This window comes from Xenopus tropicalis, chromosome 4 (genome assembly GCF_000004195.4).
Source record: "Xenopus tropicalis strain Nigerian chromosome 4, UCB_Xtro_10.0, whole genome shotgun sequence".
NCBI classification, from domain to species: Eukaryota; Metazoa; Chordata; class Amphibia; order Anura; family Pipidae; genus Xenopus; species Xenopus tropicalis.
Genome location: NC_030680.2, coordinates 40,147,448 through 40,269,358, shown reverse-complemented (window position 1 = coordinate 40,269,358; position 121,911 = coordinate 40,147,448). Strand labels below are relative to the sequence as shown.

Sequence of the window (121,911 nt, the reverse complement as noted above, 5' to 3'; positions counted from 1 at the left end):
GCTACTTGTGCCTGCACCCGAATGAATGGGATACGCTCGGGTGCAGGCACATGTAGCCGATATACGCATGAAAACGCGAGACTTTGCATTCTCACGCGTTTTCATGCGTATATCGGCTACATGTGCCTGCACCCGAGCGTATTCCATTCATTCGGGTGCAGGCAAAAAAAAAGGGGTGCATAGAGTGCAGCCCCAATATTATGCATTTTCAGGTTTGGTGGCCATGTACTTATGCGCAACCAGACATAGGTATCGTTTTATTCAGGGGAACTTGCAGATTGATGGTTAGTAAGTTTTTGGTAGTTGCCATGGAGATTTTGGGGAGAAATCTAGGTTTTTTATCTGGTTTTTCCTTGATTTCTGACCAAAGCGCTGACTTCTGCAAGGGACTGCGGCCACAATTTTCCATGTAGAAAGAGAAGAATGGTGTCTCTGAATAGCTGAAGGTGTGCACTTTTCGTAAATATATAGATTGTGGGGGTTATCTCACAGGTAGGGGGGGTTAACACTGAAAAACTGCAGGTAGTGCACATAGAGCGCAGCCCCCAAAATTTCAACTGAAATTGCCCTTATGCATTGCCCCTGTTTTGGGGCATTTGGTGGCCACGTCTTTATGTGCACCCATACATATGGGGTATCGTTTTATTCAGGGGAACTTGCAAATTGAGGTTTAGTAAGTTTTTGGTAGTTGCCATGGAGATTTTGGGGAGAAATCTAGGTTTTTTATCTGGTTTTTCCTTGATTTCTGACCAAAGCGCTGACTTCTGCAAGGGACTGGGGCCACAATTTTTCATGTAGAAAGAGGAGAGTGGCGTCTCTGAATAGCTGAAGGTGTGCACTTTTCAGAAATATATAGTTTGCGGGGGTTATTTCACAGGTATGGGGGTGTTTAGACTAAATAACTGCAGATAGAGCACAGCCCCCCCTTATGCATTGCCCCGGTTTGGGGGCATTTGGTGGCCACGTCTTTGTGTGTACCCATACATATGGGGTATCGTTTTATTCAGGGGAACTTGCAGATTGAGGTTTAGTAAGTTTTTGGTAGTTGCCATGGAGATTTTGGGGAGAAATCTAGGTTTGTATCTGGTTTTTCCTTGATTTCTGACCAAAATCTAGGGTTGTATCTGGTTTTTCCTTGATTTCTGACCAAAGCGCTGACTTCTGCAAGGGACTGCGGCCACAATTTTCCATGTAGAAAGAGGAGAGTGGCGTCTCTGAATAGCTGAAGGTGTGCACTTTTCAGAAATATATAGTTTGCGGGGGTTATTTCACAGGTATGGGGGTGTTTAGACTAAATAACTGCAGGTAGAGCACATAGAGCACAGCCCCCCCTTATGCATTGCCCCTGTTTGGGGGCATTTGGTGGCCACGTCTTTATGTGTACCCATACATATGGGGTATCGTTTTATTCAGGGGAACTTGCAGATTGAGGTTTAGTAAGTTTTTGGTAGTTGCCATGGAGATTTTGGGGAGAAATCTAGGTTTTTATCTGGTTTTTCCTTGATTTCTGACCAAAATCTAGGGTTGTATCTGGTTTTTCCTTGATTTCTGACCAAAGCGCTGACTTCTGCAAGGGACTGCGGCCACAATTTTCCATGTAGAAAGAGAAGAGTGGTGTCTCTGAATAGCTGAAGGTGTGCACTTTTCGTAAATATATAGATTGTGGGGGTTATCTCACAGGTAGGGGTGGTTAACACTGAAAAACTGCAGGTAGTGCACATAGAGCGCAGCCCCCAAAATTTCAACTGAAATTGCCCTTATGCATTGCCCCTGTTTTGGGGCATTTGGTGGCCACGTCTTTACGTGCACCCATACATATGGGGTATCGTTTTATTCAGGGGAACTTGCAAATTGAGGTTTAGTAAGTTTTTGGTAGTTGCCATGGAGATTTTGGGGAGAAATCTAGGTTTTTTTATCTGGTTTTTCCTTGATTTCTGACCAAAGCGCTGACTTCTGCAAGGGACTGCGGCCACAATTTTTCATGTAGAAAGAGGAGAGTGGCGTCTCTGAATAGCTGAAGGTGTGCACTTTTCAGAAATATATAGTTTGCGGGGGTTATTTCACAGGTATGGGGGTGTTTAGACTAAATAACTGCAGGTAGAGCACATAGAGCACAGCCCCCCCTTATGCATTGCCCCGGTTTGGGGGCATTTGGTGGCCACGTCTTTATGTGTACCCATGCATATGGGGTATCGTTTTATTCAGGGGAACTTGCAGATTGAGGTTTAGTAAGTTTTTGGTAGTTGCCATGGAGATTTTGGGGAGAAATCTAGGTTTGTATCTGGTTTTTCCTTGATTTCTGACTAAAGCGCTGACTTCTGCAAGGCACTGCGGCCACAATTTTCCATGTAGAAAGAGGAGAGTGGCGTCTCTGAATAGCTGAAGGTGTGCACTTTTCAGAAATATATAGTTTGTGGGGGTTATTTCACAGGTATGGGGGTGTTTAGACTAAATAACTGCAGGTAGAGCACAGCCCCCCCTTATGCATTGCCCCTGTTTGGGGGCATTTGGTGGCCACGTCTTTATGTGTACCCATACATATGGGGTATCGTTTTATTCAGGGGAACTTGCAGATTGAGGTTTAGTAAGTTTTTGGTAGTTGCCATGGAGATTTTGGGGAGAAATCTAGGTTTTTATCTGGTTTTTCCTTGATTTCTGACCAAAGCGCTGACTTCTGCAAGGGACTGCGGCCACAATTGTCCATGTAGAAAGAGAAGAGTGGTGTCTCTGAATAGCTGAAGGTGTGCACTTTTCGGAAATATATAGATTGTGGGGGTTATCTCACAGGTAGGGGGGGTTATCAATGAAAAACTGCAGGTAGTGCACATAGAGCGCAGCCCCCAAAATTTCAACTGAAATTGCCCTTATGCATTGCCCCTGTTTTGGGGCATTTGGTGGCCACGTCTTTATGTGCACCCATACATATGGGGTATCGTTTTATTCAGGGGAACTTACAGATTGAGGTTTAGTAAGTTTTTGGTAGTTGCCATGGAGATTTTGGGGAGAAATCTAGATTTTTATCTGGTTTTTCCTTGATTTCTGACCAAAATCTAGGGTTGTATCTGGTTTTTCCTTGATTTCTGACCAAAGCGCTGACTTCTGCAAGGGACTGCGGCCACAATTTTCCATGTAGAAAGAGAAGAATGGTGTCTCTGAATAGCTGAAGGTGTGCACTTTTCGTAAATATATAGATTGTGGGGGTTATCTCACAGGTAGGGGGGGTTATCACTGAAAAACTGCAGGTAGTGCACATAGAGCGCAGCCTCCAAAATTTCAACTGAAATTGCCCTTATGCATTGCCCCTGTTTTGGGGCATTTGGTGGCCACGTCTTTATGTGCACCCATACATATGGGGTATCGTTTTATTCAGGGGAACTTGCAGATTGATGGTTAGTAAGTTTTTGGTAGTTGCCATGGAGATTTTGGGGAGAAATCTAGGTTTGTATCTAGTTTTTCCTTGATTTCTGACCAAAGCGCTAACTTCTGCAAGGGACTGCGGCCACAATTTTCCATGTAGAAAGAGAAGAGTGGTGTCTCTGAATAGCTGAAGGTGTGCACTTTTCGTAAATATATAGATTGTGGGGGTTATCTCACAGGTAGGGGGGGTTAACACTGAAAAACTGCAGGTAGTGCACATAGAGCGCAGCCCCCAAAATTTCAACTGAAATTGCCCTTATGCATTGCCCCTGTTTTGGGGCATTTGGTGGCCACGTCTTTATGTGCACCCATACATATGGGGTATCGTTTTATTCAGGGGAACTTGCAGATTGATGTTTAGTAAGTTTTTGGTAGTTGCCATGGAGATTTTGGGGAGAAATCTAGGTTTTTATCTGGTTTTTCCTTGATTTCTGACCAAAGCGCTAACTTCTGCAAGGGACTGCGGCCACAATTGTCCATGTAGAAAGAGAAGAGTGGTGTCTCTGAATAGCTGAAGGTGTGCACTTTTCGGAAATATATAGATTGTGGGGGTTATCTCACAGGTAGGGGGGGTTAACACTGAAAAACTGCAGGTAGTGCACATAGAGCGCAGCCCCCAAAATTTCAACTGAAATTGCCCTTATGCATTGCCCCTGTTTTGGGGCATTTGGTGGCCACGTCTTTATGTGCACCCATACATATGGGGTATCGTTTTATTCAGGGGAACTTGCAGATTGAGGTTTAGTAAGTTTTTGGTAGTTGCCATGGAGATTTTGGGGAGAAATCCTAGGTTTTTATCTGGTTTTTCCTTGATTTCTGACCAAAATCTAGGGTTGTATCTGGTTTTTCCTTGATTTCTGACCAAAGCGCTGACTTCTGCAAGGGACTGCGGCCACAATTTTCCATGTAGAAAGAGAAGAATGGTGTCTCTGAATAGCTGAAGGTGTGCACTTTTCGTAAATATATAGATTGTGGGGGTTATCTCACAGGTAGGGGGGGTTATCACTGAAAAACTGCAGGTAGTGCACATAGAGCGCAGCCTCCAAAATTTCAACTGAAATTGCCCTTATGCATTGCCCCTGTTTTGGGGCATTTGGTGGCCACGTCTTTATGTGCACCCATACATATGGGGTATCGTTTTATTCAGGGGAACTTGCAGATTGATGGTTAGTAAGTTTTTGGTAGTTGCCATGGAGATTTTGGGGAGAAATCTAGGTTTGTATCTAGTTTTTCCTTGATTTCTGACCAAAGCGCTAACTTCTGCAAGGGACTGCGGCCACAATTTTCCATGTAGAAAGAGAAGAGTGGTGTCTCTGAATAGCTGAAGGTGTGCACTTTTCGGAAATATATAGATTGTGGGGGTTATCTCACAGGTAGGGGGGGTTAACACTGAAAAACTGCAGGTAGTGCACATAGAGCGCAGCCCCCAAAATTTCAACAGAAATTGCCCTTATGCATTGCCCCTGTTTTGGGGCATTTGGTGGCCACGTCTTTATGTGCACCCATACATATGGGGTATCGTTTTATTCAGGGGAACTTGCAGATCGATGTTTAGTAAGTTTTTGGTAGTTGCCATGGAGATTTTGGGGAGAAATCTAGGTTTTTTATCTGGTTTTTCCTTGATTTCTGACCAAAGCGCTTACTTCTGCAAGGGACTGCGGCCACAATTTTCCATGTAGAAAGAGAAGAGTGGTGTCTCTGAATAGCTGAAGGTGTGCACTTTTCAGAAATATATAGTTTGTGGGGGTTATTTCACAGGTAGGGGGGGTTAACACTGAAAAACTGCAGGAAGTGCACATAGAGCGCAGCCCCCACATTTTTAGCTGTAATTGCCCTTGTGCATTGCCCCTGCTTTGGAGTGTTTGGTGCCCATGTCTTTATGTGCACCCATACATATGGGGCATCATTTTATTCAGGAGAAGTTTGTCTTTCAAATATGCCTTTGTTAGAAAATTTTTATGAGATTTTTTTTTGTCAAATCCACATTTGATCATGCGTCCAAGTTTACGTTTTAGAAAAAAAAAAAAATGTCATAAAAAGTTCCAAATTTCACAATGCACTGACAAAAGGTATTTGGCTTTTGAGTGAAAACTACATTGCACCTAGAAACCTGAAGGTCTGTAGTTTCTAAAGATACCAAACATGAGGGGATATTTTAGATTTACATATAAGTTATGCTGCATTAACTGTTACAAGCGCTTTTCTGCTTTGTTCTGGTGTGATATTGTACTAAGTATTGCTTTAGTTTGGGGGTTACTTCTGGACAGGAACTGTGGGGTACCACCACATATTTGGTATCGTTGGAATTGGGAGTATCAGGGCTTTTACAAACAATAAAAAAAAGTGAGTAAAATTAACTTTTCTATGGAAAAAAACCTCAAAATATACAGAAATTTTTCATAATTTTTTTTTTTTTTTACATATTTCACCCAAAATACACATCATATCTCCAGAAAAGTTATAAAATTTGGTATGTATGTCGAAGCCCAATTAGTGACGAAAAAAACGATATATAATTTCCCTAGTTTCGTGGAGGTTTTCCTACCAAAAAACATTGTTAAAGTGAATGAGTACAAAATGCTTAAAAAACGTCTGGCACTGGGGGGAACCGAAATGACGAATTCGGCTGGCACTTAAAGGGTTAAAGGAGAATGCAAGTCAAAATTTAAAAAGCATACTGCCCAATAGTCCTCCTATTGTTTAGTAAAAACGCCACACTTTTGGCTCACCTAATCAAATATTTACTCAGTCACACTTACTTAACATTTTCTAGAACAGGCAGCCATCTCTAAAAAGGTATTCTCCCTTCCTTTCCCTCCTTGCTTCATACTGCACATGTGTTTCATTCCCTCCCCCCCTCCCCTCTGCCAGATCCGCTTCTGATTGGCTGGTGGGCATGTGAAGCAACCAGGGATCTGGGAATTTAGATATGCAGTAAGTACTTAAAAAGAATGCCTTTAGACTTACTTTTAATTTATATTAACCTTTCATTGTCCTTTAAAAACTGACAGTCATACCTCATAGTTTATTTCTTCCATTCCTTTTACATTTGCACATCTCTGCACTCTTTCCAGTTTATTAATATTCTAGGAATAGAATATTAGGAAAACTATACCCCCAAAATAAATACTTTACCAACAGATAGTTTATATTATGTTAATTGACCTATTAAAGAATCTTGCCAAACTGAAATATATATATCAGTAAATATTGCCCTTTTGCATCTTTCCCATTGAGCCACCATTTAGTGATGGGCTGTGTGCTCCCTCAGATCACATGACCAGAAATAATGCAGCTCTAACTATAACAGGAAGTAGCGTGGAAGCAAAAGGCAGAACTCTGTTCATTCATTGGCTGATGTGGCCTAGCATGTTTGTGTGCCTTGGCTTGTTTGTGTGCACTGTGAATCCTATGATCCCAGGAGGCGGCCCTTAATTCTTAAAATGGTAATTTTCTATTTAGGTTTACCCAATAGCACATACTACTAAAAAAGTATATTTATATGAATATGGTTTATTTAGATGAAGCAGGGTTTTACATATGAGCTGGTTTATGCAATATATTTTTACATTGTTTGGGGGTATAGATTTACTATAAGGACTGGAGCATTGACTCTCTACCAACAGTGTTTTTTTGCTCTATGCTGTAGCACTCTTTATAACAGCTGACAAAGCCCTCCATATGTCAAGCATAAGACTTGTGACATTTCCTCTCGATGTTTGCAAACACACCTGGTTAAGGGTTTATTGCTGTAATCCGGGGTAAAAGGGCAAAAGGCTGTGAACCAGCAATTTGTCGCTTCCTTTTGCCCAAACCAATCCAAAGGCTGAAGATCTTTTTTTCTTTTCAGTCCAGATTCCTTTTTATTCGCTTTATATACAGGTGCAAATCACAGAACAAGTAGTAAACAAAAAGTTGACTTGCTCCAACACTACAGGTATTTTTTTTTTTTTTTCATTTCGCTGATGGTGTTGACTAGAGTTGCTTAATGGTGTGAACACATGGCAAGATAGCATTGTTGGGCCTCAAGCAAATTAATTTGAATAGAAATAGGTTGCAAAGAATAAATAGTTTGTGTAAACATAATCCAACCACTGTAGAATTGGATAAACTGTAATCACAAAATGGGAACATTATAAGAAAAAGAGACATTTAGGAGCCGATTTAATAAAAATTTGAGTTCGCTTTTTTTTGAGAAAAGGCACCAACACATATATATTCAAGAATATTCCTAAGAACTGATGTTTCAGTGATGTTATCAGCAGGCAGTGAGGAGCAGGGAAGGCCAGCCCTTGGGTGAATCTGTGCAGCAGCTCCTGATGCATTTTAGGTCATGTGACCTGTCATTAGGGGATATTAATTTTTATGGCAAATGCAGACTTGCATTAAAAGTGTTATGATTACTTACTACATTTTCTATACATTATCCTTCCTACAATCCACCTAAATATATATATATAGCATCTTTAAGACCAAGAGACCTCCAACGCAGCACTGCATCAAAGGCCTTGGTAAAGTATAAGTAGACTGCATTTACTTCAATATATTAGGTGTTTATCATTTTGTACTGAGTGTAGATTAGTTTGATGTCACCTGTTCTCAAATGTGATCTCTTTGAGGACATAGTAGGGACTGCCCCACTACAGATACTAAACATATAGTTCTGTAATTACCAGGCTCGTGGTAAACCCTTTGTAAATACTGCAATAAAATATGATCCCCTCCACTTCACTGGTACCAGACCAGGCAACAGGGAGCCTTAGAAGATTAAAAAAGATTACTAGGTATGTAAGGGATCTAACATGTTGACTCTAAGGCACAAACAAACTTTCATACATGATTAATTAATACATATAATACATTGATACATGTTTATGTGTATATGTCCTATGTGCCACATAGGACCTTTTGCAGGCTTAGAGGAAAACTGTACCCTCAGAATAAATACTTTGTAGAATAAAGGAGTCTTTCCCATTCACTCACTGTCATACACACTGTCACTGAGACTTATTCTGTATTCAGCAGATTCTCTGCCAGCAGTATTTACATTCTCTATTTTACAGGCAGTCATTGACATTGACGTCATATTCATGTGCACCTTCCTTTTTCTCAGCAAATGTGAGATTTGGCAGGGAATTTATAACTTCACACTTAAGTATTTCATCATATACTTCTCTCTTTCTGGGACAATGTGTTTCTCAAAAGTGTTCAACATGCTGTACAAACTGTCTTTCTCAAGTTCATTTTCCAGGCTCTGCCAAATATTTCATTGCATATTACACTTACATTTGCAATATAGACAGGACAATTGTCACCAGTATGTCCAGACACAATTTAGACAAGCTATCTAGTTGAGCTTGCTCAGTATCACACTCATGCCCATTTATACACTCAAGAGCTGAGCTACTACACAGTGCTGAGGATTCAAGCTCATTCTACCTTACCGTTTGCCTTCAAATAAAGCAGAGAACTCTCTGCTAGACATTTTAATGTGTAGACATCCTTTACAATTTGCAGAAACATTTTGCAACCGAGCTGCAGAATTGTAACCATCCTCACTGGTGATTTGTCATGACAAATTTCAAGCATTCAACATCATTCACACCAGCTAGGGACACATTTACATCTGGGGTCACCCCTAAACCCACAAGCATACCAATAGACATATCAACCTTATTCTTATTCTTTTTCGCACTCAATATTTCCAGCACAGGTACCCTATCGTATAACATTTTGAGTGGAAGAATTGGAAAATTGCATTGACTGTCCACCTAATAAAATGTTGTTACCCAATAACTAGTTGGTGATCCCTAACCAGTGGCTCATGAGCAACAGGTTGCTCACCATCCCATACCATATTGTCCCAGTGTCCCCAAAGCTGGTGGTAATTTTTAAATTCCGGGCTTAGTGGTAAGTCTTAGTTGAATAAAAACAAAATCAACTACCAAACAAAGTCTCCTGTAAACTGATAGTCTGTTTTTATGAAGCTTGTGTTGCTCCCTAAGTCTTTTAACATTTGACTGTGGCTCACAAGTAAGAAATCTTGGGGACTGCTGCAATAACTACTGGAACAGGGGAAAATCTGGGCTTAGCCTCCTTCTCAATTGAAATTATCATAACAAATTAATTATCAACTGGCCCTTGTGGTATAGCAAATATACACAAACGCTCTGATTTTTAAAGTCCCCTTGTATATCTAGAACACCAAGACACGGAAGAACAAACGGCACCGGTTCTTATAATACCACAGAGACATTTCTGGCAGAGTTTGGAGCAAATCACAGTATGTCATTCATATTTACCTTAAGGCTGATGCCACACGTGGCGTTTTTACGCTGCGTATTTTCTAATTCTCTCGGTGGCTGAAAAACGCACAATATCATCATCCATAGAAATAACTTGAAAAGACTCGAAGCAAACCACACAATGCGTAAATATGCTAGAAAACGCCTTACCACGGATTTTTCAAGCGTTTGCCGAAATACCCCAGTATTTGCACAGCAAGCTATTCCTATGTATACACAAAGGCAGCACCATGGAAACGGGATTTGCTACGTCACCAGTACTAGGCTGAAAAACGCCATAGTCAGGGGCTGTGTGGCTTGTGCGGCGTTTTTAGGCTGAGAAAATACGCAGCGTAAAAACACCACGTGTGGCATCAGCCTAAGTTGTTTTACCAGTTCCTTCAAGAGAGGTAGTACACACTGGCTGGGCACTTATGAACTGACAATGTCATTAAGGGGTGTTTTATTATGCTGTGTAAAACTAATTCGCCGAAAAAAGGAGAAAAAAGCTGTGTAAAATAAATGGAAAAAATCGATGTCTGAACGCCGGATATTCCGCTGGATATTACGCCATTATTTTCCATAAGTTCCGGTGGAAGAAAAAACGTGTAAAAAAATTACGCCGTTTTTACACGGCAAAGCCTGCCGATGTGTGGCAAATTTTCCCACCGTCTTTTACACAGCATAATAAATATGCCCCTTAGTGTTTATACATAATTGTACCCCACTAACCACGCCTAAGAATAGTCTCTATGACTCCTGGGCAACAGCCTTTCTGGAAGAGATGGCGATGAGTTCTAGTTAAACGCTTGACATTTGACCTTTATTGACTTGACTTTTAACCGCATTCTTCACTCACTGGGACATAGATTTTTGGGTGCCATCTCTTTGACACTCAAGGTATTCTACATATGTAGGATAACCTTGAGCTAAGTTGTCAACTAGCTGCCTTTCCACCATCCGTTGTGTCTGTCATACTTTGTATTGTCACTATCACTAAGTTAAATTAAATAATTCAGAATAAAACAAGGACTATCCTGTTTCCAGGATAATTATTAGGAAACATATAATCCCAATTTAACTAGACACCACCAGACTTTAGGCTTAAATCTCTGAAATTAAGAACTGCTTTGTGTTCTGTTTTTTTAATGGGAGTATAGTAAGATACTGTCTCCAATGCAATGTGATGTTCTCCTTACTAGAGCACTAGTACAAATAAAAGCAAGTTGTCTGCATGAGGAATTCCTCCTATGTGCATGAGGAATTCCTCTTTTTTTGCTTTGACAAACACATCTTATGTTGTATAAAACTTTCAGCAGAATGATGTGTAACTAGGCAGGGACAGTTTTATAAGATGTGATATTTGAAATGAATGATTGCCTTACATACCATGCAGCCCTGCAGTTCTAACCCTAGGCTGCATGAGCATGTTTTTAATATAAATGGAGTACAGGTGTGGAATCTGTTATCGAGAATGCTCAGAATCTAGGATTTTCCAGATAAGGGATCTTTTTGTAATGTAGACCAGCATAGTTTAGGTAGCAGATTTATCAAAGTGTGAATTTAGAGCTCACTACAGAAAAACTTGCCCGTTTTCTATTCATTCCTATGGGATTTTAATAAGCATATTTATAAAATTGTGCACTTCTGGATATAAGGTTTCTGGATAATGGGTCCCATACCTGTATTTTTTTATTAATTTTATATATATCCTTTTAGTTATTAAAAGTTTTTAAAAATTAATAGTAAAGACTGAATTAAACATATTTTTTAACATTCTTAGGAATTTTCTTTACATTTTTTTTATTTCCTGTCTTCTATTGTCTTGTTTGGGCCTGCAGTTTCTTTTCCTCTTTCCCAAAGGTTTTACACAAAGTATTTCTTTGTGGTATACAAAATCCCCTAACTGGTGATTACACACAACAATATCCCAACCAACAGGATACAAGCGTCTCACTGTGTCTCCTACACACTTCCCTGTTCAGTTGTTAAACCTGTTTTTTTTTTTTTTTTGCAAAGTCAATGCAGAAGCCGTTGCTTCCCATGCAAACACAATAAAAACCACATAGGATTCTAAATGTGAATAAATGTCTTTCTTCCAGAAAATGTATAAGCAGAATATAATGTCACTTTATGCTGTGTAGTTTAGTATTATTTTATATTTTGCAGATTTTAAAATATAATTTTACAGGCTTTATTTTGGTATGCGGTTGTATTTTGTAGTTTACATGCTTGTTAATAGGGAAGCATAGGTATAAAATTATTTGCATGTTTCATAGCATTTGACTCTCTATTGGATTTACTGCACCTCTTGTTTTTATGATGGTAGGATTCTACTTTAGGCACAAGGGCACTGTGGGAAAATAGCAAGGCCAGTTCAACTATAATGAAACTTGTGAGTCAGTAATATACAGACATATGCCACTAGTAAACAAATGAGTGATCAATACATATTTCTTTGACCAATTTTAATTAGTCTTGGGACATCTGCAATTGCATTAAAGTAAATCAAGGTACACCCCATATGGAGGTCCAAATGATCTATTTCTGTTCATATTTTTCTTCAACCTGCACGATTAGTGCCAGTCTATAAATATTAAAAGATGAAGTTAGTTAAGGCCACAATTAAGTGTTTACCTGGCAGTCCCAGACCAACTATTATAAGCACCTAAGGCAAGACATTCTTGCACCAACCCAACTGCCCCAACGCCCTATCCCCCAACCCTTGGTCTGTAATCTACTACTGCTCTTCATTAACCTGCATTACCAACCAATCAGCCCCTTTCTAATAGCATCCTACCCACAGCTGTGCCTAAGTCATGTGGCTCCACTGCCTACCCCTAGTTTCAGCCCTGTTACCTAGATGTGGGCATGTAGTTTAGAAATTTTAGACCGATAAATGCATGACTAGAAGACCCAGTTTTTAATTAATATATAAACCTAAGTTTCATGCCACATGATGAGCATGGAGTATATTTTCGGCAACTGTTGCAGAGAATACAAACCATACGCTCCTACCTGTGCCTGCATCCTAATGAATGAGATACGCTTGGGTGCAGGCACATGTAGCCGATATCCGCATAAAAACGTGAGAAAATGCGGTCTCTCGTTTTTATGCGGATATCAGCTACATGTGCCTGTACACAAGCGTACTCCATTCATGTGGGTGCAGGCACAGATAGGAGTGTATGACGCGTATTCTCGGCAAGCATTTTCGGCTTGCCGAAAATATACACCATACGTATCGTTTGGCATTAGCCTAATGTTTACTAGTTAACTCAGGGTTCTGATTCTTGCCAGCTATTTTTGAGTTATGGGGAGAAGGCTGGTACCTGCATGTAATCATGATAGAAAACGAACCATAGACTAAGGGGCACATTTACTAATCCACGAATCCGAATCACGAATGGGAAAAAATTGTATTGGAAACGAAAATTTCGTAAGATCGCAAATATCACGAAAATGCTTGCGAAAAAATCGTATTAGTCACGATAATATCATATTGGCGATCCGAAAGTCATGGAATTTTCGTACCAAACAATTGTAAACAGCGGTAAAACCTTTCCAATTTTTTCGTGCAAATGTCCGAAAAAGTCGTACAGCGTACGAAAAAGTTGTGCGCCGTACGAAAAAGTCGTGCGGACGCCCGAAAAAATCGGTGAAAATACGCTCAGAGCGTTCGCATAAACGCTCGTGCATTCGTGCTTTTGTAAATGTGCCCCTAAGAGGCACATTTATGATAATAGTTGGTCTCATTTTCTGGCATGGTAAATAAGAGATTGAGGATTTAATCCTGCTCAAAGATGACTTCGAAGTCCACTGTCTTCACTGACTCCGACCTGTAATTCCATGCATAATTTATTTATCTTCAATTTAAAGCCATCCTTGTTTGACTCCTATCTTTCAGTTGGTGTCCTAAATCCTGAGAATAACTATAAATTTAAATTGGAATAGGAAATAGCTACTAAAAATGCAATACTTCAGATAATAAATTCTCCAAATAGCAGTTTTTTTTTCACTTAATTCTAAATTTACAGTTTGGCTTCTGGCCTTCTAGCTTTCAGCAACCCCTAGAGCATTTCCAAAATTATAGTTTCACTCATTGTGTTCATCTGGAAGAGGAAAACATTTTCACTTAAGTTACATTTTAGTCTTTACAGATGACAGGCCATTCATATTGTGTCAGTCTTGCTAGGGCATTTTTGGGAGATTAACATTTATAAACATTAAATGCTAACATATCAGACTTGGGCTTTTATTGGATAATAATCCCATTTGACAAGGTATTGTATAGAGGTAATCTTCAAGTTGCCAGAGTTATTATCTTTCTTTAAGAGCACCCTGCAAGACTATTAATAAGGGTATCCCCCATTCCAATAATAATTTTACACATTTTCTTGGTCCATGGGTATTTCCTGTTGCTGTGATAGAAACAAATTATTAAATGTGATTGCCATAATTCACTGTCATTAAGATAAAATAATACATGGTGGTGAATTGTGTTTAACTTCAGCCAAGGTGCAGCCTAGGGAAGGGAAATAACAGAGATGGATGATATTCTTTCACTCACACTACTCAAGATTCCTGAATATTTTTGTGCCAATAGCAGTGCTCCTTGTGTTTGTGGCCTGTAAAGGATAACATGGAGGGCTTCAAATGGACAATACAAAGGCTGTATTATATGTTAGGAACGGGGAGGGGGAGGGGGATAAAAAGTACAGACTTTCAGGACGAGACAAAGCCCATTCTATAACTAGCAGTTCATTACTGACCACTGTTTCGCATGCATTTGGCTTAAAATAGTTAACCCTTTTAGCCTTTGAATTTTTCTTTTTTTAACTTCTTTTTGATAAACAGTGTGACTTTTTTTCACTTTAATCCCCAGACGTACAAATCTGAGTTGTCACTATTTCTAAAGCTTTGACTTTCTTGGACTGCATCACATTTTTTAAACCTTAAACATAGTGCCACCTTCTGGTCAAAGACTAATTTTGTCTTTTAAATCAATACATTAAAAACCTAAACATTTGCCATTATTTTTTGTGGTGAGCGAAATTATTTGGTAGGCATGGACTCGCTGCGAATTTCTGCATTTCGCTATTGTGAATTTTCTCTCAAAATAAAAATGCTATGTGTCAAAAAAACAGCAATATTTGACATGCTTCATTCTCTGTGTTGTCTTTTCAAAGATTCGCAAATTTTCTGATGAAGCGGGAAAGATTCGCTCATTACTAATTATTTTCTTTTTTCATATCCACTGGAGTGTTTACCCAATATCCTAATCTACTATGTTCTATTTTATAAGATGTTTATTCCTATTTTTTCCTTATATCATATCTAGCGCACCTGGAGATAGAACTGTCCCGTCCTGTAGCCTACATCATACATAATATACATTGTATTAGCTGAATTATTTTGCCTGCTTCTGAATTTTTATATTTTATTATAAATTCTGCTTTTACTGTCAGGTGACCTTATATATATATATATATATATATATATATATATATATATATATATGGACATTCCTTTTGCTAGAAACACACAGTTCTAGTTTTGAGACTGCTCATATTGCATGCAATCACAGTGAGATGTTCTTTTCTCTCCAGGCCCTTCAGTGTTTGTATTATTTATTTACCAAGTTCTGTAACAGTCCTGGCTACAAACATCAATATACTCTTCACATTTATATGCCATCATTTGTGGTTCCTGAATGGAGATAACCAGAAGAAAATATGTAGCAGTGCTACTAAATTGTTCCATATGGGTGCTTAGGGTAGTGCCTCCATTAGAAAAGCATGTTGATTATTCTCAGGATTTTTTTTTTTTTACTCTCTAATTTACTTCTTTTGTACATATTTAATGTACAACTATGCCTCATAGCAGGAGGGACCCTGACAAAGAAATTTTATTGTAACTGCCTTTCAGTCAAATGATCAACTGATTAGTAATTGTTACTTAACTGTACATGCTACCATATTAATATGTATTTTGAAAGCTAGGCTTGTATTATCACCCTATTCTAAATACAGTATTGTAACAAAAGTTTCATATAAAAATGCCTAAAAGCATTGTTTTAGGTGCTTGATGAAGGGCACTAAATTACCTGGTACATGTGAGATGCTGGTGGATAGAAAGCCATTAAATGTGGGCAACAGAACTAGACTAGGGCTGATGGCACATAGCACTGACAGTTAGGCCATAGGGTGAGAGCTGGAGAATATTTTCACTATACTAATATACCACACTTTATCCTTGCCTTTCAACCCCTTTGCTGTTAGTCTATTGTCTATGTAATCCCTCCCTGCAGGTTATTGCTATAATTGCTTGTATGGCGGGTGTGGTGATGATGTCATATACAGAAAGTATAGAAACCGAAGCTGTGATTGGGCGGATTTTGGCACTTTCTGCAGCAATCATAGCTGCAGTCAATCAGGTAATTGATTTTATGTGGGTAAGCAATACATACTGCATTGTGCATCAATAGTAATTCAATTTTATATATAAATTTGGGGACAGATCTATGTATCATACAATCTGTAAGCAAAGCAAGAAGGAGTAGTACAGATGGGCATACATATAACTATGTCTTGAAAAGCAGTGGTACTGTACTTGAGCTTTGTATGCAGTTAAGAAAGCAATACACAGGCAGATCTTGGCCAGATATTGGTTGGACAAGCCCATTGGCGGGCCCCAAACATGGAGTAGTGTGGTTACAAAATACAAGGCCAAAGTAACACTGAAGTGACTCAAGCATAAAAAGGTCCATTAATTACGTTCCTATTGAGAATCTGTGGCACTATTTAAAAAACTGAGGTGCACAAAAATCACCCCCTAGACTGGGACAAAATCACACAACGCTGTGCGACTGTACATACCCCCCAAAAGACCGATATTGCAATTTAAAAGTTTCAGAACTTACCATACATAAGGCCATTTGTTGTATTTACATCAGGTTTCCTGTCACTAATCCTAATAAAGAAAACTGTTAGGATCCTCTGAGCATAAAACAGCTAATAAAAGAGGAAAGTAATTTTTAGTGATGTAAATAACAAAATGATACATGCCAACAGTCACCTTAATATAAGAAGACATTTACAATATAATTAATGTTGCGCTGCATGGATTTTAACACAACCATAATCAAAGCATTTTGATTTTGATATGAAGGCAAAAGGGGCACGTATGCCTGTAATGTCACAATATAAAAAGACTCGAGAACTTTGTGAATGTTACAAAATCATTTTCTGAATGGATAGTCTGTCTAAAGTTTTTAGGTTAAATTATCTTTTAAACGGTAAAAGGAAGCATCAATGGGAATTATGGTTGCCACCTTTTCAGAATAAATTTAGCAGCCAGCAGGGGGACAGAGACAAAAGGAGAGGTTAGTGGTGTAGGAGGGGGCAGGATGATGACAAAAGGGGTGGAGGGATGGGCCAGGGGCTGAACTTAAGGGTATTACAGAATTACTGTAATAACTGCCCCAAATACTGGCCAGGTGGCAACCCTAATGGGAATATGACGTGCATAAGCTCTTTACACTTGTCTTGCTCTGCACTCTCCACACTGACTTGCAATTTTTTTCCTGCAGGTTCTATTCCAGCTTTTGCTTGGTCGGTTAAGTTGGCAAGAGACAGTCATCTTCCTAGGCCTAAATGGCGTTTGTAATACTCTGCTGCTATGGTGGATTCCCTTCACTGCATATTTTCAAGGAGCTGCTGAAAAAATTGAGAATGATTTTATTTCTTCCTTGACATACCTGTGTGTAACAGCTGTGCTATTCTTTTGTAAGTATTCTATTGTATCAAACTTTTTAAATAAAAAATGGCCTATTGTCATTGCATCAGTACAGGCATAGGACCCATTATCCAGAATGCTTGGGACCTGGGGTTTTCCAGATAAGGGATCTTTCTGTAATTTGTATCTCCTACCTCAAGTCTGCTAAAAAAAAATATTTAAACAGTAATTAAACCCAATGTAATTATTTTGGCTCCAATAAGGATTAATTATATCTTAGTTGGAATCAAGTACAAGGTATGGTTTTATTATTACAGAGAAAAAGAAATCATTTTTTAAAATGTGAATTATTTGATAAAAATGGAGTCTGTGAGAGATAGCTTTTCCGTAATTCGGAACTTTCTGGATAATGAGTTTCCCTGATAAGGGGTCCGATACCTGTAGTATTTACATGGGAGCACAACAAGTACTTATATATGGTTCTAAATATTATGTCTAGGTATATCTATTGTTTCTTGAAAGACAGAGCAAAATACCGAGTGTACTATAAATATGAGCATAGTTTGTAGTAATGAAACTAATTAAAGCTGTAGGGCACTAGTATTTAATCATTCCCTTACCTGTCAATTCCAGCCACGGCCTAGGCCAGAGAGTTCGAAGGACCGACAAGGCTCTCTGCATCCATTAATGTAGAGTTGGTTGAAGTTAAAAAAATGACATACCCTTTATTATGTTACATAGTTGGTTATGGGTCTCCAGTTGCCTAAGGGTCTTTTAAAGCAAAACATGAACATATTTAATTTATACATGACCAGAACACACAGGAATTGGTCCATTTTACCTGTTTGTCTAATATAAGCCACATTGGTTGTTTGTTTAGATTCATAGGGGTTTCCTTCTTTGATTCATGCATTCTTGTAAAATCTCTGTATTTGGATCCAACAAATTTAGGGGGCCGTTTACTAACGCTCTGATTTTTTTTTTCCAATTTAAATCTTTTAGAGCTAAAAGTTGCAGAAAAATAATTGCAACTTTTTTTTAGATTATTATGCGACAAAATGGCTAAAAATCTAAATTCAACAATTCAAAAAAGAGTTTTTGTGTTGCAGTTTTGCGACTTTTCCCTGCACGGACTTTTTTAATTCAAACTTTCTTTTGTAAATGTCAGACATTCGTGGAAATTAGTTTATTCACATTTTTAAAAAGAAAAAAAAGAGAAATGTCAGAGTTTTAGTAAATCTGCCCCTCAGTGTATTTAACAAATTCCTCTCCTTAGGTCATGTGCAGCTTTGGAGATATTTAGAGGGGTAATTACCAGAATCCAGCTCTGTATAAGACTCTCCATACTATGTGTTTATACTGTATATGTCTTTCACAAGATTTAACAAGTCCCATCTTACAATGTGCATAGTATGATGGCTTCCCCTTCCTGCGGAATGCATGAATAGGCCTTCTGATTGTGGTTTGCAGCTGTAAAAGAGGTTGCTATGTTAAGGGATTTGGTTCTTTTTGCTGTATTTGCAGCAGACTGCATCGTGCTTGCAAGTAAAATAAGATCAAGTAACTTTTATAAAGCTCATTTACAAGAGATTCTTTTGCACCTTAAATACATGCGCAAATATTTCAATCTTGTGGTTTCAAGAGGTAAACATACCTGGGAAGAACTAGGAGTGAATGTTTCCTCGCTTACACCTGGCTAATAATAAATCAAGAGAAATATTTGCGTCAGTGCTACCCTAAGCAACGGACATCAGACTGCAGTCGCCACATGCACACACGTACAGTACAAGCTGCGCATATGCCAGTTGTGGAAGAGAGGGCCCCCCAGCTCAGCGACCATATTTAGCCACAAGTGTCCAGTGCCAAACTTAAGAGAATGTTTTCTTTTGCATATTCTGGGGTTTTCCATATAAGGGGTCTTTCCGTATCTTGAATCTCCATACCTTAAGTCTGCTTAAAAATAATTTAAACTTTAAATAAACCCAATATTTTACTGTGACCAATAAGGATTAATGAAATTTTAGTTACAATCGAATACAAGGTTTTTATTTTTACAGAGACAAGGCTATTTTAAATATAATCAAACCAACACTAGAAATCGTATTAAACCACATTCTGCTTTGGTTCAGTATTTCAGTTTCTAGAAAAAGTCGGAGGCCATTTCATTCCTCAGTCTGGAATCTCATTTGGCATATTCCTAAGTGTCTTCGTTATCATTGGTAAGTGTTGTTTTCCCTTCTAAATACTACAGCAAAGGCAGTGTGTTATTTCTTATATCCATATAAACTGATATGTCTCTATCCAGCCACTAAATAATTAGCGAGGTTGGGCAGTTATGTTGAGTGATCAGGCCTGGCTCACGGCATTCCAGTTCATCCCACATATATTCAGTGGTGTTATGGTCAGAGCTCTAACAGGTCTCTCAGTTCTTCCATCAATTTAGTATGGACCCTTCTCTGTGCAAGGGGCATTATTATTCTAAAACAGGAAAATCTTTTTTTCCCAAACTGTTGGCACAAAAGTACGAAGCAGCCTAATGACAATGTCATTGTACACTGTTTAGCAGAGGAGGAATAATTGTCTAGGCTCTTTGTCATAGCTTGGGCTAGAGCCATTGGTTCCAGTGGGACCAAACTTATAGTTCTACCCTGCCGCAAAATCAGTTCAATTCCCAGTGAACTTGGTACATGCGAAGAAGATTGTAGGAAATTTCTACCCAGCATTTTACTGGACGGCACCCAGAGGAGTATATTCTGTTAGTTATTGGCTGCGCCCAGCTTTTGTTATCTGCATATGAACTGTGTGCTTATTTGTATGATTAATATAACCACAAGTTCATTTATGGACAATGATTTTATTCTTACCAGTATTTTTATGAAAGGCATTTTTAGCTCTAGCCTTTCTTTTCTCCATTGTTTCTGCCTTCTCACTAAGGCAAGGTGTCAGCATTCCTGCTAATAAGGAACTGCTTAAGCCTTCCTCTTCCCCTTCCCATTGCTTAATCATTAAACCATTTTTGTGGTCTACCTTTTATAACCTGATTTTCTGTCCCAACCTTGTTCCTGCTTCAGTGATCTGGCTTTAACCCCTAGCTTTGTAAAGGGACTTTGTGTTGCATACTCTGACCTACAGCCTTTTTACTGACCTGCTTGGCAGCCTACCACATGCCCTGACCACTGGCCAGTTATATGCAGTAATTTAATCCTGGTTTGCAACATGCATTACTGATTTGATCCCCTAAGAGATAGTTTGATTGGTATTAGAGGAGCAAGCAGCTTTAGGTACTCCCGAGCTTGAAAAAATGCTTTCATACCAGTTTAAGAACATGAGCATATTATTAAGTTAAACTTAGAAGAATAGCTACTAAATTTTGTAAAAAAATAATTTTATTTAAATAATTCAATAACCTTAGATTGAATTGGGAAAGGAATTTTCCCAAGGGTCATATCATGATGGTCATTTCTGGCAACATATGGATAGTAAGAAATTCAGAAACATTTTGTCTTTCCCCTGTTTATGGACAAAGGTGTTTTAAGCATTTTATTTTCAACTTTACAAAACAGGATTGCAGTATGGCCCCTACCAATGACATGCTGTCACAGTTTGTGTAGGCACATGTGCTGCTGCTGCTGCTGCTGCTGCTCAGTGGGGAAAAGCTAAGTGGCTCAATAAACTTGCTTAATTAGTTGATTGTCATTATAGCATAATTAGATTACAAGTTATATTAGGATAACAATCATGCAGATCATTTTGCTCAGACAGAATCAATAAAATATATTAAGCATGAACGTGTATACATAATATTGTTTAATAAGATTGTTTATTGAAGCTGAAAAATGCCCTTGCACAGTTTGTTATGTTCTGTTGTAATATAAAATGAGCTCCACATATTGTTGCATGTGTCTATTGTGTATTTCTGCAAGGCTATGAGGAACTAATTCAGCCTCATAGGAAATATTTCCTAACACACCTGAGATTTTCTGCCCTTGCAATTCACACGCAAGTGGCATGTGTGGGACCCTACGAGTAAGGTTGCACTGTGGAAGTAGCAGAGAGAGTCCATGGATGGAGAGCCTTATGCTCTGGCTTTGTACCTTATGCTTAAATCACAAAGATTGCACTGATATACAGAATGAAGCAGCCAGAACCCTCAAGTTACTGGATGGCTGAAACTTTTGATCATTACAGAGTTTCCACTGCACTTATAAGGCCTAATTTACTAAAGTAAGTGTAGCAACTCCGTTCAGTGTTGACCAATCAGGCAGTTTTCCTTAGGTTTGGACACCTAAAGGGGTCTTAAGTTTAAATCAGTTCCCTTCCCAGGTTAAAAGTAAGCTTCCTCAAAGGGCGAGAAATGCCCAGTAGATGGCAGTGTACTCCAATATAAAAGGGATAGGACACATGCTCTTTTCCTGGGATTTCACCTCACTGGGAGGTGGTTACAGGTCTGTTTGTTAGGTACTGTAGTTCAAGTTAGAGAAAGTTAATGTAATAGTAGCTCCAGAAGTGAAAGGTTTAGGTGAAGGTAGTCGAGCAGTTCTTTGCTCCACCAAGGAAGTTAGAGGGGTTATAACCCTGCGGTGACTAGAATGCTAGTTTAGGGGCACAAGTGGGTGACCTCAGGGTCAGTATAGTGTGCCAAGGAGCAAAATACCACCGTGGGATAAGGTCTTATCTTATCTTGGAGATAAGGTCACCAGATGTGTGTGTATGACCTCCTGGAAGGTGTGATATTTATTTCTGGATGTATACCCTGAGATCTTCATGTGCTTTACTACTGAGTGTACCAGAACATCAACTGCCTGGAAATCAACCAAGAAGTCCTTGTTTGGTTTGCATGAACCATCCAGTGTCCTGGTCATTCATTCTATGTGAGCATTCCCCAGCTGCATGGTGAGCACCCTCTCAAGGGCCAAGACCAAGGTAAAACTGTGGTGCAAATGGCCTAAATTTGCAGGGAGTTGCATTTACTTGCCTGTCCAGGGGCCTACACATTCTGTATACAGCTCAAATACACACATGTATGCAAGTTGCATTGTATGGTATTTAGCTGGTGCCCACAAGGATGCTGGAATTCTGGTAAAAGCCACTGCACAGGAATAAATACACTGATGAATGAAATATAAAGATTAGTGGGTATAGCATTCTGAAATTCTATTTTTTTTTTTATAGGTTTGGATCAGCCTTGGGTGTTACCATCTGGAGGGTATCTCTTGGGAATATCAGCTATTGGTGTGGGCTTCCTGTTGCTATTCATACCTGAAAACTGGAAAGAACTTCTGGGTTTGGAATCAACTGAACTAGGTCATTTGGATGATGAAAGTGAAGAAATCCAGGGTAAAAGCATTGCCTGACGTATGATGACATTCTGATATTAACAGATGGGCTTGCATCATCTACAGATAATCATGTTATCATTGGTCATCACAAAAACACCTATTTCAACTGGATACCATAGCAGACATTGAATAATATCTCTTCTACCAGTGTCTGTTGTTATAGTAATTCTGGGAAATCCGAAATGCATGGTTGACAAAAAAATAAACATATTTACCCAAGACATGATCAATGGCACATTTTATTTAACACTTCAAGCAAAGCAACAATATCACAATAAATTCCCAGAATTTGTTTCGTACCGTGACAGTAAAAGTGAAACACAATGCTACAAAAAAAGGCTTCTGCGTGCATTCCATTCTAGCTAGTACACATAAATGAGTGCAAGCCACATCCAGTACTGTGGCTACAGGCAGCAAAACTGTGGAAATAGAAGGACCAAAGCTCTTTGCTAATCACAGGCATATTCTAGAGACTCATCATAGGCACATCAGGTTTATAGAACATAAGCTATTCAGGCAAAGCATTACTCTTTAAAAAGTTGAATTCCTCAAAATGTATATTTGCATGTCATAGATGGAATCAATTAATAAATAAATGAGTTGCATTTAAGACACTTTTTTTGGAATATCAGGCAAATATTGTGTATAAAAGGAAGTCAATATTAACATATGTAAATAATTGAATCTGCAAAACTTAACTTTATTGTGTAATTTTATTGAACTGTATATATCAGCAGCTGTATTTTCTATATTTAGCAGCCAAAGTGCTTTACTTCCTGCTGAATGATCCACATGCAATCGACATAGTTGACAATGTTGTAATGTCACTGGGGAGCAAATGGCACTATAGTTAGGTTTGTCAGCGCTAGGCCAAGACAAGAGTGAGCTTTGGTGGGGCATTAGAATAGGTAACAACAATTATCTTCATAATATAAATATGAAGCGACTGATGACTGCATATATAAGCATACTTTTAACCATACGTAATGCCATTAGTGTTCTTTAATAAGGATGTTAATATTTAAAAACCAGTGTGAAAATTTTGTGTATAAGGAGGATCTTGTTGGAGACGCAGGAAATGATCCCAAAATGATCAAAACAGTCTAAACATCCTTATTAAATATATATTATGAAGAATGTGCCTTCTATGAGTATGTTCATTTTATGGCCTGTATAAAATTCCTTAGTTTGTGTGCTACAATACCATCCTTTAAAAAACCTGGTGACAGGAAGTACTGCGAAGAGTAATACATTGTAAACAAGAGAAGACTACCAACTATATTCTAGAAAATGAATTATGGGTTGAACAAAAATATTTATATGAACTATACAATTCATAGAAAGGTGCGTTTGCTGAATATATATGAAAATTCTGGGCCTGCTGAGTAGCATACAGGTGCTTTTACTCAAAAGAGTTATGCCTGAAGGATATACAAATTTGTATTCTTTTTATAAAAATATGGGGCCAGATTAGGCCCATTATAAATTATTACTTTTATTTATTTATATACCACCAACACCTATATGCAGTGCTTTTAATTGCCTTGCTAATGGCGAACACCCTAAACAGGGGCAGTGACATGTAGAAAGGTTCATTATACAATTTCTAGTAAATGTTGTTGATGCCAATCTGGTTTCCAATAGGCAGCAATAAGCTCAAAATTTTTACAAGGACATACAGTATAGTACTGTTTATTGATACAAAGAAGCAATTAATTATTTTCCAGATCCATGAGTTGTCCATGACATTTATTATCATTGAAGATAATTTGAGCAGATCTGGAATATACCTATGAATGCAATGCATAGACTTTAGCTGGAATCTGTCACTATTTAAAAGGATATAACCTTAATCAAAAAAATCACAAATTACAAAAACAATTCTATGAAATAAGATAATTGCTTATAATACTTGCAAAGATAACCTATTCATGCAAAAAAACACATTTGAATAATTAATATAGATCATTACTATGACCTTAGCAGCAAGTGGAAGAACATAAAGCCTGAGTAATATTTAGAAGAGGATTTTGCTTCTCACCATCCTTCTGTCAAAGATCTCATCAAGTTCACAGCTATTTGAAAGTAGCTGAAGCAGTTTAAATTTTTTTTTGCATCGTCAGTACTGGTGCGATGGGAAGATCATTTTATCTGTGTAATTTGCATTCAGCTTCAAGTGAAGTTAATTTAGTTGGATTCTGCGCAGTGCAGCTTAAATACGATGAAGAAGCTTTATTCCAGCAATGGCGCTTCATTTTTCTTGGAAGACTCAGCTGATCCGACATTTCTCCTTTTTGCTTAACTTTCTCCTCCTTTGCTCCAGACTTCTCTCAATTCTTTCATCCTCCTCAAAAGCCCTGGAAAAATATGGGGCACGATGTTACTTAAAGACAAGATAATGTCATAAAGTGTAACAGGTAATAAATTAAGATACATTATCTACTATGTTATCAGAAACAACTAACTTTACCATACAGACACTTGACAAGGATTGAAATCAAATGAATGACAGTTAATACAATATAGCAGGCAGTATTCCGCCTAATCAGGCACTCCTTTCATTGCTGAACTGTCAACATACGTACAATAACATATAAACAGGATGGCTCCCCATACATAGTAATCAATCAGATGTCTGTTTTTAAATAGCTAAGCAGTAAATGGTACCTGCTAATTGGTTGCTTTAGGTTACTAAACATACACATAACCCCCAAAGTATCAAATCATAGACCAAAGCATGAGGTTGCATAAAGCTACACTACTGGCTCAACAACATTTCTAAAATATGTAGGTTTTTGCACAAGCTACCCTTTCTTTGGACATTTCACATGACTCTCACATGATACTGCATATGGAAATGGATCTGAAAATACATTTTAGCTAACTCAATTTCACCACAGTGACTATTGCCTTAACACAGACTGCACAATGTATTCCTTTGGGTAATTGAAATAAAAGCGTATAGGAAAATAAATAAATATGTATATATATATACTGGTCAGGTATTTGTAACTTATTGGTTAGAAGATTTAATAACACTCATTAATTCTTAACCTTCTACATTTTTTCTTCTCCAATATGCAAAAAAATAATTCTGTAGGAAAAAGAGTGAAAAGAAAATTGTATCCTGTGAAACTTTTTATAATTCAATATTTGCAAACTTGGAATTGAATTGGAAAAAAAATGAAAAGTGGAAACAAATATAAACTATTGAAATATGTGAAAAATCAAATGCTGCTTCTATTTGAATTTTTTTTATTTGCTCTGTCAGTTGAAAAAATATCAAGTTCATTTCTCAGCTTGCCGACAAATTTTTGTCTTCGGGCATTTGACTGGGACAGTGTTTCTAGCAGAGAATTTTTTGTCCATTAACACCAATGTCCAAATATTTGACATATAAAAAATAAGGCCCTAAAAACAAAAAAAATATCTCTGCGATAAAAATTATACAGTTTGGCAAAGCTTAAAATCAAGTTTCTAAAAGGTTTCCAAGCATGTGAAGGTTATTTGGAAAACAATATGTTATAGGAGCAAGGCGGTGTTAGGCTGTCTTAAGTCAAAATGACCCATTTACACCAACAACAGCAGTTGAGATCTTGCAAAACACTCATTAAAACTACTTGCATACAAAGCCACTCCTTGCACTTATGTATAGTTGCACTCTGGGCTGGTGCATCCATCCTGCCTCCTGTTTGTATTGACATTGGGTAACCCTGGGGGCTACTGGTTTGTTTAAGTAGGCAGCAGCTACAGGGTTTTCTTAACGGCTAGCCTCAAAACATGCAGAGAAATTGTACCTAAAAAATTGGACACGTGCATCCAGGTTCGAACTGGGGGGTGCAGGGCCCACTGGGGGTGCTACCAGTGTGGCCCCCACACCCCCCGCATTGGCCCCAGCCATCCTCCTGACCCCCTCCTGAGCATGTGTAAATTAAACTTACCTTCAATGCGTCAGGGGAAGGAGAACGGCAGCCCAGGGGAGCGCCCAGTGGGTATCCGGCCCCAGTCTGACCCTGCATGCTTCATTTTAATGCCAAGTGCCAGAAATACCGGCATTAGTAAATTGCCAGTGGAATTGCAGCCCACTTGCATCACACTGCAATTGTGATGCATTGGCTACATGCATGTTGCATGCCTCATGGTCACAATTACACTAGAAATGTGGAAAAAAAACACTGCACAAAAATCACTGCTATGGGTAGAAAACATGGCCAGTTGTGTCTAACATTGCACTTTGCACAGTGCATTTGCATAAGTATATAGGTGTGTATTCATATTACAGCTAAGAAGTGAGATGTATAGTTTTTATTTATATTTTTATTTTTTTTCAAAGGGGCTGATTTACTTAGGGGCTGATTTACTAAGACACGATTTCGAATCCGAATTGAAAAAATTCCGATTTTGCGACTTTTTCGTATTTTTTTCGGCGTCTTTACGATTTTTGTGTAAAAACGCACGTTTTTCGGCGTCTTTACGATTTTTGCGTAAAAACTCGAGTTTTTCGGCGTCTTTACGATTTTTACGTAAAAACGCAAGTTTTTCGTAGCCATTACGAAAGTTGCGCAAAGTCGCGATTTTTTCGTAGCGTTAACACTTGCGCGCAAAGTCGCGCCTTTTTCGTAGCGTTAAAACTTAAAAGTTTTAACGCTACGAAAAAATCGCGACTTTGCGCAACTTTCGTAATGGCAACAAAAAACTCGCATTTTTACGCAAAAATCGTAAAGACGCCGAAAAACTCGCGTTTTTACGCAAAAATCGTAAAGACGCCGAAAAACTCGCGTTTTTACGCAAAAATCGTAAAGACGCCGAAAAAAATCGCAAAATTACCGATCATTATGAAAAAAACGCAATCGGACGCATTTGGCCCGTTCGTGGGTTAGTAAATGTGCCCCAAAGACTTATGAACTAATTGGAAAACAATAATTACCATAAAGGTGCAAGGTGGGCTCCTATATTTCCACCACTATATACACTGGCAGGTCACATTTAATCTTTAAACCACAGAAAGTCTTTAAAGGGATTCTGTCTTTTACAAAACGCATCAGTTAAAATACCAAACTAGCAGAATCTTTAATCTTTAATTTTGAAATGGGGCTAGCCATATTCTTAGTTTCTCAGGTGCCCTCAGCCATGTGTATTCAGTCACACTTTACTGCTGCACTGCAAGTTGAAATAATGTCACCCCTCCTCCCTTTTCTCCCTAGCAGTCGACCATCAAAACAATGGGAAGGTTACAAGATAACAGCTTCCTAACATATGCATTGCTAAAAATTCACCCATGCCTCGCTTAGTGGTAGAGATGAAAATAAAACTCAATTATAAAACACACATGTCCGTCTATGACTCAAGTTACCATAGGTGAAAGCAGTTCTATTTGTAGCGCTGGCTCTTTCTCAAAGCTCAGGATCAGGCACATTGCACTAAGATTGCACCTACACACCAATATTACAGCTAAAAAAATACATTTGTTGGTTCAAGAATAAAATTTTAAATGATAGAGTGAATTATTTGTTTGCACACAGTGTAATTTAGTAATAAAAACTACACCATAAAAATCACGACAGAATCCCTTTAAACAGAAACTCTCACAAAGTTATATTGTATCCTACTTAAGTTTTAATAAATAGGGTAAGCAAGACAACCAAACACAAGTGCCAGATTCTTCTTAGTCACAGGGCAGAATTTATTTGAAATGTTCTCACCTGATCCCTTTGAAATGCAAATCCCTTACAAGACCATCACGTTGGTTTACAAGAGACACCAACTCATCCAGTAAGAGCTTCTCTCTTTTCTTTTGAGCTTCACTCTTCATAAATTCTGAAAGACAGTCATTTTATATATTTATTTATTTTTTGCAAGAAGGGTTCACATTCTACAATTCTTGCTGACAACATTAACATTACAGTTTGACTTATAGACACAACTAAGAAACTGAATGTATGGAACATAACAAGGGCTCATTTATGGTGGTGCAAAGTGCAAAGAAAAACAACATGTGCAAAGATCCATGTTTTATTGCCCTTACTGTACCTTTTGACTTACATCTACTGCTCACTGAATAATGCTGCAAATAGTGTATTCCCCTTGAATGAGTGTCAGGGAACCCAAAAACTTGCAATACTAAATAGTTTTTACACTATTTACATGAGTTGCATTGCAAAATTATTTGCCTGCCTGACTGCCAAGGCATTTTATATTTCAGGCAATATCTCTCCACTGTGTTTTGGTAAGGTTTACATTTATTTATTTATTTGAAGTTGTTACCAGAACACAGTAAAACAATATTTTATTTCAATGTAACTTAGAAGTATCTGAGAAAAAATATATGAATTATAGCAGAATTTGTTAGGTGTGAAGTGTGCCTGCATGTAAAGGAGTAACGAATCTTTAAGGGCGTGATGAATGGAGGCTAGTGCAGCTGTTGAGGAATGCTGAGTTAAAAGCAATGTGGCTGTAAGCTGAGCAAAGCTACGGTACGTTGCTGGTGCTGGGAGACTTCTCAACTGTGTATTATCACCTGTGTATGGCATATACCCACTAGTCATTCTCAAAATAAACTTTTCAAGTCAGATAACATAAATTTTTGAGTATGGTTTCTAAGTTTGAAAATGGTGCCGCTGCTCCACTCTGTCTTTCCTTTTTTACTCAACTTATTGTAGTTACTTTTTTGAAAATGAAAAATATATAAACTAGGATGAAAAACACTTTATGAAATTTCTATTGATAACATTTTTTTAATTGATTAAAAGGTCACCTATTGGTGAAAAATTCTTTCCTTTGGAGGAGGTGCAGGCTGAGGGAATCAGTACCATATTGTGCAAAAAATATTCCTAACAAGCTCTATGTTGCCTGCCCCGGGAGGACGTTTGGTGACAAGGCCCCACCCAAAGTTTATATTTATTGCCTTTCGAAAATCATGTTTGGGCAATACAAAGTAAGTAAAATGTTAAAGAGAGATCTTAATCTCACTTCGCTATTTTTTGCAATCTTTTTTTTTTTTTAAACCACAAGTGTTTGTTTTTTTTTAAAAATATAAAAAGTTCAGGAGATTTCAGGTGGCGAGCACTGTATTGTTTAAAAAACCTGATCAAAGTTTAACAACTTTGTTCGAGGTTTTTAAGGGTTAATAAATAAGCCTCCAAGATAAATATGCCTGATTGTGTTTGCTATAGACAGAATGCTTCCTGTGCTTAGTTTTGGGATTAGGTGACAGGCGATTACGGGCGTCTTAACTGCTGCAGGTCTTTACTATGGCCAAATAAAGTAAAGATTTTTAGTGGGGTTAGTTTGCCACCCCTAACCCTAACTTTTGTCCTTCTTCATTAGATCCAGGTCACTGCCACTGAAAATTAAGCTATGGCAGACATAGCAAGTTTTACTTAAAATACAACATCAGAAGCCTAAATCTCCCCTAAATGATTTCAGTTGCTGTGAATGACATAAAAAATGCAAGAAGTGGCAATTTGTGTGCATGATTCTTGAGAAAATATCTTGTTCTGGTAATTTTAGGTAATTTCCATTGCCTTCAGTAAGAATGCCTAAGTGGTAAAAAATATCTTAAATTGCTACGTTCCATAAGGTCATATGCTCCAATTTATCACAATAATTCTGAATTTCAGCAGTGAGTGTTCCATTACACATTTAAAGGGTTCAAGCCGTAAGTGCTGAATAATTATTTCATGCTGTGACTCGGAGTGATGAATGATGCCTTTTGAAAGAGTTTTACAGTCCTATTTAAAATATATGATAGCCAGTTCTAGAACTGACACATTGCTACAGTATAAAGAAAAATATCCAGTAGTGGAAAAAGAAAGAGGCACCATATCTTTGCTAAAAATTGCTCCCTGCTGCTTTTGCAAGTGCTTTTTTGGCACTAGGTTCTAATTCCGTATGTAAAGAAAACTCCAGTGTTATGCCGTAGTTCCTTCAGATTTAATGCACTTATTTTGAACCATAATATGCTTTGCAAACTCCAATGAGCTCCAAAAAGCAGCAACTGTTATGCAATTCTAACTATACCAGTATGAACGCAAGTTTTCTACACATGGCAAAACCTGTACTAGATGACTTTTTAACTGTAATGCTTTTTCTACGGTGCTGTGATAAACTCATTGAACTCCCCACTTTTAAACTGCATTTTACACCACATTTCACAGCAGAAATGTGTTTCTTATATTCTTGCACAATTCTTTAAAATGCTCTGTCTGTTCTTTTCCCCCCTGGTGGTAGAATACTGATACTGACACACCTCTTCAGACTTTTTTCCCAAAAGGCCATTTTGTTTATAAAAAACATATACAATTTTTTATCTTGTTTGTGATAAGAGAGCATTCAGTTCCTTAAACTTACCCTCAATACATAATAGCCCTCGGAGGTCTCTGCTCAGGAGCTCAAATCTCCTTTCCAGATCCTGCTCTTCTACACTATAATAATAGAGAATTTTAAAAAAGTTCAGCTTTATTCTTAATTTTTTAAACATTTCAAGAAAACAAAAAAAACTATTTGTCTTTGTACTTAAATTAACCTCAAATAAATTATCAGTGTAATTGTCATTTATACAATATCCTTCTATACATACAGTGTGAAGCTTTAAATGAGCAACTTACTTATTCCAGTTTCTGGTGCAAACAGAGCCCTTATGTTTACCAAATTTTAAAGCTGTTAAAAAATGGCATTACTTTAGATCACATCAGCTTTTCAATCTCTAAAGGGGAACATTTACTAATCCTCGAATCCGAATCCGGAATGGGAAAAAATCGGATTGGAAACGAAAATTTTGCAACTTTTTCGTCGCTGTCGCGTTTTTTTCGTATTTTGCGCTACTTTTTCGTCGCCGTCACGACTTTATCGTATTTTGCTAAATTTTTTCGTATTGAGCAATTGTAAACGGCGGAAAAATCAGAATTTTTGGCAACAGCGACGAAAAAGTCGAGGAAAATATACGATAACGTTGTAACGGTGACAAAAAAGTTGCGCAAAATATGAAAAAAATCGTGACGGCGACGAAAAAGTCGCAAAAATGCAGATCATTACGAAAAAAACGCTTTTGGACGTTCGTGGATTAGTAAATGGGCCCCTAAGGGGCCCATTTACTTACTCACGAACGGGCCGAATGCGTCCGATTGCGTTTTTTTCGTAATGATCGGTATTTTGCGATTTTTTCGGAAAATTATCGCAACTTTTCCGTTACCAATACGATTTTTGCGGAAAAACGCGAGTTTTTCGTAGCCATTCCGAAAGTTGCGATTTTTTCGTAGCGTTAAAACTTGCGCAAAAAGTTGCGATTTTTTCGTAGTGTTAAAACTTGCGCAAAACGTTGCGCCTTTTAAGTTTTAACGCTACGAAAAAAGCGAAACTTTTTTCCGAATGCGTCCGATTGCGTTTTTTTCGTAATGATCGGTATTTTGCGATTTTTTCGGAAAATTATCGCAACTTTTCCGTTACCAATACGATTTTTGCGGAAAAACGCGAGTTTTTCGTAGCCATTCCGAAAGTTGCGATTTTTTCGTAGCGTTAAAACTTGCGCAAAAAGTTGAGATTTTTTCGTAGTGTTAAAACTTGCGCAAAACGTTGCGCCTTTTAAGTTTTAACGCTACGAAAAAAGCGAAACTTTTTGCGCAAGTTTTAACGCTACGAAAAAATCGCAACTTTCGGAATGGCTACGAAAAACTTGCGTTTTTCCGCAAAAATCGTATTGGTAACGAAAAAGTTGCGATAATTTTCCGAAAAAATCGCAAAATACCAATCATTACGAAAAAAACGCAATCGGATGCATTCGGCCCGTTCGTGAGTAAGTAAATGGGCCCCTAAGAGTTATTTACAAAACTGTCCTAGCAGTCCTTTGAAGGGGCCTAGTGCAGTGACCTAGAAGTAGGTGAGCAGACCCCAAGTTCCGGCAGCCCTGCCCCCTCCCCAGTGACTACAAGGTCTGTTTACTCTATAGTGTGTCCTGGTAGAGGGGTCCCTGGCATCTGAAATTTACTAAAACAATGACATCAAGGTGCAACATCAGAGGTCTAAATACATAATTACATATACCTGAGCAATTTAGTGACATATAGTGAAAATATTCAACTTAAAATTTGTTTCACATATGTGCACATATGTTTCCCACGTCCATTTCCAAGATGCATGATTCCTATCAACACATTCTTTTTTTGACTAGCGTAATTTTCAGAATGTCAGGTTGTTTTATATAATTGGAATATAAAGCTAACCACAAGCATAAAACTGGCAGAACTGGAAGAGCTAAGAATCTTGTATGTCCAGTTCTAGCTTTAATATATAGATGCTGTTAGTTACACCCTCTTTATATTATTATCATTCTGTAGGATTATTTACTTTAGAATTATCTACTACTCACAGCAGCTGTAGCTCATCCTGCCTGCGGATCAATGCATTCCTTCGATTTACTAGTGAGAACCATTCCTGAATCAGAGTTTCCTCTGCCTCTTTATCTGAACCTACAGTGAAAAATACAGAATATTGTCAAATATGTACAGAAGATATAAACTGAAAACTAAAAAAAAAGTGAACTGAATTATATTTTGTTTACTTCATGACCCAGCATAATATTTTTTTTTGCTGAAATTTCGTACCATTCTCCATTAGAGAACGGAGATCTTTTTCTACCACTGAAGCCCTTTCATCAACATTTCTCTGTTCAAGCTCTAATGCAGCAAGTTCAGATGTAACATATTGGCTGGTGTCTCTGAGACTCTGAGAAAAGAAAGAGAGTGACTTTTATGAATATATTTTATGCAAAATAGCAAATAGGGTTAAACAGTTACAGATGTAAATTGCCAAATTGTACTGTGAGAAACAATAATACAAACATAATAGGACTCGTGTACAATACACTACTTAGGGGGTGAAATTAGAGCTCACCGCAGAAAAATTCACCTACTCTCTATCTATTCCTATGGGATTTTTAGAAGCTTATTTATCACCCATTATTTCACCCATTGATAAATAAGCATCTAAAAATCCCACAGGACTAAATATAGAGTTGGTAAGTTTTTCTGTGGTGAGCTCTAATTTCACTCCTTGATAAATCTGCCCCTTAGTATGCACACATTTGCATTGTGCAAATAACCGTAGCTCTCTGTGCTCTATTTCTGAAAACAGAGACCAGCAGCTCTGTTCACTAATAGTAAGCATTCTGTTAGTGAGGGGTGGATGGAGGGTAGCACATAGGGATCCCCCTCCTGCCCCCTACTTTGCACATTATTAAGTGTCAAGCATTAAGTATAAGGATGAGCTGTACCTTCTGATGCTGCTATATGCACTGAGCACCAGATTTGTGATCGGGCCCTCAATGCAGAAAGCGGCAACCCTTGGGGGGCACAAGCAGAGGGGCCAACTCACCCTATTTTTCTAGCAGTTACCTGTTATAGGTGCCCTGCCCCCTGGTTTTAATCTCTTTGTATAAGGTACAAAGAGAGTGTTCTGCTCTGAGGAAAGGCCCATGCACATGTGCAATAAGAACCCAGTGACTTTTGCGGATCTTTGTGTGCATGCACAGTAATGCCACCGGGCTCCAAAATAAGCCACTTCCACAACTTTCTGAAGCATGCAGCACGCAATTTCCTATGGATCCCATCTGTTACAGGTTGACAGCTCTGCACAAGTGGGCTGTAATTGAGTATTAAGGGGTGCATTCTTGCACGTGCACCCCTGGAAATTGAATGTAAATGTTTTCAATTTGAAAACAGTTAAAGAGCTTCTGTACTCTTGTTTTGTGTTATCTCTTTGTGGTTGGCTAAATATAAAATACTGATAAATGATAAAGGTATAATTATGTTCATCTTATTTTGTTGACCGTAGCTTCTGTGAAGGTGAAGCAGAGGTTTGGTCTAATGCTTAGCAAGAGATTATATGCAGAAATTCTGTTAGGAGGAACAACCTCTACAATGTTATTGATGTTATATGGGACATTCTCCTATATTAAATACAGTACAGTAAGGAAAATGTAAGTGTTTAGTGCAGTTGTAAACAAGACATACTGGAGTCTCTTCCTCTTTCACTTTAACCTCTGTGGTAGGGACTGAAGAGGGAACAGAAGTTGTGTGCATAGAAGGAGGTGTCTCTGTAAAGAAAATCAGAAAGAAGAAATTTTTAAATATAAAAATGATTGACAAATAGCTAATGGCAAAAAGTCTTCAAAGTTAGATTTCTTAGGCCATGAGAAAGTCTACTGTATGCTTAAAGGGAAATAGGGCTTGTCCTAAACATACTATTTACCTAATGTTTTATTAAGAAATGTCACCTGTTAAGAAGCTGTCACCCTAAGAAATTATTCTGAATTCTTTTCTATTGTGTTTGTCAAGCAAAATAAACTTACACAATATAAATTATATAAATGTTGTTTCCATCAGTCTTGGAATTACACAATTGCAGGCAGTTGCCATTTTGTGAACAATGTTATTAAGGCAAGCTTTGTATCGCCCCAAAAATCTTGGGGTCAGATTGAGGGACCTGATGCACATGTCAATGTACTGGCTAATTAGATGAGGAGGGAGGGGAAAGAGCATGTTGAATGGAAAGCAAAACTAAATGGCTTCCCAGCCTCTATGCCTAAGGCATTAAGGCGGGGCAGGCGATATATGATTGACAGCTGTGATTTTTAAATGCCTTTATAATTTGTATGGATGTGTTAATAAAAAAAGGAATTTGGGTTTCATGTTTAAATTGAAAAGGACTTATTATATAAGTAAAAAATATAAAGCCAGTTTCATTTTAGTACTCCCTGTCACTTCCTGATCATGAATAATTTAAAAAAGCTCATAAAACTAATTACCACTCCACCAAAAAGCCCCTGATAATGAGCTGCTTAAAAGCTGTTGCTTAGAGAAGGGAGGGGGTTTGTTTGTTTGTTTGTTTGTTCAAAGATTGATAGGGAGCTCTGAAACCATCCTTAAACAGAGGAGGGGGGCTGCCATACCACTTGTCAGCAACATACAATGCCAGGACTTCCACTTCCAGTCCTGTTCATTAAAAAGTTCATTTGCTTATGACTTATGTCTTCTAGATACTGTTTACTTTGAAATGTAAAAACTTCAATCTGGTGTAATAACAAACAGAAATCCTTACTTATGAGTGGTTCTAATCCAGACATATAAGTACTTCTAAAACCACTAACTAACGACAAAGACATTAATACAAAGTTAGACTTATTCTTTCTGACACTATTCTAATGAAATTGTAAAATAAAAACATAAACATATTTAAAAGATATATTTAAACATGTTTAAAAGAAAAAGTAAATGTATCCAAAAGTAAAACTACAGGCATGGGATCTGATATCCAGAAACTCATTGTCCAAAAGTTCAGAATTACAGGAAGGCCATCTTCCTATAGACTCCATTATAAACAAATAATTCAAATTTTTAAAAATGATTTCCTTTGTTTATGTAATAATAAAAAAAACAATCCAATTGGGTTTACTTAATGTTAAATCATTTTTTAGTAAGCTTAAATGAGACATATTGGATAAATGGAAAGAAACCTAATTTTGTAGGCAATTCTGAATAATATATGGTGCTGGTTTCACTTTGGGCTAAATTTTGAATACCATCTGCAAATATGGCCCCTTTATTGGAGCTCCCTATAGATCCTTTTCAGGTCTCTGTCTGTGTTTCAAATGAGGGGTGGGTTTGCGGTCCCTGCCAGAAGTACAGCAGGAGGGGGATAGCCAATCACAGCCCTGCAGTCATACAAACAAAGACAGCCTTCAGTTCCCTATCAGGTCAGCCTATCTGCTGATTGGTTCCTATCCTACAGGGCAGTGTGTTGAATGCCACTGGCTCCCCTGCACATCCAGAGAATTCAGCCAGCAGGAAGTGGAATGCATGGGCAGGACTAGTGGGGTTTTGGTGGAATTTCTCAATAAATTAGTCTGCAACACAACTTTTTTTAAGCACAATCCTAGATTTAGAGGAGTATAATTCATTGGTACATTCTTAATTTATATACAATATGTCTCCTTTAAGGTGTGATAATCCAAATAACAGAAAGATCCCTTATCCTTTGCCCTGAGTATTCTGGATAATAGATCCTATACATGTATGTTAGTGTACAAATAGTGGTGAGATAGAAGGAAACAAAATAAGCTTTACACTATGGAACTAACCATTTATAATTTCAGATGAGGGTCTAGAATCAGTCTCATGGCTTTTTTGCGTGATATCCACTTCCTGCAGAGAGCACAGCAACGTTTGAGTGACAAAATAAAATACATTCAATAACAATTGTGACAGGGCCACTATAAAACTTCGGCATAAGGGGTAATTCCTCAGGACCCACCCTTAACCCTCTTTCTGCAATAAAATGTAAAGTATCCCCAATAAATGCCATACTTCTTATGTTGTTGTTTATTTTTTTCTTCTATTTTTACATCAAATTGCTATGAAAAAATGACATCTCTTAAAAAAATAAAAACTTCACAATTAATCATTTTTCCTATTTTACCAGCCACCCCCTAATATTTGAAAATGTGTATTGCAAAGCTGAAATGGTATCTTTGCCCTGGCCAGATCAGTACCTTAGAGTAGACCCACTGGAGAATAACTGTGGTTTTAAAGGATAAAGTTTCAGTTTATCTAACCAATATCATTATTATTATTATTATTGCACTGACCTCTGAAAGTGACTGAGTGCGTATAAGAGAACGCCTCTTCTTGACAAGGTCTGCATCACGAAGGTGACCCAGACCTCCTCCTTTTCTTGGAGGAGGAACTGGAGTAGAAGAAGAAGAAACACTGGCATCTACCTGTTCCAAGTTCGAATCACACTCATTCGATCCTCCATTTACACTCAGTCTTTTTTTGATTCGAGGTGGTGGGATTACAGCATCATTAGTTGATGAACTTTGTGCCTCATGTTTCGGTGATGTTTGATTAGCAGTCTTGTGCTCGTCATTTATTGTAAGATCTTGTGAAGTTTCTTTGGGTTTACTTTTGTCCCCAGAGCTAGGGCCTTGCTTGTCTTTTCCAGAGCCTGGCATTTTTTGCTCTGTGAAGGAAAACCTTTGCTTTTCTTTTTCTTCCAAAGTGGAAACATTGACCTTATCCTCACGATCCAAGCTTGATTTTTCTTGTTTTTCAACTTTAGGAGATTTTGTAATCAGCTTTTTTAGACCAGGTGAAATATTTGCATTTAAGTCCTCTGGTGAAATACTTTTTGCAACAGTTGATTTCTGAATTTTTGTCTCCTCTGTGGTGGTGCTTGCCATACTTTTCTCTTTAGAACTGAAAAATTCAGCTTCAGTCACTTGGGTATCAGTGACCTCACGTTTCTGAGAAATGAAATGGTCACGTATTTGGCAGAGATATGTAAGGATGATGAGTTTGTCAGGAATAGGACGAAGAAGCATATCTGTAGGGCACAGAAGGGCAGGGATTCCAAGACCAGCAAAGCCATCAAAGGCCTAAAAATTAAAATGGGTGGGTGGTTTAACAGATTTGATCCTTAAACAACATATATTTAAGTATTTAAGTTCTTTTAATAATATAAACATAATATATACATTCACACTATGAAGACCATTTTGGGTTAGAGGTTTATTATTATACTCTAGAAAATGTGTTACATAAGCACTATATACAGTAATTAAGCCTTTAATGAATACTATTAACTGACACCCAATGTCTACCAGTGTTCCTTAATGTAAGTCTCTTAACTAATAGTTTTGTAAACATATCCTACTCTAGAGCACTTGTTGTCAAGGCACTCAGTACAAACAATAGACCAACCCTCATATGTAATAAAAGGCACTAAGTTTGCCCAGGAGCAGTAACCCATAGCAACCAATAAGATGTTTGCTTTTAAACAGGTGACCAGTAAATGCTACCTGCTGATGCTATGGATTACTGTTCCTGGGCAAACTTAGTGCCTTTTATTACATAACCCCAAAAGTCCTTTGGAACCTATGGGCCAGCTTCAATTCAGAGAAGAAAAGGTTTATCATGAAAACTCATGGGCAAGATTCAATTTGAGATGCAAAACAATTCAGAAAAAAATATCATCATGTAAAAACTCTATTAAAATCAATGGGAAAAACTGAGATTGAATTAGGAGGAAAGTTTTTTCTCCTCAAATTGAATTTTGTCCATGAGTTTTTACATGATAAACTATGAGAGAACCTTTTCTCATTGAATTGCATCTGGCCCAATGTCTCCTTACTCTGTTTACATTGAAAATGGGTGAACTAGAAGTAGAAAATGAAACATTTGGGGAGTGAGAAGTTGGGAATTTAAAGGCCCTTTTAGTTTTCTGTTTTGTTTTGCCGTCTATAGAATAATTATTTAAAGATCAGATCAGAAAAATAAGATGGGTAAAGGGGTAACTGAAACAGTTCTCCACATAAATATCTTTGCTCACTGGTTTATGCCATGGGGTTTTCTTCATCTTTCTTATTAACTACCCTTATGCAGCACAGTGGAGAAAAAATGTACTATGCAACTATCCAATCCTTGAGAGACATATGCAGCATAGCAGCCAATATATTCCACAATTCGGTAATTATTAAGTCAAATATAAAACTACAATGGGATCACTGTGATCATATTATCTGTCCATCACTAAATGGTTCAATGAGGCAATATGTTAATAAACTTACTTTCTTATTGTTTTCCTTAATATTTAATGGATCCAGAACATCATAGTTTCTGAAAGAAAAAATTAGGGTGCTATAAATACACAGCTAATGACTGAAGTAAAAGATCTGCCAACATAATAGAGCACAAGTTTTTGCAGTTTTAGACTTTACCCATATGTTACCACTTTGAATGTACAGATGTTGGCTGTAGCAAAGAGAAAGCTGTATATTTGGGGGTCATTAGACTGCGGAGTTTAGCACATGGCAGAAAGAAATACAAAGCAATGGAATCCAAGTGTAAACATTGAAATATAGTTATACGGTTCCTGAGACATAAAATGGGCATGCACAACGATTTAATCTGTTAGATACAAGCACATGTTAATTATGGCACAAGCATTAACCCTTAGTAACACTTATAGCCATTCCTATTTTCCCTTAACTAAAGGTTAAGTCTCTGATATATGGTTTAAAGCAGTGCTATGTGTGGGGTATAATGCACATGAATACCTTTTGTTTTAAGAAGGGTCTTGGTGTATGTCTTGCATTACATAGTTACAAGGGTTGAAAAAAGGGTTGAAAAAGACCAGAGTCCATCATGTTCAACCCAAGTAAACCCTGCACACACATATATACCAACATCAATACTAACTGTAGATTTTAGTATCACAATAGCCTTGGATACAATACTATGCTTGGATACTATTGTTAAAAAAATCATCCAAACCCCTCTTAAAGGAGAAGGAAAGTCAAAGTCACTTGGGGGTGCCAAAATGTTAGGCACCCCCAAGTGAATTAAATCACCTACCTTTTACCCCGGGCTGGTGCCCCTGTTAAGAGAGAACAGCACCAGCCCAGGGTAGCTGCAGCGCTTCCTCCTTCCTGTCTCGCCGCGCACGCATGCGCAGTAGAGTGAAAAGCCGAACTTTAACAGAGAAGTCGGCTTTTCACTCTACTGTACATGCGATTGTCCAGGACATTCGGCAGCAGCGCGAGTAGAAAGGAGGAAGCACTCTCTACAGCTACCCCGGGCTGGTGCTGTTTTCTCCTAACAGGGGCACCAGCCCGGGGTACAAGGTAGGTGATTTAATTCATTTGGGGGTGCCTAACATTTTGGCACCCCCAAGTGACTTTGCCTTTCCTTCTCCTTTATAGGCATTAACAGAATCTGCCATTACAACATCACTAGGAAGGGCATTCCCCAACCTCGCTGCCCTCATCATGAAAAACCACCTTCCGCTGCTTCAAATGAAAGTCCTTTTCCTCTAATCTAAAGGGGGGGCCTCTGGTGTGCTGATTGTTGTTATGGGAAAAAAGAACATCCCCCATCTGCCTATAATCCCCTCTAATGTACATGTCCCCTTGCAAGGGACTTTTTTTTCCAGAGAAAACAACCCCAACCTTAACCTCATAGTTTAAATTTTCCATTCCCTTGTGCAGTCTCTGCACTCTCTCCAGCTTATTAATATCCTTCTTAAGGACTGGAGCCCAAAACTGCACTGCATACTCAAGGTGAGGCCTTACCAGAGACTGATAAAGAGGCAAAATTATGTTTTCATCCCTTGAGTCAATGCCCTTTTTTTTTTTTTACACAATATTCCCCCAAACACACTACAATTTGTGTATAACTTGCATTTAAATTATTTCTACCAAAGTGCATAACTTTCCACTTGTCAACATTGAACCTCATTTTCCATTTTGCTGCCCAGTTTTCCAATTTTATCAAATTGCTTTGCAAAGTGGCAGCATCCTGCATGGAAATTATACTTTTACCACAATTTAGTATCGTCAGCAAAAATAGAAACAGTACTTTCTATGCCCACCTCCAGGTCATTAATAAACAAGTTAAAAAGCAAAGGACCAAGGACTGACCCCTGCGGTACTCCACTAACAACACTGGTCCAATTAGAAAATTATTTACCACCACTCTTTGTACTCTATCCTTCAGCCAATTTTCTATCCAAGTACAAATATTATGTTCTAGGCCAATATTCCTCAATTTTATCATTAACTTTCTGTGAGGTACTGTATCAAATGCTTTAGCAAAAGTAGATGACATCCACTGCCATTTCAGCATTGAGGTTCCTCCTCACCTCATAAAAGGCAATTAAATTAGTCAGGCAAAATCTGTTATGCATACAGCCATACTGGCACAAACTTATAGTATTTTGATTTGCAATGTATTCAAGTATCCTATCCTTTATTACCACTTCCAAAAGCTTTCCTACTACTGATGTCAGACTAACAGGCCTATAGTTTTCAAGCTTCGTACGGGTCCCTTTTTAAACAACGGCACCACATTAGCAATTCGTCTCTTGGCACCTTGCCAGACCTCAATGAATCCTGAAAAATTAAGTAGAGAGGGTTGGCATTTAGAGCTAAGCTTGTTTAATACCCTGGGATGAATAACATCTGGTCCTGGACATTTGTTTACCTTTACTAGTTCAAGTCTCTTTTGAATTTCCTCCCAGGTGACCCATGGATCAGTAGCTATATTACTAGAATTGGGTCTATTAAAAGGGAAGCCTTCATTAGTTGGCTCCTCAGTTGTATAGACAGATGAATAATAAGAGTTGATTTGAAAAGGTCTTTTTGGCTCCTATTAGCCCTCCTCACCCTAACCAATATGGTTCTTTTGCAACATTGTTCTTTTAAAGAAGAAGTTCCCATTAACGTTACTAAGGGGCACATTTACGAAGGCACGAACGCTCCGAGTGTATTTTCGCCGATTTTTTCGGGCGTCCGCACAACTTTTTCGTACGGCGCACGACTTTTTCGGACATTTGCATGAAAAAATCGGAAAGGTTTTACTGCTGTTTACAATTGTTCGGTACGAAAATTTCATGACTTTTGGATCGCCAATACGATATTATCGTGACTAATACGATTTTTTCGTAAGCATTTTGGTGATATTTGCGACCTTCCGAAATTTTTGTTTCCAATGCGATTTTTTCCCATTCGTGATTCGGATTCGTGGAATAGTAAATGTGCCCCTAAGTATAGTGTTTATTTTAAAACAATATGCACATGTTTTTATAATTATTTAACTTTTGGCTAATGGCAACTAGATGTGCCTCTTTTTTTCCACCCAGCCATTACCATTTTTACATTTGTTTTGGTTTTGCATCTCTAGTTACATTTCACCATCCATATCTGATAACTGTGGTGATGCTCTGTTTTTACTTATGTTACTTCTTACATGAATTCAGGATGGAAGTGATGAAGAATTGCACAGAATGCCAATCCATTTCTCCAGGATGTTGTAAAATTGTTGACACGCACACCACGGTATCCTCCAGTCACTTCTTGACACCAGTGTAGCAGTGTATCAGTACTGCTGTATACCACCTGTAAAGACAGCAATGCAGACATATTTTATAGATAGCTATATGTATATTTTTATAGTTATATATATATATATATACAGTTCTCATGGGACACACCAGTACATTAGCTATAATACAGACACCATATGCACATGATATGCATTACTCTAATGAATGCATAGGAACATAAATATGTAGATTAGAATATGTATTCACCAAAAAGTCATAAAAAAAGCTAGATTTTATTATACTACACCCTACAAAAGGGGCAGGAGCAGAACACTGTACTCCTACACCATTGCCAGCAACAAAAATGTAGTGCACAGAACAGCCTCATAATGTCCACAATGCAACGTGCATGGAATAGAGCCAGAACGGAGCAGTTATCTTTAGGCAGGCTATTAAGGTAAAGTAGTTATGGAACTGCATTCTCCAGGTTACCATGGGTAAGACAATGTTAATATGTTAAGAACCTAATCTTTGCAAAGAAAGCAGTAAGGCATTACAGATGTTCTGAAGCAAAAAACATGGATTGATAATAATAATAATAATAATAAAATGCTAGTGCTGTTTATTGGACTCATATTATTATTTGTTATGTGTATATTTTTATAGTGTTTTACATTGGTCAAATACTTGATTAAAAATAAAGGTATTCATTCTGATGTGTTGTTTAATAATCAGAAACTACATCTGTACATATGAACATATACAGTATATATATATATATATATATATATATACACACATACACACACACACATATATGTGTGTGTGTTACCGCTATTACAGTGCTAAAATTCTCTGGATTATTTTATATTGTGTGTGTTCATAAACACATTGTCAGCTGTTCCTACTAAAGTTGCTTGAATGCCAGTAATTAGGGTTGCTACCTGTTTGACCCAAACAATTCTGTTTTTCTTAGGGCTGTTTCTAGGTCACTACTGTCTTTTTGGGTTTTAGACTTGTGAGACTCAAACAATAACCTATTATATGACTATTCTATTAATAATCTATTATGTAACTATTATACAAACAATAATAGTCCCTGAGAAAAATGTATAATGAAGTAAAAAATGTTTCTGACTTATTGGCCAGCTTGAATATATTACAATATATGGACAAACAATCGCTGTTTTGTTTAAAGGGAAGGGCATTTTTAGGAGCTTAATGCACGGAATGTCTAAGGAGTATATTTATCATGCTGTGGAGTGAAGCATTACCGGTGACATTGCCCGGGGCAACCAATCAGCAATCAGATTTCTAAAGTTAGAAAACCAAAGCAAAGCATCTGATTGGCTGCTATGAACAACATCACCAGTAATGTTTTACTCCACTTTTTACACAGCATGATAAATATACCCTATGTCCTATATATATTGATAATGGGTGAGTGTAGAGGATCCCGTGTCTCCATCTATGAATTTTGTGGTTACAGTTTTATTGCACGCCTACCTAATGGTTTAGAATGTATTAGTCAGCGCAACTTCTTTTTTAATTTTTGGGGGATAATAATCTGACCAATAGCCACCTCTGATGTCATGCTCGCCCCACAAGGTACAGGCATTCCCCAAACATCATGACCTCACCCCATATGTCACTGCTCTGCCCCCAATGTCACCCCACCACTTTGTCTTTTTCAGAGGTGGCAACCCTGCCAGAATAGGATTTTTATGTAGACTAAAGAGCAATGGGGCTCATTTATCAATGCATCGCAGCGCATAAACCAACGCGCGCACACGCAATTGCATATGCGTTACATTGCATTCATTTATTTTTCCACCAGTTCTTTTTTATGTGCTTTGTCACAAATACTGGGCAATAATGTCGCAAGCAACAATGTGTTTTTTGGGGGTGTGGCTAGGGGCGTGTTTTAAATGCTGATTTTTGCGTGAGTGCGCCCTTTGCGCATATATATGTGCTATTTGCGCGTATATATGGCCAGATTTGCGCAGGCATGGCTGCATTGAAATCTTTACGCCTGTTCATTTGTGGCATATTTCTGACTGCGCCTTCTTCACCATTTGCGCTAGTATATTTGGTGATTTGCACTACAATAAACTAATTTAGGTATGTCATTAATAAAACCATGTTAATGTTTCTAAAATGTATGATATGTTAATTTGCATTATTATAAAAATATAATTGTTAATTTGTTTACAATGTTTTAATAACATTTACCCTTTTTTAACTTTGTTCTTATCTATAAAGGCAGTTTCCCTTGTTAATGTAATGGAGTCTTTCATATCTTTTTTCCATTTAAACACCAGCTGACGAGGTTGTTAAGTTAGGAAGCATGTAGTTGGTACGGGTTTATTAGAGCATTAGCTTGTGCCATCTATGCACATAATTTATGACAAGTTTTGCATCGTCATTTGTGCAGTTTTGCAACATCATATGCACATGTTTGTATGGCGCAGCAGTTTGCATCAAAACTAGTGCATGAAACTTTAAGCGACCGTGTTTGCGCTATACTGTTAAATATGCTTATGCGCAGGGCAAAAGTTTTGCCTCTGCGACTATTACAGTGCTGCGATGCATTGGTAAATGAGCCCCAATGTCTATATAAGGACCAGTATGAAATTCTGCAAGAACTGAGCAGCTATTATAAGGCAAGACAGGATTAGCAAAATACTCCAAAGTTAATAGAACTATAGGAAGGCAAGGGTAGCAAGAGGATGCTCCAGAATAAAAGGTAAAATTGGCATAAAATGTAAATTGCACAGTTCACTATTTTAAGAAAAGGGCACAATGGTTTGCAGTGAATTGGTTAAATCTTTTTTTTATAGGCATCCTACTATAAGAGAAACAACAAGCGAATGTTGCAGAGCTAAAGCTTTAGAGAACATCTGAGGCTTGGTTATAGCAGGATCAGGTGGAAGTAAAGAGTTACATTTCCCCAAAGGACAAAGCAGCAAGCGATCAGAAGCCAGCGCTTAACATTCGAATGAGTTTTGTCTTGCTGCAGAATGGCTTGCAAGCAAAAGTGGGAGTGGGACACTCTACAGGAGAATATATATTTATATAAATCTATTTTCGAGGTAAATGGAGTAATACTCTGCATGCTTTCAAGGGCAACTAAAGTACCTCATGTTAATCCATGCAGTTCTGCCCCATATTAATATAGAGTGTAGCTCCATTTCACACCTCCCAATAGGACTAACAACTCTACATACCTTGGTTCAATTGAATAAAGTATATATATTTTTGTTTACATTTTGCATCTGTCATATTTTTATAGAGATGATAATTACTTTAATGTTATCAGGTGTTTAGTTTTTCACCAATGCTTAGAGAATGCATCAGTTCTTTTAAAAAATTTGCTTTGAATGGTATATGTAATTTACTAAAGAATTTAATCCATTGATAAATCCCACCGTGCACCAATCCCAGATTAGCCTCTACTCCTGCAGAGTGTCTCTCTCGTAGATGCATTGGGCTGTCACATACCTCCCCCAATTGCCCTGCGCACTGGCTCAGTCTCTTCTTTTCTGCACTCCTCTGTTGTCCAAGGGTCGATGGGGGGGACATGGAGAAGCTGCGCATTGATAACATGTGGGTTGACCCTCTCTCAGCCCCTGACACACTAGAGCTTGAGGGGTCAGGAGAAAGGGTTTCACGGGTGGTGAATAAAGGTGGAAATGCTTTGCTTGAAAGGTTGCACATTTCCACTGTTTGTACAGTTATCTCCTGATCTCTTACCCCCTCTGGCACTCTCTCTTTTTCTTGTGCTCTCTCTTTTTCTGTCTCCAATACATTGTCGTCTTTGCAGACTGTTACATTTTTCTGGTTATTATTCTTCATTGTATTTTCTGCAGAGAATACTACCTGTGTTGTATTTACTTTTTCCTGTATTCCGTTAGCTGTCTCATCTGCTGTGCATTCCACTCTTTTTATTATATCATTGATATCTTGCAACCTATTTACCTCCATAGTGTTTTCATTAGATTTATATCTGTTGTTGTCTATTTCCAGTTCAGTATCCTTTGACCTATGTTCAGTCTCTGAGTCTACTTGCAGTTGTTTATAGGACACTTCTTTACAGGCTATGGATGAGGATGCTTTGGCTACTTCTGTCACACTCTTTTCTGTCTTAGCTGCGTATTGTAAGCTATTTCTCTCTACTGCTTTCTTATCTTCTGTGACTTTTTCCTCATTGTGTAGTGTATATTTTACTAAATCTGTATCTGCAATATGTGTTACCTCTTCTGTTATTTCTTTGCAGTGTACTTTCCTTTCATTCTCAATTGGTGATGTTTCCTTTATAAAAACTGTCTCTACACTATTTTCACCCTCAAATGTATTATCTTGTAGTCTCATCTCTTCCTTTACTTGCTCTCCCTCTTCTTTGTTATCTAGTTCTGATCTAAATACAGTACCAAGTGCAGCTTCTATGTTTCTCTCTACAAGTATTTCAGATTCTAGCTGTATTTCTTTTAACTGGGGCACCAAAGCATTTTCACTTAATATCCTTACCTCCTTATTACCTAGTACTGTCTCCACATTACTTTCATCCTCATTCATAAGCTCTTGCAGTCTCATCTTTTCCTTTACTTGTTCTTCCTCTCCTTTGTTATCTAATTCTAATGCAATTACCGGACTAAGAGCAGCTTCTATCTTACTCTCCACTATTTTTATATCAGATTCAAACTGTATTTCTTTTTCCTGGGACACCAAAGCATCTTCACTTATTACCCTCTTCTCATTGTTATCTAGCACTGTCTCCACATTATTTTCATCGTCATTCCTAAGATCTTGTAGTCTCATCTCTTCCTTTACTTGTTCTCCTCCTCCTTTGTAATCTAATTCTAATGTAGTTAAAGTTCCAAGATCAGCTTCTATTTTGCTTTCTACTTTCAATTTAGATTCTATCTGTTTTTCTTTTTCCAAGGGCACCAAAGCATTATCACTTATTACTCTTTCCGTCTTATTTTCTAGTACTGTCTCCATGTTATCCACACTTGTAAGCTCTTGAAGTCTCATCTTTTCCTTTACTTGTTCTCCCTCTTCTTTGTTTTCTAATTCTAATGTAATTACAGGTCTAAGTACAGTTTCTATTTCACTCTCTACTTCTACTTTCCTTTCATTCTCAATTGGTGATGTTTCCTTTATAAAAACTGTCTCTACACTATTTTTATCCTCAAATGTAAGATCTTGTAGTCTCATCTCTTCCTTTACTTGCTCTCCCTCTTCTTTGTTATCTAGTTCTGATCTAAATACTGTACCAAGTGCAGCTTCTATGTTTCTCTCTACAGTTAATTCAGATTCTAGCTGTATTTGTTTTTCCTGGGGCACCAAAGCATTTTCACTTATTACCCTTACCTCCATATTATCTAGCACTGGCTCCACATTATTTTCATCTTTAAATGTAAGCTCCTGCAGTTTAGTCTCATTCTTTACTTGTTCTCCCTCTTCTTTTTTACCTAATGCTAGTGTATCTTCAGTCCCAACAGCAGCTTCTGTTTTACTTCCTACTATAATTTCAGAATCTAGCTGTATTTCTTTTTCCTGTGGTACCAAATCATTTTCATGTATTACTCTTTCTTTCTTATTATCTAACAATGAAGTCATATCTAGAATTCTCTTTTCATCCACACTCACTACCCAGAGTTCTGTGCTAGGCAGCCTTTGATCAGTATAAATAATATTTTCATGTACCCTCTTTTCTTCATTTCCTTTATTTTCATTCATTGGTGCTTTTTGCAGACTTTCTGGAACTGTCTCTTCGGTGCAGCTTGTTGTTGTTTCTTTCGCAATATGTTCTTCTTTCTGTTTATCCTTATCTGATCTTCTGTTCTCTATCTGTTCACTCATTTTGACTTCAGATTTAGTATATTTTGCCTTTTCTTTGTCCCATTCTTCCTCTTCTGTTTTTTCATCTTCTTGCTTAGATTCTATTTGCCCACCCTGTGTATTTTCTGCAGGTTTTTTAACCTTTGCATCAAAAAGATCACTTTTCTGTACTGTCTCATACAATGTGAAATCGCTCTGGGAGTCAGATGTGTTTACATTGCGATGTTCACTGACATCTTTAATATCCAACAAACTTTCCTGCTCTTGTTTTTTTGTACCTTGTACTTCTATAATCTTTAACACACCTCCCTCAGTGCAGTATATTTTCTGTTCTTGCTCTACTATTGTTTGTGATACAGTTTGCATTGTATTAGAAATTGTCTGATCTGGTATTTCAGCCCCTCGGTCTTCTGTAATTGCTAAAGCCAAATCTTGTGGCTTAGATGCTATTTGATCCACTGATTTATTTACCGCTTCTTTTATACTATGAAGCAAACTCTCTTGTGAATTTACAACTGTCTCCTCTAATATTTTCTTCCGTTCTTTTTCTGCAATTTCTAAAACAACCTCCTCTGTCTTGGAAGATGACTGCTCTTTTTCTTTTGCTACTTGCTCCCCTGTAATAAGTAAAACTCTTTCATGAAGCTGCTGTGACCTTTCTTTATCTCTAAGAGTTACTTGGTCTGCAACATTTGGAATCTGAGATATCATGTCTGTGCTTTGATCTACATTATGTGGCAATTCCATGTCTCTACCCATTTGTAAGTTTGCAACTTCATATGAAAACGTATGATCTATTTCTGTTGTTTCCATAACTGTATTTGGCTGGAGTTTCCTGTCTGGAATATTAATTATTTCCTCTAATTTCTCACATGCTTTCAAGGTTGTTTCTGGAACTTTCTGTATTTCCACAACTTCGTGTGCCTTTGCTGTAGTCTCGGGAATATAATGTAACTCTGGATCTTTAACTGCTATATTTTCCATTGTTCTCAGTGCTGCTGCTTTCTTTTCCCTTCTTGCTACCTCTGGTTTTTGTGTTGTCGCTTGAGTTACATCTGTCTTAGGTTTTGTCTCCTGCATCATCTCTATATCCTTAGCTTTTTTCATTCTTACTGCAGCCTCAGGAACCCTAACTGTTCCTGACTTCCTCTCTTGCAGGTCCTCCACTTCCCCACTCTTTCTCCACCCTTCCCCGTGCACTATGACAGGCTCCTTCTTGGTTGTGTCTTTGACACAAGTAATAGGGTTGACCTCTCGGATCTTCCATACCTCATTAGACCTGTAAAAAAAAGAAAATAATAATTAAATATCTTAAAATATATACTATCTAAATGTACACAAAAAAGAAAGAGAAAAAAATGCATGTACAGGCTGATATCAATAGAAGAAAACAACAAACTACAAGCATTAAGAGTACATACCAGAAAGGAAGGGAGACTAGCTGAAGAGAGAAAGACCCTCCTTTTGTACTTGCATAGATACTAAATTACTAGTAAAACAGGGGACCAGGAAATGTACATTGATCAATTCTCATTTCTTTTGTATACTTCAATAAACTGCTTTTCCTTTTGATTTGTAGAGTTATTAGTTAATTGTTTATTCAAAGTAATGATATCACAGGAAAAGATTGTGACATACAAAAAGAAAAGGTAATGATCACATTATCACTGAAGTGCCAGAAAAGGGATACCAGAATATCATTTTGTCTACATAGGTAAAAATTAAAAGTACTAGCAATAAATGAGTACTGTGGCACACATTTGCTATTAGAAAAAAAGATAGATTAGATGGACTGCATAGTAACTGGTATAGCTGTGCATTTTTATAGGGGTTGTAACTAGGGGTAGGCAGAAGAGGTATGTGCCTAGGGTACAACAAAGGGGGGCTCTTTGACTACCCATATTTCTGCTTGTCTGCCTGTCAATATGCTATGGCTGCGATGCACTCTTCACCATAGTGTATAGCTCCACCCCTGCTCAGCATCAGTCCTTCCCGCACCACAGTTGTCACTTCACTTTGGCTGTGAGATGGGGGTGATTAATGACAAAGGGATTGCCTTGGGCGCTACTGATGCTGGGCCTGGTACTCCGTATTAATTGTTGTGAGTTGATCTGGGAACAAGTCATTTGGGACTCAAAAAAATCATAAAAACATGCTAGTAATGGAGTATCACCAAAGTCAGTGCCATGGGCATGATGTGTTAAATTTATAAATAAAATAAAAAATATTGTAGAAAATTGGCTGACCTATGCAAAATCAATTTTACAATAGGGGGATATTGATCTGTCTCACAAATGATGTATAATTGTATTATATTATATATTGAAAAATTATATTCACCTTCTTTCTTGATCCGTTGCTAGGCCACATGTTGGTGACTTTTCAGTGGTTCTCCTAGCTTGTTCTCCCCCCTTAAAGTTAGTAACACTATTGTTGGATTTATCGAGTGGAACAGGATTAAACTCTTGTGGTCTTCTTGGGGGAATAACATTGTTTGAAGACTGGTAGACATTAGAAGGAGATTTTGTAGTAGTTTGAGAAGCAAAGTTTGCTGAAAAAAATTGATACAAATGTACAGGTAAAATAGAAACTAAGAAGGAAGTGGGAAAATGTCAACTAAAATACAGAAAACTTACTTGTGTTAATAGGACTTTCATCTTCTTCCTCCGCAAGAGTGTTTAGTTCTCTGACAGGGTCTACAGTTAAAGAAATGGTTTGGGCAAATGAGACAGGCAAAGTAGAATAGAACATGATAAATAAAATGTTGCAGGAAGAGATGAGTGAACTGATTATAATTTTCTGTTGTTTCGTAGGTGAAACCCTCAAAATCAGTGTTTTATGGGTAGGATAGACCTTCATAAAAGTTTTTTCTAAAAAAAGGTGAAAGTAACACAAAACACACACACATTTAAGGGTAAAAACCTTTATAAAAGTCTTTTTTTTAAAAGTGAAAGTAACCAAACACAAATACACATTAAAAACCCACTCCGCCCTAGGTATGTCAGGTTTTAATGAAAGGGGGGTATGACTTTTCCTGTCCGATGCATCCTAGTGTTTCAAAGGCCAAACACATGTGAAGTTCACACCATAAAATACGCATTAAAGATGCAATGGGTTTGAGTTGGGCATGCTTGCAGCAGGATTCATTTACTTGTCATCGAAGACAGATGTTGGTTGTTGTAAAATAGTGCAACTGTGGCAAATGCCTTTAGATACATCTTGTCCAAATATGCAATATTAATTCTGCATCCCTTTAATGCATATACATTTTCTTCTAATTCTGTTCCAGCTTTTTTCCCACAGACTTCAATAGAGTTTTATGTGATAAACAGTCAAATAAGTTTTCTCATTGAATTGCATCTGTCTCTAGGGGAAACTCAGGAACTGAATTAGAAGACAAACTTTTCTGAAACTTATCAAATTGAATCTGGCCTAAAATGTTGTGTTTAAAGGAGCCACTAACAATTTATCTGTCCAAACACCTTTCTCCTGTCTCTGACCCTTGATACCACCCCAACTTGGTCCCTGAGTTACATTATATATGTATAAACTATGTTAACCCTGGCATCTCCTCACTCTATAACTGTCTAGCAGATAATGCTTAATGCCACAGAAGGAACAAAGTGTCCTATTAACTAATTAATATATGTATATTAAATATGTATAATATCATATATTCCCATTTTGATTTGTAGCAATATTTAATGCCATATGAGAACAGTTTAAGCTGTTATTTATGAACTATTTTAAATTCAATTCTTGCCAAATCATTTCACTCATCTCTCACTTTCATGGCTGCTAAAATTAGTAGAATAGGGTTACCTGGGAAGTAATCAGTATGGATGCCTTTAAGATATCCTACAGAAGAAAGAGTATTGAAAAGAAAGAGGTAGAGAAAGAATTGTAACAAAGCAAAATGAAATTGAAGGATAGGACAGTAAGATGATATTGTCAATGATAGCCAATAGCAATATGAGTTCTGGGTGCAGATGCCTCAGCTTGTGGGGGACTTGTGGAGGTAATCCATACCTAGAAAGATGCAGTAGGCACTTACAAATTCCACAACCAAGTTTAGGAAAAGGAAACTATATTTTAAACACATAAGGGTTGATTCACTAAAGTGCGTTAATTTTTATCGCACTTTTTTTGCGTTAAAATTGGCGCGAAAATTAACATGCGATTCGCTAGTGTTAGCGCATGCGTTAAGTCGCATATCGCATGCGTTAAATTCCGCGCTACCGCATTGCGTTAATTTGTGCGCAGAAATAATACTAACGCATGATTCACAAACACTTAGACGCGCTAAATATTGCATTTGTCTGTGCGAAAAATAACACCTACTTGGGGCAGGCGTTAATTATAGAAAAGTACAGTTCATGAGCTTTTGGCAATAAAATATGGACTTTGCAGTGGGATTTATTCAAGTCTGTGTTGGCCCTAGAGTGATGCATCCTCCAGTTTGTAGGGAAATGGTCATTTTCAGTACAGTAATTTTCCGAAAGTAATGGCATGTATGGCTAACATGGCGTGCATTTTTTCGCACGTGGCAAATATTTGTACGTGGTGCATTGATTAGCCCTCGTTCCGTCAAATACCGCACGAAAATAGTCTTCACGACTAAAATAACACAAGCAGCATTGCGCGTAAATTAGCGCAAGTATCCTTTTAGTGAATCGTGCGTTAAGATGTGAAAAATTAGACGCGGTAAAAATTTTAGCGCATGCTATAAATAACGCACGTTTTAATGCACTTTAGTGAATCAGCCCTATATTATATACTTTAAAGGAGAAAGAAAGGTAAAAACTAAGTAAGCTTTATCAGAAAGGTCTATGTAAATACAGCCATAAGCACTCACAGAAACGCTGAACTGACTTCTATGTGAAAACATTTCTTGTGTCTGTAATTCCTCTGCCAGAGACACACAGCTCTCTGCTGTCTCCTCTCTCCTGCTCCCCCTCCCTCAAGAATGCTAAGAACTCACTCCCCACCCCTTAGGAATGAGAATCTGAGCCAATCAGCAGGAAGCTTCCTCATAGTTTAACTAACTGAGCATGTTCACTTGGTCTGTCTGTGCAGGAGTGAGGCATACCTGTTTGACTGAAGGTATGCCTGCAGCTTGAGATTAACTCTTTATTAGCCTTTCCTTCTCCTTTAAATAAAACGTTTATTTTTCCTTATTATGCCTGGTTATGGGATCTACTGCATCTTTTGTGGTATGAAAGAAAGGGACCTGCAAAATCAGAAATTAGATAACACCTTTATGAATAAGCTAAAGGCATATGTAATGAAAAATATTATTAACTAGATAGATAGATAGATAGATAGATAGATAGATAGATAGATATAGGGGCACACATTATAAACTAAAAATGCCCCTCAGTCCAGAGTCAAATATTAGAAAATATATCCAATTGAAAAATCTAGAACCTGCAAAATTGTACATCCTAGAAATCATATTTCACCTCGCATTCCTGTCCCAGTAGGGGATCTGATTTGCCGAGACTTCTCTTCCTCATCCTCCTCATTGAAGTCCTCCATATCAGCAATGTCAGATGGTTTAAGACTCAGGAGGCTAGCAATACTCTGCATGTCATCATCTCTGAAATATTGTCAAATGTGCATTAGGTGGGACAAAAATACTACAATAAAAGTTATTAAAACAAACCTTACCTATAATGTTATAGGTATATTTGTAAATGTAATTGATATTGAAAGCAGGTTGTTTATATTCACTGCCTTAGTTTGGCTCCTAGTATAGCATGTTTAACATACCAGGCTACAAGGTGGAGAACTGATTTCCTGCTACATTATTTTAGGAGTCAAAACCAGAGAACAGAAGGGGATAAACAAATACTGCTTTTGATATAAAATCCAGCATAATACCTCCTAGTTCATCCAAAGATTGCTATGGGAAAATTATATAACTGGTCTGGATGCTAAAGATCTTTACACCCATGATTCTGCCCAGGCTAGAGTGCATGAGTGTGAAGCACAGGAGGAAAGTTTTATTAAAATCTGTAAAGCATGATAATTTGGCACTAAAATATTTTATCAAAAGGTTCTGCCATCTAAAAAGATTGGTGAATTTAAATGACTTATTAAGGACATCTATATCCATTATTAAAAATTTTTTTTGACAAAAAGCCAAAATAACTGTTACAACTTTCAAGTGTAACTCTAACCAGAGAGCAAGCTATGATCTTCTGTGTTCATGATATAATTATATGTCTGAAAGTGGGAAGTCAGCCCGTGGCACGTCCGTATACAGCCTATTCATTTATAAAATGTATTACATTATAAAGGAAAAGTAGCCATACTCACGTAGCTTTGCCCTCTCTTATTAAAGAACTGGCAATGCTGACAACGAGTGTCGCTGACACAACCTTGACAGAACGAGGAGAAAGTGGAAGTATCACCTCCCTAGGGGCAGCAGATATGGAAGCAAACTTGCGGAGATCAATGGGGGCTGCTGCAAGAAGCTTTTTGTGTCCACGGGATTCCTGAAGAGGAAAGGACAAAAAAAATGTTTAATGGAAGAAGACTACTATTTACCCGCAGGCTTCTTTTGATGGTTGTTTTGAAGGTTATTTTTAATATATCATTAGTCTGTACTCTATAGAATGTATTAGAGCTGAACTGACTCAAACTGCATGCAGCTAGACAGATTGCTGAGAGGGGGATAGTGCAGAGAAACTTGATTATTTCATACTGTACAAAATCTCTTATTTATTTTAGTTTCTTAGTTATATTATATTATTATATACTGGTTATATTATTTTTGATTTCTTGATAGTTCACCTTTGAATGAATTATTAGAGTGTTTCTTCAACCAAAAACTTTTTTCCTACTGCAGTCATGCTGTATGGTAGTTGGGCATTCCAAGTCACTGACTCACTCTGGAATTGGCTTAATAGACCAAGAAATCAGTCTGTGACTCATGGCTTAAAGGAGTTGTTTAGAGAAGGAAAAATATTAGCTTGAAGGGCTCATGAATAAAAACTTTACAGTTTAATCCAATAAAAAGCACAATGTTTCCACTGGTCTGGAACCCACAGCAGCCGATCGTTTGATGGTTTTCAAACAGATAACCAGTAAATTCTACCTTCGTATTGGTTGCTATGGGTCAACAGACCTGCAGTAATCCTTGAATCTTTTATTGCATTACCCCATTAGGGCCCATATATAAACCACCAAGTCCTTAAATGGTAACTATTTTAATCCATTTAAAAAACTTCAAAAATGTATAGGGGTGGTTACTGTATGTTATTTATATGGCAGCATTTCAATAGCGTTTCAATCAAAATTATCATTGGGTAAAAGTCCCTCTGCCTTCCAAATAATCTTTGCAGTACCCACTATAGCAAGCAGAGGGATTTTTGAGGCCCATAATCCATCACCTCAACATGGAACAAAGTGAGGACAGGGTTGAATCAGTGTGCCATTCTTAATGGGGGGTTTGAGGGAACATGGTTCCTGTGAGCCAGTCAGACTATGGTTTCATCATCTCAGCCTGGAATCATGTAGGTCATGAATCATGTAAAGAAATGCTTATGCAGCTAATGTATTACATCAGAGTATTTTTTTTTCAGTTAATATGTAAAATATGGTGGAAGACTTTAAAACGTCATAAAGAAAATAAAGTGAATACCATGTATATATAATGTAGCTTTTTAGCTACATTATATATACATTTCACAGGTATATACCTTTCACAGGCAGGACCAGAACATCTGCCTTGGGGAATAGACCATAGGGGTACAATTAGCTATGCCCCCTCTTGCTCACCTCTGCAGCCCCTAGTCTATATTTAACTTTGCTCAGCAATGTACCCAATGTACTGCAGGACCAGGCTGTTTGTATATATATTGGAACAAACATATTCAGGAGCAGGAACGAAAATTTGCACTGCAGCTGTTGTATTGTAGGGAATCTGGTAAGGCAAATAGACTCTTTCCTGCAGTGAATGGACAGGAAAGTTTGGGGCAGATGATTTTTTTTCTGATTCTGTGGTGATGTATAAGAACAGCAATCTTCTGCAGTATGGACCACACACTTGTTTAAAGTACAAATCAACCCAAAATATAATTTTTTGCCTAATAAAAGAAATCATAATTCTAAGCAACTTTGCAATATACATTTATTACAAATCTGCAATGTTATATTATTTATTTGTATATATAACATTGCTATTAAAAGCAGTGTTGTTTGTCCTTTTCTATTGGCTCTAGCACTTGAAACAATGTAACCCAAGCCAACAGATTTATAGACCTGCCTTGCTGGAGGAGGCTGGCTTTTGCAACATTGTTTAAAAAGTAACAACCGGGAGTTCAGCAAATGCTGCTTTCAATATCAATTTACAACTAACTTTTAAAGCACTAACAATTTAAAATAAATTCACATTGGAAAGTTGCTTGGAATTATGTTTTCTTTTATTAGACAAAAAATTATTTTGGGGGTTGACATGTCCTTTACACTAAAATATGAGGGGAAAGGAAGAATAGAATAGCACTTGAGAATATCACATGAAGAGAGAAAAGATAGAGGAGAAAACAGCAAAATGGCTTATGCAGAGAAGTGAATGGGTGCCCTGTTTCTCAATCTTGGTTCCTAAGTTGTTGAGAAATTACATTTCACATTATCCATTGACCTTTGATTATATTGATAAGTTGCTAGGAATTGTAGACCAGTAACATCTCAAGGTTTCGAAACAGTAGAGAGTAAAGGAAAGTAGTGGTTAAGAGAAGGAAGGCAGAGAAATATTGTTACTCTGATCAAAAAGCATTAGGGAAGTACAATAGATATATAGCAAGTAAGAAAAAGGAAGATGATGGGCACCACACCCAGTGGCTGGTAGGCCTAGCGAACCAAAACCGATAGGCTCAGCAATATTCACAGATGTTATTCTTCCCTATATTAAAGAAGCAAATAACCAAAATTATGTGTAGCAAATAACCAAAATGTATTGTATGTCACATAATAGGGGTGTAACTACTAAAAAAAAAAGTTTTTAGGTGGAAATAATTGCAGCTATATTATTGGCTAACCTACATTTAGGGGGCTCATTTTTCTTTGTTATTTTTTACCCAGATGTACAATTGGTGAACTTTTTATATTTAAAAATTTGTCTGAATCACAAATCCCCAGTTGTAATGAATAGGCGGTAGAGCCTATATTTAAGTGTACTGCATATGTTTTAGTCCCCAGTATTCTCCAGCGATGAGGAATGGCATCAATAGCACATTTAATGCATTTAGAAAATAATATCATCCAACACATGATAAAGTGAGGACAATGGGTAATGGTAGCTTTCCTAGCACATTGTTAAAGTGAGCATATTATACAATGATCACAATGAAGAAAATCCCCAGCACATTATAAAATAACAGCATAATATACGCTAAGGCAGTTAGTCCTGCACCACAAGAAAATAAGACAGTAAATGACAGTGGAATTAGCATCTGAAGTACATTATACAGCAGTGTAAAGCGGGGGGCATTCTTACCTAATGTACATTCCATACCTTAAGATAATTTAGCATCATAAGCACATTTTAACAGTGTATGACAACAGGTCATGGCACCCCAATGTACATTATATATAGTAGGAAGGTTGTGGCACCCCAAAATATATTATACAGTATATTCTGTATATGTACAGTTAGAGACACTAGATCCTGCCAAGGAATATGCCCCACACAATTAAGGTTACCTGAATCTGCCTGGGGAGTGATCACCGTCTAACTGGCAGGGGTGTAATCCATGTAATAACTGCATAATTAGGGCAGTGACATATACTATTTGAATTTTATGCTATCATATTTCTGCATCTCCAGTTAGACTATGCTTTATGCATTATTAGGCAGTCTATTTTCAGAGAATTTATTTTATCCAAAGTAGACACAAGAATTTTCTGTCAAAAATCCATCCAAGCGCACAATAATAGGAGGATTCCATTTATGCCTATTTTACACTCATTTAAGTGGCAGTAAAAAAACATGATGTGACCTAAGCCTTAGGACATCAGAACCCTATCAGTTTATCACAGATAATATTGTATAAATAAAGAAACTTTGGGGGATTTATTAACCCTTACAGCTTCTGCCCCTGTATGGGCTTTGCCTGCAATTACTGTATCAGCTAAGAACCCCAAAAACTATGCACCCAAACCGAAAAGATTACAAGAATACTCACTTAATTATTTCTTTTCTGGAGCTAGAACTTGAATGTCAAAACAATATGAATTGCGCATGCTTTCTCAAGTTGACTAAAACAAATATCCCAAAAAGGAAATTGACTGCACACATTAAATTCTATGATGGCTGGTAGCCTAGTTTTTAAACCAAAATCAGTTCCAGCGCTCCAGGAGGAAATGCCTGAATTTGACAGGACACCATGTGTTTTTAGCTAATAATTGCCATAATAGTTTTATAGGGTGTATTCCATTACCTTTTTCATACATCGGCTGATGGAAACGCCTTACATCCATGCGCCCAGGATATTATACCACTACAGAGATTTTTGCACTATGTTGTGCTGCTCTTTGTGAGCATTCTATTTAAAGTGTTGCCCAACACATTTTTATTTTAAACTGTATTTTTGGTAAATTCAGCATTTGTTATAATTTGATCACTGCAGAGAATTCATTATGGCAATTTGCTGTCATATTGACCAATCTAAATTGCTTTCAGTCACCATTACCTTGCTATCACAATAAGTCACACAGATGTTTTTCTTTTAACATTTTTCAAGAACTGTGTCAATATTTTCTTAGTATTCAGTATTTGTATGCAAAATGCTTGGAAGTGACCCTGTAATTTTATTTTAAAAGTGTATTATATTGCCTCATGAATGTACAATAAAGGACCAAGTTTTATCTGTTCCCCCAGCACCTACAAATAAATAATTTCTAACAGCAAATGCCCTATTTGATTTTCCTGTGTAAAAACTAAAATATTTAACACTGCGTATCTGCTATGTAAATGTGAGACCTGTATCCAACTCTCAACTTAAATGGCTGCCCCAAGGCCACAAAGCAGCTTATTTATAGAAATAATAGTGTTTTTTGTCAAGTAAATACACAATTTGTACCACACATGAACTGATAATAGCTGCAGAATTGGCTCTTCCAGACTGAGTTGGCAGATTGTTGGCACAGGTATTTTCAACCAAAACCCAGTTGAAAATCATCCATATATGTCCAACTGGGTGAAAATAAAATTGACCCAACGCTGATGTGGTCCCCTCTCTACAGGCCTGCACAGGCCTCTATACTGATCTGATCATTGGCACAAAGGCCAGATCATTGGATCAACCCTATTTGGCCCACCACATGGGTGGTAAGGCTATCAAACAAGTAGATCTAGATTAACCTATGTATAGGTTTATGGTTAATTTGAATATATACAAACTCATTTCGTTTTTGGTCTTACTGTTCCCTTATGATAATTTCTCACTATACACTAATTTTTACCCCATATGATTTATCATATTAAAGCTTACATAGCTTTTGTGTCACTTTTGACACTGAAATCTATTTCTTAACACAACATATGAATTTAGCATCATGTATCATTTCCCTGAATACTTTTCCCTTTTATTTTCTCACCTGACACTCTGAGGGCAATCACATTCAAAAGACACTGATTGTTGCCATTCAATCATTGTTGTCTCTGGTATTAACTCTGAAATTAACTCAGTTCATATACAACATTTTGATAGTATAGAAGTGGATAAAGCATTGGCTACCTGATGCAAGTTGCTTTCCATTGACATTAATCAGAAATGCCTTGGGTTTCTGTGCACAGGCAATTATCACTTGCTACTTTGGGTCATTTATCAACAAATTTGCCCCAGAGCAGTAATCCATGAATTAACTTTTTGCTTTCATTGCTTTACTTTCTACCTAATTATATTTGTCCCACAATATCATTAGGTTTTAGCAAGTCAGCAGGAAGATGATAGAGTATTTTCTTGTCTTTCAACTGATGTATGGTTTTAACACCTTTCTTATGATTTGGTTTAGTTTCTCTTGACTTGCTTTACTTGACTTTTTTTTAGACTGCTAAAAAGATAAAATAAAACAAATAAGAAGTTTATGCACAGACTTTGGTGCAGCAAAATAAAGCAACTATGTAATTTTATGTTTAATTAGAACTATAACTTGTACAGCAATCTAAAAATGAATATCATTAGTGTGCAGTGGTTGTTTCACTATAACATATATATATATATATATATAATAGTTATTTAGTATAAAATAACAGAGGCCACATTTATTGCCAAAGATAAGCAGGAGAATCCAGGGAGGCAGTTAATTAAACAGTGCTGGCAGAATTTTAAAGGGGACCTGTCACCCTAAGAAATAACTCCAAATTATTTTCTATATTGTTAGTTGAGCAAAATAAACTTTACTTACTCTATACAGGGTCAGACCCGACCCTTGCCGGTGCTCCCCCCTGCGAGGGGGGTTAGGGGGCCCCTGCGGGGGGGGGGGTGGTTAGAGGACGCGCCCGGCTGAGTGCACCTGCAGGGCCCCTGGGATGGGAGCCCCCATGAGCACTTCACACCCCAGTCCGACCCTGACCTTATATAAATAATATAAACCTTGTTTCCTTCCATCTTGGAATTACTCAATCACAGCAAGCAGACAGCTGCCATTTTGTGGGCACTGTTATGAAGGCAATCTTCATATCATGCCAAAATCTTCTTTATGTGCCAGAATGGGGGACCAGATGCCCATGCACTGGCTACACAGTTAGATGATGGGGAGGGAGGGGAAAAGTAAGATGTGCAGTGACATCTAGGTAGTGCTGAACGGAAAGCTAAAGTTATTGTCTGCCCCACTTCTATACCTAAGGCATAGAGTTGTGGCAAGCAATATATGATTGACAGCTGGGATTTTTAAATGCCTTTATAATGGGTTTGGATGTGTTAATATAAAAATGAATTTGGGTTTCATGTTTAATTTGAAAAGGACTTTTATTATACAGCTTTTTATATCTGGGTGACAGGTCCTCTTTAAAGGAAGAATATATACAGTGTAAATGGGAGAGCAAGATCTAATAGATTCCCCAAAACAACCATATAATCTTGGCTGTAAAGAGCATGGGGGGGTGAGAGCTTTGGCAGCCTGTCTATCTGTGCTATCCTCTGCAGTCTGACTGTATCCACTCCATTGCTCTGTGCTCTTACACAGCCGGAATTAGTCTAGAGAGTGTCTTTTTGTATAAAATGTTTCCCATAGACTTCAGTAAACTGGCATCTAGAGTGCAATTTGTTTTGAAAAACATAGGGGTTGCCAGTGTTTTCCTCAGCAAGAAGAAAGGTTCTAAGCGCTTTGGCTGGTGGGTCCTTGATATCAAGTTCTCTGACAGGCCCTTGGTGCTCCAGTTTGACACTAAACACATTGCTTGATTTCATTCCCCTTTTCATCTACCTGAGTAAATTAAAGGGCAGCCTAGCAGAATTCTGTTTGTGTAACATAAAGTACCAACTACAGAAAATCTGACTTTAGACCTTGGTATTTTCTCCAGGTTCTGATTCATCTGTATTGGCTCATTATACTAGGGGTGGAATTATAAAAAAATAACTGAGGAATCCAAAGGATTCTTAAAACATCCCTGTCTGAAAGTTTTCCTAACATGCATGAACGTTTTAATGAATTGACATTAATTTAGAAGATACCTGTATTAATTCATCAGAGCAGTTGAGCAGTCAAACACATTAATTTACTATGGGGTATTAAAGGAACAGTAACACTAAAAAATAAAAAGGTTTTAAAATAATTAAAATATAATGTACTGTTGCCCTGCACTGGTAAAAGTTGTGTGTTTGCTTCAGAAAGACTACTGTAGTTAATAGAAATAGCTGCTGTGCAGCCATGGGGGCAGCCATTTAAATTGAAAAAAGGAGAAAAGGCACAGGTTACATAAGAAGATAACAGATAAACTGTGTAGAATACAATGGGAATGTGCTACTTATCTGTTATCTGCTTAGTAACCTGTGCCTTTTCTCCTTTTTTCAATTTAAATGGCTGCCCCCATAACTACACAGCAGGGTATTTATATAAACTGTAGTAGGGTTTATGAAGCAAACACACAACTTTTACCAGGGCAGGGCAATAGTACATAATATATTAATTATTTTTATACACTTTCATTTTTTGGTGTTACTGTTCCTTTAAGCACATGGCGCATCCAAAATCTGACTTGCTAATTCATTTTGGAGTGGAAACTAATTGTTAAATCCTGAAGTGCCAGTAAAGGTTTCACCAAGCAGTGACTATTGGCCCCACTCAGTAACATTTTATAACTAATGATAAATCAGCCCAAAGATATTTTAGTTTTTTATTTTTAGAAATTGTTCAGTGTTACATAATATACTAATATATAACAGATAATGCTAAATCTTCGTGGAGGGGCTCTTAGTGGAATACATTAAAATATGAGCACAAACAAATTGTATAATTTAGGAAGATAATAAATCAGAGTCCTACCCCTTCAATCTGGAATGTCCACTCCTTCTCCTCAAAATATTCTGTGTGCGGGTCCTAGAAGAAAGACACACAATATGGTCACAGTTTCAACTCCCCTTATTTACTTTCTGCTGTTGCCTCCTGTTCTATTGATATTTGAAGTAAGTCTCTGACTCTTGGTATATAAACTTTATTCATTAAGTTATGCTCTCTGTAGTTTATAGTGACCTACAATGTTAACTTTTTGTTTACTGCTCAATTGATAATTCTTATTTCATTGGTATAATATGGAAACCTTTGATTGGTATAGTTTTCTTTCTCAAGGGATGCCCATATCTCATTGAAAATCTAGAGCTTTATAACTGGAAACCATATTTATTTCTCTTATATCAGGAACTTCTGGGACTCCACAGGCCTATAGCAGTTGGTAATGGCATAACTAGATGTTATTGGGCCCCACAGCAAATATAATTTAGGGCCCCAAAATACTGGAAATTTTACTTTTTCTACTAAGATTATTGCTCATTAATTAGGCCTTCTACCCTTCTTGGCCCCCCTTTAACCATAAGGTCTGCTTCCTCTGTAGATATTCCCTGTATGCAAAGCTTATATGTATTTTCCCGCTGAAATATTGTAAGGGTCTGCAGTGAATGCCACTGACAATAGAAATGTGTAAGAAGGATGTGCAAAACTTTCACAATATTATTAGACCTGTGTTTGGCTGTACACATGTTACCCTTACTCTATATAAGGTTGCAGTAATGTCCACATTTTCAGGAACAGCCCAAACAACAGATCCACGAAATGGGTCCTTTATCCCAGGTTGCCAGCTGTGAGGCTAAAAGAAAAAAAGAGAGATTTAAAGACATGTCTGAATGATCTGAAGGACACTTATATAAGGGCTAAAGCAGGGACTGCAGTTTAAGCAAGAAAGAAAAAGAAGGAATAGGGTAAAAACAGGATTGGAGACCTTTTTTTATTGTGATTTGGAAAAGCGTAGGGAAAAGCACTACAATAGAAACAGGTTTTTATTCAGCTGCAAGCTGGAATACCTTGGAGCAGACCCTTCTGTTTCTTCTAGTCCACACAACCACCACTTTATCAGGTTGCCTAAAAAAACATAGTGGAAAAAATATATTGTTATCAACCAAATAATTCTGTCTTTCCTGTCCTTTTGCTACATATACTATTTACCCTTTACTATATACACATTGTATGTTTGTAGCAAGAGTTTATCTATTCATTGTGGTTTTCCTGTGTAAATGGCTGGGGTCAAGAAAGGATTGAAGAACCTTCTGGTGGGACTAGCTGAGGGGGAGTTTTTTAATTGCAGGTGGCTGTGGATATTCCTTAGTGGATTCTGCTAATTGACCATATCACATGGATTATACCATTTCATAAAACAGGTGCCACGTTTATATACGTTTAAATTATGTTTTCTTCAGGGATCTAGAGCTAGTCTGATATATAGTATAGGATGCACACAACTTAAAGCAATACTGCAAAAGTGTTTTATTTCATAGTATGTAAAGACATATATCACTATAATAACACCTTTATATATATATTTATGTATATGCATTGGTTGGTTATATTTTGCTTGTCTAAAGTGCACAGAATGTGAGAGCAACAGCAATCCATCAGAGAGACAAATTTATGGTAAGCAAGATATATATATATATATAGATATATATATATATATTTACTGGAAAAGTGGTAAAACATTCAACCAGAAAGAAAGCAGTACACCATTAAAAAGTAAGACAAATTCCAACCACGGTTAAATTTCACTGTATAACGCAATATAACTAACTGGCAGACATTCTCATTATTTTTTTTTTTTCGGTCAGTTCCATCCATTTAGTTCTTTTTTTTTTTTTTTTTTTTGAAAACAGGTCCAAAGTCTGGCTTTAACAGTAAATTGGCACAAATATCTGCCACACTAGGGTTTATCAGTGACACCAATAGCAAAGGGAATGGTTTTTTATGGAGATGATATGATGTAAGTGTGCCAAAATTTCTTAAGGAATCCAAGTTTGATTTCCCTAATCTCCTCATATTTTCTGATCCCCTATGCATCTTTAATCCATTTCATAAAAATTGGGGGTTTGGATTATTCCATTAATTGGGGATTAGGGCTTTTGTAGCATGGAACATATTTGTCGTTAGATGATCACTAGTGATCGCTTGCTGTGTAAACTCATTATAATGGATAGCTTGGATTCAATTGTAATGGAGTCAACAGGTGAATCTCTTTAAAATGACTTTCCAAGATGTTTTAATACCTTTGCATGGAAATAGATATAATTTATGGAGTCAACATGTTGTTCACATTATTACCATCTTACATAGCCTTAAAGAGGTACGGTACCATTGCTGGTTTATAGTTGGCTTCTTGTGTTATTTAGAGATTTAGAGATGTTTATATTTTATGCAAAATATTTGGGTAGATAGATATATTACATTTTCCACATTTATTTTTTAAAGATCAAAAGAATTGTTTATTAAACCCCTATAAAACATAGACAATGGCTTTTGGAGTTTGTTGGGTAAGTGGATCAACTTTTTCCACCACTAGCTTACAGATCTAATGATAATAATAATGATGTTCCCATTGTAAAAAGTGAGGTATATGCACATGTGGTGACCCTGATTGAGTGACACTTTAAAACTATACGTTATGTGGTGTTTAATTTTAATGGGGCCTTTTATTATTATTATTAGTAGTAGTAGTATTTATTAGCACATATTTATAAAGCCACAATGTATTCCCTTTCTAAATAGAAGAAATAGAAAGAAAGGAAATAATAAGCTTTATCTTATTGTGAACTGTGGATTCTATTCATTATAGAGACACTAACTACCATATGTAATAAAAGGCACTACGTTTTTCCAGGAGCACTAACCCATAACAACCAATAATATGTTTGCTTTTAAACCAGTGACCAGTAAATTCTACCTACTGTTTGGTTGCTATGGGTTACTGCATCTAGGCAAAGTTATCCTCCACTTATCCCTTTAAATCCTCTAAAATATGATTTAGAGAAATTGCATTGTAGAATACCCTACTATTCCCAAAACTCCAGCTAGAAATTTATTTGGCAAAATAAATTTCAGTTAAATGCCTTTTGTTGTTTAGAAGCACTTCTGTCTTTAACAACCACTTTTAGCTAAGGCAGGTACCTCTGCTGCTTGGTTGCCACCAAAATTTCAAGTTTCTAGGGCTAGTGCTTTATTCTGTAAGATGAAATAAAGCATGTGTTGAAAAAAGTACAGAATTATTATAAAGGTGCACCCTTACTAAAAAGAAATGAGCATAATGAAAATTAAACAAAGATAAAGTTCATAAGACAAGCCATTGACAGCATATTTCAAACACCACATCTGAAGAGTTAAGGGTGAATACACACAGAGCTACTTAGTAGCAGCTACTTGTCATGGCTACTAAACACCAAAAAATACCCTGCCATAGACAATACTGAGAATTGCCAAACTGCAATTCTGCTAAAACACACATAGAGACAATTATCAGTAAATGACCAGCACTGTAGCCACAACAAGTAGCTACAGCTACAACAGCTCCATGTGTTTTTACCCTAATTGTTAAAAAATGTATTCCTTAGAATCTACAAAACAGGAAATGAAAGACTCGGGAAGGCCAAAAAAGGGGAAGCTCAAGCAGGTCAGAAAATACAGTAAAACGACAAATGAGGGAGAGAATTGTCTCCCCTTTATACCTAAGATGCCATAAAAGCATATCCTGGGGGATGTTAAATCTCAGAAATAACAAGCCCAATTATATCTGAGAACAAACATAAGGGAAGGCAGTACACCATCATATGGCCCCCAGATTATTAATTCAATGTTTTGGGTCAAAATTATGTAAAAATAAATATACATACATGGATGTGGTCTGTTTTAATGTACGCTCTAAACTGTTGCACATAAGCCATGTTTGATTAGCATGTTTGATTGATGAATTGTGTTGTTTTACAGCAAACACAAATCTAAAAGAACACTGTGCAGGTTGGGCAGGTGTTATACTGGAGATGAAGCATGTCTGGATCTAAGGTATTGCGTGCATAAAAGGCAAACAGTAAAAGGGCATCAAACTGTAAAGGAAATAATAACATAGCAAAACAGTACAAAGATATCTTTCATGGGTTTCAGTAATTTCCAAGAAATGAATACACAGTCAGACAAGGGTGAACTCAAACCTATTATAATGTTGCAGTTTCCTAGGAGTGGGAAAAATCTATGTAAGTAACAGCATGGGAGATTTCAGGGAAGCCCTATGTGATACAGGATCAGTTAGTAATAAATAAGACTAGAGATGAGAAGAATCTATTCCCCTATAGCTAGGATAGCCACCTTTACCAGGTTTTAAACCTGGAAAAAGGGGCCCGCTTGATAACATCAACAATGTGTGTTGCAGGGGTGGGGTCATTGTGTCCACAGTTCAGAGGGTTTCTACCCGGTTTTCAGAATGTTGAAACCGGGCAGAAGGATTTGACTCAGAGAGCCCCTTCAAAAACCGGCTCTTCAGGTAAAAAACGGATAGGTGGCAACCCTATCTATAGTAGAGGTGGTGTAGTGAAGCAAAAAGCCATGGTCAGAATGGGAACCCAGCTTATTAACAGAACTGGTGAGGAAGCATTATTTTTATCGCATTGCGGTAATTATCGCATAGAAATAATACTAACGCATGATTCACAAACACATATGAATTGTTAAACACGTAAAATGTGGTGATAATTACTGTAAAACTTAATGCCTCCCAGGAGTAGGCATTACTAAACAAAATTGCAGCTGGTGATTGTCTGTGGTGACAAGATGGAGTTTGCTGTCGGATTTTTTCAAGTATGTGATCTTCTAGAGTGATGGATGCTTGTGTTTTCAGGGAAATGGTAATTTTCAGAACAGTAGTTTTAGAAAGTAACTGCTACGTTGCGTTAAAATATCGCTTAAAATCGATCATCGCCACATAAATAACGCCAAGAACATTGCTTCTTAATTATGACAAGTGTCCTTTAAGTGACTTGATCGTTGATCGTTATCAAGTGATAATATTTTTAACACATGCTACAAACAGCACTTGTTTTATCGACCTTTAGTGAATCGGCCCCATAATCTTAAAAAAGTTGCAGAAGAGTCACCAAACCTATTCGTGGCCAAACTAAAGAAGGTATATATGGTATCCTGGCATCCTATTAATCTGAACCGAAAGTAAAAATGACCTCTTCCAACTCTTTCCACCCCACCAAACTACATTTTCCAATGGATATCTATGCTACATGTAAAGTAAGGCCTCATATGACTTAATGTTACAATTTCACTTTCACTTAATATTCATTGTTATGTTGAAACAAAGTATAAGGGATGGGCATCTGCTTACAATGCGACTTTCAATACCAGACAAACCCTTTCTGCATTAGACACTATTGCATAATGTCCTATGCACACCTGTAACTCACAGGTCTTTACACCCTAAGGTTAACTCGTATGCGGCAAAGAATGAATAGAAGCAAGCTGTAAAAAAAATTAGCCCATTGTAATTTCCAGGCCTGCTGCCTCCAGGATCCAGCACTGTTATAGATGTTGTTTCAGACTTATTACCTATATCATTTATATCACTTTGAGTATGAATTTAGAAGCTCTAAATGTGCTAAACATTTTTCTAAATTAGTTTAATGGTACTTTAGAAAGAGGTTTTGAGGTTTAAAGAAATCATTCAAATTCAGTTATTTTTAATATTTATTAGTGGTTCCCAAATTCTGGGGACTTGGCACAGTGCTATTGGTGGTGGTGGTTAGGTGGTCAGCCTCAATGCCAGTTAGGGTAAGATATGTATGTATATATGTATAACTTTATTTGTAAAGCGCCACAAGGGTACGCAGCACTGTACAATCTTACAGAATACAAAATTACACACAGGGAGGACAAGTGATATAATAAATAAATACAATATATATATATATATATATATATATGTATATATATATATATATATATATATATATATATATATATATATATAATTGCCATGTGGTATGAGACACAGTAGGAAGGAGGTCCCTGCCCCATAGAGCTTACAATCGGGGAGATTGCCTATTTTTTCTCCTAAAATAGATTTAAGCAGGTACTCAAGCAGATCCTATGGAATTTGAAGGAAAATGTATTAGAAAAATGTAGGACACAACATAGCTATAGTATCTGTTTCATGCATACAGGCAGTTAATTATGAGCCTATAATTAAGTGCCTGTGTGCAAGAAACACATAAGGCTATGGTGTGTCCTACATTTTTGTAAGTTCAATTTTTCCTTTTAACTGTTTTTCATGGGAACTGCTTGAGTGCCATCTTAAATCTGTTGTGATATTGTTTGCCACCCTAAGCCATAGGTCTGGGCAGAGCACCCAGAGCCCATGTTGTCAAAAAGTGTAATTTTTTTTCACACTTTAGTTTTTTTTTACACGTTTGGGTCGAAAACTCATTAGCTGACCAAGATATTCATGGACTGTTCTAACATCAGAAACCATTTTTTATAGCTGGAAATAAAACCTTTCTTCTTCAAACACTGTCTGAGAAGTTCTGAAATTAAGTAGGCTTCCATTGAGTCTACTGTGTAAAAAACATTTAAATGAAACTGTTAGGGGGTTATTGCCAGGGAGCATAAACCCATAGCAACAAATCAGCAGGCAGAATTTACCTGTTGGTTGCTATGGGGTACTGCTACTGGGCAAACTTAGTGCCTTTTATGACATATGGGGGTTTGTCTGCAGAGTTGAGTTCAACATTCATTTTCCCTTAGCTTGCACTACAGAGATGATGTCAAATGTATTTTTAATAGTCCTTTGGATTATTACATGCCAAAGATCATGTGTTGTGTCTTTTTCCTGTCACCTTGATGGACTGTGGCTTGCAGTAACTTAAACAAGGACCAGAAATAGCTTTACATTGTTTAATTCACATAAGTCAAAACAATAGTGAACAAGTTTGTCAGGATTACAGCACTTCCAGCTGCACGAGACTTTAGATGTGGCTTATAAAGGGTCACTTTCTCAGTCTCTCTCACATTGCACACAGGTTAGACTAGTGTCTCTGTACCCCAAACACCATCCAACACCCACAAAATTCACACAAAACTTGCTGCTGCCACTCTAAGCACTCTAGTAGCAAAAGGGTTAATGTAATAAAACATACAATAAGGTGTTACAAAAAATAGATACAAATATATAGTTACAAACAGTTTATAAAATAAAAGGGACAAAACTATAGAAAACATATACTCTTACCCAAAGACGCAAGGGGAAACAAACGGGATAAATTCCCAACCAAAATTGGTCCTCCAAAGTAAATCCAATATTTAGTCTGAAGAGCTGACAATTTATCAGAAATTTCAGGGGCATCAGGTAACTGGACACTCTCCCACAGCTTAAATGTTTTATAATGGACTTGTTTGGCAATATCAAATTAAACCTATACCCAGTTCAATACAGTTGGTATTTCAGGTATGGATTCTAGTTTATGTTATAGCGTGACATCACCTGTGAGTGGTTTTGATGTGAACTCTAGGGAACCCCTACGTGGGCTTTCACTCCCCCACATGGCATGGCTCTTATCATCACAGTGCATTACAGGTTGTGAGACCTTTACACGTGGGTGGTTCCAGACCTTAGTGAACAGATGCCTATTAAGTATCTGTTTCTGGTACTCACAGAATGTTTATTGTATACTTTCTCTAGTTAAACCCTTGCAAGGCTAAATGAAAGTGTTTTGGCAAGACAAGGTTAGCTTAGCATTTATTATTTAAAATATCTAAAAACAAAGTCAAAATTTGTTTACTTTGATAAGTTGATAATAATAATTAAAGCCTCTTCTATCATTTTCTGATTTAGACAAAACTCCTCGGCATCTCTGCATACATTAGTACAAGTTATGTGTCATAGTAAATACTGTGCTGAATAACACACAGATTTAAGTAACTGAGGTGAGGGCCAGGGCTGCATTTGTATGAGTTTTAAGAGTTCATGTAAGGATTGTAAGCAAACCCAGTCAGCAACTGACCTTCATATTAGCCAGCAGAATTGTATTGCAATTCCTACTAAAGGTGGCCATACACAGGCCGATTGTAGCTGCCGATATTGGCCCCTTAGACTGATTCGGCAGCTTATCGGGCCTTGTATGGGCACTAACGACGGGCCTGCCCAACCGACATCTGGCCTGAAATCGGCCAGATCTCAATCAGGCAGGTTTAAAAATTAGTCAGATAGGGGCCCGCATCAGTTCATTGATGTGGTCCCCGAACCGACGGATGCCTATACCCGTCATTCTAATTCGATTGTTTGGCCCTGGGGCCAAATGACCGAATTAGCCCAATATCGCCAATATCATGGGGATATCAGGAGAAGATCCGCTTGCTTGGCGACCTGTATGGCCGCCTTAAGGCAACTGGCAGATCTGGCAAGTCTGGCACTCAGGTCAGAGGTCAGTGTAGGCATCAGCAAACCAGGAATGAGCTAATACAAGGGTATAGATGGGATGTAGGATGATTTTAGAAATAGGCTAGATCACAGCAAGGAGCTTAATGATCAAGCACTTTTAGAAGGAAGAAGCTGGCTTATATAAGCCATTGATGGCCGGATAGCTTGCAACTGGCCTTAACAAGGTTAAAGATATGTGGTAGATGCAGTGGAGGCTATAGCGAAAGCTTATCAGACTATTTGCAAGAACAAGCTAACAGAGCTACTTGTGGCCCAGTAGACAGGTACACAGATCAGAAACTATGCAATACTACAGGCTTACATGTTTACTAACAGTTTAAATAAAGTTATAATATTTATAATGTAAAAAAAGAATAATCAAGCCGGGCCTGTTTTTTGCTAGACTTACAGTATGTCTAAACACAACCTATGTCAAGTATATTTTATAGACAACAGCTGTCATGGATTTAGCCATATCTACCACCATAATCAGCCCTGTGACATGGAAAAAGTAGAAAGAAGAGTTTTGGACACATTCTAGAGATCAACACATAGTCATTACTTCAGATAAGTAGATGACATCTGGGTCAAAACCAAAAACACAAGAGGTAAAAAGCTTTTACTGAGCATAAAAAAATGAAGTGGACAAAAACACATCCACAGGGTAAGATGTGGAAAATAATAAACTGGACTTTTTGGACATAAACATAAATATTAATGTATACAGGAAACCAACTCATATTGCTCATTTTTTTAATTTTGTTTGCTAGAATCCACTGGAACATAAAGTGAAGGTTATAAGAAATCTGCCCCAATTGGTTGAGAATACAACAACCAATAAGAGTCTAATGACAAGGATGACAAACATCTTAGGGAAGGTTTGCAAGCATGTTACTACACTGAATGGGTCATCATTGAAAAAACAAGTGGGTTAAGCAAGAACATCAGGCCTACAAATATAGGGTAGATGTAGAGATATAGAGTGATCTAATATAGAAATGCCACATGTGGCTGTTTTAAGGAACATTTTGTACAAACTAGTAACATAATGTAAGGAGTACACAGATATGTTCACTGGTGAGAATAAACAGCTGCTCAAAAAGCACATGGCACAATATTGGAGGACTAACTCAGCACCTCAAAGAGTCATGAAGGAGATACCAAACTGCATTACTGCAACACCACCATTTAGTCACATACAATGGCAAAATGTTAACACCTGCTTCAATACATTTCATGGCACCATGGTGATTGGATTATGGTTTTGTAATTCATTACCACTTGCTTGGACTGAAGAAACTGCTTGGATGACTGGTAAAAAGTTTTCAAGATAACTCAGCAAATTCAGATAGTCTGACTTGCCACTACATATATCATGGCAAAGTGATTAATTAAAGGGATTTAAACATCAAGTGCACATTTAATAGCATACATTTATGTGCAAGCACCAGGTTTAAGGGATTTGAGACATTTGCTGGCAACTTCAATATTCCTTCAGTATTCAGTTCAGGTAGTATTCTACAAATACAAGACTCATGGCCAGAGTAAAAGTAGAGTAAGGCCCTTGAAATGCATGAAAATGGGTTTCCTTTCGAAGGGTTTTAAGTTTGCCACCCCGTATTTATTTACTGAACATATCTAGAAAATTTTACAGTTGTATTTATCCTGATTTGTTTTCGTAAATTAAATAATAATTGGCTCATATGCTACACCGCAGCAAATATTATAGTGTACAAAGGTTTAGACTTGGCATCTAACATGGCTTCATATAATTTCATATAATTTCATGTAATTTTTTATCTTTAATTAGCTGAGTAATTCAAAATCATATGACACTAAATTAAACAGTATTGTACAGAGGACAGAAGATGTTCATGCCAAGATTTTAAAACATAATCAAGAAGAAGCATCACATGCACACAGAATCAGTGTTACAGCTGCAGAAATACATAACTTAATGCACAAACTTCCTTTCTTATAGGCCTACTGAATGAACATAAACATTAGGGGAAGACTCCATATAAGGAGTGGAAGAGAGAAAGAAAGGGGGTGGGCGAATTAAGCAGTGTTTGGGGCAAACAGAGAAGAGTGAGTTGTGAGAGAGAGTGAGGGGCTTTGTTGCTGAAATGGAAGGCATTATTAATGGAAATAAAGGTATCTGGGCGCTTTCTGAACTTTATGGAAGCCAACAGTGACTGAGGAAGTGTCACACATAGGTACACATGTGGCATGTGGTTTAGGAAGTTCTCCAAATGTAGTATTCATTTGATTCTAACTGTGATACAGAGTGAGTGCCTCTGAGTTCTTTCTAAAGCTGGTTAAGTTTAATTTGTCAAATAAGATAGCAGCAGTGACTAAGGATCAGCTGACATTTGGCATGACTTTTCATTGCTTAATAACCCAAAGCAAAAATGATACCATGCACCGAATCCAGTCTTTCGGGTTTGGACGAAGCCCCAAATCCATTGTAAGGGATTTGGCCTAATACCAAACCAAATCCTAATTAGCATATGCTAATAAGGATTTAGAAGGGTTAAATATCAGTGACACCCTAGCCACATATAGTTACATAGTTACATAGTTACATAGGGTTGAAAAAAGACCAGTGTCCATCAAGTTCAACCCATCCAAGTAAACCCAGCACACCTAACCCACACCTACCAATCTATACACTCACATTCATAAACTATAAATACAACCACTAGTAATAAAGTATAAACTGTAGATATTAGTATCACAATAGCCTTGGACATATACTATTTATATTGCAGGCCCATTGTCCAGAGGTGGAGGGCAAGTAGTATGGCAAGCCAGTATGGCAAAGGTGTAGCGCTATCTCCTTTCTATAGCTGCTGAATGTATCAATAGCTGCTATTATTGCCCCTTTCCTTTCCGTGTTAGCAAGTAGCGGGCATTGCTAATACGTTCCATACACGTATTAGCGGCCCCTCATCTGGAGTAGCCACTACAAGCTTGGCTTTCCCCACACTGAAGGCATCGGCGCTTTAAACACAGAAAGGCACAGGCTTAGCTGGACTGGTGACATCACAGGGGCAGCTCCATTCCTAGTGCCCCCGGTCAGTCCCCTGGCGCTGCAGGAGGAGTGGAACAGGGTACGGGATACAGAGCTCAAGGAAAGACTGAGGCTGCCAGGGGATGAGCAGGACACACAGGAATGCAATAACTGCTCTGTTGCCGGCGATCCCGCACTGCTGTGGCTGCTGAACACTATTGTGGATTCAGGCAAATTCGAATCCTGACGAAAAAGGCCGAACCCTGGCCGAATACCGAATCTTGGTGCATCCCTAATATATATATATACATATATATATAAGACAAAAAAGTGTCAGCACTCACAGGATTTAAAATATTTGAAAAAAGATCAATTTTATTACAAAATATGAAAAAGGAACATTACAGACCTCAACGTTTCAGTCCCCCACAGGGACTTTCGTCAGGAGGCAGAGAAAAGACAGTACAAACATCTCTAACTCTCATATATATAGGAATATAGGAATACTGTCATGGGAAACTGAATTCCTTTTTTTAAAAACAAAACCAGATTTTTGAAATTTTACATAAGGCTAGCCATATTCTTCATTTCCCAGGGTGGAACAACCATGTAACCTGTGCTCTGAAAAACTTCAGTCACACTTTACTGCTGAGCTGCAAGTTGAATGATATCACCCCCCCTCCCAGCAGCCGATCAGTAGAACAATGGTAAGGTAGCAAGATAGCAGCTCCCAGTAGGTATCAAAATAGCACTCAATTAGAAATCCAAGTCCGGCTTGGGACTCCTCCAGTTACATGGGAGTAGGAGAAAAAATAGGTTATCTAAAAGCAGTTCTAATGTGTAGCACTGGCTCTTTCTGAAAGCTCAGACTCAGGCACAATGAACTGAAAAAAAAATACATTAGTTGATTCAAGAATAAAATTTTAAATGGTAGAATGAATTATTTGCTATGTAAACAGTGTAATTTAGAAATAACAAAATATACCATAAAAATCATGACAGTATCCCTTTAAAGATGTGTGACTCCATGTCATTAACACCATGACACAGTGTTTTATGGCACAACTTAAGGAGTTGATAATGGCACAGTGACTAATCAGAAAATAGCACAGTGACAAAGTAGATAATTATATAGTACGTACGACACAGTGAGAAGTAGACACAGTGACCCCTTTACATATGGTACAGTGGCCCCAGCTAGGGTTGCCACCTTTGCCAGAGGCTTAAGGTGGCCACACACGTGGCGATTTTCGATCTTTCGTGCGACCATCGGTCGCACAAAAGATCGTTCCAACCTGCCACTGACGTTCAGGGCTGAAACGTCAGATATGGAGGAAGAAACAATAGGATTTCTACCTCCTTCTGCCAATTCAGCCCTGAAGGCAGATTTTGCTCAGGCGCCTTCTATGGTGCCCGATCAAAATCTTTTAACCCGCCTGATTGGCGAGTCGACTGATATCAGCAGCCTCCTGCGATATCGGTCGCCTCACCGAGGTTTCGTACGATATTATCGGTGCGTGTATGGCCAGCCTAAACCCGTACAAAAGGGGGCTGGACATATAGCACTGGGGATGGGGCAGTGATGTTGGATGTGGGCATGATGACATCAGAGGGGGACACAATGATGTCAGCAGAATTATGGGGCCAAAGTGGGGTTATTGCATCACTTAGATGCAATTGGTTAGATTTCTGTCCAGTTTTAAACTGGAAAGAACATTTTTAACTTAACAACAATCTGAAAAACTGGGATGTCTGGTTCAAAACTACATGGGTGCCAACCCTATCTCTATCTATATTCTGGCTGATGAGTAAGTCCAATCCTTTAATTCACAGTGATAAATAAGCCATGTTGAGGTGCGTATCTTAATATTTGTCTTTCATTTATTGGCCAGATTATTGTTTGGGTTTCACAAAGCTGAAAACTGAACAGACAGTTGAGACCCAAACGGGCCTTAGAAGGTGGCAACAGCCCAAACATTTAATAGCAAAATGATGCAAGTAGATAGTGGCAAGTGGCTTATAATGACAGTAACCCAAAAGCATCATGACATTGTAATCCCCAGCATATTATGGAGTGTTAACCGCCAGGTATTATTTCACAGTGTCCTCAAGGGTATTATGACACAGTAGGGCCCAGGGTATTATGGCACAGGGATCCCAAGTAAATTATGACTCAGTTTACTCCAGAGTGACCAGTATATTATGGCTCATGGACCCCCTCTTCATATACTATGAAAGAGTAGAAACTAGTATAAAGCCACACAATACATGACTTATCCACTCACCTGTGTTACAGTGGCTTTCAGTGTGCCAGAATGTGTGATTACAATAAATACAAAGTATTTCAATCTATGACCCACATGAATCTCCAAAAACAAAATAAAATAAGAAAAAGCCCTATGCTTAATGCCATAAAAAAGTAATTGTGCCTGAAAGTCTTGTAAGCAGTTACAAAAAAACTGGTTGAGACAGCACCTGGCTATACATCACTTAAAACCAATGGAGTCTGTGAAAGTTCAGTCTGTGGAAAGAAAATTGTCTGCTGATGCCTCTTATCTTCCAAACAACATGCGAGACTTTAGCTCCCCAGTCATAGGGGAACTGGTTAGACACTACAACCCTCTGAACGTATGAGGTACATACAGTAGAAGCTTCTGAGTCATTATTGTCTACTTGCTCCACACTCCTGAAATTCCAGGGAAGGCAAAAAAATGATTACCCTATTTTCTGTAAAGCTGGTTTCATGGAAAAAGTCAGAACACAAGTGCTGGAAGAAGCAGCAATCTACTGTATCTCTAATAATGCAGTATTTGAAACAGATTAGGGGAAGTACAATGTATTAATTAAACAAATACAAAAACACAAACAATTTTTCTATATTTAATTTTGAAATTTCTCATGGGGCTAGCCATATTCTTCATTTCCCAGGGCGCCACAGCAATGTGACCTGTGCTTTAATAAACTGCAGTTGCACTTTACTGCTGAGCTGCAAGTTGAAGTGATTTAAAAATTATTTCTATGGGAGATGGACTTCCCGCAATTTGGATATCTGAGATAATGGGTTTTGGGATAAAGGATCTTATACTTGTACTTTGATATAGATTTACTATTAGCTATCAAGTTGGTTTTTGTGGCTCTTCATATTTCCTTTATGGCAGCCTTAGCAGAACTTGTTTGATTTTGTTTGCAATGATAGTTCCAGCAAAGGCATTCAGCCCTTCCTTGAGGCTAACTAAAGAATTTGTCATCTGACAAGTGCTTCAAAGAAAGAATTCACAGCTTTAAACTGTAAAAAAAGAGAAAAAAATCTTTTTTTTTACATTTACTGTTTTAGCACAAGTGTAGCAATCTCTTTGGGCCACTTCTCCACTGTATATAATACAATAGGAGATGTTTAGACTTCTGCTCTTTCCGTTCTAGGGTGCTGCAGTGTGAGTTTCTGCAGCTAAGGTATTCTATGGGCAGTGATGGAACATTAGATAAATCAATAAAAAAAATTGCAGCAGCAATTTAGCACTGCAGGAGGTAAAGTCTTGAAAAGCCTGTCTGAATCCCAGGGCTGTTTTAAAATTATATAAAGTATGCTGTGTATAGTATAAAGTGAAATAAAGTAACAATCTCTACATAGATAGAAAGTTTAGCTTTGTTCTTCTTGAGAGATGTTAGATTTTTTCAATACATTTATGGGATCTGTTATCCAGAATGCTCAGGACCTGGGGTTTTCATGATAAGGGGTCTTTCTATAATTTGGATCACCATACCTTAAGCCTGCTAAAAATCATTTAAACATTAAATAAATCCAAAAGGATTGTTTTGCCTCCAATGAGTATTAATTATATCTTAGTTGGGATAAAGTACAAGCTACTCTTTTATTATTACAAAGAAAAAGAAAACATAATTTTTAAAATGTATATTTAAATTATATTATTAAAATGAAGTTTATGGTAGATGACCTTCCCGTAAACTGGAACTTTCTGGATAATAGGCTTCCGGATATCAGATCCCATACCTGTAATTTTGACAATTTAAATTTTTTCACACTTTTCATGTACTCTGAAGAATCCCACACTGAACCAAGTCTTACTGACAGTGTGGGTCCCTAAAAAGGATTGCTTTACATTTTACTAACTGCCTTTTCTTTATGGTTAAGGATCTGCTGGTTCAGATACCTATAACTACCATTTAATGCAGTTATACAATGGGATACAACAAAGTGACTGACTTCTTGAAAAATACTCCCCCCTTACATATTTATAGAAACAACAGCTGAAGGTCATATTTTAGGAATAAGGCACAGAAAGACAACCCCACTAATGCCAACTGTCACAGATTGCTAAACTTAGCCAAACAAATGTAAAAGTGCATGACATTTCTTGATATATATTTATATTTGTTTTGATTTTACACATACTTGTGGTAAGAACAAGATCCAAATTAAATTTTAGTTACTTTGGGTTTGTTGCACTGCATCATAGCATACTTGATAAAAAGGGCCAGAATTATATATCCCCTTGATAGGCCCTGTTCAGTAAATTAAGCATACAAAATCTGACTTATCCTTGAGGGCTTATTTATTAAAAGGTCGATAGGCAGTTCTTCCCAAAACATTCCAAAAGCCTGTGCAAGTATTTTATATTTAGAATGAGCAGTCTGGAAGCCTGTACTCCAAAATTCAAACCCACTACAAAATGTTTTAAGACCTGGACAGTGTAAGTAAACAGCCTACCAGAAGCGCAGGAACATTAGTCCTAAAAACATTCAAACAGACATCATGTTATGACAAGAGACTCTGAGAAAGAAAATACCCTGCAGCAAACACAAATGTTATGGGGAGAAGGGGAAGAAAGGAATATTACATTGACGGTCCTCTGCCGAAGCTGCATAGCAGGAATCACATCCTGAGCAAACCTCAGTAGGTGGTGGCTATTGTTTATAAAACTGGCACTTACTATAGATTGTGAGATAGCTTATTACCAGTATGGTTTTTGTACTATTATTCTTAATGTATATAGTACCAACATATTTATGCAGTGCTTTACAGAGATTATACATTATTTACATAAGTCCTTGCCCCATTGGAGCTTTACAGTCTAAGGGCTCTGGTACACGGGGAGATTAGTCGCCCGCGGCAAAACTCCCTGCTCGCGGGCGACTAATCTCCCCGAGTTGCCTTCCCCCTGCCATCCCACCGGCGAACATGTAAGTCGCCGGCGGGATGGCAGACGCGGCGGCGCGATTTTGCGCAAATCGCCGAAAAAGACTCGCGAGGCTTTTTCGGCGATTTCCCGAAATCGCCCCGCCGCGTCTGCCATCCCGCCGGCGACTTACATGTTCGCCGGTGGGATGGCAGGGGGAAGGCAACTCGGGGAGATTAGTCGCCCGCAAGCAGGGAGTTTTGCCGCGGGCGACTAATCTCCCCGTGTACCAGAGCCCTAAAGGGCTCATTTATGAGTGCAGCCACAAATGCACAGATTAATGCTATTTATTAAAGGTACTAGAATAAAAACATGCACTGCATTTCCACCACATATGTTTGAAGTGTGGTAGGAAACCCACATAGACATCTGGAAAAAAAAATCACAGATATTGGCCCGACTGAAATCAAACCTAGGATCCTACTCTGCAAGGCAGCAATGCTAACCCACTATGCCTCCATGCTGTATTCATGGTATATGGAACATTAGTATTAACTGTTTATGTTCATATACAGTTGATCTTACATTTCTGGCAGATAGAGGGTTAAAGCATGCAAGACTAAGCTTTTCTCCATATATGTACCCCTTTGCACACTCTGGTCATTGTTTGCCCTGTTAATATGCTGATAATAAAACTATAGAGTCAGCACCTGTATGACTGGTTTTACAGCTCTGAGAAACTAGCAATTTTATGCTACAAACAAAATAACGATAGATGTGGCTTTAAATGTTTGGCTTTAGTTATTCATTAAACTAAACTACCAAACATAAGAATGAGAAATAGCTTTTTAATGTTTTATAATAAGCATTTGATATCTAGGATAATATAATTTCAAGCACTACAATCCTTGTGGGCACCATATAGTTGCACTTATGCACTACATTTCAGTATAACGACATAAGAATAAATGTATGTTGGATAACTGGCAGTGTATGGATAGTAACCCACAGCCAGCAAATAGTTATTTTACTCTTAGACAGCAGACCAGTGATCCCCAACCAGTGGCTCGTAAGCAACATGTTGCTCACCAACCCTTTGATGTCCCAGTGGCCCCAAAGTAGGCGCCCATTTTTAAATTTCTAGCATGGAGGCAAGTTTTGGAAGCATAGAAACACAGTTTTACTTTAAGCAGAGCCCATGGGGCTACCAATTAGTCAATCACAGTCCTTATTTGGCATCCCCAAAGAACTTTTTTTTCATGCTTGTGTTGCTCACCAACACTTTTTATACCTGAGTGTGGCTCATAAGTAAAAAAGGTTTGGGATCCCTGCAGTAGACTAAGGAATTCTGATGCTGATTGGGGGGGAGGGGCGGGTTGCAAATATTCAATCAAATATTTGGGAACCAAATACAAACATATGGGGAAAATGCATTAATAACCATATGTCCAATACAGTGCTGGGATTCAGAGCACTACACCACTACTCTAGGCCTAGTACTATGACCTGACAGCACTGGGAGGGAGGGCACCTGACATAGGAGGAGCAGGAGAGACCTCCCTGCATACAGTATTTGCTTAAGTTTCACTTTAAGGGAATGAACAATTACAGTGGAGAAAGACTCCAGTTATAAAGGTGGCTACAAACCTTTCTGTGTGCCTTTCACTAATAAATGTTTTAATGGGGAGTGGACACAACTACATCAGAAACCACTTACAGCAATAATGCAAGTAGTAAAGTTACAGAATATACCCCTCTAAGATGTTAAATGGTCAACATGGATGGTTTTTTGTTTGCTTTGTAATTTGTGTACTAAACATGTGTACAAACTGAATAATGTAGCAAAAGGAAGGAGGAAAAGACAATGGCCCAGTAACATAGTGACTTAGGCTGAAAAAAGACACGTGTTCATCAAGTTCAACTTTCTAGGCCTATATTAAACCTCCCTAACTGCTAGTTAATCCAGGGGAAGGCAAAAAAAAAAAAACCTCTGCAATTTGTCTCAGAGGTGGAAACAATTCCTTCCTGACTTCAAGGTGGCATTCAGACCAGTCCCTGGATCAACTTGTACTAAAAGCTATTTTCTATTAAGCTATCTTATTTATCTGCCCATGCAACAGATTCAGGCAAAGAATTCCAAAAATTCACAGTTCTCACAGTAAAAAACTCTGCCCTTGTGTCTGCTGGAAGGACCTACTGGTAAATGAAGCATTAAATAGATTATGATATGATCCCCTTATGTATTTATACATAGTTATCATATACCCCCTTAAGGGAGAAGGAAAGTTAAAATCACCGGGGGGTGCCAAATGTATGTCAATTCAGCCATACAAAAAAAACTTTATGGAGCTGCAGACACACTATATTATGCAGACGGGAAGCATAGCCCTTTAATTGTGACCATCTGTGCATCAAGTTTCAGGGTTGCAACTTTCCCTTTGTCAGGATACAAACAAAAGTACAAGAAACACCTTTAGGGCTCTGGCACACGGGGAGATTAGTCGCCAGCGACAAATCTCTCTGTTCGCAGGCGACTAATCTCTCCGATTTACATTTTCGGCCTTGAGAGGAAACTTCCGCGATTTCAGTGAAATCGCGCCACTACGTATGCCATCCCGCCGGTGGGATGGCATTTCGGGGAGATTAGAGCCCTTAAAGCATATAAAGTCCTGTCTCCAGCGCCGGATTTCAATTCCGGGCGCCCCAAGGCCGCCCCCTATTCCCCCCTGCACATGCGCGAACAAACCACCTCCCCCCCGCGCGGCGCCGACGCAAGCGCGCATGCACGGACATTTAAACTCCCATAAGGAGCACTGGGGAGAAGTCCCCAGTGCTCCGTATGGGAGCAAAATGTCAGAATTTTTGTGCGGCGGGGCAGCATGCCGCCCCTAAGTTTCTGCCGCCCTAGGCCCAGGCCTTTGTGGCCTCGCCACAAATCCGGGCCTGCCTGTCTCTCGTTCCCAGAATTGTCCAATAATGTAAAAATGAGGCCTGATCTCCAGAGTGAAACTAGAAACATGCAAGGTATATATGAGTGAGCCAGTTATATGGGACAAATTTGTGATAAATAATAATCACAAATGTAATAATGTGAACACAGGTGACACAGAGGTTTAGTGATGAAACTGATGGTGATAGTGGATGTGCGTGTAACACAAGTGAGCACTTAGGCTAACCCATTACTGCCATTCTGTCCTATCTGTCAGCATTTTCCATAGTGATTTTTAGTGCTCTGCTTATGGCAGATCTGACAGTGGCAGGTAAAGCATCACTTAGAAAATGCTGGATTGCTGCATTTAGCTGAATGTGCCTTAAGCAGACCTTTCTGGGTATTTAGACCTATAGACCTCCACTGTTTCTATTAGGGATGGGCCAAGCTGACCGGGTGCCCTAGGCAACCCGGTCGTCCACCTCACCCCTGCAACCTCCACAATTCCGTTGGGGGGTCATTGCCCCTTCTGGGCAATGACAAACGGTGGGGGCAATGACAAGGGGGTACAGACTATGGGTAGCCAATCTGTTGTATGACAAAACTACTCAGCAGGACAAAACATTTTTTTCAAGAGTGCTAAACTTGGTTATGTGGCCCATTTTGTATAGGTCTGGGCACAGGCATGTCTACTTTTCTGACCAATGACACTGCAGAATTCCATAGTTTCAGAGAACTATGCAGTAGTGTATTTTGGTAAAACACAAAGCATGTATCACAGCTTTAGTGTGTGTAGAATAACACAGCACAGTTTCAGTATGAATAGAATTACATAGCATCCAATAGCACAACTTGTTATTAACCTTAACAAGCCATGCCAAAGGAGAAGATGAAGTCAAGCCATGAGGCTTGATAAAGGGCTGGGTTGAAGCCCGAAACGTTGCCTTGTGCACTTGAGTAACATTTTTTCAACATAACCGGAGTGCTGCTGTTTTTTCATTTCTATGAAGTCAAGCCATGGATACCCATGATTCCTTGCCTTTGCTATATCCATCTGTAAAGCTCAAGGGCAGCCTCTTAAGGCTCATTAATCTAGAGACTCCTTGTTTTTTCCATGGTCAGCTTTATGTGCATGTTTAAGACTTTGAACCAGAAATAATCTGCATATCTTTGCCTCTAAATATAATGTTTCTCATTCTGCATTATCGTAAAAAACTGGTTTGCAATACAGTGTTTTTTTATAGATGTCAAATTTCCCAGTTAGTATATATACTGTATATATTCTGTATAGATACCCTAGCAGAAGTCTTCTGAGAGTGTATACAATCTTCATATCTACTTCAAGAAACGGTTTTCTGCTATTTTAGGCTCAGAATGTAGAATTATGTAGTTAGTTACTGGAAGGAATATGATTTTGAAGTCTTATCTCAAATATATTTAGCTGTAATAAAATCCTGGAACTTACACATATATCTGTGAATTATTTAGTGGAATTTATATATGTATAAAGCAATTTGCATTTATTTAAATAACACAAAGCAAATGGTTCCTGTTCCTGTTGGAACTGAAACGTCGGTTGAATAAAAGAACCATGCTGTGATACTTTGTTTTGGTAAATCCATTTATTTTTTGATGTTACTATTGCTAAAAGCCCCGTGAGTGCTGGCTCTTTTTGCACTTGTATATCTATATTTTAGATATACAAAATGTATACTAGCACAGAGGTTCAGCAAGTCTTTAAAAATAATGATAAATGTCTTTACAGTTGTTCACAACAGCTTTCTATCATCTGACCCATGTTAGGCTATGTTTTGAGTGTCAGTGACACTGCACATGCTCAGTGTGCTCTGGGCTGCTATAACGAAGCTAAGTTTGGGGAAATGGAACATTTTCAAGTGGAAACTGAGTTTCGTCTGTCATAGTTAATGCTACGGAGCTGATTATTACATTCTCTTGAATGCAATCCTGGTTTCTTAGCTGCAGTGGAATATAAATCTGAATGAATTACTAATTTGTCTGGTATGTGGTTTTTATATAATATATATATATATTGTATACTGAAAGTTAGCCCCTAAGCTTTGGCAGCTATAAGTAGCCCAGAGCATGTGCTATGAATCAGCAGAGAAGACTATGGGAACTACTTGGGGCACTTTCTGAAGCACAGATGTGATCATGTTTTTACCCACAATGCAGCATTTCCAGGCTAATTGTTGATCTTCAGTGCGAATCAGATGGAATTTTGCTAAATATTTTCTAAATTCAGCTGCCATCATTTCTGGATTTGTGTCAGTAGGTGCAACTATGCCCAGTTCAGAACAGGAGGCAGGAGAAAGGCAGCAGTGCCAAGTGCAACTATACAGAAGTGGAAGGAGTGCATGTGTGACACAAGTACCTTTAATGAATGGAATTTTTAGTACAATTAGATCTGCAAAAATTTGTGGCCCTACAACTGCAGTGCGGTAATGAAATGATCGCTAATAAGTAGCTTTTATAGCCTACTTCATTTGTTGAGTTGTAGTTCCCCTTTAAGTTTCATTTCAGTTTATTTTTAGAATAAAAGTGTACTACCGGTTGTCTTAGGGCAGTGCTGTCTAACTTCTACGGTGCCGAGGGCCGGAATTTCTCTAGCATACATGGTGGAGGGCCGCTAATGGAAGCCAGTTTTGACCACTCCTCTTTTTGAAACCACACCCACCTCAAACCACACCTATTTTATCACAATGGTGGTAGCACAGCAAAATCCCAAATGCTTGGTCCTTACTGTGGGGATATCAACCATCATTCATATGTGAAAGAATTATGTCATATTAAGATATACCCTTAAATTCCATATGCCTCCTCCTCCCCTGTGGATAGCAGAGCAACCCCCAGTACATAATTACACACCTTAGGGACCATTTAATGGCTATTTCCAACTGCTAACAAACTCCCACAAGAAACCCCTGCCAGGTTCACCTCCCACAAGCAACATAGGGCAAGCAGAGTATGGCACACACAGGCAGCACTCTCCTGTCCTATGCTGTCTGTGTGTGCCATACTCTGCCTGTCCTACCCTGCCTGTGTGTGCCATACTCTGCCTGTCCTACCCTTCCTGTGTGTGCCATACCCTCCCTGACCTATGCTGCCTGTGTGTGCCATACTCTACCTGCCCTATGCTGGCTGTATGTGCCATACTCTGCCTACAGTACCTATGTCTGAGGTGTGAATAAGTGAACAATGGGGGTGATTACAGCCTGAGCCTGAGGTGTGAACACTGCAGGGGTTGAACAATGCAGGTATTAAAAGGTGTGAAAAACATAGGGGATTACATTTTTAAACAATACAGAGGGATTACAGCCTGAATCTGAGGTGAGAACCATGCAGGGGGCCAGTTAATCTCAGTTCTGATACCATTTAATGCTTACTCAAAGGTAAGCCATCAAAGCAGCCAGACAGGTGGGGGGCCACACAGAGGGGGGTCGCGGGCCGCATGCGGCCCGCGGGCCGCCAGTTGGACAGCACTGTCTTAGGGCAATAGCATTCAGAATATTCTTATTTTTAATATGGGTATTTACTTATATATATTCTATACTCAAATGCATTTTTCCCTTTACCCCTTATAGCAGGGATCCTCAAACTTTTATAACTGTGAGCCACATTTAAATGGAAAAAGTGTTGGGGAGCAACACAATATGAAAAAGGTTCCTGGGGTGCCAATAAAAGCTATAGTTGGCTACTTAATAGTGCCTATGGGAGGCTATGTTTGGCATTATACCTGGTTTTTAAGTAAACAAATCTTGCCTCCTTACCAGAAATTCAAAAACGAGCATCTGCTTTGAGGCCACTGGGAGCAACATCCAAGGGGTTGGTGGGAAACATGTTGCTCATGAGCCACTGGTTGTGGAACACTGCCTTGGAGAATGATTGGTCAGAAGCCTTTCCTCATAATCTTATACTCTAGGTCCAGGCCTACAAAAGTGCTCTTACTGCACCTACATCACCAAGTTATATTGTTATACCAGCTTACTACACAGGCATGCATAACCAAGAAACCCCTTAAATATATAACAGTTACATATCACAATGTTAACAGTTACTACAGAGAAATGCACAAACCATGAAACCTGTGCAGCAATGGAAAAAGTATTAAATTGGACCCTTAAGGCTCAGATGCTTTGTCATTGTAAAAGTCCTGTTTGAGAGATCAGCTTTTTACATAAACACTACTATACAAATTCATGGCCAGACAACCATACAGCAGGGCTTAATAACTCAATACAGACATCTCCTAACTATACATACAGAATATTTCATAGGTAGGTCTCACAGAAAGTTTCAGTTATCTAACGCCACTGGCATGCAGCAATAAACTTTTGATGTCTTACCATTTCTGCGTGCACTCTAATTTTAATTCCTGATAAGAGGCCACAAACTGGAAACGTGATGCTCTCTTTCCAGTCCGCTGCAGTCTCTTCCATACAGAACTCATAGTGTCTCCTCAGTTAATGAGACCAATACAATCCAGCATGTTGATGGTTGAACACAAACAGTTTATATCTCCGCTGGTGACTCAGCCTTGATCTCTGCCTCTCCCTTCCTGTATGTCAGCTCTGTGTGCCTTACTTGCTCTTGCTGTGTTTTATATTAGTCTCTTATATATAGGATATGTATAACTCTTAAGAAGCTTCTGTTTATGTGTTTTCAGTGTTTCTTTATAGATTTATGTTGTTGTATTTACATACGCAAATCAAATGTGTTTGTCTCCCCTGCTGATCCAGTTTCTTGAAATGCTGCTTTTCTCCTTCTCTCAGTAATTACCTTCAGCACTCCCAGAGACACGGTTTCTTTCATTTCAGTAACTTACAGTCTGTGTCTTCTTTCTTTTGACATGTGTCCAGAGTTCTCCCTTAAATATCTTCAGTCTCTCTGCTACTTACAGCTTCAACCAGTAAATGCTTTTTTTGCAACAATCTCTGTGTGTCTTCAAGTCTCTCTCTGCCTCTTTCGTCTGTCTCTCACTGTGACAGCCCTTTCCCCTTTGCTATGCAGAAGTAAAACTTTCTTTCAAGGAGGGAGGAGAGAGGGTGTGACTGTGTGTGTGTTTATATATATCTATCTAGCAAATGGCTTAACTTTGCCTGATAGGTGTACATGGCTGCTAATATATGTTTATACTTTATATGAAGTGCATATACACATTATTGTGTCTGGACTGTATATGCATGAGTGGAATTAGGAATTTACATATTTAGAGTATTTATTTCTAGGTATAGCACATATACGTGTGTCGTGAGTTTGTATACTGTACATTTATATAATTACAATTACTTTGTTGCTCTAAAGCAGTTTTCTAAGACTGACTTTACCCTGACCTGCCAAGGCTACATCTGTTTACAATTAAAACAATGCATTCCATATCCAGTATACGAATAGAGACAGTATTATTCTAATGCAACATAGTGAGGCTTAAGTGAGGGTTACACAATTGCCTTCGACCCAGTGATCACTTGCTTCTTTGGATACCCAACAGCCAGCCAGTTGCCGTGTATAATAAAAGGAAGCTCTTTCCATTGTGGTCAGTGTCTTAGAAGGATGCTAGTATGGGTAACCAAAGTGGTACATAAACCAGAGGGAGCAAAGCAGTTAAAACTGTGTGCTGTTAAATCTACTATCTGCAATTACTGTACTCCTTATCCCAATATCTGCTTCAAAATAAGTTCTGTATTGGAACAGGTGACTGCCAAAATGGCTAAATTGGGTGCCCAATACAGCCCATGCTGCTTTTGAAAGCTAATGCTGAACATAAGGGCCTTAAGGGTAAGAACCCACAAAGCGGTTGAGTTGCCCCCGATAGATCTCTGCTATCTCGGGCGACAAACCACTCCAAAAAGGCTTTCCACCAGCAACAATAGGAGTTGAAAGGCCCTTTGCATCACTTAGGTAATCCAAAGTTTCCTCCTGCAGGTATCTTCGCGCAACTTCGGATTTCCGAAGCAAAGGGCTTTCCACTGGCAACTCCTAGTAAAGATAGTGGTAACTAGGGCACTCTGATGTTTAGCGTTTGTTAATGCTCGTGCAAACTTAGAGGATGAGAAATTCCCCCATAAATACCTATGTACTTCCTGCTATCCTGCTTGATTACATAATTTTAGTAACCTCTAGGCGTTTGTAACATGTATGAACATACGTTAAAAAAAAAGAGTTCAAAAGAGCTATGTTTAAAACAAACAACTACTTTTATAGAAAACCGATATATTCAATACGACACATATAAGAAAAAAAACATATATATTGGTAAATTAATAAAGTTCCTGATTAGGACTTCTTACTTCTCTGTGCCAGTGTTTAAAAATGTACAGTATTGTGCAACTGTGTTTACTTCTTCTTCCTACTGAACATACCACAAAATGGTAGTGGTGGAGGGGCAGTTACCCACTGCCTATTATCTAAGCTTTTGTTGGATGTAGCAATGTGTTTACACTGTTTATCTCATGCTTTTTTCTATACAGTGCTGCAGGATATACTGGTAGTGTATACAGTAGAATATGCCCAGAGTGTATCTGCACTCACAGAGAACATATACAAAATAGTTCATAGTATGTTTATTCCTATTTTGATGACTCAGGTATTTAATGAATCAGGCAACTATACAGGGTAAATGAACCCTGTATAACAGGGGCGGGCCAAGCCGACCGGGCGCCCTAGGCACCCGCCCCTGCACCTGCGCATCACTTTGTATCGCACCACCGCCGCCCCCCCCCCCCCGTGTGTTGGCGCGCATGCGCAGTTTTCACGCTGGGGGGTGGGTGGGATAGGGTGGTTTGGGGGTGCGATACCGATCGCAGCGGAGCACAGACTAGAGAGGTAGGCATGAGAGGCTCCTGCCTGGCGCCCCCCCAATCGTTGCACCCTAGGCAGCTGCCTCTTCTGCCTACCCCTAGTTCCGGCCCTGCTGTATAATGTCTGCAAGCAAGCGGGAAACTCTTTTCCCTGCGGTCAATTGCACCACTTTAATTAAAGATACTTGCGTTAATATGTGCTCCTTGCACTCGGGCTGCTCAGTCCTTCCTGCCTTCCATTCTTAATTGAATGCTGCACCTATTGATGCAGAGGAACCCTGGAGCTACCGCTACCTCTGAACCAGGCAGTAACTCCAGGGTTCCCTCAGCACCCTACATCAATAGGTGCAGCATATTTGCACTAAAAGAATATGGTGCACACATCACTTGCATGCCAAACACCGGAAATGCACCCAATTTGCAACAAATGCATGAGCAGTTGCATCCATCGAATCAGACGCAACTGTGGTATCCACAGTACAATTGCGTCAAGAGAATTGCGCTCAAAATTGTGATTGCGCTCAAAATTGCATTTTGTTCACTGTGCCTTGGAAAGTGAATGCACCCCGGTGTGTGAAAGTGCAGTCTTTTTATGGTTCCTAATACGGCAGATTTTATCACATTTTTATTGTCATATCGTTATGCTCCTAAATTAAGATGTGTGTGATAAATAGACTGATAATAGAGCTATACAAGATTCATCTATGTTGAGCAAGCGTATTTATCAATTGCATGCATGTACAAAAGGATAATTAGATAATAATTTCAGAAAATTTAGATTATTGGCATAAATTCCAGTTTAACGTAATTTCCTATTTGCAAAAGATTTATGAATGCAACATACAGTTCTTTGGTTCTGGGCCATGGTTAAGGCCTGAGTAGCTCTACACTACTTTTGCAGAGTCTGTTATCTTTGTCCTGCATACGTGTGTGTCATTTGTACTGCTAACCCCATTAAACTCAGCTGCCTCACAGATCCCTGTGTCATTGTCACTGGCTATGTGTGGGGGTTGTGACACAGAGTGACAGCTGGGAGATATTTCTAGACATGACACTCTGCCACTGTCACTCATTTCTGTCTTTTCGTATTCATTTCTTACAAGGCAGTGCTGCCTAATTCATCCCTTTGGTCATATCTAACGCACATTTCATGCATACATGAATAAGCAATGTTAATAGCAAGGAAATTCTGGAATTTGGCATTGCTGTAGTTGCTGGCTAACTAATCGGCATATTTATGAAGTTGAGTAAAAGAAAGATGTTGAAATATACCAAATATCATCACAAATGGTTATTTCTGGTATCAAAATGCATGCCATTCATGTGTAAGAACTGATGTTCACAATCTTTGACATTTTTAATGGCCAGTAAGTACAAGAGTTTCGCCTGGAGCAATTCTTGCCACAAAGATCTATTATATATCTAAATCAGTGCTGTCCAACTGGCGGCCCGCGACCCCCCTCTGTGTGGCCCCCCACCTGTCTGGCTGCTTTGATGGCTTACCTTTGTGTAAGCTTTAAATGGTATCAGTACTGAGATTAACTGGCCCCCTGCAGGGTTCTCACCTCAGAATCAGGCTGTAATCCTCCTGTATTGTTTAGGGCTCTGGCACACGGGGAGATTAGTCGCCCGCGACAAAACTCCCTGTTCGCGGGCGACTAATCTCCCCAGATTGCCATCCCACCGGCGAAAATGTAAAACGCCGGTGGGATGGCAAATGCCTCGTTGCCTCGACAAGTTGCCTCGAGAGGAAACTTGCACGATTTCATTGAAATCACGCTGCCGCGTATGCCATCCCACCGGCGATTTACATTTTCGCCAGTGGGATGGCATTTCGGGGAGATTAGTTGCCCGAGACACAGGAGATTTGTCGCGGGCGACTAATCTCCCCGTGTGCCAGAGCCCTTAAAAATGTAATCCCCTGTGTTGTTCACACCTTTTAATACCTGCATTGTTCAACCCCTGCAGTGTTCACACCTCAGGCTCAGGCTGTAATCACCCCCATTGTTCACCTGTTCACACCTCAGACATAGGTAGAATGGCACACACTGGCAGCTAAGGGCAGGCAGAGTATGGCACACACAGGCAGCATAGGGCAGGCAGAGTATGGCACACACAGGCAGGGTAGGGCAGGCAGAGTATGGCACACACAGGCAGCATAGGACAGGCAGAGTGCTGCCTGTGTGTGCCATACTCTGCTTGCCCTATGCTGCTTGTGGGAGGTGAACCTGGCAGGAGTTTGTTGTGGGAGTTTGTTAGCAGTTGGAAATAGCCATTAAATGGTCCGTAAGGTGTGTAATTATGTACTGGGGGTTTCTGTGCTACCCACAGGGGAGGAGGAGGCATAGGGAATTTAAGGGTATATCTTAATATGACATAATATAATTCTTTCACATAAGAATGACGGTTGATATCCCCACAGTAAGGACCAAGCATTTGGGATTTTGCTGTGCTACCACCATTGTGATAAAATAGGTGTGGTTTGAAGTGGGTGTGGTTTCAAAAAGGGGAGTGGTCAAAACTGGCTTCCATTAGCGGCCCTCCACCATGTATGGTAGAGAAATTCCGGCCCTCGGCACCGCAGAAGTTGGACAGCACTGATCTGAATAATATGCAAAAATTCAGGGATTGGTCTCTTAGGCCTTTTTTCAGTCATTATGGGATATTTTTTTCCCCAGCTGAAATGGAAATGCTGCAGATTTGTTTTGGTTTGCATTGCTCTGGTTCAACTAGTTAATTAGGATTTATTTAAGCAAAAGGTTAAATTTGCTATATGTGAAAATTATGATAATCATACAAATAATAAAGAATGGTTTGAACATGGTGATTACAGTAAACAGGGAGCATTTAGAATAATTACAATACATGAATGAGGTTTGATTGGACTTCTAACGAACCCCTCAAGAAAAACTGCAAACTCTCATTCCAAGTTTAAAAACGAGGGTACAAAAAGACTGCTTTTAAATGTGTCAGACCCTTGATGATTCTAAAGATCCTGGAACTTTTGCATACATTAAAGGAGAAGAAAACGCAGAATTACCGAGGGGTGCCAAGTTGTTAGGCACCCCACAATGATTCTAATTGCTTATTTTCTACCCTAGTCTAGCGCTTCTCTTCTTCAAAAAATAAACTGACTTGGAGTACTTCTACTTGAGTGCTGAGCTGACATTTTGTTTAGGTGTCCTAGGCATCCTCCTGCTGAAGCTGGGTACAGTAAAGCCGGCCATACACGCACCGATATCATATGAAACCTGCGAATATCGGTCGTCTCGTCGATCAGATTATAAGATTTTGATCAGGCACCATTGAAGGCGCCTGAGCAAAATCTACATTTAGGGCTGAATCGCCAGGTGGAGGTAGAATTTCTATTGTTTCTTTCTCCATATCTGACAATTCAGCTGTGAACGCCAGTGGAGGGTAGGACTTGATCGTTATTGCAACGTGTATGGCCACCTTAAGACAATATTGACGATTCATTAGGACAGGCAGAATGCCTTCTGATTTCAGGTGTTGATTCAACCAAGAACTGCATTAGTGCTGCATTGTAGAGACCTGTCAGCAGAAGCACCATGAAAAGGCCTTTTTATAAAAGGTAGTGCATAGGTGTTAAATTTCATTTGCCAGTAGCAACCAATAAGGTCTTTGCTTTAATTTTCTAGCTTTCTATTAGACTGTTCAAACTAATTGCTGACTGGTTGCTATTGCCAATTGCCCTTGTGAAGTTTAGATCTTATGTTCTTAAATGAGCCCAGGGCACTCTTTGGTGTGTAAGTAATTATTGCAACTTTTTTTAAGGCAGATAGATAACCCCTCAGAGCATAAATACTGTAGTGCACAGCCTAATTGTCCACTGCACTTAACACAGGACAAACAACTTGTCAAAGGTGGCTATGTACCCACTCTGCAATGGCATATCTAATGTGAAAATATATGCAGTTGTGAAAATTTGAAAAATTTGAAATTATGCAATATGTTGTCAGAAAGCAGACAGTACTCACTATCACTGAGCTTGTTCTTCAGGGATGGTTTTGCAGGGAATAAAGTTTAATTTAAAAAAAAAAACAAACCTGCACACACAGATGTCCATTTGCCAACACTATGTCATGCAGCCTGGCTAATTTTGATCTCTGGACATACATGATACTGTACCTTGGTTCGGGACAGCTTTAACAAACTATATACTGTAGACTGCACCTCAGTCAGTCCAATAAAAGAATGTTTCTTTAGCCTGGTAGCTTGCAGTCATGAATAAATACAAATATGCTGATAAATAAGGCTCCATTTACAAGGTATAAGGGGTCATTTATTATGTGCAGGGCAGGGTGGAAAGTGTAAAAAAAAAAAAAAACAAGTGCACTTTGCTCCCTGTTCTGCACAGGTCTGTGTGCTTCTAATGGGAGGACAGGGCTGCCTTGCACCCACCCATGGCATGCTCTGCACATCTGAATTCTTTATCTGCAGCAAGGTGCACAGAGCCCAGACTCAAGTGCTTTTATGAATGAGCACTAAGGGCAGTATTTTTGCACCCCATAGTGCTGTTGCTCCACTGCCCAGGATCTAGGTAAATGATCTGTGTAGTGCCCCTTTAAAAATGCTCATTTAGAAAAGAAAACCTACTTGAAGTTACTAAGGATTTATCATGGATAAAAAAACTTCTAATATTCACACTATGTTTTCACTTGATGCATCCCCAGTAGAACAAATAATACAAGCAAAGCAGTGAGCACTGCAATGTTACCCAATCCCCCCCTTCTTCCTGCAAACGACTTGAAAAGGAGAAGTGAGCTGGAGAAAAGTTTTGTGTGTGGTTTCTTTAAGAGTAGGTGGAGCCCAAGCAATTGGAAAAAGCTGGTGTAATTATGTAAATTAGAAACAAGTTAAAGTGGCAGTGATAAATGATATTTTTTTCCAGGAAGGAAACACCCACCTCATAAAACCCTCTGTTGGCATATTCCTCTTTTCTGCACAATCCAGTTTTTTTCCCTGACACATATATGCACACTGCGCTCAGGGAAACAAAGCAGCTTGCCTAAGGTTATGTGACACACATGTAACCCAACTAGTATTCTCTGTGCTATACACTTTATAACTTTATACTTGTAGGACATACTGCTTAAAGTATTTAAACTGCATTTTTTTGTTTTAAAATAATAGTAAACTATAATACTGGAGAATGAAATATGAAGGCACTGGGAATACTTTGCAGGTATTTTGGACTGTATTGTGTGTGAGGTTACAGTGTGTGTCACTGTGTGTGTAGTTTGCAACTGTGCACATTGCTATTTTTTGTGCCACTGGGAATCATTTACTATGTCCAGGGAAGGGTGCAAAGCAGGAATGCAATATAGCACTGCCTGCATTTGGCAGCACTGTATTCATCAGAATTGGGTGTAGGGTGTAAAGGTCCTTATCATGGGGTACAGCCTTGCAGACACTCTTTTGAATGAGCACACAGTGATGTGATCTTGCAGCTGTTAATTCTCTTGTGCTTCCAGTTGTGGTCTAGGTAAATGGCCCCTACTGTGTATTTTATAATACAGTGAGGAACATAAGTATTTGAACACCCTGTGATTTTGAAAGTTCTCCCACTTCGAAAGCATGGAGGGGTCTGAAATTCACATTGTAGGTGCATTCCGACTGTGAGAGACAGCATTTAAAAAAAAAAATCAGGAAATCACATTGTATGATTTTTAAAGAATGTATTTGTATTGCACTGTTGCACATAAGTATTACACCTGAGAAAATCAGTGTTAATATTTGTCAGGTTTCGGGGTTGTCGCTGAGCAACACAGTTTCACCTCCCTCCAAAGATTTTCTATTGGATTTAGGTCTGCAGACTGGCTAGGCCACTCCAGAACCTTGATATGCCTCTTACAGAGCCTTGGTTATCCTGGCTGTGTGCTTCGGGTCATTGTCATGTTGGAAGACCCAGCCACGACCCATCTTCAATGCTCTGACTGTATGTGTGTTTTCATTGCTGTAACAACCTGCCTGAAATTGAACTAGTGAACAAGTCAAGACTTGATTTCTGTGCAGTAAAACCTGGTGGTACCTGAGTAGCTGAGTGCCAGACCCAAAGACAGAGGTGGTGGTTAATTTAGACAGAGATACACAGAACCCAGTTACTCCCCTGAGGTTTGGATTTGCCTTATGTACTAAAAATATAAGTATTGTGGAATGTGTTGCAAGGTGTACATGGTCATGGGTGCTGGGGGACTGGAGCAGAAATCAGGAGTGATAGCAGGGGCCAGGAACAGTGGAAGAATATCATCCTAGCTCGATTATCATCCATTTTCCCCACGTCTGGTGCCTTGGGGTTGCTCGATGCTGTCCAGCCCTCCAGCTCTCTGCACTTCTAGCTGTCTGTGCCCAGCCAACTACCCTTGTCCCTACACCAGAAAACTATATGTATTAAAAAATATAATTTCCTGAGGAGTTCAGTAGCCATATGAAGGTTTAATAAGTAACGCAAATCCAAAGTGACATCTAATATCATTATAATACACAAATAACCTTTAAAATGTATCTTTTTTTAAACAATGCTCTGTGATGTCCTGAGTCAGGGCTAGCCAATAGGTTGACCATCAGCAGGGATATTGTATGGCCCCCAGGCTGCTCAGTAACTATGTAAGGTTTCTTGTATGGCATATTTATTTCCATATGTTGTATTTTAAATTAGATGTCCACTGCCTAGAACAAGTTGGACAGCATTGCCCTCAATTATAACTGGTATTTCAATGTCTGCTTTGTGCATTAAAAAGTTTATGTCTATCAAGTAGCTAGTGATGAGTGAATTTTTTCGCCAGGCATGGATTTGCAGCGAAATTCTGCATTTTGCCATTGGCGAATTGTTTAGCTAAACTTCCGTGAAATTTCGCCACAAAAATTTGCAGCAAAATGTTTGTTGTATTAATTTGTTCTACTGTATAGCACTGTGTATATAAATAACATTATATAAATATACAAATATTGGCCATGAATGCATGTCTTTCCCTACAAGGACGTTGGCATGTTAGCCAGTAGCTCAGAGGATAAATAAATTATATAAATGTAATATTTTCAAAATGTCAGCCAGAAGAAGAGTGCTTAAACACAATTTCATTTTCTTTTGTGAATTTCCTCTATAAAGTATGAAAAGTATTTGTTGGGGGTTTTGCCAATTATGCTGCTTACATTTTATTAAAATGATACTGACACTAAAAAAACTACTTTTTCAAATATTAATGTACATAAAAAGTTACCTATAGATAATGTCTATGAAGATTCTCATTCATCCAGGTCATGATATACAGTATCTAGCAGAATTAAGTCTAAAACAACTGGACTTTTTTTTCTTGAAAATGTTTCACCACTCATCCGAGTGGCTTCTTCAACAATTCACACTTCCAGTCATGTACTTTGAAGGATTAACACCTGCATCAATGAGAATCATGGTACCATTGTGACTGGATCATACCTTCTTACACCTGTCAGTTTAAGCCAACACCTAACTGAATAAGTTCAATGGAACCTTTGTGATTGGATGTCTGTGACTGTACTACCATCAAGAGTTTAAATACCGGGGAATTCCCTACCAGTCATTTGAACTGAAGAAGCCACTATAGATTATATTTTGCTGGTTGCAAGGCTGGCTTTGTAAATAATTGCTACTTAAAGTTCCTACACATGAGCAATCCCTTTTCAACCTGTCACAGTTTAAAGCTACTGACAGCCCCCATGTATTTTAAAAGGACTGGGCAAATACTTTCATGGCAAAATTATGAAGATCATGAAAATCCAGACAATGTTGTGGTAGTTGCAAAAAAAAACAAAAAAAAAACAGTTAATTCCTGGCATCAGCATCTCACTAAACACAAAAAAAGGTATATTACCATTTACAGTAGTCCTCATAGAACTTTAGGACATAGTTTTTTGTGATTTCTGAAATATTCAGTTATAGACTGGTAATAGCTGGCTTTTGGCTCAATAGCTCTCTTTGGGGTATGTCAAGTGACCCTTCCTTTTCATTCATTTTCTTTATAGCCAGTTAGCCCTACGATTGCTCACTTTTGGAGACAGTGCTGTTAAGCTATAAGGCCTAGTATAAGCAGCCTCAATCTACTACTACTATCCTAGCAACCACTAAAACATGAATGTAAACTGCAAAAAAGTGCTTGGATAAAAGCATCTAAAGCCCTACACTTAATAATGACTCAGCAACTCGTATCCAAACAATACTATGTTATGTATCTTTTGCGTGATCCCCACACTTTTGACTGCATATAGTTGCCACACACAATATCAGTGTTGTGCAAAAACTATTCTGCTAGAATACTTTATAAATACTTTTTAAATTTGAAATTCACAAATCCTGGCATTTCTTACTTATGTACGTAATGTAAATGCTGGCTTAGAATGATGTATTGTGCATAGCCCTGCACTTAAATAAAAGCACAAGTCTTTTCAAAGACTTGTATCTGTAGGCGCTAAGGGGTGTTAGGGAGACCTGAGGGCACAGGATGCAACTGGGCCCTGTACGTACCACCTTCCCTAAGTACAAGGCTGTGTTGTGCCCACAATGCAGCCTGCATCTTGAGCTGAATACAGGGGAAGGAACAGGCTGAACTCATATCACCCATCAAAGGCTAGTTATGCAGTTTCCCTTTTGAATCAATGCAATGCATTCAAGATGATCAGTGATGAAAATGAAAGTAGAATCTGTTCCACTACGGCTTGAGTTCTGGAACCTGCCAGCAAATCTTCTAACGTAGCACTCTGCAGTAATATATACTTTCCTACCACTGCTGTAAATCAGTAAACCATAAATGCTTTATTAGTCTATGCAGCAATTTTTGTAAGCAATTTTTTTTAAGCACTTTAGGCAAAATATTAGTTTCCGAATATTTGAAACCACCATTTACCTTATGAACCAAATTCTCTTTTCATTCACTTAAAGATCAAATAAAACATAGTGAAAGAACATGTTAGGGGACTTATTATTTGCATGACAAGAATTCTAAAACACGATGATGCAGCATTGTCTTAGTACAAGAAATACCTGTCACCCAGTACTGTGATAACTCATTTGTGGTAATCAAATTGTGAATTATAAATCCTTTAGTGTTTGAGATCACGGAGAAACCTTAAGCTCTGTGCACAAGAACCAATGAGTGAACAAAGTTGCGAGCTATACTCCACAGAGGAGGTTGCTTGGAGCTGGTGAGATGCCCAGCACAGCTTGTCCAATACAGCACTTTCAGCCAAAACAATGGCATCAGTGCTTGGCAAGATAGAATCAGGCTTGACTGGCGAAGAGTCAGATTTTGGTTTTGGCATAGAAACTGGCTGAACCTCATCGGTAGGAGGATTTTCCTGGCAAGGCGGGTGACACAGCTGACGCTCTCGCACCTGAGACAAAGCAGCCTGATGGTTGAGGACTAAAATAAGAACAGAAAGAGAAATTATTCACAATATTATATTAATTACAAATGGATAAAAAAATACACTTTAATGGAAAGTGCCTACTTTTTATGTTGTACAGCTTTTTGGGCTGGTTAAAATGAAAAGACTGAAACAAAAACAAAGTAGATCTAAAGAAGCTTAACCTTTATTTAATATTTATTTAGTAACAAAACAATTCAACAGGATATAATTTGAGGGCAATGCCATACTGCCGCAGGTCAGAAATTAACTGGAACCCCTAAAGGTTGCATAATTATAGCCCAAAAACACAGTTCTGTCTGTGTTGACCATGCAGGTTAAATGCTTCCCAATAATATTAATGGTACAATAAGTTGAATTACATGAGAGAAGGTAATTAATTTCAAAAGACAGAAGAACCTGAGGTAAAAAGGTCAAAGATAACAGTACAAATCCACAAAACAAAGAATAAACATCAGAAACAGATAAAGCCAAAGTTCACATAGAAAGTAGAAGGAAAATCTAAAATTATCACTGACCTGGATTGTCCTTCTCAGTATCAGAGTCAAGCTCTTGACAAGAAATGCACAGAAGCTTCTTCTGTTTGTCTTGTAGTAAAATAGTCTGCAAAGAGAAAATAATATTGGGAGTTAATTTTGAATAATTAAAATGACAAAGCATTTCTTGCAGCTGCAGCAATGGCTGGCTTACCCCACATGTATCACAGCTGTCTCCTAGCATTCTGTACCCTTTAAGTAGATAGTCTCCCATAAGACGACTGATTCGGTCCTGGTGCTCTCGTCGTGCTCTCAGAATCTTCAAGTCAGATTCAGAGGGAGGAGACCAGGAATCGTCATCTCCTGCAAAGAATGGCAACTAATATTATTCAGAACGGAATAATCTAGAGTCTTAACCCACTGGGTTTTCTTTCCGAGAATTCCATCTGCTTTGCATACAAACAAGGAGAGTAATTCCTAAAGCCAAATGATTTTTTGTTGTGGATCCATTTGCCTGGCTCCTACATATACTGATCAGAAAACATTGCACTCCAATAAGATTGAAACTAGTCCAATTTACCCTAGCAACCAGGCAGTGGTGTGGATGAGAAACTGAAAGATTAATTGAAAGCAGTAAAGAGGCAGAACTGAAATACTTTGAAAAAATAAAAAATGAAGACCAATTGAAAAAGTGTAAGAATAGGACATTCTATAACATACTCAAAGTTAACTTATAGGAGACCTACCCTTTAAATACTAAAATCACACCTGCTTGAAGACACCTTTTCTACATTAATTAAAATCTTGTTCATTCTTTTTTTTTACCTAGCCCTATATCCTGCTATTAGCACATCTTTGAAACTTTCCGAGTGTTATGTTGCATGGCTAAATTCAGTTTATTTCTAACCAGAAAAATATAAAGTTGGAAAATAATATCCTCATCACTTGCATTTATACTTTTCTCTGTGAAAGGCAAGATTTTATTAGGCTTTGCAGATGCTGGGCTGCCTGTCATTCAAATTAATGTAAACTGCTGGGCACCAACTCTGACAGTGTTGACTGAAAAATTATTCTAAAATATGCTGTGCAGTTTTGGGCTCCAGTAGTCAAACTGGATATGACTGCATTACAGATGGTCCAGAAAAGGGCAAGTAAGCTGTTTGTTTTAAAACAAACATCAATACAAACATTCACACCAGCTTTAGGCTTTATTTGAAGGGCTTAACAAGGTACAGCCTAATGTAAGACATTAAATGGCATTGGGGAGAGGGCAACTGACCAATCACACAAAGTAATTAAAAAAAAAGTACAAATAAAGGATTTAATAACTCACCCTGTAAAGCCATGGAAGTTGTTGGTCCTGAGTGTGTATAAGACCGTGTGGTATCAATGACAACAAGAGTCCTGGAAGAGATGCACAAACCAATCAATATACACACAACTACAAAAATGCACAAAAATACACAAACCATGCAGGCAAGTAGTGGAAAGAGATCTTTGCTGTAAATTGTCTTGTTGCCCAAGGGTGTTCCTGTCTGTAGTAAATTTATAATGGGGGAGGGGGCCGATTGCTCTTCACTTGTTACCACGGATGTATGCTGTTGGGGAGCAGAAGACCCCAATAAAGAAGATGTAGCCAAAAGGAAATTATGTGCTAGTGAAATGAGGGACCTGAAATGAGGGAATGCGTTTGTACATAGTGAACGCCTGTGACAGGACAGCACTTGGCACCAATGATATACCTTATTGTACAGCAATGCAGAATATGTTGGTGCTCTATAAGTAAATGTTAATAATAATACACTGATAGATTGGAGGTAGGCTCTCTACCAATTTAGACACCCAGCTGAGCAGGAACTCTGGCTAGATCTACTTCCTGAGAGGCTTTCACAGAAGGGAATGCAGACCACTAGCAGGTACTTTTCTACTGGTGACCTTAAACCTTCCAAGGCTCATCTTCCACATGGCACCTGTATCTGTATGTCTGCATCTTATCTAAATGCGACTACGTTGCCATACTACTATGCAAGTACCTCATTTGTGTTAAATACATATCTGCTTCATGGTTAAAAACCTGGTTCTTTGCTAATGCCCCATATTTCTTCAATAACAGAATTAAAAATCTAGTTAAACATCACCATCCCTTTCTCAAATCATCACCAACTGAGAAAAAGGGTCAGAAATGTAAATGTTCTCCCTGAACTAAGAAAAATGTGATTTGTGCCAAAAACAAAGCATCTACAGTGAATTCAAACAATGTAACCCTGCCTGCCATGCTTGGAGAAAAATCAAACGTATAATAATATATTTTCTACAGACATAAATCTGCCATGACCATGTCTATAATCCCTAGGCAATGTCCTAGCACAGACATCAAATGCTGCATGCCAAAAGTTATTCACATTCCCTGTACAAATAGACTAGTCTCAAACAAATGAAACATCAGCAAGTTATAATATACTTAGCAACCAAATGGCACAGGCGATGTCTCAGCAGAGCAGGAGGGACAAACCGGCCAGACACCAGCACCACATGCGTATCACACACAACCAGAGCTTAGTCAGGACTGACATCATCAGTAAGTGCCGGGCATGAAAAAGCACACCTCTCATTGGTTATAACATGTGTCAATCACCAGTTCCTTTCTTAGACGCCTAGAGCATCATGTACACCTGTATACTTACGACCTCTAGTGGTCAAAGCTTGGAATTTTGAGAACAACGAATATTACAGTTTACTTGATATGCATTGTAACATAAAACCTCACATAGCACTTACTCCAAATCTTTATTTTCTGAAACTTTAAAAGTTCAAACATTATTGAATTTAAGGGAAGCTAATGAAATTAGTCCAGTCCTGTGTTTTTCAACCTAGATGACCACATGCCCATAGTAGGAAGCTTTGAAAGCTTTCTGCCCCTGATATGATTTTGTAATAAGGCTCTGTTCTTTAATCAACACCTCACTGTGGTATGTGTGTCTGCCTATATCCTAAATGTGGTCTGTCTCTTTGATCTGTAGGTCTTGAGCATGATGAGCTTTAATTATTCAGCCTTTGCAAAAGTCTAGGTACAAAAGTGTAGAATGTGTAGGTATCTGTGAGATGCACCCCTAGGCCAGGGTACCACTCACACCACCATTCCATACCCTCGCACCACCCCATAGGGTTGCGACCTGGCTGGTAAAAATGAAGCCTGATGCCAATGTTATTAATCCCCTGCCACCCTAGGACCTGACCTTTGTGGCCTTCCCAAAAAATCCAGGGCCTACATACATAATAAAGGGATCTGTTATCCAGAAAGCTCAAAAGTGGAAGGCCATAGTGTTTATTTAAAACAAAAATATAGGTATTTTTTTATTATCTTCTTTTTCTTTGTAATAATAAAACAGTTGCATAAATCTATATTGATGGTAAAATAATCCTATTGGGGTTAATTTAATGTATTAATGTTTTTCATAAACTTAAGGTATAGAGATCCAAATAACAGGTGACTGCTTTATCTGAAAAACCCCAGGTTCCAAACATTCTAGATTTAATATAGAAACATTTAACAGAATAAACACTCAAACTATAGTACATTCCATGTCAGAGACCAAGAAAGCTGAGCATCAATGGGAATTGAATGGCAACATGTTGTAAACTGCTTTAACCCTCAATGTTCCATTTCATAGAGGAAAAATATCTTAAGACACTGAATACGGCCCTTTTAAACACCCTCCAAATTATTTATATTTAATGAAGTGGATATTGTATATTGATTGGAGGGTAAATATATATTTTCCAAGACCCCAAGTTCTCCTTTGTTATAACTGTGTTGTCCCTTACTCTCACGTGCTCTCTGCTCAAACTATAAGCAGCAGATACTGTGGTCTGCATATGTGCAGTACTGTTTCATTTAATTATTTGTCTCTGAGTTGTGTGGCTCTCATGGGTGATGCAGCATGTGGAGGCACTTTTGAATGTGTATATGGCTGCTGGAAGGTTGGGGCAGTCTGTGGGTCTGTGGGGCCCTTATGTACAGTATGTATGGCTATTGAGAGAGTATGGCAGTGTGGCAGAGGCAAAGAGAGATTGGGCACTCAAGGTAAGGGCTGCAATCTGTGCCCCCACCAGGACAGGTGAAATTTAATGCTTGAGTTACAGAGAATGTTGTCAGCGCCGGATTTCTAAATGACGCGCCCCGAGGCCGCCCCAATTCGGCGCCCCCTACCGCCCCCACCCGCCGTGCGAGCGCGCATGCGCAAACCACCTCCTCCTTCCCTGCCGCCGCGCTAACGCGCATGCGCATGCGCCAAAGTTAAAACTCCCATACGGAGCAGTGGGGAGAGGTCCCCATTGCTCCGTATGGGAGCAAAATTTTAAAAATTTGCGTGCGGCGGGGCGGCATGCCGCCCCTATGTTTATGCCGCCCTAGGCCCGGACCTTTGTGGCCTCGCCACAAATCCGGGCCTGAATGTTGTAAACGAGGAGAAGTTTTTAAGGTCATGAAAGTAGTAGATATATTATGAAAGTATGTGGGAATGTTACTGATAGTTATTTGGATTTGGAAAATGAAACAGATACACATGCCAATAAAACATTTCTGGAATTACTCCCCCTTCAATTCCCAAAATAGTTGCACCCTTGGCAGGTGCTTCTGCTGCCTACGCCTAGTGCTGATCAGATTGTGCATGATGCCCCCTCCATATCTATGCTCCGTGGTTAACTTAAACAGGCAAAAGTATTTATTTGTGACCATGCATTTGATTAACTGCTGAAGCCACATCTCACATTTTTTACTGGTTTGGAATTTTTTAAAATGAAATCCTCCACCAAAACCCCTTTAATTATTATTGCCTGTAAATTTCTGCCCCAAACTCTATTACCAAGCAGTATAACAAGTATAACAATGTAATTTCAGTGCTGCATTTGCTTTTTTGCCCATAGAGTATTTGCTGTTATAGAATCTTATCAGTTTGTGTTGGCATTTGTGGAGAATTGATTTATTTCTTTAGTGTAGCTATCTGTTAGGGTTAATCCTGTTTTCCTGTTCTTTAGAGTTTATTTGTAGGAGTTTTTGTTTAAAGCTAGATAGTTTTGTTTATAGATGTCAGGTCTGGCAAAAAACAATTTAATGTCAGCTAGTGATTCAGCCTTTAGAACTGTATAGTACCTGTGGGAGTGGGATGAAATCTGCAGCAAAAGTTGAGAGTTGGTTCTTAGGTAAAGTTACAGCTGCAGATTCTTCTTTTCAGTCTTCATTTCTGCACTGCCTTCAGTTTGTAATATCTCCCGAGCCCTGTCTTCACCTGTGCTTTGATTGGTCAATTTTACTGTCTGTCAAGAAAGCTGTGCTCTGATTGGAGAATCCACAAGAAGAAAGATCCAAAGAGCACAGCAGAACGGGCTTGCAGGAACAGAAGATTTCCAGGACAGTGCAGGAACGGAGTGAGGTTTTTTTTTTTGTTTTGTTTGTGTCAAGCAGGTTTGGGGAGCCAGAATGCATATTCTATATTCATGGTAAATAAAATATAAAAAACATGACAGTAAATTGTATCCTATAACCCACAAGGACTGAGGTGTGAGGCCCAGCCCTAGGATGAATGGAGCCGGTATCACAAGGAAAGCCAGAAGATTTACAGTTAAGGTACAGTGAATTCTTATTAACAACATTCTATATTAACAACCGATATATTAAGCTCTGTACAATAAAAATTCACATTTTTAAAAATAGAAGCTTTAAGCAACTATAAGTTAAGGTGATTAAACACGCCTGAAAACCTCATAGCTTTAACCTTCAGTTTGTTTTATTGGAATATGGCAATGTTTTAGCTATGTTCCAATAAATGTCTGAATTTTTTACTGATGCTATGAACCTTGGTCAGCTGAACGCATACCTTTTCTGGTTTGCCAATCTTGTGGAATAAAAACACAAAACTCTGCTTATCAAGCATGAGCATATCAAGCATTTTTCTGCATTCAAGTACTATATTTGTATAATAAATCGGACAAAACAGTCACAGGCAGGACATCAGCGTAAAACCTACAACCAAATATTAACAATACACAGCCCCTAACCTCCCCAGTCACAGTCCTTTGTTACAGCGCCAACAGCACACCTAACCCCATCAGTTACAGCACAGTAGCCCCCCAGAAACCAGTTGTGAAGATGTTACTTTTGCTGACGTCACTACTCTCAAAAAAATTTGATATGTCCCCCCATTCTCCTTAAAAGCATACAGTGACCATTTATATCATTTCCTTGGGAACCCAGTAGAGTAGATATAATGAGGGCATATCTTGATAGTTGTAATAGCCTTAAGATAATCCTTCTCAAGTGTCATTTTCTTCTCTAATTCTAGGTGAATATGGTGGTTTCTAGTGCCAGAGGAGGAGTCACCAAAAGTCTTCTATCCCCAAGACTTTTTAGAAATTATACTGTTAAATACAGGCAGTGTATTTATTGTGTATTTATTGTTTTCTGTGGGTTATATATATGAATTGGGCAGTGTTTTCTTTAGCGTCTGCAGTTTATGATAACAACCTAACCCTCAAAGCTGCCCAAAGTAACAGAAACATAAATTTCAATTGTAGACATTTGTAAACAATTGTAAAGCTTAGGTGCTGACGGTCCTCCAGTGCGATGCTAACTTCCAGTCCATCACAAACAGGAATGCAAGCAGATTTTTGCCTTTTTGCCCTACTGCTATGGAGCATTTTGGCAGTAAAATTCTACCTGAAGCTTTAAAAAATTCCAAGTGGGAGTAAGCTTTGCCTATTATTATAGCTGTTTTGGTGTAATAAGACCTGTGAGGGAATGGCTGGATCCCAGAGTAGGTTCTCAAGACCCAAGTCATTCTAGAAAGATCTAGACCTAAAACGTGCTGGGACAAGAACTCTACATCATTTATTCCCTACTAATCTAAACATAATTTTTAGATTCCTTACCAGGTAGCTGAGCATTATCAAATAGTGGGCTATGTTGTTCTTGTTGGTACTTCTATAGTCTAAATCTATACTTCTATAGTCGACCGCTTACCATAGAACAGTGGTTCTCAACCTTCCTAATGCTGCGACCCTTTAATACTTCCTTATGTTGTGGTGACTCCCAATCATAAAATTATGTGGTTTCCGATGGTCTATGGCGACCCCCTGTGAAAGAGTTGTTCGACCCCCAAAGGGGTCGCGACATACAGGTTTATACATAGAATAAAGTGTTCGCTGCAAAAAAAATTACTTGGATTAATAAAAAAGTTGCAATTTTCTTCCTTATTGCTCTTGTACTTACCCCTGAGGCAATGGCAAACAATTCCCAACATGTAATAAAAACATTTGTGTTTAACTTACAGGTCGATCATCTTCCCATAGCGGCCCCGTTAGTGATTTTCTGCAGGGGACAAATAAATTTCCATTTAAAAGAAAGAAAATAATTCATATATATCTATATATATTTATATATATAAGAAACTAATGCTGCACCCTTTGCCAATTGTGAACACCATGTTTGCACTTTTATCATCTGTTTTGGGCTATAGTGCCATGTTCTGTAGAATACTTGCCAATTATGGGGTTGTACTGGAGCTTACACAAGATGGAAAGTCTGGGGAGCGGGTGCCATATTTTTCCCACAGAGTTTAATATTGTTATCTTTTCCCCCAGACGGTGCCCCTCTTCTTTAAAAGTCACACGCCCATGGTTCTTTCCCCATTTTCCCCTGCTGCCAGGTATCCTTTCTCCTGATCCAAGATGGGTACATGGGTAGTCAGGTACTAGGAAAGTGCCGTGGGCGGATCAAGGTGCAGCAAAATAAAGCTACTGGATATGTATGGGAATACAGGGAGAGATACTTTCTATATTTGAGGGAAAGGTTGTTATTATTATATTATACAATAATGGTTATTTATAAAACACTGACGTATGCCGCAGTGTTGTACAATAAAAGGGTGTGTACATAGCCTTACAATGTTTTTGTGGTCGCACTAATATATAATACATAATGCATTTCCCTAATTTTATATTTTCCCTGATTTTACTCCATTTTTTATTGTCCCCTGAAAAATGGTAAAATGGATTCTTCTGTATAGGATTTTACCATAATAAGCCCTCGAGGACAGCATGAAGCAGCTGTAAGTGAAAGGAAAGCGCATTAGGGACACGATTCTAAATGGATTAAACTGTTGCTCATAATCAGTCTTGCTTTGAGGAGAATAATGACAGGCCTAAAAGGAGCACTGGCCCCAAGAAAGAAACAAAGGGATTGGATTTGCTGGGTGGGTGCCTAAAATAAATTAGCCTTCATTTATCCTTTAATGCAATTCTCTCTGCACATAAGTAAAAGGCATAGCAGCCACCACTTATAGGTATAAAATGAAGCAGTGGCAGAAGTAGGATGCTGTGCAGACAGACAGGAGAGTTTTATATAGAACAGTAAAATGAAAACAGCAGTTCAGATGAGAGAGTATTTCGTACCTCGAATGACGGCATTCTTGCCACACTCGGTGACCTAAAAGCACAGATACAAATGAACATTATATTAAGAACAGCAATAGAAAGGAGTTTCAGATATACTAACATGCCATTAAATGGGCAGTACCCCTTCCAAACAACTTTATTCTGTAATAATACACAAGTAACAATAATTACTATCCCAAGAGCAGCTTAGAAAAGGGGCTCAATGACTCTTAAAATGTTAAAATTGAATCATTAGTTGATACATTTCTTAACTTCAATGCTACCGAGCAACAGACCTAAGCTTATATGATATTAGTTGCTGATATTACCTTGATGCCGGATTAATATGTCACCTAATGTAGCACAGCGGAACAGTTTAGTGTGTTTTGGTAGTGTTAGGTAGTTTTGTGTAGGGCGGTCCTCCAACATCTTTTTCATCTTGCAATTTTATTCCGATTATTTTCAGCCAGTGATAAATAGAAATGAGCTAAATAGTCCAACAATATTATTATACTGTATTTAGTCTTGCTGCCTTGTTTCCCTAGATTGGGATTCTGTATTGTGTGAGTGCACGAGCAGAGGGTTCTACAGTACCACATCAGCAAATGCCAGGCCCCTACCCTAATGCTCTGCTCCTCTTCTCCTTTTATTCTCTATCCCAGTCACTGATTGAGATCACAAAAAGCCCAGGTAAGTAGACAATGTTCATCTCTGCTGTGGCCTCTCCTCCTTCTGTTTGTCCTGTAACATTTTATCCATTGCAAATCAGGCACCCAGACCCTGCCACTTAAATCTTAGATTAGATGGTTAGATTTAATGAATAACAGTAGCATTGTTCACATCTAGTGCTTCATATGGTCTTGTGTTGAGGTTGGAGAGTTGATTTTTTTTATTAAGGTCAAAAAGATTTGCCTGATATAAATGCTCTTGTTGTGTAAGTGTAAGATAGGAGAAGCCAGAGAACAGGACAACTGGTGGGTAGGACAGGATAGTATTTAGGGGAGGTTTGAGAGCACAGGACAGTAGGTAGGAGAGGCCATATGACAGGATAGTAGGTAGGTGAGGTTTGAGAGGACGGCATAACAGGTAGAAGGTGGATAGAAGGTGATACAGAATAGCAGGTAAGAGATAAAAGAGGGTTGTACAGGATTGCAGGTAGGAAAGATAGTAGGTAGAAGAGGATATGGAGAGGTGCAGGCCTGCTAGGAGCTAGAACTTCCTAACATTTTTTATAATACAAATGGCTGTAGCCATCTGGCCAGGGCTTTTGCCTGTTGTAAGGGAAGAATTGTTTTTACTTCTTCCAGAGTAAATGGGCCGTCTGAGTAATGTTTTTGTTTCTTTGATAGATTTTTTAAGACTGGTGGAGCACATTCATTTTTTTTTCTTGTTGGGAGGTGATATTTATAAGTTTATATAGAGATTTGCGATTTTGTTGAAAACAATCAGCTATCTTAGTTGTATAGTGAATATTTTGTCTTTGATGGAGGTGATTTGAGTGCTAGGTTGTACTCTTTTTAGTATTATAGAGAAATGTTTGTTGGATTTACCACTTAATTCATATAATGTAACTCTTCATATACGCCTTGTAAATAATCTGGTCTAGGATTCTTTTTAATTAAAGTTGTTTGATTTCTAAAGCCATAAATGTTTGCTTAGCTATTGTCTCTTTATGTGTCTGTTCTAATTTCCATTTGTCTTCTTATAGGGACATTATTTACTTGTTTTACATTGATATACATTTGAGATTTCCCTACAATATGGCCAGTGAGATGTCAGGTAAGTCACTTTTATTTGCTCTTTCATATGAGGTTTGTGAAGCACAATATAAGGTTTGTAAAGCACAAGATCATTCAGTCTCAAATTCAATTCTGATTTAGAAGTGTTGTGGATAATAAAGGAAGTTGTAATTAGTCTGAAAGTGTGGTTTGGCCTATATTAACTAAGAAAACAAATGTAGCTAGTTTTGTGAAATAAAAAGATAGTAAATTATCGAGTAACACTGGTAAGATTTGGAATAATGAGTGTAATCTCCTACATTTGGGTGTAAGCATCACTAGATATCCACAAATTCAATTTGAGAAAGTAAATGTTTAATAATTTAAGATACAATATTCTTTTTGCACTTGGAGAAAGGGTTTAATTAAGAGGGAGGAGAACAAAGTAAAGGAAGCATAGAGACATGCCGCTTGCAGGATTTAGACCCTTTATGTAGTTGTCAGTGGCTTTTTGTATAATGGAGGGTAGATGGTTGGTTGGCATAGCAAGGATGAAGTATAATAACATTGGTAACTTACTGCTAGGGTACCAGGCCTATGTTTCGCATAGGTAATAAGTGCATGAAAATGGTGAAAGACACATTCAAAAATACAGCCATAAGCACTTACAGTAATACTGCCTCTATCAAAAGAAACACAGGATTTCTTGTCTCTTTTTTTGTAAACATGATGTTCCAGTGTCTGACTTCCTCTCTCAGAAAAATCCTTAAATCCTGTGGCCAGAGTCTGCGCAATTCTCTTCTCTCTTCCCTCTCCTGGTCCCCCTCCCACAAGACTGCTAAGAACTTCCTCCCCCCCTCCCTTAAAAATGTGTGATCTAAGCTATAAGGGCTAGAGCTACTTAAAATGGCAGCTGCTATCTTAAGCAAACGGAGAAAGAGAGAGGAGAGAACTGGGTAGACTCTGGCCCAGGGAATTAAGGAGTTTTCTGAGAGAGGAAGTCAGACACCTGAACATCATGTTTACAAAAAAGGAGACAAGAAATCCTGTGTTTCTTTTGATAGAGGTTACAATAGCTGTGATTATTATCTTTTAGCAAAAAGCTTGTCATTAACATTGTAATAATTAAAGCAATTGCATAATTAGCCACTAGGTACTGGTCCTCCAACCATCACCTCACTTCACTGATCAGCACATGCCTAGGACAGTATGCCAACTCCACCCCCCATCCACCTCAGCTCCAACATCTGATTTAGCCACAAGTGCCCAATGGTGGCTGGGGCATTTTTATGTAAGAATTTTTTATAGGTAATAGAGGGCCTTCTAAAAGCTGCCACCCTAGGAAAGGGCTCTTAAGTGCCTGCACAGAAATGTGGCTCTCCCACAGGCTGAACAGACAAGTGCTTATACATGGTATGGGCAACTTTCTATTTTCAAATACCAGCTAGGTGACAACAACTTTGCATGTACAATGCTACTGTCATTTAAAAGATGGATTACCAAAATGGGCAGCTGCATTGTTCAAATTCAAAAGCATGTAGTTGCTGTAATAAGTCTCCTGATCTTCTGGCCTGGTGCAGTGAATTTGGTATATAATATACAGTATTTCTAGCAATACTTTAAAATTCTGTTTTAGTTTGCTTTCAAACATGCTTTAAAGGAGAAGGAAAGGCAAAGTCACTTGGGGGTGCCAAAATGTTAGTTGGTGCTGTTCTCTCCTAACAGGGGCACCAGCCCGGGGTAAAAGGTAGGCGATTGAAGTGACTTGGGGGTGCCTAACATTTTGGCACCCCCAAGTGACTTTGCCTTTCCTTCTTCTTTAAGGTACAATACACACGTGTAACCATTGCATAATGTCTTGTAAACATTTGAAAGCTTTCCTATAGTTTGTTATTGCTAAGGCATACCCAGTTTTATTGGGAATGTTAGTGATATATATATATATATATATATATAACGGTATATTTTTAAGTTTGCTTTTTTTCCAGAGCCCATGCTGGTGTCACAGATGTCCTTTTGAAGAGGTTGTAGTTAGATAGGCAATGTCCAAGAATAATATTGTTAGGGTTCCTGACCGCAGACTGTAAGTGTGGGGACCTGAGGGAGCTCTCCTGCCAGGACAAAGACGTGCATGGGAACAAGAAGAACGCAACCATAATGGAAGTTCAGACTTGTTCAGTTTATTCTTACGTGCTCATAGCTTTAATAACTTTGGTGTACGTGCAGATACAAAGGAATTTATTATAAAAAATAGAATAGGATCTCATTAGCTTCAAGGATGGTCTTCAAGGATGGCAGGTGCAGGACAGGAATTTAAGGAGGACATAAAGATGTGTCAGTGCACAGATAAGATTAAATTGTTTTTCAAACTGTACTATTTGGGAAAAACAACTATTATGACCTATTGGTCACCCTACTAAATTCAATATCCGCATAATACATGGAGTTCCTTTACAGTACTGTTCCATACCCAGCATAGGATTGGATCAACGCACAGAGGAAATGGATGAGAGTTGCTCACAACTGACCTTTGCAATAGACACCAATCAGGACTTCACCTTCAACACCACAGATGTGGACAGAATACTGTTTACAGAAACCCCTCTGGATGTAGCTGTGAGTAAATCTTCTATTGATATTTACCATGAAATCCTAAATCTAAGGAAAAGGGAGCTAGATCTTCAACTCCACGGTATATATTTATCTAACTACCACAGACAGAGACTTATCCCAAGAGGCTTCAGAATAAACAACATTCCTACCATTGGCCGTAGTAATCCTGAATTCTGCAGCAAATGGTGTGGCATTCTTAATCACTGCTCTTTTGATTTACTTCTTTTAGTGGTGGAACAGGTTGGCAAAGAATTGTCTACAGTCAGGGGGGACTTGGTGCAGCTAGAAACACAATACACCGACCTATTGAAGGCTGACAATATGACAGACTGGTTAAATAAACTACAACTTAGTATTGACAAATACAAACAGGATTTGACGAACTTTAAACAGAACAAACTATGGTTGGCTGCTAGGTATTAAGTCAGACACTCGCAACTTTAGACTCCTTAGGAGGAAGAGAATACCAAAATCCCTCCAGACTGTGGATAGCTCTGAACAATCGACTGACTCTGACAGCCCAGCCCCCAAATCTTTTTTAGGGGTGACCACCCGTTCAAAAAAAGACAAAGAGAGCGGAAATACACTAGACGAGGGGGGAGGAAATATAAAAAACAGACCCCCCAGGGGAAAGAAAATATAATTTTTAATCTCAGCAAACACGTAATGACTGACGGTGAAATCTCCCTACTATCTAGAAGCCTCTCCTTTGTTCCCTCGTCACATCCAGACACTTTTGACACACTAATTGACATACACAGATTTCAAAGGAAACTTAAACTGAAAGAGCACTTTAGAAACTCGCCCACACAGGAACAGACTAAGTTCAAAGGTAAAAGCAGCTTCGAACCCCCCAATACACCTCCTACAGTGCGCACCTTTGGTAAAGTCCTATCACTGGAGGCCAAACACTCAGGCACCACATATAAGATGCACCACAACTTGTCCCTATTGGAACGTCAGGCCATCCGTACATTACGGGATTACCATGACCTGGTCATCAGACCAGCAGACAAAGGAGGCTCAATAGTACTCTTAGATTACTCTTACTACAGAAACAAATTTTACGCCAACTATCTGATGAACACACATACAGGGCATTACCCGGGGACCCAACGTTCAAGTTCAAAGCTGAACTTGACACGTTCTTATCCGTGGCTCTCAATGCAGGCTGGATTACCAATGATGTTTACAATTTCCTGGTAACAGAATACCCCCGCACGCCTATCATTTATACTTTGCCTAAAGTCCATAAGTCCCTTTCATCACCCCCAGGTAGACCAATCATCTCAGCAGTGGGGTCATTATTTCAACCAGTTTCCACATACGTAGACTCTTTTTTACAGCCTCTGGTAAAAACCATGTGCTCATACACCCAGGACTCGACACACGTTATTAGGAAACTAAGAACACTGGGTGACATTCCTGACGAATGCATCCTAGTCACTATGGATGTAACCAGCTTATATACTGTGATACCGCATGATCAGGGCATTAGAGCAGTGAAAGAGGTGCTGATCACCACAAACACTAGCAGTACACCAACTGAGTTTCTGCTGCAATTGCTTGAACTTACCCTTACCAGGAACTTTTTCTGCCATGGGCAGTGCCCTGGCACCCTCGTATGCGAATTTATATGTGGCACAATTTGAAACTATCCATATACTACCTCTGCTGCAGAAATCAATCATGGCATACTTTCGCTACATTGACGATCTGTTTCTGATTTGGATGGGAGATGAGGAATCACTACTTGCTTTTCACCAATACTTAAACCACCTTGAATGCCCTATTAAACTGACAATTAACTATCATAGGGACAATATTGACTTTTTGGATCTTAACATTTTCAAGGACCATTCCAGGCTAGGCACAAGGTTATTCAGGAAATCTACGGATCGCAACTCCATTCTGCATGCATCAAGTCATCACCCACCAGCCACAATCAGGGGCATTCCATACTCCCAGTTTCTAAGGGTAATCAGAAATAACAGCTCAACAGATACTGCCAAGATTCAATTACAAGAAATGTATAACAGATTCCTTGATCGTGGCTACTCTGAACAACTGTTATTAACACAATTGGAGAGAGCCCTTGTGCATAACCAGGATTCTCTATTGACCAACACACCCAAGTCGGAGAAGGAACAAACACCCCTTATTTTTACTACTACTTTTTCTTCCACCTCTCATGCCCTGGCCAATAGCATCAGTAGGAATTGGCCCATGGTGAACCAAGATGAATCTCTGGCCCTGCACCAGGCCCGTAAACCATTGATGGGTTACAAGAGAGGTGGCAGCTTAAAGGACTTACTGATGAAAACGGATTTTAAGGGCATTAGCAGCAAACAGAAAAACTGGTTGTCTTCACTACAAAAATTGGGGTGCTATAAATGCCCCGACTGTGTGACTTGTAGGTGCCTACTAACGGGTCCAGACTTCCCACATCCCCACACGGGTAAAAGATTCAAAATACATTCAAGACTTGGATGTTTGTCCACCTATATAATCTATATCATTACCTGCCCTTGCGGCCTATACTACGTGGGTAAGACTGTGACTACTCTTAGAGAACGAATAGGCAATCACCGCTCGGCCATCAGTAAGGCCCTCAAAGAAGGTGAATCCAATCAACCAGTTGCAAGACACTTCCTGTTGATGCGGCATACCCTTCCAACATTTAAGTGCATGGCTATAGACCACCAGCCCCCCCTGGCCAGGGGTGGCAATAGGGACTTGGCCCTACTCCAACGGGAGTCCCGTTGGATATATAAACTTGACTGTGTGGCCCCACGGGGCCTCAATGAGACTCTACCACTAAATTGCTTCATTTGAGCAATCTGCTTATTGCCTACATAGACTCTATTGTGATGTACTTATTCTGATTGTGCAACTCTCTTTCTACCTCTGTGTGCTCAAACACTGTTGATACACTGTATTGTTCATGAAATACTCGCAACACTTGTATCCATCTGGCTGGGCTTAGGTTGAACCTTCACACACTGTAACATTGCTCCCCTTTTCATCTGTCGGTCTGCCTATGTCCTGGCCCTTCATTTCATACAAGAGACAGGGTAGCAGGTGTACCCCTCTTTGCACACCTGGGGGGTAGCAGGTGTACCCCCCTGCAATACGGATGGTACTTCCATCACATTTAGGACCCCGCGTGGGGTACCCCTCCGGACTCTTGGTCACCTTATATGTCAATGCGATTCCCACTCATGAGGTGTTGCCCTGCGTAGGGCCAATAATTCTCTAAGTACCCCCCTCTACCACCAAGTGAGTGGTGCGGATGGCTATACCGTCTTTTGCTCTATCTCTCCTTGAATGCACGGTTGCCCTTTTATTTGGTCCCCTCTCTGAGCATGCACTAATATCTGGCCACACATTGTGGACCGTGATATCTATGTGTAACTCTGGGTGGCGCTGTAATAAAGACCACTGACTGCCACTGGCCCGATTAGCGCTACGTGTATTAGCCAATGCACACGGGACCCCTGGGTCCGCTCACCTCTGGCGGGTTGCTTAGCAACCGCTTCGAAGCGTGTCGGGGGCGATCGCAAATGGAACTACGGGAATCTGCATACATTTGGTGCCCAGCCGGTAAGCTTTTTAGCGATATGGGGAATACGTGTGCTTTGTACTGGAGGGACCTGAGACTGTCTGCTACTACCGCTTCCGCGATCCTGGCAAGGCGGCTGTGTCAGGTCGCATTCTGGGACACCGTGTAATTCAGTGTGTATGTTAACATGCCCCGTACATTTTTGCCCATTAAGCTTTGTTATTTATTGATTGCGATCTTTGCCCACTTTATTTTGTTTATTTAACTTTTTTTCTTTTTTCACTCGCTCACTGTATGTTGGGGGTTGCCTAGCAACAACTTGGCGCCCTTTTGGGTTTAAATAGCGTTCACCATGCACTGTAACAATGCTGTCCCTGATGAAAGTTCCAGAGGGAACTGAAACGTCGGACTAAATAAAGGATCTCACTTTTTTCACTTCATATGATGTCTCCTTTGTGAAATTTCCTGAGAGTGCCATTTCTCCTGTCTGATCTACATTTGCTACATTATTCAGGCACCCAGGTTGTACCAGTACTTGTGGTGTGCAGCTTCATAACCCCTTTTTATATATATATATATATATATATATATATATATATACAGGTATATATATGTAACGGTATATTTTTAAGTTTGCTTTTTTTCCAGAGCCCATGCTGGTGTCACAGATGGCCTTTTGAAGAGGTTGTAGTTAGATAGGCAATGTCCAAGAATAATATTGTTAGGGTTCCTGACCGCAGACTGTAAGTGTGGGGACCTGAGGGAGCTCTCCTGCCAGGACAAAGACGTGCATGGGAACAAGAAGGACGCAACCATAATGGAAGTTCAGACTTGTTCAGTTTATTCTTACGTGCTCATAGCTTTAATAACTTTGGTGTACGTGCAGATACAAAGGAATTTATTATAAAAAATAGAATAGCATCTCATTAGCTTCAAGGATGGTCTTCAAGGATGGCAGGTGCAGGACAGGAATTTAAGGAGGACATAAAGATGTGTCAGTGCACAGATAAGATTAAGTTGTTTTTCAAACTGTACTATTTGGGAAAAACAACTATTATGGGATGTTCAAGCCTTGCTGTTTGCAGTTACAAAATGGACATACATTTCTAAAATGGAACCTGATATGCTAAGCATCGAAGTATATCAAAGTTACCAAAGTACAGGCATATATGAATATATGATTATATCGATATGAAAATATAAGATATTATATCAAACCTCACAAATATCCTATCCTATAATATGCTGTTTGGAGTTTTTGTACTTATTGATAATGAAATCAATAAAAAATCAAGTTTAATATAAATAAAAGGATTTCATATTTGGAAATTGAGCACAGTAAGAACAGAATTTTCAATATAGCTATAATAAAGAAAACATACAAAAAGATGGCTGCTGCACCATTTTATTGTTAGAAGCACCTAAATCATTTTAGTAGTGATATATTGCAATGCTAGTTGAGCCCACAAGATGGCACATAAAGTACAGCCTGAGTACAAAGAAGACAAGGGTTCACAGGTGTTGGATATTAAACATTTTGCTTGCTTCTATGGGCAAAGAGCCTCTAGGAATGTAGTTAATATTAGCATTTATTTTGCAGGCAGTGGTGCGTGCTTTCTACAAAGTGTTTATCAAAAATCACTTTTTCAGTTGTGTATTTTCTTTAAAGGGTAGTTCACCCTAAATTTTAATATTTTTTCTGTTATTTGTCTGACCCCGGCAGCCAAAAAAATATATTGTACAGTGGTTAAATGTTACAGTGCACGGAGGTACAAAAAATAAAAACTTCTTCAGTTAAATGCACAGAATTTGTAGACATTGGTAAGTAGAGCTGTCTTAGAATAAGCTATTGCATACAAGCAGAAATATGTTTTTTTGGGGACGGTACCAATGGCAGTGCTGCAGCAGGATGATTGCCTTTGTACTGGCAACATGTGGTTAAAATCTCTCTCTTTGTACTTTAAGCTTCATAATGGGGGCATTGGACCTTTGTTCCTTGCCTGGTTTGAGGGGAATAACTCTCCCTTATTTCCTCCTACCCATGGATGCCTATGGTGCTACAATTTATACACATTGTTAACTGATACACAATGAATTCCTTGCTCCATAGGGTATACACTGGAAGTTTGGTGGCTGAGGCATTGGGAGAATAGACAGCTTGCTGAAGGATAGAAGAATTCAAGTAGGGATTGTCACCAGGTATTGAAAGCATGTCCCCACAATGTATAACAGTGAAATATAAGAGATTCTCAAGACACTTTGGATAATATTTAGAATTGATGAATTTTATTTACATCATTCAGCAAGAAACTCAGATTATATTACATTGTAAAAAAAAACTCACCCAACAGCATTTCCATATTGCCAGGCTACCTGCCTAAAGTTCTTTCTGTAGGCATTTGTTCTGCACCTCTTTCTCATTTTTCTTGCATTCCCATCCCCCCCTTTCAATTTTTCTTTTCCTCCTACTCTCTCTTTCTCATTCTGTCTCTGCATGTCTCTTGTAATTATGTTAATTTCAGGTCATTTTCGCCCCCACACAGAAGTGAGAATAATAATAGAGGGAAAGAGAAAAAGGAGGGGTGAGATAAAAGATGAAGAAAGGGAGAATAAATGTGGAAAAAGGAGAAAAGGCAAAGACAGATATGAAAAGAGAGACATAACGGCGTGTGAGACCGTCCCTTTTGGGCAGAGATCAGTGTCACAGCTTATGTATCTATCATTTGTTACCTCCCCCCAAGCAAGGAATGTCAGGAGAGGGGCACCAGCTGCTCACATGCTGTTATATTAGCAAAGGCTGTAGCTGTACCAGCTTCCACATCTAACTGGCAACTCCTGCAGAAGCGTCAGCCTCTGTTCTGTACATACTGTACCTACTGCACCAAAATCAGGAACAGAACGCAAATGGGCACACTTCAATACACAGAAAAACAAACCATCCAGGATCCACAAAACCTAAACAGAAATTAGTCAAATATGCATTGTGTAACAACCATGGCTGTTTTTGTTCCCACAGGCTGCAATGAAGGAAGGAAGAGTATTGTCCATAGCCCACAAAACCGGGCAGCAAACTGGAAACTGAGGTTCACTGTTGAAAAGTGCAAAGTTATGCACAGAAATAATATAAAGGCGAAATATAAACTAATTTGTAGATTGTAAGCTCTTTTGGGCAGGGCTCTCTTCACCTCTTGTATCGGTTATTGATTGCTTTATATGTTACTCTGTATGTCCAATGTATGTAACCCACTTATTGTACAGCGCTGCGGAATATGTTGGCGCTTTATAAATAAATGTTATTAATAATAATAAATGGTAATTTATTGGGGGTATACTAAATTACGAACGATCTGGGGATTTTATAAAACATCTAAACTTGTGGCCATTTGGTTGGTAAGGCATATCCTGAGTTAACTTTTCATAGTGGTGGGGAGGTGATTATAGGGTTTTGGTTTTGATCTCACAGAAGGTTAATGATCAAATTAAGGAATATTGGCCTAGAACATAATATTTGTAATTGGATAGAGAACTGGCTGAAGGATAGAGTACAAAGAGTGGTGGTAAATGGAACATTTTCTAATTGGGCCAGTGTGGTTAGTGGAGTACCGCAGGGGTCAGTCCTTGGTCCTTTGCTTTTTAACTTGTTTATTAATGACCTGGAGGTGGGCATAGAGAGTACTGTTTCTATTTTTGCTGATGACACTAAATTGTGCAAAACTATAAGTTCCATGCAGGATGCTGCCGCTTTGCAGAGCGATTTGACAAAATTGGAAAACTGGGCAGCAAACTGGAAAATGAGGTTCAATGTTGACAAGTGCAAAGTTATGCACTTTGGTAGAAATAATATAAACGCGAACTATCTACTGAATGGTAGTGTGTTGGGGGTATCCTTAATGGAGAAGGATCTAGGGGTTTTTGTTGATAACAAGTTGTCCAATTCCAGGCAGTGTCATTCTGTGGCTACTAAAGCAAATAAAGTGCTGTCTTGTATAAAAAAAGGGCATTGACTCAAGGGATGAGAACATAATTTTGCCCCTTTATAGGTCCCTGGTAAGGCCTCACCTTGAGTATGCAGTGCAGTTTTGGGCTCCAGTCCTTAAGAAGGATATTAATGAGCTGGAGAGAGTGCAGAGACGTGCAACTTAAACTGGTAAAGGGGATGGAAGATTTAAACTATGAGGTTAGACTGTCGAGGTTGAGGTTGTTTTCTCTGGAAAAGAGGCGCTTGCGAGGGGACATGGTTACTCTGTACAAGTACATTAGAGGGGATTATAGGCAGATGGGGGATGTTCTTTTTTCCCATAAAAACAATCAACGCACCAGAGGTCACCCCTTTAGATTAGAGGAACAGAGTTCCCATTTGAAGCAGCGTAGGTGGTTTTTCACGGTGAGGGCAGTGAGGTTGTGGAATGCTCTTCCTAGGGATGTGGTGATGGCAGACTCTGTTAATGCCTTTAAGAGGGGCCTAGATGAGTTCTTGATCAATCAGAATATCCAAGGCTATTGTGATACTAATATCTACAGTTAGTACTAGTGGTTGTATATAGAGTTTATGTATGTGAGTGTATAGATTGGTAGGTGTGGGTTGTGTGTGCTGGGTTTACTCGGATGGGTTGAACTTGATGGACACTGGTCTTTTTTCAACCCTATGTAACAATGTAACTATATGTTCTTCGTTCATGGCAATGATTCCAAATAGTATGTCAATAATCTGTCAGCACAATGATTTCTGGGGATTGGATATGGTAAAAGTGACCTCTGAAGGTTTGGACACAAAAGTGCCTGTTCTGCCTCGTGGACAAGTAGGTTGTCCCTAAGTATATCAGTGCTGTAAGTGGTGCATTGAAAAACACAAGTATAGGGGTAGGTGTGGGGGCCAGGGCAGGGGCCCCTTGGGGGGGGGGGCCCTGGAGCAGGAGCCCCGGTGGGCCCTGCCCTCCCCAATCCAACCCTGGTTACCTCATTTCAAACATTTGCCTATGTGGTATCTTTTAAGTGGTGTAAGATATGGATGGTGTAGGACATTTATTGGTACTTACTGGGGGTGGTAGGCATTTCATGATATGGGTATGATACTGAAAAATATTGTCCCCGTGTATGGCCATTTTTACATATGTTAGGAGAAACAATAGGTTACTTGAAAGCAGTTCTAATATGTATCGCTGAAAGCTCAGACTCAGACACAATGAACTGAGATGGCTGCCTACACACTAATATTACAGCTAAAAAAATTTATTTGTTGGCTCAAAAATAAAATTTTAAAATGGTACAGTGAATTATTTGTGAAAAATTGAATTTAGAAATAAAAAGTATACCATAAACAATATAACAACAATATCCCTTTAATGAGCTGTAGAGAGTACAGAGACTGCAACTAAACTGGTAAAGGGGATGGAAGATTTAAACTATGAGGTGAGACTGTCACGGTTGGGGTTGTTTTCTCTGGAAAAAAGGCGCTTGCGAGGGGACATGATTACTCTGTACAAGTACATTAGAGGGATGTTATTTTTTCGCATAAAAACGCACCATCGGAACGGCAGTGAGGTTGGGGAATGCCCTTCCTAGTGATGTTGTGATGGCAGATTCTGTTAATGCCTTTAAGAGGGGTCTGGATGAGTTCTTGAACAAGCATAGTATTCAAGGCTATTATGATGTGAGTGTATATATAGGTCAGTATAGGTTTATGTGTGTGCTGAGTTTGCTTGGAAGGGTTGAACTTGATGGACTTTAGTCTTTTTTCAACCCAACTTAACTACATAACACCTTATTGCCATTAAGCTAGCAAAGTTATGGAATCTGTTACCTGAATAGTGGGGCCTTTGGGGTTATGCATCCTCAGCAGTGACTCGCAATCGTGTGGCAGGGGGATTGTGGGTGACACTGAGGCTTGAACTGGCTATTTGTGAATTCGGGGAAATGCCAAAGGGTTGCTGTAAGATGCCATATGCAGTCACAATTTAGTGGGCTGGTGGGGGGCTGTTTGGACTTTTGTATTCTTGAAATGTCAGGGCCTATTTTGAATCCCAGTCCAGACCTGCTGACAAGCAATTTTGCTCCCATCACAAGTCACCCTCAATTACGTGTAATAGGGCCCAAAGAAAGTTTTTGCAGGGAGCCTTGGCCCCCAAAGTTATGCAGAGTGGAATGAAGTGCAGACCCAGCCAAAACAGGAAAAGAAATGCTTGCTGAATAAGCACTAAGGGCTGCACACTTGTGTTCCTCAGCGGCCTGCACTTTTCCCCCCATTCTGTAGCAAATGACCAAAGTGCTGTTTCCTACAGTTAAGAATGCCTGTACTTGTTCTCATTGTTGTGCTACATGATGCAAAGTCTTGTATGTTGTTTAGATACCAT

General features: G+C 38.6%; 2 protein-coding genes and 1 long non-coding RNA gene across 6 annotated transcripts; 1 reads left to right on the top strand and 2 right to left on the bottom strand.

The window, feature by feature from the left end:
- Positions 1–17,273: 17,273 nt before the first annotated feature.
- On the top strand, positions 17,274–23,856 carry xbg105947229. Its single transcript, XR_001924445.2, has 3 exons — positions 17,274–17,488; positions 19,568–19,657; positions 22,611–23,856. It is a non-coding gene; the product is annotated as a XenBase Gene 105947229 (long non-coding RNA).
- ehbp1l1 (EH domain binding protein 1 like 1) lies at positions 22,999–87,559 on the bottom strand. 3 transcript variants are annotated; one of them, XM_031900700.1, is made up of 20 exons: positions 86,889–87,559; positions 64,018–64,075; positions 63,708–63,803; positions 62,987–63,040; positions 54,815–54,993; positions 53,956–54,092; positions 52,316–52,351; positions 51,130–51,189; positions 50,834–51,044; positions 46,151–49,772; positions 42,574–42,722; positions 39,396–39,444; positions 37,416–38,204; positions 36,909–36,972; positions 34,783–34,865; positions 33,376–33,496; positions 33,141–33,240; positions 31,127–31,200; positions 28,480–28,594; positions 22,999–25,134 (listed from the first exon to the last, which is right to left on the bottom strand). In XM_031900700.1, the coding sequence occupies exons 1-20, from the start codon at positions 86,990–86,992 to the stop codon at positions 25,047–25,049; spliced, it is 6,189 nt and encodes a 2,062-aa protein (XP_031756560.1). In that variant the 5' UTR covers positions 86,993–87,559; the 3' UTR covers positions 22,999–25,046. The 3 variants fall into 3 exon arrangements, with proteins under 3 accessions (XP_031756560.1, XP_002935400.2, XP_012817686.2); XM_002935354.5 differs by having other exon boundaries at positions 48,359–49,772; XM_012962232.2 differs by lacking the exon at positions 52,316–52,351.
- Positions 87,560–98,128: 10,569 nt separating this feature from the next.
- On the bottom strand, positions 98,129–101,824 carry znrd2 (zinc ribbon domain containing 2). 2 transcript variants are annotated; one of them, XM_012961190.3, is made up of 5 exons: positions 101,708–101,824; positions 100,572–100,642; positions 99,453–99,601; positions 99,281–99,365; positions 98,129–98,758 (listed from the first exon to the last, which is right to left on the bottom strand). In XM_012961190.3, exons 2-5 carry the CDS (start codon positions 100,582–100,584, stop codon positions 98,439–98,441), a joined length of 567 nt encoding a protein of 188 aa, XP_012816644.1. In that variant the 5' UTR covers positions 100,585–100,642; positions 101,708–101,824; the 3' UTR covers positions 98,129–98,438.
- Between the last annotated feature and the right edge of the window lie 20,087 nt (positions 101,825–121,911).

Coding starts and splice junctions, on each gene's coding strand:
- ehbp1l1 (XM_031900700.1), bottom strand. CDS start 86,992: ATGAGTTCTGTATGGAAGAGACTGCAGCGGACTGGAAAGAGAGCATCA. Junction 51,045..51,129: donor TGAAAGTCCTATTAACACAA/GTAAGTTTTCTG, acceptor AATTTTTTTCAG/CAAACTTTGCTTCTCAAACT. Junction 38,205..39,395: donor TTAAGGAAAACAATAAGAAA/GTAAGTTTATTA, acceptor TTTAATTTTTAG/GCCTTTGATGGCTTTGCTGG.
- znrd2 (XM_012961190.3), bottom strand. Junction 99,366..99,452: donor ACAGCTGTGATACATGTGGG/GTAAGCCAGCCA, acceptor TTCTCTTTGCAG/ACTATTTTACTACAAGACAA. Junction 98,759..99,280: donor TACTGAGAAGGACAATCCAG/GTCAGTGATAAT, acceptor TTCTTATTTTAG/TCCTCAACCATCAGGCTGCT.